Source organism: Perognathus longimembris, chromosome 24, assembly GCF_023159225.1.
Source record: "Perognathus longimembris pacificus isolate PPM17 chromosome 24, ASM2315922v1, whole genome shotgun sequence".
Taxonomy (NCBI): Eukaryota; Metazoa; Chordata; class Mammalia; order Rodentia; family Heteromyidae; genus Perognathus; species Perognathus longimembris.
The window spans coordinates 29,837,697-29,981,875 of record NC_063184.1 but is presented as its reverse complement, the minus strand read 5'-3'; the positions used below and the strand labels follow the sequence as shown (position 1 = coordinate 29,981,875).

The window sequence follows — 144,179 nt, the reverse complement described above, 5'->3', positions numbered from 1 at the left end:
AAGGAAGGAAGGAAAGAAGGGGTCGAGGAGGAAGGAAGGAAGGAAGGAAGGAAGGAAGGAAGGAAGGAAGGAAGGAAGGAAGGAAAGAAGGAAGGAAGGAAGGAAGGAAGGAAGGAAGGGGATGAGGAGGAAGGGGGAGAGAGGGGGAGGGGGAAAGATTAAATAAGCCGAAGAAAAGAATTCATGGGTGAAAAAGTTTCAGAATTAATTAAAACAAAAGTACCTCAGGACGCCCTAGGGACCTTTCAGAACATCGAGCATTAAGTACAAATCTGAAAAAAAAATCAGAAGCGTTGCTCACAAGGAAATGAGAATCAGATCGATACTCATTTCCAACACCAACATCAAGTGCTGAAAGAGCATGGCAGGAAATCAGGGACAAGAAGGAGAAAAAAAAATGCAGAGTAAGTATAACGGAAAGAAATCCAAACATACCATTAATCATAATATTAAGAGATAGCCATGCCCAGATTGCAGAAGTATGAATCGGGTATCAGCTGTCTGGTGATTACAAATCTTTGTAAAAAGGTAATGACACAGGAGGATTTACGAAGAATCACTACAGATCATAACAAAAAGAAAGCTAGAGTGTGGCTATTGGGAAAAAAAATAAAAAAATTTAATTTAAAAATACTTATGTTGTCTCTGACACTGACTTCTTGAAGAATCTACTGGCAATGTAAGCATAGAGCAAATCCTGCATTTGGACAGAGAGTATAAAAGACCCTCATAGTAGGTGAACTAAGTGTCAACTCAGGAAGAGATGTAGAGAGGGATGGAGGTAGGGAGGGACACAGAGGAGGAGGGAGGAAGAGGGAGGGAAAGGGAGGGAGAGGAAGGGAGGGGAAAATACGAAATAAATTAATGAAGATGAAAGTTGAAAACAATAATAAGTAGATAATCGATAAAATGATAAGCTAACTCCTTGGTAAGAATTTCTTTTTTAAAGTAATTAAATAAACAGACGCCATTTAATGTGACCCAGATAAAAGAGAGAGGCCTCAGCCAACATTTGAACTGAGAGAAAACGGCAGGAGCGTTGTTAAGTTATAAGTAGATCAAATACAAGTTTATACCAAATTTTGAAAATTCGATGCAGTAGATGATTTAGTAGGAAAAACTGAGCAATCAAAACTAACTCCAAAAGGGTCTGAGGCTCTGTGAAGACCAAATAACCATTAAAAACAAAACAACATCAACAAAAAGCCATAGAAATCTCACGCAGCCCACAATGCCCACATAACATGGGCAGGCAAGAGCAGACAACCCCTGTATCACTTAATCTGTTTCAGAATATAGAAAAAGGTGGAAAGTTTTCCGTCCTCCCACAAATGTAACACCAAATCACAACCAGATAAAAATAGAAAGGAAGAAACACACATATACCAACAAAACCCCAAAGTCAAACGGAGTCCAACATCCCCTCCAAGAAATACTGAGAAATTTAGTCCTGTAGGGTATTAAGATAATTAGGTCATGAAGTAGTTTTTTTTCACAGAAAAGCTAGGATAGGTTTGTTGAAACCTGTCTTCTAGTGCCATTAAGAGCCTCTAGGAGAAAAATTAGTTTATATGAAAATGCACTTGATAAAATTTAACAACGATTTTTGATAAGGGAAGTTTTTCCTTGAGAAACTTGACTGAAATTATGAGCAGAAACTTGCATGATGCTTTCAATGGATGACAAAGACTTCCAGTTAAAGTTTAAAACAAGAGAAGGCCACGGCTACTCCTGGACTTCCTGAGTATGAAGAGCTACATTAAAGCAAAGTCCTCCCCCAATAAATCAACAGAGAAGGAGATGGTGCACACCTATTGTCCCAGCTCTTGGGAGGCTGACAGAGGAGGATTTTAAGTTCAAGGCTAGACTGGGCTACACAGCAAGACCATGTCAACACAATGGAAGTAAAAAGGAAAGGAGAGAGGAAGGGGTTTGGGAGGGGAGGGGAAGGGTATATCCCACAAGAGAGAAGGGGAGAGAGAGAAAGGAGAGGAGAGGGGAAAGGAGGGGAAGGAGAAGGGAGGGGAGGGGGAGAGGAAGGGAGAGGGGAGCCAGGGAAATGGGAAGGGCGTGGATGGAAGGGAAGGGAAGGGAAGGAAGGAGAGAGAAGAGAAGGAGGAAATTCAAAAAGCCCCCTTCCCCTCCCAAGCTGAGCTCACTGGCAACTCTTAGTCTAAGCTATATGGAAGACGGCATGAGGAGGACTGCAGTTCTAGGCCAACCCAGGCAGAGAAGTCTGCAAGCGTCCACCCATTTCCACGGAAGGCAGGTAGATGCAGAGACACACAGGCTGTACCCAGCAACGACAGGAAGCTGAAAACGGATGCACATCCCGTCAGGAAGTAAGATTCCACTTCGAATTCATTACCACAACAAACAAAGCTCAAAGGCGGAGTAACGTGCCCACAAGCATGGGGCCCTTAGTTCAAACCCAAGTACTGCCCAAACAGGAAGAAAACAAAGGAAATTCTGACACGTAGGACAGCATGGAAGACTCTGGAAGACAGGAAGGTAACTGAAATATGCCTGTCGCAAAGGAATACATACATTATTATTTATTCAATTTTGCTGCGCTACCCTGTCTCAAAGGAAATATTGGAAGTTCGTATAGAATCATTGTTTAGATAATCTGATATATTCATTTTGTACTTCCTCACCACACATGGATGAATGAGAACCATAGTCACTATTTTCATCATCACGATCACTGTCTAACTACCTAGGAAATCAAGTGTACGTTTCATGTAAGATCACTTGTCGTTGTGTTTGCGCAAGTAGGACAAGCGCGATCGATGGGAACCCACAGAGAAGTTCGAGCTCATAACTGCTCGACTTCACCCCCATTTGGTGTAATCCGCCCGTGTTTGGTACACGTTGCCAGACTCACCTAAACTCAACTTTCCCTTCCTTGACTTCCCACAGACTCTCCCCGCCCACACACCTCCACTTCCCACACCGCCAAAGATTCCAAGAGAGCGGCAGGAAAACCACCCAAGACAAGAAACATGGAGACTCGGTTCCATGTTCACAAGCCAGGAAACGAAAGCCCAGTGGGTTCCAGCCCTCCCGCTTCACCTTGGAGGCAAAGGTGGAGGGAGGCGTGGGAGGAACTCCTCCAAGCCAGATACCCAGCCTGGCCACACAGGACGCCGCCAGCGAGCAGCGGCAGAGAGAAGGAACACTACCAGAAAAGCTCCGCTTTGTTCTTGTTCGGCACAGCCCATCAGGAAACTGTTGATAATGTGAAATGTTATTACTGCAAATGTTGGCCCTGGCAAGTGTACTCCAGGGTCTGACGATCGGTGACTGTTCACAACATAAAATCATTTTAAAAGCCTGTAAGGAAAGCCAAGTACAAACCACAAATCAGAAAACCACCAAGGCAGGCTGGTCGGGCTGCCAGAGTTTAATGTGATCTAATGGGAGGACAAGAAGATGTGCGAATTTGCCTTTACGATGCTCCATGTCACATCTGGCACTGCAGACGGGTTGGGTCCAACTTCTCCATCCTTGAGCAAACATGTGAAGTCATGTTTCACTCTCTCTTCAGTTTTAATTCTGTCCACCAGTGGTAGAGCTCCTCCTGTCTGTCCAACTCATTAGAAGCATGTCATCTGTTTTGGATGGTAATAGATTTGCTTAGTATCAATTCAGACGAGATGGAGGTAGGCAGGTGGGGAGGGAGCCAGGAAAACGGGATGACGCTGTGGGGTGGCAGCCAATCAGCTGGACTGAGCTCTCTTCCCCCTGGGGAGTCCTCTGTGTCAGGGAGGACAGTGCCCAGGAATCACTGAAGCAGCGCTCTTCACACGCAGAAATTCAGCCCAGGAAGAGTCATAGCTCACACCAAATAGGACTGGGACTCGGGTAGAGCTCTCTCGATCCTCATTCACTTGTACAAAAGGAACGAGAACAGGAAGGGAGAGAAGCAAAGAAAGAGGGAAAAGAGAAAGAGGGCATGGGAAAGTGGGGGGAAGGGAAGGGAACGAAAGGAAGGGGTAATAGAAACTGTGCACATGGTAAATTCACAACTGAAGACCCTATAGAATAAATGTGGTCAATCAGAAAAACCTGTTAAGGGCATATAAATAACTGAAAAGAAATATTATATTCTGTGGAACTTCCATTTCTGATGCCAGTACATGGGACTAATAATCCAATCTCTTTTCCTCTGCTTACAGAACATATTCCTAACAATGTCAAACTCTTACAAAGTTGACCCAAGGAAGAAATGTAAGCCCCACTGAGTCAAGTATCTTAAAGCCATCGTGTGCCAAGTTGAAATGTAGTACATCTCGGGTTCAGGAAGACATGGTTTGAACTTTTAGTTCTGTTGAGTTTTGAGCTAAACATGAAGACAAGAGGGCTCCCCAAGGAACCTCATTTAGGGTATTAGTGCTTCTAGAAGAAGGCTGAAAGCCACTGATGTTGGGGGCATTGGTGCTGATAGGGACCGTATCAGATTCAGGTAGGATGAGCTGCTGTAACAAATAGACAAGGCATGCAATGGTCCACATAATAGAAGCTCAGTTATTGTTTCAGTAACAGAGAAGCAGGACAATTCAAGTCATCCAGTCACTCACATAAGTGAAGTGCTGCCCATTTTTATTTATGGTCAGTGTTTGCATCATAGAGAAGTATCCTTACAAGTTTTTTGTATGGGTCCAGACTAGCAGCAGCATAGACAATTGAAGCTCACCGTATGTTGATTGAAACTGAGTCTCAGAGCCGTACCTGATCATCAGGGAAGCCCAGAAATATAACCTGGTTGGGGTTGAAAATGAGGAAAACGAGCTACCAAAAATGACAAAAATGACCCTTCACCTTTTCCAGTGGGGCTAAGGATGTCAATAAACTGATAAAATGGAGTCTCGTTCAGAATTTACAGGGAAAGAGAAATGGTGTGTGTGTGTGTGTGTGTGTGTGTGTGTGTGTGTGTGTGTGTGAAAGAGAGAGAAAGAGAGACAGAGAGGGAAGGAGAGAGAGAGGAGAAAGAAACAGAGAGAGAAAGAAAGAAAAAAGAAAGAACCTTCAATGATTAAAAATATTTTAATACATAAGATGTAAAATTTAGGTCAATTTTGAAAAAAAAATCAAGAATAAAGATTGCAAACTGTACTCCCCCCAAAAGAAGGAACATTTCGTGATTTCTTTTTTAAAATCAAGAGAGGGGACAAAGAGACGAAGATAGGGAACGGATTTTAATGAGCTTCCCTGTTCACCTTGATTAAATCAGAATCTTGCAGAAAGTAACCTAGAGCAACTTCAGGAATGGGAAGTTCAAGTTCAGCTAATGAAGGAACAAAGAGTTTAATTTTAGCTGAAGGGTCGCTCCGTTTCTGTGTCAGTTTCGCACTCCATTAGATCCCAGGAACAATGGCCTTCGACTCTCCCACTGGGAATCTTTCACTGGAGCCCTGGGTACCATTGTTGATTTTATCCTAAAGGGCTTGGGAACACATTTTACAAACATGAAACTAGAGAACAAATAAGTGTGAGAAACATCCCATGAAAAAAGAGTGAGGGAAAGAGCTCACACGCCGTCCAAGCCCCACTGGACTGCTTTTAAAATGATGTAGGTAGATGTGTTTCTGGTTGGTGAGTTTAGCCAGATAAGGGCTTGAAAATGATACTTATTCGTCCCTTCCCTTACATGTGAAAAATAACCACAGTTTCTTCAAGAAGTTTGTCTGCTGCTTTACCAACCACTAGACTCATCTTCTCATACCATCAAATATATTATTTTCAGCCTGGGACTCAGAGATGCTTTCTTTGGACCAATCAACATTGGCTTCATCCATGGAAATTCTCCTTCTTAGGGTCACCCACACTGCAAGCGAGAGCGTGAAATTCCCTGACACCTGCAAGCCATTTTTCCTCTTCTCGCTGTGCTTGGCATTCAAGGGGATTTGGTATCGCTGAGCCTGGAATCAGAACCAGATCGCCAGGGCTCTACCTGGCAAATGAATGCTACTTCAGAGTCTCTTCAAAATTGTCATGTTCCTTTTCAATCAAAACGAGAGAACAAATCACACGACAACTCCACCATGGATCCTGCACATGACAAAAATATAAATGGGAACATGATTTCTCCACCTTCCCAGACACGCATAACACATTTTGTACTGAAATAAACAACTTGAAAATAGACGTATTCTATTCACAAACGGCATGTGAATGGAACAGTTGCTCACGAGACAAGGAAAGGAGAGAAATCCCATTCCTGGGTAGAAGGCTGCCAAAAGTGGATATTAAAACCCCCAGCTCATTTGCAGTTTAAGTCAAGAAATAAAATTAATCTTCTACAAATCCTACCCCTAAGTCAAAAGATGAAAATCATTTAGCTTTGTATACAAATCTTTCCAACTAACCCTATGAATAATTCAGCCTAAGAAAGCCTGAATTATTATCTATTATTATTATTATCTAGCCTGAATTCACTCTATGTAACCGAGAATTTTCCTGGTATCTCAGGGGAGTTCCAAGATTGATTTTCTCAAGACAAATAATGGTTTTGACAGACTCAAATTATACCACTGAATATAAAGATGAAAGCAGACTTGCAATCTATTTAGTCTTCCAACATTTAACAACTATGAGCCTGCTATATTCAGTACAAAGCTATGTTTAGCCAGTCATCTATTGAGTGCATAGTGGTTGAGGACCTACTATGTGTTCAGTACTGTGCTGGGAGTTGAGGTGCAAGCCAAACCAAAATGGCGCTCTTCTCCAGCATGCTTTCTAATGGCAGGCTCGTCAATGACAAGCGATTGTCATCTCAAATTGACAGCTCAGGTCAGAAATGGTCTCGTTATCACTGCTGTGAGCATGACACAATGCACAGATATACTTCTCTCAAGGCTAAACCATGGACAGGGTTGCAAAAGGGAAAAAAAATGCTCCAATCACTTTTCTTAGTAATATATAATCATGTGGAGTGCGTGTGAGCTGTTTTGGGTTGTTTTGGTTTTGTTATTGTTTTCTTCTGTCTTCTCTCCTTGCAATCACGCTATGGGTGGGTTGGAGTAGATTTAATGTCACGAAGCCCAGGACTCTAACTTCCATTTAGAACCTTTTGCACAAAGCTGATCCAGACTCATCATCATCAGAATCATCAAAAAGGCTTGTGATGCCTACATCACCAGTTCTACTTGTACTCTCTGCAGACCATGTATTACTACCACCCAAATGGCAGCCGCACAGAGAACATATCTCAATATGCAGTTGTGCATATTAAATAACGAATGGATTAGGTATTTGAGAAATTGAACACAGGCTGGCAGATGAAGATGGGCTGGGACTTTATGAAAATGTAATACACTTCTAATAAAACTTTTGCACAAACTTGCACATCTGTAGACAGATGGGAGGCATTATAAAACACAGGTCATTGTTCCAGCAAACTCTGACACCCTACTTGCTGCCCCTGGGCCAAGGTTGAGTAAAAAGGCCCCAGTGAGTTTTCCTTCTCTGTCAGCATTCAGAGGAATTGTTTTTTAATCTCTCTAAGATGAGCCATTAAAACAGACAGCCTTTGACCCACACCCATGAAAACGATGAGCAAAATACCTCAAATCTTTGACCCAGGACAAAAGGCCTCACTATGTGTATTTGTTTGTTTTATGAAAACATAATATTCCCATGAACACATTTTGGTTTTTTTCCAGAAGATTTTTGTCTCTGACAAACACATTAGATGGTGATGTCTGAGGTGTGTTCTTCAATGTCACACTGGGGAGCCATTTCAGAAGGGGTCAACCAGCTAGACAAACCACAAAACAAGATGAGAGATAGGTCTGGAATTTTTTTTAAAGGCTACATTTCACCATACTGTGAATAATATGAAAGTAATACTTTGAAATTCCCATTTGAAAGCGATTGAGGATGTATGCATGGGTGTGGGTGTGTATAAATTTTATTGGATTCCGGAGTAACATTAGAATTTCCTCTTTCCTTCTATTGAGCATTCTTCAACTTGATATTCTGGAATTTCTTCTCTGGATGGGAATTCTACCTCCTGGGATTGCCGGTGCTTAAGGTGAACGAGGCTGGGCGCCCAAGGTGGGAGGAGAGAGGGAGGAAAGATGCCAGCAGCCTCTGAGTGAAGAATCATTGGAGAGAAGTGGGTGGTCCATCTGAAGAGATGGCATGGGTATTTCCATCAGCTAGGGGTCCAGCTGTACCTGAACTCAGCCCTCAGCCATGTTTCTCATATGACCTGGAGGATATTCTCCATTGGCTTTAGTCCTCAATGTTCTCATCTATAGAAACCCAAACTGTACCCACCTCCTAAAATCGTTACAAGATTTAAATGCATGATGAACAAGATAACGCACATAGAAGAGTGCCCAACACATAGTTAGTATTCAACAAATGTTAGGAAATGCTAGTTATGCTTGCGTTTCAGACCATGGTACAAAAAGTACCAAGGAAAAGCTTTATTGTTTGACTACTGGTATCCAGAGTTGTAGCAGTAATGCCAGGAGAAACCTAAGGTCTCAGAATGGTTAGTAAAGCTGTAGGAAGTGGCTTTAAAATACTTCATTAGGTGCTAGATCAAGGCATGTATTACACTTGGTTAGTCTCTTAGTATGAGTTGGCTCATCAGTACCAAAGAGCTGCTAAAGAACGTGTCAATTCTCCCCGTACAGGATCCAGAGAACAAGAGATGCAAAATGGAGCCTGTCCATCAGATGTAGAGGGCTGAGAGATTATTCTCCCTAGATTTCATATCCAAAGGTTTTTATATATGGGAAGAATGACTTTGTCTTTGTTATATGATATTTTATTATAAGATTTTTTTCTTAAGGGCCAGGGCCTAATGGCACCTGCTTGTAATCCCAGTGGACATGGGACATAGAGGGAGGAAAATCAAGATCTGAAGCCAGCCCCAAAGCAAAAAAGTAGTAGACCCTACCTGAAAAAGAATTAAAAGCAAAAAGAACTAGAAGTGTAACTTGAGAGATTGAATACTTGCCTAACAAGCATGAGTCCTTGAGTTTAAACCACTGTAAATAGCCTTTCCTGATATACCAGCTTATAGAGAATATTATAATAAGCACTGGCATACTTGTCTTAGCCAGCACGATGAGAAGGGCTGTCATGCTGAATAAGTGCAGAAAGTGTTCCTGGAATGAAAACCCTAGCCTTGAACCCAGATACCAAAACCTCCAGTATTTTTTACCACTGATGTACAGTCTGAATTTGGTGTTCATTATCCCCAGCCTGATTTATACCATTTTCCTATCTACTTATTTACATAGATTCTCCATGCCTTATTTTTATACATCTCCCTGCAACTTGCTTTTTATAAAGTCAGCCTTGTGCTTCTCTGATCTATTTTGTTGACATTTATAGCCCTAGTTCATTTATTTTTAGCTGCTAAATAATATTTCATTATATAGATAAACCAGTTTATTCATCCCGCTTTGGACAAACAGTGTTTTGTTTTTTTTTCTTTCTACTTTATTTTCAGTTGAGAAGTCCTTATCAAATGGAAGTATCAACCAGCTGTCTGTTGCGTACACACTACAGGGCGATAGGGCATAAAAAGACAGGGGTGATTCAGTCATGTTCACTGCATCAGAGAACATAAAAAAGAAAACGGCAAGCTCCACATTGTCACTTCTTAGCTGAGTGCACGATCAGAAGACTCTCAGTGGCTCTAGACATTTTCACACGCATAACCGTTCCCTATCCGTCTGGGTTAGTTCTTGGGGAACGCAATCTCTTCTAGCTAGTTCAGCAGGAAGGCACTTATTAGAAGTCATCTACGGCTTTAGAATTGAGAGGACTGGACCTTCTAGATTACGCTTTGAGGAACAATTCTCCAAAACCACAGGGCTGGGCCCACCAGGGGCTGCTGCCTGCCTACCTGATGACCAGAAAGCTGCTGGACCCGGAGCCAGAACGACAGCGATCCATTCACCTACGTCACTGAACGTGCGCTCGCTCTGCCCCCCATCTCCCCATTTCCCCTTGCTCCTCGAGCCACTTCCCCGTTCTGTTCCTATATATTTGGCTGTTTGCTTTTCAGATTCTACCCATACATGAGGTCATACACTAATTTTCCTTCTGGGTCTTTCTTTCTTCACTTAGCATAATGCCCTCTAGGTTCCTCTCTTTTCGTGTGTGTGTGTGTGTGTGTGTGTGTGTGTGTGTCTGTGTGTGTGTGTCTGTGTGTGTGTGTCCATGTCTGTGTCTGTGTGTGCATGACTATTTCTTTATCTGTGCAAGACACCATCTCAGTCATGGTGACCCAAGACGGTCACTCCTGCTACAGCAGAAGCACAATGACTGGAAGCATTGGGCCCATCTGTCATGTCCGCGACGTGGGACCTTCTAATAGGAGGATCACAATCCAGGCCAGACATAAAGATGTTGTCTTGAATCTAAATGACATAGAGAAGAGGCCGATGGAGTGGCTAAAATCACAGAGTGCCAGTCCAGCGAGCCCAAGGCCCCGAGTTCAACCTCTGCTAAAAGAGAGAAAATATGACGAAGAAAACCAATAAGAAATGAGTTAAAAAGCCCTACTAAAACTTGGTTGTATTTGTTTGCCTGCCAGGAACTTGAACTTCTTGTAGCAAGAAACTAATCTTACCTGCTAGGAATAGGGATGTCCAGCGTGTCTGCACAAAGCCCAGCTACACGCGATGCTGCCTTCCACCTGCTCCCGCTGAAGCACTGACCAGGATGAAGACGGGAAGGAAAAATGGTGTGTGACTGGCTTTTGTTCTCTATTGCCTTGTTTTACTTCCTCCAGCCATTTATAAGCTTGCAAGATTCCATGTGGAATGAGAGGAAAAAAAGGGACCTCATCAATTCCACTCACTTTTCATCCCTAAAGCTATCAAGCCCTGGGAACACTGGGCGTGGGGGGGGGGGGGGGACGGGGTGGAAAGCAGGGCTAGCGTCTGCCTCCTCAGCTCACCTGTCCCCAGCAACCTGGGCCATTTCCTGGACTAGTGTGAAGAGAGCAGAGGCTCAGCACTGCAGGGAGAACGGTCTGCCCCGTAGAGCAGCAACTAAATGGCCAGTTGCTGTCCATTAGCCATTTCCTAGGCCTTTCCTGATGTGTGGGACAGAGACTCAACCCTCATTCTTGAACAGGCAACTGCTAGCTGATGTGTGTCTTTGTGCCAAATACAAAAATGTACACCCTCTAAGTAGGAAAATTAGAAAAGGTACCCCCCCCCACCAACCACCAATGATACACTTCTTTAAATGTGCCATACATTGGGAGAGCACAATGCTTACAGAAAGCAGCTTTATGGCAAGAAAAAAAAAATGCACTCATTCACTTGTAGCAAATGTAGCCCCCAGCCAGGGTTTTGGCTTTGGCAAGTGCGACGTGGCTTTGAATACAGCCCCTCCCCACACACACACTCAGCTCTCAGACTAGTGCACAAAAACACAATTATGAGTGACAGCCCTGCATTTGACATTAAGCATGGGATGCAAAAAATATCAAGTAAAATGTATCCCAATGTATATTTCCCCCCAATAAATTTCATTCTCTGCTTCTGCAGGCCAGCGTCGACGGGTTTAATTAAACTCCACGCTGACGTGAGCCAGCCACTTGCACCCATTCTCTATTGAGAAAGGAGCCTGAGGTAACGCTGTGGTTGGAGCACAATAAGACCTTTCTCTTCTCTGTAAGCAATATGTCAGGTGTGGGGCCCGCCAATGCACTTACAGACTTCCTTCATGCAGACCGGAGCTGAGCTGATGGGCTGACGCTTGAGGGGTTTGCTCTTGCTCGCTCTCTCTCTCTCTCTCTCTCTCTCTCTCTCTCTCTCTCTCTCTCTCTCTCTCTCTCTCTCTCTCTCTCTCTCTCTCTCTCTCTCTGTCTCTCTCTCTCCCTTTCTCTCCTCCTCCTCTCCCCTCCCCTCTTCTCTAGTTGTACATTCTCTTCTCTTTTCTTACTAGATCCCCCACCTTCCGATCTTTATCTTTTCTTGAAAATTGCCAAGAACACTGGAAAAGGGTTGGCGAATGTTCCTCCCGACACCTGCTTCAACAGCCACGTGGGGGCCCGGTGAACGCCTCAGGAACGCCTCAGGCTCTCGGGCAAGGCTGCTTGTGCTGTCAGAAAGAAGCAGTTCTGTTTACTTTTGGGAAAAGCCAATGCCCAAAGCATTGCAACAGTCTTAACTGTGATGTGGGAGCTAGCTTTTCATGACTGCACAGTTTCCATTCTGTGTGTGTGTGTGTGTGTGTGTGTGTTCACTAGTGACTTGATGTTCAAAGGTACCGAGTGACAATAGAAGCAGCCATGAATTGTGGAGAACTACCTCATCAGAAGTCATACTAAGTACATGAAATGGAAAACGAAAATAAAAATTTGTTTTAAATGTTGCTGGGCTTCAAGATAATTCAGTATAATGTGAAAGTTTACCTTTCACATAACATTTTTAATTGCTTAAAAGGAAATTCATGTCTTCACCTAACAGAAAATCAATGTGGCTCCTCGTAACAATCAAACTAAGTTTATAAGTCTTTAAATAAAACACAACTTTTCAATGCATCAAGATCCTCCTACGGTTTTACTCTTTGCCACTTGATTTCGGTGTGAAGATAGTAACAGGATGTTTTCACTTTAAGCAATGAGAATGCAAACCTATTCAATAACAGGAAAAAAGAAATTATGGTAAACCAGACAAGAAGGTAGACATTTCTAATTTCAGCACTCTGGAGACTGAGGCAGGAGGATTGTGAGTTCAAGGCCCGTCTGGACCACGTAGTGAAACCCTGTCTTTAGAGCCAACACAAGGGATTATTGCAGGTACTAAGAGACACTAAGCAAGGACAGTTGTAGGATTGGACAAGTCAGTGGCCAAGGATGCTATGAATGCCATCCTTCTTTTTGTCTTTAGCTTCAAGCTGGTTCTAGAAGTCATATCCTAATAAGATACAGAAAGGAGCTTTCTCTTCTATGTCTCTCTGTTAAGGCCAAAGGAAACTCATGCTAGGAGGTCCCCTGACATCTCATTCCCCCCAGCCAAGAGGAGTGGAGTCACCTGTGCCAAACTGCCCTACTGTCGGAGCTGGGCAGCCACAGGGCTCTCCTGACCACAGGGCTCTCCTGCCCATGGGTCTCCCCTGCACGAGGCCGAGGCTGCCACAAAACTAGGTTTGTGGACCAAAAAAAGAGGAAATGGATGGCAAATGAAGAACCATGATTCTCTCAGAGTACGACATCCACTGTGCTTTTAGAAATCTCAGTAAAACTCACCAAATGACTAGTGATTGAAAAGCTCTCCTTTCTCAAGAAACCAAGCAATTTCTTCATAGTTTTAAAACCTTAACAAATTCCTATGCATTCTCACGGATGCGCTGATTTGTATAATTATATTGTTATTTCTTATTTTCATTCAGTAACAATCAGTTGTTGTTATAATTATATTTACTATTTTGATATTAATATCAAGACAAATTCCTCATAAATTTTTGAGGGCTTCTTTTTTTTTTTGAGAGGGTTACAGTTACATACATAAGGTAGTGAGTACATTTCTTGTCAAACATGTTACCTTCTCCCTCATTTTTCCTCCCATCTTCCCTCCTCCTCAACCCCCCCTTCAGTTGTACAGTTGGTTTACTACATATTGTCTTGTAAGTATTGCTGTTGCACTGGTTTGCCTTTTACCCTTTGTCTCACCATTTTGATGTTTCCCTTCTCTTTCCAGATTCAGACACACATATATACAATACCACTGCTGCATACTCTTACATGTTTGAAGAAAGCTAAGCAGAGTTATGGTTAATACAAAGATTTACTGAAAGGCTTCTCAAAAGATAAGGGAAATATTCCCAGCTTAGTGTTATCTGTTCTTTCTCCTGATCTCATTGCTACTGATTCTCATATATGTGGATTCCCTGTAAGTCATCTCCATGTTTTTCTAAGTAACCTGACACCTTGCTAATCCAAGTACATAGGTCTTGAACCAACAGCTTCATTTTATATATATATACATGCATTATATATTATATATTATGTATATATAATGCATGACAATATGCACTGCATATATATAAAATAAGAAATCTTGACCAGGTTGCTGAGTAAGAGCAACTCGACCCACAGTGATGTGCAACTGGTATGGTTCGAAACACGAAGAACCAAGTGAATGTAAAAGGCTTAGCGAACAAAATTCCTGCTCGTCTCTTATCTCATTGCACTAAAGCAAATATGGAGATTCTGCTTAAACCCATGGGCTCAGACATGTGAGAGATAATGTCTGAATTCTTCTGATGACATTAAAACAGTCTGGACATTTATATGAGGGCTTAGTCATACATGGTGGAGAAAGTAAAGATCAAATGTGCTTGGAGACCTTGAGATAAACACTGGCACCGTTTCTTCCAACTATGGACTCAGACGACATGCAGGCCCGTGTGTAGCTGGGATCCGATACCTCACGTTAAGCTTCGTGAGCGATAATGCGGCTACAGTTACGGGCTGAAATCCATTCCTATGGGTTGGTCGTCTGGACAAGTACAGTATGTTCGGAGGCTTATCTACCCCACATGTAGCACACTCCCCCTCTTGGCATTTTTCTCATTTCCTCGAAAAGCCTTTTCTAGAGAACCTTCAGATCAGGAGCCAAAGAAAATCCAGCTCCCTTTGCCCTGCTCCCCTTGGCACTGGCAGTGACGGGGGGCTTTCGCCCCCTTCCCTCCCACGGGAACTCGGGTGCACTTCCCTCACTATCCAAGTCTCCCCAGGTCTCACGTGGAAGCAGCGCTGGGCTAGTCTAGACTAAGTTTGCAGGCTGCTGCTTCATCTTTATGGGCAGTTGTATTATCCTTTTGCTTATCAAAGAAAATTAGAGCCAAAGATTTATAAAAAGTACAGTGAAATCTACAGAAGTGAGATCTACCAGCACTTAGCACCCAGCACCATGGTTGCCTCCTTTCTCTGCCCTTTATCAGCTTGTTGTCTTACATCCAAGTCTCTGGCAGCATTTCATCGTTTGGCTTCCCACATTCAGCCCAGTCGCCCACCGCCTTTCCTCTGGACAAATGTTCTGGCCTCCTGCTTTACAGACAATAGAAAGCTTCCAGGAGAAAGCTCTGAGCTTCTGAGCTCCCAGTTTCTACCAACTCCGAGTCTTCCCTCCTCTCCGCAGTCCTGGCTGAGCCGTGTCTCTTCCCCTTGTACGTCTATCCCTTTACTTCTACTCCATCATGACTATAAAGATTTGAATGGTAGTCCTAAAACCTAAAGAGGTCTACATTCTAATCACGGAAGCCCGAGACTCTGGAAAAAGAAGCTTCTCAGATGAGATTAAGTTAGGGATCGTGAGATGCGAAGGTCATCCTGGGTTATTTAAGTGGACTCTTAACACTATAATGGCAGCACTTTCTCTTTCCTGTCCAACTACACACCTGAAAACTCACCTGCGTGCTTGTTTCCTCCTCAGAGTTCATACTGCTTCCCTTAGCTTCTCCACACACCACTGCCCCAAAATGCTCTTCCAAAGATCACCTGGGTTCTCCTCATTTTTAAAGCCAAGGGCTCATCAGCTTCCATCTCATTACACCTCCTCCATGCGCTTGATAATAACGCCAGCTTCCTTCTTGAAATGTTTATTTTGAATCCCGAGCCTTTACTCCTGATTTTCTTTCTCCCCCTGGTAATCTCTTCTTAAACTCCTATTTTTGTAGCCATATAGACATTTGTAGCTCTCAACTTCCCCGGAGAACTGAGCAAAGTGCAAGAATCCATCGGCCACATGTGGCACCCAGAGGGGTGGTGGCCCTCGTCCAGCAGAGACCGGTTTCCTGCTGCACCTGGAAGACACTGTCATTGCCAAACAAGGTGGGTCACTGGTGATGGATAGAAAAGAAGGAAAAATAATCACAATGATCTTTCTCTACAGGCACTATTTTCCATCCTTCCAGTCAAAAGCCAAGGAATCATTTTATAATCTTCTCTCCTAACCGACTCACCAAATTGGTGACTACATCCTAAAAACCCCAAAGCTGGACCGTCTCCATCTAAGTTCCTTCACGCTGCCCACTTGTAAGGCTGTATTTCAAGCTATTGTTATTTTGCACCTGGACCCTGGCTATGGTTGCCTAACCTACCTCTTTCCCGAAAGTCTTGCTTTGTCTCAATCATCATTATCCACCCTGCTGAGAAGCACATTCCGCCAGTCCTCTGGCCTGCCCGGAGCACTTTCGACATTCCAGACTACCCACAGGATAAGTTTCTGTCTCCAGCTATGACACAACAAAAACTACCACTGTCCAGCTTTCCCCTGTATCTGCGATCTTTTATCTTTCCTTGCTGCATCTTGAAGTACCCCAAACCTTGAAACATTTCCAGTTCTTCACTCAGTCTTCAGGATATTCATGACAGATGTGGCCTCTTCTTTGATGTTGTCTTGACATTCTTTGTCCCTTGAGTTGGGGCCCTAATTGGATTCTGTACATAATTCAAAGTACCACTAAACTTTATTCCATTTATAAGTTTACATTACTAGTTCCCTCCATACTAGATTAGTTGATCATTTTAAAAAAATGGTATGTCTTTATGCCTATCACATTGCTCTGTGCTGGTCAGAATAAATGCTCAAAAAATGCTCGCAAAATACATTAAGAACAAGTATTCTAAATATAGTAAGAGTGCTTTCTTAGATCAATGTTAAGTACACTAGAGTGGGCCGGAACGACTGTGGTACTACTTTTACAAATGGTAATTCAAAACATTCTAAATTAAAACAAGCAAGGACTTACTGTATATCCTAGTGAATGGTATTTAAGATAAAGCATTCAAAAACCATTTGAATATGATTGGGTCTGCTGTGGTCTTTGTGCTCCTGTTCTCTATAGCTAAAGGGATTCCAGTGTAAAAATTTTAGGAATGGTGCAGGAGTATAGCATTTATTGAAGGTAATAATATGGAACTCATGATATCGACATTATTAGCTAGAAGACAAGGAATCTACATCCATTGTGAGTGGCTGCTAAGTTCTAAATGTTGATGTCCCTCCAACATCCGCACATTGGAATCTGGGGCTTTGGGAAAAGGGGTCCAGTCATGAGGACTCCACCTGCCAGAGGGAATTAGAGTCCTTAGAGAAGAGGCTCAAACAAGCTCTCTTTGCCCCTTCTGCCCTGTGAGAGGCAACAGGAAGGGACCGTCTTTAAGGCTGAGAGGAAACCTTTACAAGACTTCAAATCTGCCCGCACGTGCAGCAATCAAAGATTTTTCAGCAACACATTTCCATAGCTTATAAGATATTTTGTTACAGTACCCTGAATGGGCTAACACAACCACTTACGTCAATGAGACTCTAAAGTCTGGATTTATACCCTAAATGGATTTTAAGATAATCCTTTCCAAAGGGAAGGAAAAGGGATTCGGTTAAATATCAGCTTCTCCAACGGCACTTGAAATACAGTTCCAACTAAAAACATATGATCCTTCCCAATATTTTATAAATATGAAAATTTTTACAACCCTAGATTTCAAATCAAGTCTGAAGTCAGTGCTAAACCATTCAGAAGAGGACCTAAGTATGTTCTATAGGCTTGGCTTTGGTCAGAGCTCTGCTTCTCTGGTCCACCAATAATCTGTCATATAAACTAGACAAAAATATTAAACACTGATATTTCTATAAATCCAAAGTTGAAGTCAGGATTCAATAAACTTAATCACCTGACAATACAGTTAAAAGTACAGAATTCTATTAAGCAAAGATTATCACATTTTAGCCTACTGCAGAAGTGTTTTTTCCCCTCTAAATTCTTCTTGCTAAAGAAGAAACTATAAAGGCAATTTTAACTACAGTAGTCCAACTAAAGATTATTTTCCAGATAGAATTAGACAAATTTATGTGAGTATAGGTAAGTACATATGTTCTGAGTAATTATATATTTCTAGCAAATAATTTTGCTGCTGTTTGACACTTTCTGAAGCACTAGTAAAAAAGGAAGGAAAAAAACCCTCAAAGTGGCCACAAAAGTTAGGAAACAAGAGCAATCCAAGAATACAGGGTGGAGGCAGCTGAAAAATTACAAGTTGCTCAAAAGACTATCTTGGGTCAATGCAAGAGGAAAATCTGAGAACATGTTCTTAAAAAGAAATAAATAAAAGGAAACAGAGCATTGCAACTTCAGAGCTCAACTTGTGCCTAGTCTCTCTGTGTGGGATTTTTTCATTCCAACATGTACCTCCCAAGACAAGCACAAAAGCAATCTCTAAATCATGCTCATCTCTGAGAATAGTGTGGAATAAACAGAGCCTTCTTCAAGGAGATATGTGGGTCAGGGCAAAACACATTGTGTATCTTCCATTTTCAAATCCAAAATGTTTACACAGATAATATCTAGTGAAAGCAAATACTAATGGCCACCTTCCTGAGGGAAAGCAGAGATGCAGATTTATTAGAAGAACACGTGGCCCGGGGAATATCAAAGGAATAAGGAAGTCCATATAACGGCTACAAGGTTGTGTGGATTTCATGCCTCGTTCTTCCTCTGCTCCCCTAGTATTACCCCGCTGAACTCAAGTGTCTACTTTGTCACAGATTCAGAAAATAGTCATGCCCCTCTTATAGCAACACCTGAAACTCTTTGCATGACAACTAAGGCCCTTGAAGGGTTCTTTGCTCTGAGCCTGAGTGACCAAATGTGCTATCACCTGTGGATGTATATAAGCAGTGGGGTTGTTGGGAAGTAGTATATAGATCCTCGATCATTTCTAGATCGTCATTGTTTTGGTTTTTTTTGCTTTTATTTTTATTTTTTTTTTGCAGAACTGGAATATGAACTGAGGGTCTTAGTCTTACGAGGCACATCTTCAGTCCGGTTCAGTTGCTGGTTATTTCCGAGACCATGAGTCACACTGCCCACCTGGATGTATAGCCTGAGCCACGATCCTTGTACTTTAGGTTTCCATCACTGTTGAGATCACAGGCGCACACCACCATACCCAGCTTCCCGCCACGGCGGTTGAGGCCAGTATTTTCTGCACTAATTTCCTCCCGATCTCAGCCTCTAAACAGCTAGAATCACCAGGCACGAGCCACCCGTGCTAGCTTTAAAAAAAAACAAAACAAGAGGCATTTCATAATACAAGGATGGCAGACAGCATTATTATTAGGCTATATCCAAGAGAAAAGATGAAGACTTGGTAAGAGCCTCCATGCGCAGCCGTGATGTGTTCTGTAGTCTTCTGGAAACAGTTTCGGTGTGGTGTGTACCTGAAGCCAGGAGGTACACATGCTGGAGAAATGCAAAGAAAGAGGTGTTTCTCTGGGACCCCCAATACACCTGCTATGGTTTCACTGAAATTCAACCCCAACAGCCCCGTCTCTCATCTACTCACACCTGGGAGTTGGTGTGAGTCAGGTATGTGGGAAGTTCAAACTCCATCCACACCTTCGTTCCTGGATAAATAACGTTTGCAACTCTATGGTTTCCTGTGTCACTGAATTTGTGTCTAACTATATAAGGGGATTCAAATACTGATGCTTGACTTCAAACACCACACACACACACACACACACACACACACACACACACACACACACACACAGAGAGAGAGAGAGAGAGAGAGAGAGAGAAAACTACTTAAAACAATATTTGGCAGGCATTTTGTTGTTACATTTATGAAATACAGGCTAGTAGTGTTCTTACTGTAGTACTGCCTGAGAATGATCGCTTTCTTCTGCTTTTCAGAGGACAAATTTATTTTTTCTATATGCTTTTGTTGGCGGGAAGCTCTGGTATGACCTCCTTGAAAATGAGCCAGAAGATCCGAGTTCGGAAAAAATGCATGGCTCTCGAGCATTGGCACATGGTTGTAAGAACAGAGTAAACAGTACCAATTGAAGCAGAAACCTGTGCCAGCCACATCAACTCACCAAGGGACGGCTTCAGCATCAGAGGAAAACAACATACCCCACAACTCAGACAGAAATCCAGTCAACAGAAAAGTGCTCTATGCTCTCCATGTTCACACAATGAACTAACTGCCAGGGTTTGGTAGGCTTAGCTGGCTACGCAATGGGGTATTTGCTACAGTTTGCTGTTCTCATGACCAATGTCCCACACAAAATCAGAGACAAGTCCTCTCTGATGACTTCCCCTTTCTCTATGAAGGAAGAAGGAAAGCTATCGGCAGAAGTAGAAGAGTTGACATTATCCAAAACCAGAGCGTATGAAGGTTTAATAGGCAATCCTCCAAAGAACATACATGTGATCTACCATGGCAGTCGGGCTAGGCTATTCGCATTTGATGCTTTAATATTCTAGCATCCCACCATCAACAAAAGACTTAAGTACTCCATACTAGGTGATACCACGGTAGGTTGGCTTATGTCTAGAAAAGTTATAGGTTGGCTGAGTTTAGTCAAAATGTAAGATTTTTATTCTCATGCTTTTAGTTCGCTTGAAATCTAAAATTCCCATTTCCAAAGGACACAAATGTCTAGGAAAGACTTTCCTAGATACACCTTTCTCCCCCGCTAAATCACTAGCGAACTGCTGCAATGGAGAAACCCACAGGGTTAAATACTGCCCCACATCCCAGTACCCTGTCCACAGTCCTGGATCACAGATTGCTACGAATTCAGGGGCCTAATACAAATTCACTCTCTTACAGCTCTAGAGATAAGACATCTGAGATAGGTCACACTGGGCAAACGTCAGGTGTCAACAGAGTGCCTTTTTTGGGGCTGGGGATATGGCCTAATGGCAACAGTGCCTGCCTCGTATACATGAGGCCCTGGGTTCGATTCCCCAGCACCACATATACAGAAAACGGCCAGAAGTGGCGCTGTGGCTCAAGTGGCAGAGTGCTAGCCTTGAGCAAAAGGAAGCCAGGGACAGTGCTCAGGCCCTGAGTCCAAGCCCCAGGACTGGCCAAAAAAAAAAAAACAAACAAACAACAGAGTGCCTTTTTTAACAGTCATGGGAGACGCCATCTTCTGGTGCCTTCTGTTGGCTTCCTATGTTCCATGGCTCATGGCTTCCTTCCAGCTGAAAATTCCACTACATCACATTACTCGGTCACTGATTGTGACATCGTTGGGGAGTACCTAATTCTGCCTGCCATAAACCCAAACCCACTCTACTTCTTTCCTTAGTCTACGTTAGATACTAGTGGGTAATGGTGTAATCAATTCTTTCAAGAGAAGCTTTGTAGTCCATATTACATTAAACGGTGGTCCTTAATGAAGTTTTGTGCCTTCCCATTGTGAATTCTAGAAATATGAACTGTGTCATCATTGAAAGGTAAATAGATATAGTTAGATACATAGTGAGTGATCACTAATTTTAGTGGAATAACTATGTAAGTGGAGAATAAATACAAAATGGTATTGATGGAAGAAGTCTAGGAGAAGAGATTCTAAAACAAAGCTTTTTCATAACCAACCACAATAAGTTCATCTGAAAGTAAAAGAAAGACATGAAAGAATGTAGAGAAACACTCCATTTGGAGAGGGGCCCATAGAGGAGTCGCGAAACTTAATTCCTTCATGAGATATTAAGAGATGGACCATTAACAAGTAAGGATTGGGACCTTAAGAAATAATGAATTCACTCAGTCATCTTCAGAGTAAGGCTTCTCTGAAAGAGGGGCTAGGAGTGTCTCTTGTTCTCACCATGTGATTGCATTACCTCAGAACTCTGCAAGAAAGCCATCACCAGATGCAGCCCTCCCAACTTAAACTAGCATTGTGAGCCAAAAGAAGTCTCTTTTTAACTTGCCCAATCTGTGGTAGTGTTATTAGCATTGCAAAACAGATTAAAATAGAAAATAAAGTAATAATGAAGATGCAACATAAAGTATAATTGACAGACAAATCTTACGTATAAAAGAAGAAGGAGCAAGACTAGATTTGCTGAATTATTTAGCAACATATTGCTTTAAGCAGGAGTTAGTGAGGAATGAGTTTGCCCCACAGGGCACATTTGACAACATCTGGACACATTCTTGATGTCACAGAAGCCAAGGAATGCCACTGGAACACCTGTACACACAAGAAAGGTTCCCAATTCTAGAAATGATCTGGTCCAAATTTTCAATAGTGATGAGGTTGAGAAACAAACAAACCAAAAATTATGGAATACAGGAATTATTACTAAGATAAATTATTATAGGCATTTAAAGTAATCCCTCAATCGAACCAAATGCTGCTGTTAGCTCACGTCAATCACCGCAGCCGATCAGGTCACAAAGATCGGAAGGATCACAGTTCCAGACTAGCATGGGAACAGAAGTTTGTGAGATCCTATCTCGACAGAAAAATGTAGGTATGATGGGATACATTTGTCACCCCAGATACAGCAGAAAGTATAACATGAAAGAATCATAGTCCAGACCAGTCAAAGAAAAGTAAGACCCTGTCTTGTAAATAATCAAAGGCAAAAAAGACTAGGTTCCATGGCTCACTTGGTAGAGTGGCTGGTAGCAAATGTAAACCCTGAGTTCAAATCCCAACCCAAGAAAGATTGAAGGACAGAAGGAAGGAAGAAATAAAAGAAGGAAGGAGGGAAGAAAGGAAGAAGGGAAGGGAGGGAGGGAGGGAATGAGGGAATTGAGGGAGGGAGGAAAGGAGAGAGGAAAGATGAGGAAAAAGGGCTGGATGGAGGAATAGAAAGGAGGGAGAGAAGAAAGAGAATTCTCTCAACCATATATTTTACCAAATCATAATTAGAATATTGTGGCTCATTTAGGGCATTACCCTTTAGAATGGACTGATTAATTGGAAATAGAGTCTATTACGATTGCCCATGTTTTGATATTCTGCTTATGCAAGTAATAACATTTTGTTATTCATCTGTCTCCTACCTATTTAGAAGATCTGGAAATAATTCATGCTTGTTTTGGATCTGAGTTCTGTGTCTTGGATTAGTGTCAAGAAAATCTAAGATTCCTGGGGAGAAAATGTTTTACAAATACAATCTCTGATAAACAGATAAAAAAGAAAACTAAATAAATATTAAGTTGAATGCTCTGGAGAATAAAGTCCTTTCTCAATTATGTGCTAAAAGAAAAATCTTCTAAAGTTAAAATATATAGAAAAATATCAAATATACTTTAAAAAAAAAAGAAAAGAAAAACCAGATACCACAAAATTCTTAATGAATGAGCCAAAACTCTTAGATTACCAACATCAAACTATCCCAAAGGCTCAACATATTTTGATAATATGCATTTTATAGTTAGAAATATGGTAAAAATGAATAATAATGAATTTTAAAGCAGAATAAACAATCTTTAAGTCACTTGAGTAGACAAGAGTTTAGAAAAGGAATAAGGCACTCAATATAGACTCAGAAATGATCGTTTTAAAGACTGGGAAATGACAAGCAAGTTTTTGTGGTAAGTAGTTTATTTTCATGAAGCTGAATTGAATGAAATGACACAGTGGAAACATTTTGTGTGGTCCTGTTCTTATTTCCATTGGATAGGCACTGTACAAATTCTAACATGCGCTTTGTAGCCAAATATGATTAAATGTGACTTTAAACACCCCCACATCTATATATACATATGCATGTATATATGTCCATATATACATACATATTATTTGCTATTTAAATTTCAAAACAAGTATTATATTCAGAAGAATAGACATATACTAGTTGGAACACACTCCCTAACTATGTATGGGCATATTATCAGTTCAAACATTTTCTAAATGTTCTTTGATTTAAAGTGGTTTTGTTTATTGCTGTTTTTGGGGTGTGTGGTTTTTTTTTGGTTGTTGTTGTTGTTGCTTTGCTGGATCTGGGACTTGAACTCGGCCTGGCCGCTGTTCCTGAGCTTCTTGTGCTCAAGGCTAGTGATCTACCACTTGAGCCACAGAGCCATTTCCAGCTTATTCAGAGTAGTTAATTGGAGATAAGAGTCTCATGGACTTTTCTGCTCAGGCTGGCTTTGAACCGCAATCCTCAGATCTCAGCCTCCCAAGTAGCTATGATTACAGGCACGAACCACTGGCACTCAGCAATTTAAAGTGTTTTAATTCACTAACTACCTCTATTTCAAAAATGCACTAAAATTTTGATAATATTTAGTCTGATAATTTAAAAAGGAATAATTGGTATCATTTTAATGTAATGTGACCTGGAATTTTTTTTAATGTGGAAAATCTTAGAAAAATTTTGTTACCTCATAAGTGAACAGAAATGCCAATATACTATTAAGGATATTCTTACAATTGTCTTTCCTAAGAAGTAGAGTTTCAACTCTTAGGAATTTAGGAATTAATTATGTTCACAACGTTCCTAAGCCACTACCTTTCTCAATTTTATCATGTCATTTTCTCATCGAACATGGCAATCACCATTGTTTTCTACTTTTCCCATATTCTCTTGTAAAACTCCTGATGAGACCAACACCCTTTGTTTTATGTATTTGGATTTTTTTCTGCTTTTTTTTTTTCATTTACTTTTTTTTTCTTCATATCTCTTCAGACTCAGACCTATGTTTCAGTTCACTCACTCTTTCTTCTGCAGCAGTTATCCTTAAAAATTAATAGATACTGAAGATAAGCACCAAGTAAAGCAATTCACAAACACTAAGCCAGCATTGCAGAAGACACAGTAAGGAAACCTACGCATGGATGAAGAGGAAAGGTGATCAAAGAACTCAGCAGAATATAAACTAAACACAAGAGTGCAGAAAAAGCCAAGTATGTTCAGTTCCATAAACTTACAAATGCTAAGATGAATAAGGGAGAAGAAAGGAAACAAATAGTATTCCAATCAACCACAAAACCAAAAATAACAAAATCACAGAATCAGAAAACACCTCTCAATAATAACTCTGTTAATGTCTTTGAGCTGGAAAGATGGCTTAAGTGGTCTACCAAGCAAGTAGCTCTGGGTTAAATCCCCGTTACACACATTCACACTCACACACACTCATTCACACTAACTCACACTCTTTCTCTCTCTCATACACACACACACACACACACACACACAGATTTGGTGGATGGGATTAAAAAGTAAAATCCAGCCAGGTATTGAGGGCTCAAACCTATGATCCTAGCTACTCAGGAAGCCAAGACCTAGAAGATTGGAAAATCTAGAAGAAACTCATAAATTTCTGGACACATATGACGTACAGAAATTGAACTAAAAGGACATAGAAAAGAATACAGATCTAAAATGAGCAATTAGATTAAAGCAGTAATAATGAAGAAAGTATCTGGGCTAGCAAGATTCGCCACCGAATTCCAGTGCGAGTTACTCCTCACACTACTCCAAGGGAAAGGGGAAGGGAGGAGAGGGGAAGGGATAGGAGAGAAGGGGTGGGGAGAAGGGGATCCCTAGCATTTGGGAGACAGGGTCCTTATTGTCCCTTCTGGCTCCCACCAAGTGTTCACAGGCTGTTGAAGGAATGCACGCAGGGTGCTTCATCACAGAGCTGTGGTGGGTGGTGGAATCTAGCACTGTGAGCTCGGAGCCAATATCTGCTGAAATTCACTGCCGTTTGCCATTCAAGTGTTCTTCAAGAAGTTCCCAGCCTCCTCTAGACTCCAGAGATCCAAAATGGCGATTTCACAAAGAAGACACAAGGAGATGGAAAGACCTCCCATGCTCATGGGTAGGCAGAATCAATATAGTGAAAATGGCCATATTGCCCAAATTGTTATACAAATTCAATGCAATACCTATCAAAATCCCAGCCACATTCTTCACTGAAATAGAGAAACCAATCCATAAATTCATATGGAACAGCAAAAAAACCTAGAATAGCCAAAGCAATTCTAGGCAAAAAACATAGTGCAGGAGGTATCACCATACCAGACTTCAAGCTCTACTACAAGGCCATCATAACAAAAACAGCATGGTATTGGTATAAAAACAGATCGGAAGACCAGTGGATTAGAATTGAAGACCCAGAAATAAAACCGCACTCTTACAGCCAACTGATATTCGACAAAGGAGCTAAAGACATACAATGGAATAAACATAGCCTCTTCAACTACTGGTGCTGGGAGAACTGGGCAGCCATATGCAGAAAACTCAAAGTAGACCCAAGCCTATTACCATGCACCAAGATCAACTCAAAATGGATCAAGGACCTCAACATCAGACCTGAATCCTTGAAACTACTGAAGGACAGAGTAGGAAAGACACTAGAACTTATAGGCACAGGAAGGAACTTCCTGAATAGAGTCCCAGGGGCACAACAAATAGGGGAGAGACTCAACAAATGGGACTACTACAAATTAAAAAGTTTCTGCACAGCTAAGGTCATAGCCACCAAAATAGAAAGACAGCCAACGATATGGGAAAGGATATTTACCAGCACAGCAACAGACAAAGGCCTGATATCTGTCATCTACAGAGAACTCAAAAAACTAAGCCCCTCCAAGCCCAATAAACCTATTAGGAAATGGGCAAAAGAGCTAAAGAGAGACTTCACAAGAGAAGATATAAAAATGGCAAAGAAACACATGAGGAAATGCTCAACATCCCTGCTAGTAAAGGAAATGCAAATAAAAACAACCCTGAGATACCACCTCACCCCAGTTAGAATGGCCTATACTCTGAACTCAGGAAACAACAAATGCTGGAGGGGCTGTGGGGAAAGAGGAACCCTTCTCCATTGTTGGTGGGAGTGCAAATTAGTACAACCACTTTGGAGAACAGTATGGAGGTTTCTCAAAAAGCTCAATATAGACCTACCCTATAACCCAGCCATACCACTCCTAGGCATCTATCCTAAACAGCAAAACCCAAGATATCAAAAGGACATTTGTACTTCCATGTCTATCGCGGCACAATTCACAATAGCCAAAATTTGGAAACAACCCAGATGCCCCTCCACAGATGAATGGATCCAAAAAATATGGTACTTATACACAATGGAATACTACATAGCGATTAGGAATGGTAAAATATTGTTATTCGCAGGGAAATGGTCAGAACTCGAACAAATAATGTTGAGTGAGACAAGCCTAGAACACAGAAAACAAAGGGGCATGATCTCCCTGATATATGACTGTTAACAAAGGGAGATGGAGAGACAGTAGAGACCAAGTCTGTGAACACTGTATATGTGCTTGATACATTGTATATTGCATATGGGTCTACCTGACCTAGACAAGGGATGGAAAAACAGGTTGTAAGATATCACAAGAAATGTACACACTGCCCTACTATGTAACTGCACCCTCTTTGCACAACACCTTGTAAAAAAAAATTTATGTTCAATTAATAATAAAAAAAATGATAATAAAATGTTGAAAAATAAAAAAAATAAAAAAAAAAACACAAAATGGCGATTTCACACACAGGGGGCCAGGGGGATGGTTGGGTAAGACAGAAGGCGGCTTCCCAGTACCTCCTGCTCTCTGACCCCTCCCCATGGCTAACCACGGCAAAGGAATATGGTCCCACAGACCAACACTTTGGTGAACTGAGGGGTTTTCTTTCCTTCTTTTAAAATGAGGAAAGAAAGGATTAACATTACCACCTGTTTCTACTTGGAAGACATTCTGGAGTATGGAATATTGCTTTATGACATCACCAGAAAAATCCTGGTCGATCTTACCTCATTACCATATTACATAAATATTATTCCCAATGAGGCCAAGATTGTGCGATTCAAGCTGGGGCGGGGGGGTGGGGGGAAGGAGATGGGGAAAGGATGTGGTCCTGAAGTAGAAGGAAGTTCAACACACAAGAAGTCTGCACCCCCGCAGACTGGGAGCCCGTGCTAAACCACGGAACAGGAATGGAATATAATTCACTGTTCCACTTCCTCATTCATCCATTCACACATTTACTGTGTGCCAAGCACTGTCCTAGACAAGGAATATACACCAAGAAGAAAAAGATAATGTCTTTTTCATGAAGGTTACATACAGGTATATCTGTCTAATATATATGTATGTATATATTACACAGATATATATATAGATAGATAGATAGATAGATAGATAGATAGATAGATAGATAGATATAGATATTAGACAGAGCAAATAAACACAGTTTTGTCAAAGGTTTACACTAGAGGGAAATATAAAGCAAGGAAATGGAATTATGAGTGACTGGATGGGGAACGTGCTATTTCTTTGTTTTTAATATAATCTTATTGTGATGATTAAGGCATTGTATGGGGGGATTACACTTTCATAAGTCAGGTGGTGAGGACATTTCTTTTTTGGACAATGTCACTCCTTCCTTTACGTTCCCCAGTTTCTCCACCTGCCCCTGCCCACAAGTTGGAAAGGGCTATTTCTTATCGTGATCAGGAAAGACCAACCTTACTGACATAAACGGTATATATTTCAATCACAGTGGATTGGCTCAGCAGTCAAACCTTCCATCAGTTCAAATGCAAAACTGAAATTAGCCTAGCTTTCTTCACCTAAAGATTCTTTTGATAATTTTTCTCTCATGAAATTAAAATGTGCCTCGCCCCAAACCCCGTGTCTGCTGCTTAGTGGGTCACTCCAACGTACGAAACCTGAATAAATTCCCCCTCAACACGTCCCTTAAAGCCGAACATAATTATTAGAGTGATTCTTTAAAGGACTTGTTAAAATGCCAAAACAGTGCCACAGAAAACACGCCAAATAAAGATTTGAGTTTTCTTTGTGGAAAAAAAAAAAGTGTTTAACGAGGGTTTATGGGGTTTTATAAAAACACCTTAACACCTTACAGACCTAAGGGAGAAAAAGCTCCATTTGAGTCTCATGCACCCATAACAGACCACCCAATACTGATGACTAGAAGCCTCAAACAGCCCCATCCTTAGGAGCCTGTGTGGAGACCCTTAATTTTATGGGCATTTTAATTGTATTTGGGTTATTACCTCATGCCCGAGCAAACACCTACAGTATTTCATAAAAAAAATGACTGCAGAACACTGTTCTAGTTCAAGTATGTATTAACCAAAATCATAAACTAAGTATGTTTCACCATAAATTAACTGGGTGTTTAGTGTTTTGCCTTTAAGTTATATTTATTTTCTTATGGCATGGTATGCTTTGGTATGTATCAAATCAAAGTCAATTAACTTAGACAGACGCTGCTATCTCTAGCTCAGACACTCAAATACACCTGTCCTGCCTGTTCTAAAGGTCTAAGTCAGCTAATCAACTCTACTGATACTCACAACTACCACCAAAGATCAGTGCAGTGGAAAAGCAAGCAAATCTTAAAAAGAAACAAAACAAAACACTGTTGGGGGTGTGGCTTAAGTGATACAGCGCGTGTCTACCAAGCACAAGGCCCTCACTCAGTTCAAACTTCAGTAGAAACTACATTGAAAAGAAAGGAAAGAAAAAAAAACGACCAACCGTGCAATCCATTTTACAATCACTTAGAATCCAGGGCTGGGAATGTGGCTTAGTGGTAGAGTAGTTTGCCTCACATGCATAAAGCCCTGAGTTCAATTCCTCAGTACCACACAAACAGAAAAAGACAGAAGGTGGTGCTGGGGTTCAAGTGGTAGAGTGCTAGCCTTGAGCAAAAGAAGCTCAGGAACAATGCTCAGGCCCTGAGTTCGAGCCCCAGGATTGGCAAAAAAAAAAAAAAAATCACTTAAAATCCAACGTAAGTGCTTGTTTTTCTACCAATGCTGGTTCCCATACAAAAAGTTTGGCTTGTATAGCAAACAAAAAGAAAATCTTTGGATAAAATCTCTTTCATTCTGTATGTATCCCTAGGCTCTAAGCAATGGAGTCTTAATTTTTTGCTTCAGTGTTATGCTGAAAAAAAAATAATAGGTAAGGACAACATATGGAATTCAGAATTGATATTTGCTCTCTGCTGAGAGTTTCTATCACACTCCCTTAATTTCCACCCTTGGAGCTACTTCTATTACCTTGCTATGCCATGCAATCTCACATCTGAACATCCCCTCTCCCACTCACTTCACGCGCAAGTAGTCCTTGTTTCGATCCTCCCGAAATCTTCTAATTGCCAAATGGCTGACATCTATCCAATTCTCAATGAAGCTGACTTTCTGTAACTTCTACATTGTCCGATGTCGCTTTCTCCAGGACTCTCTTCCTGCTTGGGCATTTGTGCCGACCCAATCTGGTTTCTATGCCCCTGCCGCCTTCTTATTCTCCTCTTGGCTCTTGTTTTTGAGTATCTCTTAATGATGGATGACCTTTTATCATCCTATACAACTTCTCTTCACACTCTGAAGACTCTGAGTGATTCTAGGCTATTTCACCCACCAATTTAAACCAGATGTATGATACTCTTCCCCTCTTTAAAAAAAAATCACTTCTTCTGCCAGACTTTCCTATTTCAGTAAAGAGATCTAGCTGGGCACTGGTGGCTCGTGCCTGTAATCTTAGCTACTCAGGAGGTTGAGATCTGAGAATCATGGTTCAAAGCCAGCCTGGGCAAGAAGGTCGATGAGACTCTTATCTCCAATTAACCACCAGAAAACGGGAAGTAGCCCTGTGGCTCAAGTGATAGAGCTCTATCCTTGAGCTAAAGCGCTCAGGGACAGTGCCCAGGCCCAGAGTTCAAGCCCCATGACTGACAGAAAGGAAGAGAAGGAAGGAAGGAAGGAAGGAAGGAAGGAAGGAAGGAAGGAAGGAAGGAAGGAAGGAAGGAAGGAAGGAAGGAAGGAAGGAAAAAAAGAAAGAGAGAAAGAGGGAAGGAAGCAAGGAAGGAAGGAAGGAAGGAAGGAAGGAAGGAAGGAAGGAAGGAAGGAAGGGGAAAAAGAAAGAGAGAAAGAGGGAAGGAAGCAAGGAAGGAAGGAAGGAAGGAAGGGAGAAAGAAAGAAGGAAAGAAAGGAGGAAGGCAGGGAGGGGTGGAGGGAGGAAGAACGAGATATCTAACACACAAGGGCTGGCACTAGAAACCTAGATTTCACCAGTGATCATTCCCTTCCTTTACCTTCAGCGTAGGCTTGCCAGACCAGATCTACAGGACGCTCACTGAATTTTATTTTCAGATAGACAGCACATAGTTTTGTATTTGTGAAATCTTTAAGCTTAGCTTAGTATATTGCATCTTAGAAGACATCAGGTTTCGGAACATTTCTCGTCTTTATCGGGTTGTTTTAGTTCCTATTACCTCCCTCCTATATCTGCCCAGACGAGTCTCCCAACCAGACTCAGGACGCTCCCTCCCTATGACCTCCCTCCACTCTCCACAAGGCGATCAATCGCAGCAATCCTTCCCCAACTGTGGGGTGGATTCCTCCCCTCACTTCCCCCAACAGTACTTGCAATCAACACCTCCATTCTGGCCCCAGCCTGTCTTTCCAGACTAATTGTTTTAGTGATTCTATTGGGTTTGTTATGTTGTAGCCACAATGACCATATTCCTATTCTTCAAACCCATTCGTCTGCCTTTTCACTGCCACAGACTTTGTAAATCATTTAAAACAGAATTTTCCAAATAATTTACTAAGGTTAAAAAAAAACCCACATAAAATAAAATTAATCATTTAATGTGGATAATTACTGGTATTTCATTTATGCACACGGTTACACAATAACTGCCTTTGTAATGGCCCAGAACATCTCCACGACTCACAGAGCAGCTTCTCCCCGTTCAGCCCCTTACATCTATCCAAGTCTATTCTCTCCATTGTTTATTACAGACATTTCCTATGTGTGGGAATCATATACTATGCCACCCCTTACGGCTGGCTGTCTTCTGTCATTTTTAGCATACTGGTTTGGGGGTTCATTCTTTTTTTTCTTTTTCTTTTTCTTTTTTTTTTTTTGGCCAGTCCTGGGGTTTGGACTCAGGGCCTGAGCACTGTCCCTGGCTTCTTTTTGCTCAAGGCTAGCACTCTGCCACCTGAGCCACAGCGCCACTTCTGGTCGTTTTCTATATATGTGGTGCTGGGGAATTGAACCCAGGGCTTCATGTATAGGAGGCAAGCATTCTTGCCACTAGGCCATATTCCCAGCCCCCCGGGGAGGGGGCATTCATTCTTGCTATGGCATGTGTGGGCACTTTATGCATTTGTTGGAAGTATTTATCACGGTTTGTTTAGCCCTTCATCTTTGAGGGCCAACGGGCTGTTTCCTGTTGTACTGGACTACTGTGGGTAGTGCTCCCGTGAACACGGGTGTGCTCGCAACACTGTTCAAATGCTCCACTCCGCGTGGGGAAATGAAATACAGGTATCTCTATATTGAACTTTTTGAGGAACCACAAGCTTCCTCTGTAAGGCATCTAATGAGCATCTTCCTGGCCACATCTTCTCTGATGCTTATTCCATCAGGCATGGTGGTACACGCCTGTAAACCCAGCTCTTCAGGAGGTACGGGGAGGAAGAGAGTCTGAGGCTGGCCCAGGAAAAGTGTGAGACAATATCTACAAAAAAAAAAGGACTAGTGGCATGACTCAAGTGAGAGGTTACCTAGCAAAGTGCAAACCCTGAGTTCAATCTCCAGTACAACAGAGAGAAACAGAGAGAGAGAGAGAAAGAGAGAGAGCGAGCTATTGTGTTATTCAAGATATATACATATATACATATGCACACAATATACATATTTCTTACATTGAAACAATTAGACACAGGATACTCTGATAACAATGAACATGCTTAGCACTCAAATCTTGGTTTCTAAATGACATTTTTTTCTCATGGCAAGAAAAGTATGTTATTCAGTTTTTCATTACTCTAACAAAATACCTGAGATAATCAAGGAAAGGTTTTATTGGCTCCCGGCTTAGGAGGTTTCAGTCCAGAAATTATCGTTCTGGACTTGTAGCGAGGTGATCGCCATTGGAGGAAGCCCAGAACAAACAAAACTGCTCATTTCACAGTCAGCAAAAAGACAAAAGAGGAAGTGACAAGACCTAACTCTCCCTCAAAGGCACGTCTCCAGCAACAGAACCCCCACTTCCCAAGAGTGCCCACCTGAAGGCCTTACCTATCACACGTGAGCATTTGGGGAAAAGTCTAGATACAGACGCTAAGAAGAAGGACCCAAGGACTTTAGTATGGCAGATGGTAACATTTCAAAAGGTCTATGGATTTCTATCAATGTTAATTCACTGATGTTCATTATTATACCATGGGTATGATGAACTATATTTGAGAACAACTATTTTGGAACATTTTTTTAAAAATCCAAATTTATTCCAAAATAAATTTTGGATTAAATTAAAATGTGAATAGGTTAATGGTTATACTATTACATATCACCATCTGTCCCTCCCAGCTTCTTCTTTCCGTCAAGATGCTCTATCTCAGATAATAGCTAAGCATCTGTGGCTCCTTTCTTTATGGTAACACATGCTATTCATTTCTAACAGATTTGGACATTTATCTCATAGAATATTTTTAGAAAAAACTTAATAGCATTTAAATTCATCATTGACAATGGAGATTCCTGAATTACCAATGCTATATTAGGATAGCAACCTCAGATAGAGATAGATAGATAGACAGACATAAATGTTCTGAAATATGATGGAATATTTCAGGGCCAGGCCAAGGGATGATAGAATTGATATTAAGGAAGCCCTAACATGATAGGAAGTTTGGAAGAGAAGAGGGTCATAGCCAGACAGCACCCATGGATACCTACATGGGAGAGGATGGAGACTTGAACTCTGGCAGGCAGTTAGGTAAGGAGGGAGATATTAAAGACGATTTGCATTTTAAAGTTGGGAACATGGTGGCTGCATTTGAAATGAAGTCGCAGATGCTTAGCTATCACTGGAGACAGGAGCATCTCCATAGAAATGCGCAAGTTGGGAGGGACAGATGATGAACCCAATTTTGGCCATGCTGAACTTTAAGTAAAGACAGAACATTTGGAGATATGAGGCGGGAACTCAGAAAAGCGATTCAAGCTGGAAGTGCATGTGTCACCAGTGAAATGTTAATTGCTAAAATCATTAGCATGGATGAACTCTTGGGGAAAGGAAAAAAAAAAAAACCCAAAACCTGCAATAAAGAAAATCACAGGCACCGGGCTGCAGAAGAGAAAGGCACTTAACATTTCTATGCTCAATTGTTAACATAAGCTAAGATAATTTTAGTTTAAAATCTATCAGGCAACTTCTTGGATGGTACCTGGGTAAAGAAGACTCTCCATCTGGGACTGCCTTTTGCCTAGAGATGAGGCCGGAGTACCCATGTCTGTTACATGACCATGAACTTGACTCTGGATGGCTAAGGGGATGAGAGCCTCATCAAAGCTCGATCGCTGTCTCTGCCTCTGTCTGTCTGTCTGCCTCTCCTCGCTCTTTCTCTCCCGCCCTCAACTATTTCAACAGGGTATCACATTGACGGTCAATCTCTATAGAGAAATGTCCAGCCACATTGGATTTCTACCATCACTGAAGCTTAATCCTGAAGTGTGGGTAAGCAATTCAACCTGAGCCCGGGTCCAGGACATCGCTTGACTTGCATGCAGTGGTTTAGGGCTGAGCAGGGGTGGGAAACCCGGAGACCCGCAAAGGCAGCGTGCCCAGGTCCCTTGAGTCTCCACCCCCAGTAAAGAACTCAGTGCCTCTGCTTCCCCAGCTCCCAGATGAGCTGAAAAGACATCCCTCAGCTTGGATGTCTGAATACGATTCTTAAACGCGCATGTGAACAGTTTAAGACCACATTTACCAAAGTATTTTAACTTAAAAACAGAGTGCCAGGAGCCAGTGGCTCACACCTGCAATCCTAGCTACTCAGGAAGCTGAGATCTGAGGATCGTGGTTCAAAACCAGCCAGGGCAGGAAAGCCCGGAGACTCTTTTATTTCCAATAAACAACCAAAATGCCAGAAGCTTTTTTGGAGCTGTGGGTCAAGTGGTAGAGTGCTAGTCCTGAGCATAAAAGCTCAATGACAGTCCCCAGGCCCTGAGTTCAAACCCTAGGACTGGCACAAAAATAAACAACAAAAACGAAACAATAGAGGGAGAAGAAAATGACCATCATTGAATTAATAATCAAAGTATTTCTTCTTTATCCTTTCCTGTATTTTCTACTACAAACAGGTATATTTTTCTAAAGAAACGCAATCTAGGAAGGACAGTATCCAGCGTTGGGCCTTCTGCTAACTCTCCGAATCTTACCAACTGCTCCCTGCCTGGGAAACTTTATCTGTGATGGGTGAGTTTCCCTCTCATGCCTAAGCAGAATCCAGTAGTTGGTCCAGTGTTCCTCCAGGTAAATTGAGACCCCTGGGAATGGAGCTATGACTGGCCTTCTGCCCAGCTTCTGGTTTTCATCCTAGCTCCTGCCTGGGATAAGAGCCCAGTTATAAACCCAAGCCAAAAAAACTGTAGACCTTGCCAGCCCAAGGCATCGACTCCATCATGATACCAGCACCGAGACCATCCTGCACACTCCCACCACCACGCAGACGCCTATCTACCCGCCCAAGGAGAGCAGCCATGCCCGGTGGGGAGAGTGATCCACCCTATTGAGAGCGTCTGCCCAGGCCTAGCATCCGCCGCAATGGCCATCAGCTGCTGACTTCTTTTCATTCACTACTGAACTAGGAGCACAGCAGCACACGGTGAAGGTAAATCTCCTATACTAAACAAGTAGCAGCCATCAGTGTAGGAAGTGAGATGCATATGCTTTACAACTGTGGATGGACGGTGCTCACAAAACATCTTTTAGGATCCTCTTTCCTCACCTGGGAAGGGCGGGGGCAACTCTCAACTGAAATTGGAAGTCAGTTTCCTCACCAAGTGACGGCTCGCTTTTGATGGCTCCCGTCAGGTGCACTACAGCTTGAGACAGCTAGGATCGCATAAGGCTTTCTCACCAGTTGTCACCGGAGCTTTTCCCCTCCAGTTCCTTGACACCGAAATTTGTTCCGTAGCTGGGTATGCATAAGCACTGACTGGATTGTAGCCATTCACAGCCAACGTGCAACGCAACGCAACACATCAGCCATACTTGCTAAATGAGTTCTGTTATAGTTCTTAACTGTTCTAGACACCCTAAAAAGTCATTTTCAAATAGAAATCTGGTATGTTTGAACTCACTGGAACCTTGAGCTCTTTTGGCTATGTGATGATAGGAAAATGGGAAAAAAAATATGTTATAGACTGATAGTGCACCTTCTAAAGAATGGAAGAAAAGGAGCCCTGCAGCTACTTCCCTGAAGAGAGCAGAGCGAGAAAGGAGGAGAGGGAGATGGTGAAATAGGCCGAGGAGAAGGAGGAACAACAACAACAATAATTTGGAAAATAAGGAAAAACAGAAGCACCAGACAAAAAAGCAGAACCCCAAAGTAAACAAGAAGGTGTCAGGCTGTTTTGGAGCTTGAGCTAAAGTAGAATCATTCTTTGTCCTGAAAATTTTACCTCAGAGGTTCCTTGGACCTGCTGAAGAACATTTTGTACACTATATAAATAATTTTAGTTTCTTTGGTTAACCCGTTAGAAAAAGGAATGCTTGAGAGCCCTCAAGAAGAACTGTTGAAAAGACATTTTGGACAAAGGCAAACTCATGCTTCAAATACAGAAAGGAACCCATGCTCAAGATTTATTTTTCATATAGGCCTATGACATAACCAGTTCCAAAAAGTTATGTCTCAGTAGTCAAAGAATGTCGCGATGAATTATCTGCAGGGAGAGAAGCAGTGTTGCCTGTGTGGGGGAAGAGGTAAGCTAAAACCGCAGGTTGAGGTCAGAATGCACCTATCTGTCAGTGACCTGCAGATGGGAGAGTCCACACATGGCGGGGATCCGGCCCTGGAAGCAAATGCTGGAGTGGACGCAGCGCTTGCCACAGAGCCACCATCTCCTTCTACGTGATCTGCTTGACCACCAGACCCCATTTACCATGCGGGCTCCAACCACCCTTGGGCAAGTGAACTAATGTTCGTTCACACGTGAGCTCTGGTACCTGATATGCTCCTTAAAAAGCAAACCTGACACTCGAGAGCTCTGCGTGGCTCCGTTCATCTAGTGATTTTAAAATTCCTAGGCACTCTCGGCGGGCCTGGGAGCAAAGTCTGCCTCTGCGCGAGAAGGCCGAGATGATGCAGGTGCAGAAAGGAGGGGGCAGCTGCACCCTTCTCTCCGCATCACCCTCACCCCCACCCCCTGACCCCTCTGCTCGGGGGCCCCTCTGCTCAGGAACCACTGTGGTGGTCTCCCCGGGCCCCCGGGAAGCTTTGTGCACCCCTCTGAGCTCGTTCTATGGGTGCATCTATTCTTCCTGCTCCCTCCAGGAGTGCCACTCCACACCCTACCACCCCAGCCAACCCCCCCCCCCCCGCCTTTTCCTGTTCACAGCAGCTGACAGCTTTATTCAGAATCTAAAGCATCACGGAATCCTGAGCAGACGGAGGTGGGGGGGGGCAGGAGTTGGGGGGGTGGACGAGGAGGAGGAGTGGGCCCTGAAAGACAAGCACTGGAAAACAACCAATTGCCTGCCAAGACCATAAAAGCTGTGTAGCCTGGCCTTTGGGAAATGTCTGATTTTTTTTTTAATAGAATTGTACACTCATGGACCTGAAAAAGTAAGTTAGATGCAAAATATACATTCAAATAGCTGAATGAGTTGACCTGTTGTATGGGGTTACTTAGTATTGTTCATTTAAATACTAGAGAATGTCTGTCAAATACAATGGTTTTCGTTGTAGCTTGGTTGATGTTAAACTGTTCTGACAGTAAGTAGCCAACAGGTTCAGTAGCTTTGAAAAGAAAATCCTGGTTTGTGTTAATAAAACCATGTCATCAGCACAGAGAAAGGCACACACTCTATTTGTCACATCTTAAAAACATTCTCTCCATTGCTTAAACAGCTGTATCACCACAGATATGAGTAAGCTATGATAACAAATTAGGACACTATCCTGTTTTTCCATTTAGAATTAGAATTTTATCATCCCTATGAGAAACTGACACTGTACTTCAGGAGTGTAGGACTTTATTTATACATCAAAGATATTCACAGATACTCATCACTATTGTATGGACTGGAGAAATAAAGGTGAATAAGATATGGTCTCTGTTCCGGAAGAATGTAAGGTCTAGGGGACAAGATATCACAAACAAGTGTTACAGCCTTTTCCAAGGAGAACTCCTGACTGATGATCACTGCTGTATTCCTGGTGCCTAAGACTTCTGGACTTTTATTAACTTGAACTTGAACAGAAACAAAATTCAATGATGATACAATTAAACACGGTTTATGGGAGCATTAGGCAAGGGATACGTTCACAAAATACTACCGATCTAAGAGCTTTTATTACTTTGTTTTCACTCTTGATATTCCTTAACTGATAATCCAAAAGCAACACTTGCTTGCTGTAAAAAAAGAAAAGTCATCCAAAAGCTGGCCACTTCATTACTCTGAACTAGATTTTTCCTGAATGACATGATCATTAAGAGGTTATATCTGCTCATTCTTCATATGAGATATAGCCTTACAGTTAACTTTTTTAAAGGTTTGCTGCAGAGAAGTTAATCTTGTTTTGCATTGTTTTGTTTTTAAGCGATAAGAAGTTAGCTGGTCCCATTTTGGTAAAAGACTTGCACCCTTTGAACACAAAGATGATCATATAACTCCAGTGCGTAAGTAGAGTCTCCACAGATTCTTTACCATGGGTTCTCCTAAAGAAGCCTAGCCCAGCCTTCATGTTTTCTATTTTCATCCTGAAAGTTCACTCCAAAGTCTTGCACCGTTATAATCATCCCCTTGACCAAAAATGATATGCAAACTACAAAATGATTCAAACAATCCATCAATGTGTCTAGACAGGAAAACCATTTGAAAGGTTGTTCTACAAAACAGTATTTGATTTCTTTGAAATCCTTATACACAGATAAATATGTAACACTCATGTGAAAAATTCTAATTTTTCTGGGTTTTTTTGTATCAACACATTGAAATTCATTTTCTTCTTTTTTTTTAAAAGAGTTTTTCCTTGGAACTCATACATCAAAATTCAAATGAGATTTGCCTTCCTTTACCTCAGTCTCTGTCTTTAGCCAAGTCACCTCTTCGTATCTGTGTTTTCTCACACAAAATATCCCCTCGATTACAATTAATTATGAAGTAGGACAGTAGAACTAGCAGCAGACATTTCTCTAGGCCACTCACAGCTCTTTGGGTGGTGAAAAGCCCTCAGCCTCTGGAGCACTGAGGTAGGTATCTATCACTTAGAGTGAGGTATCTAAATGGCATATTTACTGAAGCACTTCAGCTGCTTTTCGGAGGTGAGGAGATCAAGCGTATCCTGCCGAAGCATACCATGCTAGCTGGCATGGGCCGGAGTCCATGCACTCAACCTGTCTCTCTGATAACCTCAACGTGTCAAATCAGAAGTTATCACCAGGCAGTCTGAATTAGAAGCTTAGACATGTCATCAGTACCTGTCAATCCACACTTGGCAAAGAAGGCGACACAGTGTTAAGCAAAAGATATAATGCAACAGGCTGTCCATAAAATTGCCGTGAGTTATTTTTTTCTTGGCTTCTCCCTTTCCCCACTCTGTAAGTCGAATCCAATCAAATCCACAGGGGTCAACAGAGTCACTCTGACTTGAGACAGATCTCTGGATTCCCCCACTCATATCTGTGGGATCTGCTAGATCCTGGCTGCCTAATAGGACCTCTGTTTGCTTGTTTGTTAAATAAACAGGCTAGGATGACAGGTGTGTGCCACCAGTGCACAACTATTTCTTTGTTCCTTCAATTCTACCCCCACCCCTTTTCTTTTCAGTGATTCTTGGTATTTTCAAGAATTTATCCAAATTGAAACACATACCCATTCCAGGCTCAAATTCCAAATCCAAATCCAAGCTTCCTTCTTGCCGAGTTCCATCCAGCCTTCCTCAGTTTATTCAAGATTCTGGCCCCTCTGGGCTCCCCAGCCCACATTTTCACTTCAAATACTTCATCCTTTAGGAGTACCTAACGGACTATTAAAGTATTGGCAAAGAATAAAAGAAATATTTCATAAGTAGTATTTTTTTTTATTTTGGTGAAAAAACTACCCAGCTTATTTTAATTCACTAGTATGGTTCTTAGCATACCTTGGAATAGCAGATGGAGCTGCGATTTTTGTTGTTGTTTAGCTTTTCTCTGTACTACCTGCAAGTCATTTAAAATGTGTCCCCAGTTGGGCCCAGGTTAATTAACTGTTCCTTGCAAAATGCACCTGAAAGGGCTGAGTATAAAACACCTTTTATTTGCCATTCAACTTGTGATCTTAAGTTATTTGGTGCTTATGCTTAAGGCTAATCTTGACCTAATTCTCATAAAAATAAACACAGTGGTGTTAGAGTTCACAACCTTTAGGCACCACAGTTGCCTATTTGGTGCTAACAGGGCCCTTGAGTCACAGCAAGTACAGTGCACCAAGTCCTAAAAGGAAGTGACTTGTGTGGGGGAGCCCATAGGCTCCCATTAATGAAAAGGGTGTTTAATTAAATCTTATAACCACAAGTTACAAATCTAATTCCATATCATGTTGAAATGTTCTCTAGGGCTGCCATTTATTGTTATGCTTACCATCTGCCCAATAAGTGAAGCAAGGACTTGATTTTTATCATTCACACTTGAATTTGCGCTGAGACCCAGAACACACAGGAAGCAAGTTAACCTAGGCAGACAGCTAACCAACTATCAATTGTTGTCTCCAGTTAACATTACAGTCCTAATGATTCCGCAAGGTTTCAAAAGGGCAGTGTCAGGTGTGGAAAGCCAAGAATGCACAACAGAATCCAAGCTCCACCCCCACCCCCACCCCCAGGCATGGGACAAGGTGACACATGGGAAGAACACCAGGAGTCAAAATATCTGGCTCACTAGTTACCTGTGGATTCAGTATCATCTCTCCTATGGAGATGACACCTGCTTTATCTGCTCAGTGGGGTTGATTTATATATCCACGTTCATGAGACAATGGACATGAACATTCTTCATAAAAAATATAGCTCTTCATAAAATATTTATATTATTTAAGTAATTCACTCCCCCCTTGTGTGTTGATGGAAAATGGAATTTATTTTAAAAGAAATTTTTATTTAAAATTTCAGGAAGACTTCCAACCAACTCCTGAAAGGCAACAGCTACCCCAGGAATAAGAAAACAGAAAGGTCAATGTCTGACATCAAGGGACAGCACAAGAAATCCTTGAATCTTTCCAAGTTTGCCAAAAAAAAAAAGGAAATCCCCAGTGTACCACATGACTTGATTTAAATTTAATTACTGATTTTTTAAACTACAAAGCAGCAAAATATTCACGGCAAGCAGAAGTATTTATGGGCCACCCCAGGGCACTTGTCCTTCCATTGGCCCCTTCTTGCATCTTTACAATGTTTATGGACACCTGTGAAATTCTGATGGCAAAAGAAAACATCTGCTCGCATTCATGCCTCTGGGTCTTATGAGCCAGTTTTATTATTGAGGGTGTTACCATAGCAGGACTGGGACCAGACCACATAGAGATAACAATAATAAATTGGATAGATGGAAGTATTATTTCAAATGAGATTATACTAATTTACATATTGTTTTTAACGATAATTGTTAAAAATGGATTTAATTAAAAATGCAGACTCGGATATGGCCTAGTGGCAAGAGAGCTTGCCTCGTATACATGAGGCCCTGGGTTCGATTCTCCAGCACCACATATACAGAAAACGGCCAGAAGTGGCGCTGTGGCTCAAGTGGCAGAGTGCTAGCCTTGAGCAAAGGAAGCCAGGGACAGTGCTCAGGCCCTGAGTCCAAGGCCCAGGACTGGCCAAAAAAAAAAAACAAAACAAAACAAAAAAAAAAATGCAGACTCTACCTTTTCTTATGATTTTTTAAAAAACTTAATCAAAGTCCACAGGTACATATTGTTTTTACAAATAAAGAGCCTCTAGGGGCTGGGGATATGGCCTAGTGGCAAGAGTGCTTGCCTCGTATACATGAGGCCCTGGGTTCAATTCCCCAGCACCACATATACAGAAAACGGCCAGAAGTGGCGCTGTGGCTCAAGTGGCAGAGTGCTAGCCTTGAGCAAAAAGAAGCCAGGGACAGTGCTCAGGCCCTGAGTTCAAGCCCCAGGACTGGCCAAAAAAAAAAAAAAAAACAACAAATAAAGAGCCTCTAAATGTCTAAATGCCTTGTACCTTAAATTGCTTAAAATAAGGCCCAAGTAAGTCAGAGTATGGAGCAGAGGAACAGTTCAAGATGAAGTCTGAAGACATGAATTTTCTAGGAAAGATGGAGAGAGCTACATCTGTTTCGAAGGCTCAGGCTCAATTATGTCCAATTGGCTTATTTCAAATCAAAACTATTCCAAATGAAGTTGTAATGTTGTGACACAGTCATGCAAGTATTTAATTTACTTGACGACACAGAACAAAACTTTTCCATATTGCTTCAGTCATTCCTCCCCTCTGCTCTCGCTCTATCCTTCTTTTCTTCCCGAGAAGCAACTAACTTCTCTACACATAAATAGAACACAACTTTTCATAGTTATATTTCTGTCCCCATCCAGCACCATCCCCTTCCCTAATAGTGGAGAAGTGGGGAATAAAGCTTTTATTTGATTAGGTCAAAGGTGAATCGTCTTTGGTATGAAAGAAAACATAAAACCAGAGGCCACACAGCCACATACCGAACTTATCCACACATGCCATCACTGCAGTAGTCTTCTACCCAGCAGCCTGGGGCTGCTGAGGCTCGAGCAGATTCTGCAGTCCAGCCACGCAGGTCCTCACGACCCGGGGTTGGTTTGTTGAAGGTTTTATGTGTGTGGTTTTTTTTCCTGACTGCTAATCCATTCCTTGTAGTTTTGTCTCACCTCTATCTGTAAATAGAAATCAGGTAGTCTTATACCTCCTAACAGCTATTTAAATCTTTTTAATGTCCAAGTAGTATTACATTATTGCTAAGTGGTATCTACTACTATGCACTATGATACAGAAAATGACAGGTAGCAGATAAGTCGTGTATCCATACAATGTATATGCAGAAAAAGTGGAGGAAGTTAAACTTACTTAGAAGTGGGTATTTTAGAGTTAACAGTGTTCTAGATACTTGGTCTCATCCAATTAGAAAGGAATGTGGTAGGGTTAAGGAAGATAGTAACAGAAGGAATTTTTTTTTCATATGGCTGGTACAAAGGAAGCAGTTGATAAATGTGAAGTACTTTTGATGGTGGAAAGATGAGATGGTCTATGCAAAGATGCAAGGACTCTACAGATACCTACCAGGCCCGAGGACTCAGGTCTCTAAATGCCAATCATCCTTCCTCTCTCATCTCCCAGTGTTAAAAAACGTAAATGAATGAGATCACTGACTAGCAACTTTTAATTGCCAAAGAAAAGCAATTTAGAACTATGTGGTTTAAACACTTATGAAATATATACATGCCATAGAAGCTGGCTCAGCATCAACCCATTGCTGGGGACAGTGCTGGAATTCCTCTCTATGTGTGAAAGCACACTCTTGGTCAGTGGTTTAATATTTTCAACAGCAGAGGAAAAAGCAGATTCTAATCTGGAATAAAACAAAACCCCTATAGTAGCCCCATTTTGGGATAGAAAAATGCTTTGACACTTGTCAAAGGCATACAACATGCAACCAACACCTTGTGCATCCTCTTATATGAAATTAAAAATCTAGTAGTTTGCATTATAGTGATCATTTAATACTCATTTTCATTATGAAGTATTTCTCATTTAAAAAAATGCAGATCATATAATGAACCCATGGTGTACACTATTAGCTCAAGAAATAAAGCATTACAAATATAATCAGAGTTTCACTAATGATCTCATTTCTTCATTCCCCTTTCTTCTTGACCTCAGGGCAACCATTATACTGCATTTCATGTTATTTATTCACATGGGATACATTCTTCAAGGTTACTTTCTCAGGCCAAGTTAAAAGGGCTAAGCCTCGATCAATCTTCAGAGTTAATTATTCCCTTTGTGCCTTGAGTAGAATTTATGATGTGGTAAAGCTTAATGATATCAAAATTAGGTACTATTTTTTTATTAAATCAAAAGAGGGGGAAATGCCATTCTTAAAGGTAAAATAGCGTTTTACATTTTAATTATAAGATCAATAAATTGTAAAGTCAAATTTTAAATGCCACTTAAAGGATATTTAGAAAAACATAAATAAAAGTTTTATAGATGTGGGAAGAATTGACTTTCAGTAATGTGAAGAATTATACATTAAAAATGACAGGGGTGACATTGATCAAGATGCACTGTACCCATAAACTGACTTGAATTGTAAACTTTTTGTACAACTATTTAAAGATAATAAAATTGTAATGCAAATTTACACATATAAAAGCCCTCCCATCAGAGCAACTTGAAATACTGGGGAGGGAGATAATGTAGCAACTGAAAACTAGGGGGCAAGCGAGTTGGTCTCCTTTAAAACCAAGAGTTTGGTTTTAAAGAAAAAACAGAGTTGAGATGAACTTGGCTTTCAGATCCTAGTGTAAAACCAGAAGGGCTACCTTCAACTAGAGAAAATCTGCTGACCTGCCAAAGAAGACAGTAGACAGTAGAGAAACTTGTCTACATCCTTGGTAGGGAAAAGGAATCCCTTGAGAATTCATAGCGCGCGCGCGCGCGTGTGTGTGTGTGTGTGTGTACAACACACAGGACTGAACTCATGTCATGTGTGGTCTCGGAAGTCACAGGTAAAGAAATGACTAAGGAATGGGTCCCCTTGCCAGGCATGCATAGTTTTACAAACTGCCTTGCTGAATATAAGTTCCTAGTCCAAAGTTAAACAAGAGGAAAAAATAATCATACCAGGATTCAGATTGAAACATCTAAAGAATTCACATAATAAAAATATCTGATGATGACTACTAATAATTATGACTAAGGGAATTACCATACATTTTAGTCTAAAATCTTCTAAGATTTTAGTAAGTACTATAAACTCTGCACTCCTTAATCTATAAAAACATTGAAAATTAATGAAAAGCTATTAAGATAATATAAAGTTTCGAATGCCTCTATCAGTTATTATATAAAAATGCCTTCTCTTGAAAGTATGCAAATTGAAGGTCATTCCTCAAGAATACAAAAACACTATTAGAACAAGTTACTACCTATATAGGATCTATAAGATGTTGGTATTACACACCAAAGTGTGTTACACATTAACATGGTAGCTGGGTACTGTGGCTCATACCTATAATCTGAGCTTTTGGGGAGGCAGAAAGCACTATGGAAGACAAGGATGAAAACTTCCAAATAAATCCATTTCAGAAATACACTTCATAAACACATTTTATAATTTCTATTTTGATTTACTAGAAAGGTGTATCAATTCTAAACACATATATAACTAACATTGTCTCAAAATACATAAAGAGATAATTGATAGGCTTACCTGGAAACCAGCCAAGTCCATAATCATGTGCAAGATTTCTCACGCAACTTAAGTACAGACAATAGAAATCAGTATATTATAAAGTACTGAACACTTTTAATAAACGTATACCTTCTTGACATATATAATAAACACTGTACCCCAACACAGGGGAGTAAACACTGATTAGTTTTTTTCCAAATTATCTAAATAAACATACAAAATGGTGGAAATCTTTAAAAAATGTTCCCATTTAGATTTTTTAAAAAAACAAACATATGACTGCTCTCAGAGTTCTCTATCACATCTCAGAAAGTTACACCTTATGGGAAGGCCTAGCTAGTACAATAAGGAAATAAAACTGACAAAACATGGTCCCCATGCCTCCTCCTCTGCATGACAGACACTTATTTTTCAGGGAGGAGTGTATCCAGTCGTGTAAAGAGTGACTTGCCTATAACAACAATGACATTCCATGACACACTTCCCTGATGAAGATGGGTAGGTAAATCACAGGAAGTTATGCTAGATTTCTGGTGGGGAACTTTTTCCTTCCTGTTAAGACTAATGTGACCACAGACACTCCCCTTTGTGATTGCTAGACTTGGGGAAAAAAAAAATTTTAAGCTATCTTTTCATGATAAGAGAACAATATAAAATTCTAAGAAAACTCCTGTGTTAAGCTGCTGGGATAATGAAATGACTATAAACAGTCCAATTTCAATAATGAAAAATACAAACAATTATTTAGGTTTCTACAATAGGGATTTCTGTTACTCATCATCAAATATAATACTGACAAATCAATACTGTGAGAATGAAGTAAAAGATGGGAAAACAATTGCCCAAATGCTTACAACTACTCATTTGTATCAGAAATAAGTATGCACAGCATACCTATGAGATGTTGAGAACTTAAGAAAACAGATATAGAAGATAAATAAGGCTACTTCCCTGCCTTAAGGAGTTAGTATTGCACGCAGTGAAATGTTCATCAATACAGTAACATCAGATTATACAAATGCTGAACGGAATAAAAGAATGAGCCAGAGTTGGAGGCATGGCTCAGTTGGTAGAGTGCTAGCCAATGAGCAAAAGCATCAGGTACTGAGTTTGAACAAAAATATACAGCCCCCAAATCAGGCAAGTAAAGTCTTCTAAGGACTGACTTCTAAGTAATACAAACTGGTAAATTAGTGACAACATTACAGACCATTCAATGTTACACATTAAGATAGTACAAGTGAGAACAGGGAGTTGTGTGCTTAACACAGACACGTGTATTTATTTGTTGGGCTAGAATAGTCTGACAGTATTTTTTTAAATGGTTATAAAAGGGGTAGGGAAGAGAGAAATATGCCTTCTTAAAGGGACACTAGAGGTTTATTTACATAGGTAAATGTGGAGTTACTCTAGGTATTTATTTTAACATCTTTTTAACATAAGCTAAAGCTAATGAATGGCCTAGCTAGGAGCTTCCTGCAATTGACCTAGGAGGCTGAAACAATTTATTGCTAAGAAAACAATTTATCACTAAAAGTGATGATGTGGAGAAGCAATCTGCAGGACTTAGACTTACTGTATATAGAAAAAAAAAAGATAAAATAGCATCCAATTGCCTGACAACTGAAAAATTCGAGAAAGAGATAAATTTTACACTAAAGTGTCTGGTGGCTTAGAAAAAAAAGAAAGACAAAGAAAATTTCTGAAGAACGGATGACTGGAATCTCTTCCTTCCTGAGTGCTGCCCTACAAAATAGGCACTACTTTTTAGATAAACAGTGAAGTCCCTACTGTCCTTAGTAAACACTTGACTGTTACAACTCACTCCCCGAATGGCTTATTATCTTCTTTTACCCAAGACTACTGTCTTTCATTTCATCTTCAAATCCATTTACCATGTGATTCTCACACACTTTAACAATTGAAAAACAAACAGCTGGCTGAACTCTCTGCTTCAGTCTTTTGGACACTTCATTCTTGGTAAGTGGTCAGTATTTTGATACTACTGTAGTAATAACAGGAAATGATCTGTTAAAATCTGGATCTCCTGCTACCAACGAATGCCAGTGTAAGGAGGAGAGCTACTCTGAGAATAGTCTATAAAAAAGTCTGCACAATTATTCCTAGGACCACAGGGAGGGAACGGTAATTTGCTTCCAACACTGGAAAAGTGAACACCATAAAAGGATATCTTCTGGGGAAGGCTGAAAGCTCATGAGTGGAAAGCAATGGTCATCCTCATAGTAATGCTGACTTTAAGAAAGTAAATGCTAGAAATTCCATTATAATAATGTTCAATAGCATTTCCTAAAATAACAGTTGGCTCAGAAAGCCTGCATGCAGGTACAGGTAGAGCAAGTATTAGTTGAGACATTTAAGTTTGCCTATTTGCAAAGTAACAACCTGGCTCTAGTCACCAGAAAAGACAGAAGACAAACCAAAATCATAAAGATAATTGTGGAGTCCAACAAGGGTGCTTTCACACAAAACTAAAAAATAGACAGGCTAATAGTTTTTTTTGTTGTTTTTGATTTGGGGTTTTTTTTTGTTTTTTTTTTTTGCCAGTCCTGGGGCTTGAACTCAGGGCCTGAGCACTGTCCCTGGCTTCTTTTTGCTCAAGGCTAGCACTCTACCACTTGAGCCACAGCGCCACTTCTGGCCTTTTCTATATACGTGGTGCTGAGGAATCAAACCCAGGGCTTCATGCATGTGAAGTGAGCCCTTTACCACTAAGCCATATTCCCAGCCATGGTTAATAGTTTTAAAAATAACAGACTTATAAAACATATATACAAAATCACCAAGGATGGTATTTTCTTAGATTTTATAATGTCAAGTTTTCCAATTAAATTAGGCTAAAGACTTTTGTTAGAACAAAATATTATCATTAACAATTAATAAACTAATCCCTGGTTAATAAACTAAACCTTTTCTGTCTTTCTCTGCTCAAGGCTTTCTGGGTAAAACTGAACAAACATAGACCCAACTAAGTGGCAGATCATGAGATGCAGTCTTCTTGAAGCCTTATACAGCAAAAAATTCCCACAGCCGTATCTAGAGTCACAGAATTCAGGACAGCCAGAACAATGCAGGCAAAAGATAATCTTGGTCTACAAGATCCACAAAGTAAAAATTTCCAATACAACCACAGCTACATGAACTACATTTCCCAATACTTTGATGTACGTTGAAAATTGTTTTAAAGGCCAATTGATAAACTAAAACAAATGAAGTGGTGAAGATAATTAATCTGTTGCTATGCTAGCTTTCAAGAACAAAGTATTGCTAATACTGTTCTGTAGTATTCAATGTAAAATTTTTCTGAAGCCGGTCCCTGCTGTAAGGTTTAGATTGTATTCACCCAACTTGCTTTGAACTTGTTTTGCTCTGTATTGATCACACCTGTAGGCCCCCCTTCCCCTGCCCCCTCAGAGTTTCATCTTGTTTTGCCACCTAATTGTTAGATGATCTCCAGTGAAGATCCAAGAGGCCCTGACCTGTTGTGACTGACACCTGCTGGAAATAACAAGCCCCTGTAGTTGACATCTCTTGGAAGTAACAAGCCCCTATTGTTAAGCTAAAGGGGAAATTCCTGTAATTTTTGGGTTTATAAGCAGCCTTCTGAGATAGCCCAGGACAGCATCTTGAGATCCAGAACTGCAGTTCTGGTGCACCAGTATTTTCTTGCTCAATAAAATCTTTTTTTAAAAATTTTAATCTGAGTGTCTCGTTGACTGTTGATCTGTGGACAAATAACCTACAATTTAATTAAGAATACAGCTTTAGTTGAGAATATATTTATTAACAACGGTCTAAACACTAGATGCATAAGTTATCAAATAAGTCACACGCGTGCATGTATGTGTAATTCTGTATTAAGGAGGCATGGTATCTTAATTACTTTGTAAGATCAGTGTTTTAAGCACTGAACACTTAGAGCAAATGTATATCACTTGGTGCTGAATGAATAATAAATCACCTGTTTCCAATTTAGTTGCTGATGCCAATATAAAAAGGTTAGTCTAGATTCAAGAATAGGATTGAAGGGCTGGGAATATGGTCTAGTGGCAAGAGTGCTTGCCTCATATACATGGAGCCCTGGGTTCGATTCCCCAGCACCACATATATAGAAAATGGCCAGAAGTGGCGCTGTGGCTCAAGTGGCAGAGTGCTAGCCTTGAGCAAAAAAGAAGCCAGGGACAGTGCTCAGGACCTGAGTCCAAGGCCCAGGACTGGCCAAAAAAAGAAAAAAAAAGAATGGGATTGAAAATCTAGCTACTATCACAAATCAATGTTTCTTTCCACAAGTCTACCTCCTCTGCACTGTCTTCCTCAGTTTCACATTTCCTGAACAGAAAATAAACTCCACTTTCTGTTTTACAGCTCATGCACCAATCAGATCTTACCACCTGCTATTTTCTATTTGGCTGGTCAGACTTAACATTCCCCTAACAGACTATAAACAGCTGGAGAGCATTAGACTTCTCTTGGTTTCCTTATGTCTAACTCAACACCCGAAAACTTGGCACCCAAAACACAATGGAATGACTTAATTCCTTTTAGAGTTGTGCATTTATTAATTATTAATGTTTTGTAACTTGTATAAAGTCCTGTGATTTTCAGTTTTGGTGACAGCATTTCCGTAAATGATTTTCAAAGTGTTATACCTTAGATTACATGTGAAATTGATTTCCGTAAATGATTTTCAAAGTGTTATACCTTAGATTACAAGTGAAATTGAATCTTAATCTTATAATCATATTTTGTGCAATATGAAAAGTGTTTAATTACAAATAAATCAGTGCATTTTCTGTCACTGCTTTAACTGTTACGATATGGCTTTTCCAATCTTCGTTTTCTACTGAGGCTGTATGTAATAAAGACAAGTGGCTCACACTTGTAATCCTAGTTACTCAGGGGGCTCAGATCTGAAGATCGCAGTTCAAAGCCAACCCAGGCATGAGACTCTTGTTTCCAATTAACCACCAGAAAACCAGAAGTCCCACTGTGGCTCAAAGTGGCAGTGTGCTAGCTTTGAGCAAAAGAGCTCAGAGACAGCGCCTAGACCCGAGTTAAAGAACCATGACTGACAAAAATTATTCCGATACTAGCATCTTTTAGGTGATTCCTATTGAAACAGGTGGAATAAGTGATTTTAACCACTTTTATTGAGATATAATTCACATGCAGTCAATGCACAAATTCCCAGTATGTAACTTGATGAATTTGGACAATATACTTGCAAAACCATTTTTACACATAGAATATGAATAATCTTATTTGCCCTCCCGTTCACAGAACAACTTCTATATTTCCTGTTACTTTAGATGTTAGCACTTCCTGTCATTTAAAAAAATGATACCTGTATATGTACTATTTTATTTTAAAAAAAATTTTATTGACAAACTGATGTACAGAGAGGTTACAGTTTCATACATTAGGCAGCTCTGACCTGTAAGCTCTCTCTCTCTCAAAGTGGAGTTTAAACTCAGTGCTTTGTGCTTGCTAGGGAGGCACTCTACCACTTGAGCCAAGCCCATTTGCTTCTGAGTCATTTATCAGACAGGGACTTGAGTTCATGCCCAAGCCAGCCTGGAAAACAGTCTTCCTCTTAATGTTTCACGTGTATCTGAGATAATGGGTACATCCCACCACTCTCAGCTCTTTTTTTAATTGGTTGAGATGAAGTCTCACAAGCTCTTGGAAGGCTGGCCTCTATTAGGCATGATCTCCTGATTGCCACCTCTTGATAGGATTATGCATGTGCTATATCATGTTCAGTTCAGCTTCTTTAGGGATTCACTAATGTTATTTCACATATAAATAGTTCATTCATCTTTAATGCTGAGAAATATTTCATTATATGGATATATCACAATTTCTCTACATTCACCTATTGATCCAGTTTCCAGAACCTTTTGAAGTATAGATTGACCCAACTCTACTCCAAAAATCCGAAAGACTTCAAAACCCGGAGCTCTTGAGTGCTAGCAGGACATCACAAGTAGACAATTCCACATCTAATTTCATGTGACAAGTCATGGTCAAAATGCAGGCACACTATTAACATAGTATAAAAACTATCACCCAACCCCAGGAGATACAGTGCAAAAACAAGTATATGGACTCAAGTATTCATTTTAAAAGATTTCTTAGTAAGAAAAATGTCATATGTTTTCACATTTTTCACAGGCCATATTAACCCCAGGGAATGCTTCAATGTCACATGCAAATCTGAAAGTCTACTATAAATGTATTATCCAAAGTTACTGCTACAAATGGCAGTAAACTATTACAGCAATCTTCAACATAATATTGTTAGGATATGACAACCCTAGGGTTTTAATAAGTATATGATGGAAGTAAATGTGAGATAAGTTGGTGCATTCTTCAAATCAGATTATCTCTTTTCTTTTCAAATGTAGTTTCTTTGAAACAAGTGTTACTCTGTAGTTCAGGCTGGCCTGCAGTTTGTGCTGCTCCTGCCACGCCCCTCCAAGGGCCGGATGATAGGTATTGCCCCACCCCTCTTGGCCACTTTGGTTTTCACAGTTCATTCTGATATTAAAAAAGAAAAACTATCCAGTATTTTAAAAGTGAAATTCTAATATGTAAACAAAATTAACCTTGTCCTATTAAAGATGATATATATTGGCGAAACGTGGTTTTGTTCCAAAATATTAAAAAACCAACCATGTGGTTGATGAAAATGTGTACATCTTGAAAATTTCAAGGAGAACCTAGTTTCCATTCAATCTAAGGAGAAAATATCATGATTAAATAATAATTAAACGATGTAAGCTTTCTTATATGTTAAAGAAAACAGAAACCATTTACACAAAAGCTATTTATTCAAGTTCAAGTGCTTTTAAATGTATACAAAACTACAAAACAACTGATACCTTTTCCCTACAAAGTTATTTGATATGATATGTAAAGTCAGAATAAAACAAAGACCTGCTTAATCTCATTTCTTCTATTTCACAGTCACCTTATTGAACGATACATCATGAAATCAATAGTTGTGCACCTAGGAAATTTACCAATTGAACTTTCTTCCACTGGTGTGTATATTTTAATTTGTCTCATGTGGGTGTCTCTTCCGTTTTGGTGATTGGCTAGGACAGCAATCTGTATCATGAAAGTTCGAGTTGGCTTCTTAAGATTGTCAGTTAGGGGAACATGAATCCAGCCACTTGGTTCCACCAATTCAAGTTGCTGACAAGAAAAAAATGCATGAGATTATGCTTTCACCCAGTGAACAGAACTGACATTAAGTTACAAGTATCACTTTGCTTGCTGAGAAAATGATATGTTAATAGCTATTACCAGTTATAGGCAACTTTACCTGGTTTACTTTCACAATTGCTAATCACTTTATGTAGACAAAAGAACAACAGTCATGGTGTGCACAGAAACCTGTGTAACTTACACAACATGAGAAAGTACATTATCTCAACAGTCTTGACAAACAGGTAACACATTTTGTATGTCAAAATGTAATTTTATAAATATCATACATTTATATAAAGTTGCTTACATATCAAAAGTAGCCAGTGTAGCAAAAAACAGTGAATTACTGCTCTTACAACTGACAAAAGCATCATCTATTTCTCAACTTTCTATGTTCAAAAATATAAAATGTGTGGCTGGGGATATGGCCTAGTGGCAAGAGTGCCTGCCTCGGATACACGAGGCCCTAGGTTCGATTCCCCAGCACCACATATACAGAAAAACAGCCAGAAGCGGCGCTGTGGCTCAAGTGGCAGAGTGCTAGCCTTGAGCGGGAAGAAGCCAGGGACAGTGCTCAGGCCCTGAGTCCAAGGCCCGGGACTGGCCAAAAAAAAACAAATATATATATATATAAAATGTGGCTCTGAGTATGGTAGCACACTGTTGTAATCCCAGTTATGCAATTCAAAAAAAAAAAAAGTGCTTTCCTAACAAGGAAGAGACTCTTAGTTAATATACCAAAAAACCATCATTAACGATGCTATTAGCTGGGTGCTGGTAGCTCATGCCTGTAATCCTAACTACTCAGGACGCTTAGATCTGAAGACCATGATTCGAAGCCAAAACAGGCAGGAAAGTCTGTGTGACTCTTATTTCCAAGTAATCACTAAAAAGCCAGAAGTGAAGGTGGGGCTTAAGTGGTAGAACATCAGCCTGGAACGAGAGACCTAATGGACAGTGCCCAGGCCCTATGTTTAAACCCCAGTTCACTTTCCAAAATAATTCACAACCTCAAAATACCAGGATGAAAGAAAGCCACAGACTGGATTATATGAGCAGCAATAACATTGAAAGGTCTGTTACTCTCCAAATAGTACTTCTCCATTTCGCTGGCATGGCTGTCCAGGAAGCCATCTTGAGGGAGGAGCTGGGCCAAGCCTCATGCTTACCGATCCTAGAGGACACTGGTGTGTGCTAAGTGACGTGCTTGAGGGCTCTGGGCTCCTTCACTGTGGCAGGTCACAAACATTTCCTTCCATAGCCTGGGACGCTGCTCCCAGGCAAGCTTGTTATCCTGTCCAAGGCCCTAAAGCCCAGCACTAACTGGGCCTCCTTATGGAAGTCAGTCCTTTCAGGTATCTGTTTCACTGAAGACGGCATTGAAGACTTGCTCTGCAGGCACACATCCACATCCTTCTCTCAGTCAGCTTATCTAGTTTCTAACAGTGCTTCACCTGCCTCACAGCAGCACCTGGGGACTCACCAGTTACTTTAAACTAGTAGAAGAAATAAATTCAGTGCCACCACAGGCTCCAGCCTTTACTTTCAACATCACAAGCAAGCTTTGCTTTGGCTTTGATCATTGGGGTGCTGAGCAGGATATGGTTCTATGCTCAAGTCTGCAATGCAGGTCACAAAGCTCCTGCACATCTCATAGAGGACTTGCAGAATTTTTGTTCATCTCAATGCTCCTAAAGAAGAAGATCCTTTAGAGCTTTCTTCTGCTCTCGCTCTTCAAGTACATAGCCATGTTGGCATAAGATGTGCCCGGTGAACGGTAACCATCACTGATTTCCCTGCCAAGTGAATCACTCCAATATAGCCTCTACTGGGCAATGTTAAAAGTAAATTTTGGGGCTGGGAATATGGCCTAGTGGCAAGAGTGCTTGCCTCCTACACATGAAGCTCTCGGTTCGATTCCCCAGCACCACATATATGGAAAACGGCCAGAAGGGGCACTGTGGCTCAGGGGGCAGAGTGCTAGCTAGCCTTGAGCAGGAAGAAGCCAGGGATGGTGCTCAGGCCCTGAGTCCAAGGCCCAGGACTGGCCAAAAAAAAAAAAAGTAAATTTTGTGTGCTTAGGAGCCATGATAAATAAAACAAGTCAAAATTAAATTAAGGACAAGAGAAATATGATATAGTCCAGACACACAGTAAATGGGTTGAGAATGCGGCAGAGTATAATCTTCAGTTCTGGAGAAAGAGAAAAAGGATGGAGGGAGGAGAGACTTGGAGGGAAGGACACAAAGAGAGAGAACAGGTATTATTCATATCTTCAGTGACTGGATATATCATGTCCATGAAACAAGAATAGAATGCTATTTTTAAAGACCAAGGAATAAAAAGAGGTCTTAGAAATTTTTAAATATACAAGTAAAAATTTCTTCATGTAATAGAAGTTAATGTCTTACCAAAAAAAAAAAAGAGAGAGAGAGAGAGAAACAGACAGAGAAAAGCAATCACAAAGTTAATACAAGAGGTGAGCTAACAAATGTCAATTCAAAAGAAGCAAACAGAGAAAACAGGAAAAGTATCAAATCTGTGTCTTCCCAGAGCAGAAGTGGTACTGCCCAACTGAGGAAACCCACAACCAACACAAAGGAGGAACAGCGGCTCTATAAGGTCTAGCACCAGGAACTTCAGAGTGTGGAGGACTGAGAGATTATAAAGGCTAATAGAGATAAAATCAGATCACATGCAAAACATGTGATATGAAAAGTGGCCTTGTATTTTTCTATATTTACACTGAAACAATGAGGCAACACAATGTGTTTAAAATTCTGAGAGAAAATGATTTCCAAACTAGAATTCCATACCCAGCCAATTCATGCCTCGAGGGTGAGATTAAAATAGTTTTCGGTCATACAAGCTTTCAACTATTTACCTCCCATGTGGAGGACGAATTCCACCCAAAATGAGGGAATGAACAAGAAAGATGACCTGGGTTTCTGAAACCAAGGATCTACCAAACCAAGAGATATAAAAAAAAAAATTCCCTGGCTGATACTGGAAGATAGCTTTCAAAAGAAGATAGCTATGCCAGTCTGAGCAGCAGACACAGGGAAAAGCTTAGAAATCAAAGAAATGTACTAGAGGAAGGTCTGAGAAAGAAGATGATGCGGGAGGTTGGGGAAACTAAAGAGCTCCCAGTAGATGATAGAGGTGTACCTGAGAGGAAGGAGGCAGAGAAGAAAGGAGGGCTAGCTGAGTGGATACATGGAAGGCCATTGTGCAGATCTAGGCAAAGCTGGACAATGCTACTTACTCATAGACTCAGAAAGGAGCTTCTTTTTAGTGTCCCTGCTGTGCTCAATCATTGGCTAGAAGTGAGACCCCAACTAAAAATAACTAGTGTCACTAAGTGCCAATGGCTCATGCCTGTAATCCTAGCTACTCAGGAGGCTGAGCTTTGAGGGTTGTGGTTCAAAGTCAGCCAGGGCAGGAAAGTCCATGAGACTCTTATCTCCAATTAATAATAATAATAAAAATAAGTCAGAAGTGGTGCTGTGGCTCAAGTGGTAGGAGATAAGGGACAGTGCCCAAGCCCAGAGTTCAAGCCCCAAGTCTGGCAGAAAAGAAAAAAGACCCCCAAAAGTAGCATAACCTCTGTATAACTATTGTAAGCTAATGAAAATAACCAGTGCAAAAAGGGCTGTAAGAGTGGCTCAGCAGTAGAGTGCTCGCCTAGCAAGTACAAGATCATCAGTTCAAACCATAGCACCACAAAAGGAGAGGGAGAAAGAGGAAGGGGGGGGGGGAGGAGGGGAAGGAGAAGGAGGAGTAGAAGAGAAGTCACAGCAGCCTACATTTTGAGAAATGTGCCCAAAGCATGCACTAGAGAAAAGCTAGCCTCTTCAACAAATGATGTTAGGAAAACTGGATTACTTACATGTAGAAGACTGAAACTAGATCTCTATCTCTTGATTTGTACAAAAATCAATTATGAATGGGTCAAAAACTATAACATAATACCTGGGACTTGAAATAACTACAGGAAAATACTTGAAGATATATGCATAAGCGACCACGTTCTAAATAGATGTCCAGTAGCTCAGGAAATAAAACCAAGAACCTGACACACAGAATTGCAGCAAACCAAAAAGTTTATGCACATTAAGGTAATCAATTATCAAAATGGAGAGAACCTACAATCTTTGACAAGTATTCACCAGACAAGGGATTAATATCCAGAATACATAAAAAGCTAAAAACAAAACAAAATCCACCGAAAGAACAGATGATCCAATCAACAAGTGGGGCAGATGTAGTTAGTAGTTCACAGAAGATGTACAAATGACTAATGAATAAAGAAATACTCACTATCAAGGAAATATAAATTAAAAATACACAAGATTCTATTTTCCACCTCACTCCCCCCATTCAGAATGGCAATCATCAAGGAAACAACAGATGCTGACAAACACATAAGGGAAAAAGGAACTCATATATACTATTGGTGGTAAGGTAAAGTAGTTCATCCAGTGGAGAAATTAGTATGGAACTTCTTCAAAAAGCTAAAGACATGGCTACTATATATGATCTGGCTATTCTCCTGCATGCATACCCAAAGGAGTCAAAGTCAGCATAGAGTAGAGATATGTGCACACCCATAGTTACTGAATCACTCACTGAATCAGCCTACGTGATCATCAATGCATGAATGGATAAGTAAAATGCTACATATATTAGTAATGGAATAGTAATCAACCATAATAAACAATGAAATTACGTCACTTGCTGAAAATTGCATGGAAGTTGAGATCATCATACTAAGTCAAAGAAACCAGATTGAGGGAGACAGATATCACACGCCTCCCTCGTGAGGGAAAAACAAGACAGACCACATGTGATCATCAGAGCATCAAAACAGGCATTGTACTTCCCAACATTTGTAACAAAAACTATGAGGTCATGTAGAATGTGTTTAAAATTATGAGGAAAAATTATTCCCAAACTAGAATTCTAAACTCAGCCAAGTGAGGGGGTTCTTAGTGGAAGGTATCACAAACCTTTGGAAATAACGGATAAAGAGCCAGTTGCTGTGTTGGCACTGGTGGAAGTGCAGATCTCTCGAAGGCACAGGGATAAAGTTAGTGGGCACTGTTTAGGACTGGATGAAAAGACATCCATTAATGAAGATTGCCTACACAAGTTTTCTCGCTTTATGATATCCTTTTTTATGAAACAATAGTTAATGGTGATTAATATCCCTGGAGCACTTAGGCCTTGCCAGGCATTGTTTTATCTCAGTCTTGCAAAAGCCCTAGAGAAGTACACTATTTTAACCTTCATTTTAAATGTAGGAAATGTAAGGCACAGAGAATCTTGACTGAGCAAGGTTCAAGTTATGTGGCACAGCTAGAATTCAAACCCCAGAGGATGAATCCGAAGCCTGTGCTCTTAGATCCTTATCAACTTAAAGAAACATATAGAAGTGGCACTGTGGCTCAAAGTGGTAGAGTGCTATCCTTGAGCAAAAGAGCTCAGGGACAGTGCCAAGGCCCTGAGTTCAAGCCCCAAGGCCGACCAAAAAAAAAAAAAGAAACATATGTATGTCCAACTGTTTTACCTAATTAAGATAGTCAATTTCATGAGATTATATAGCAAGGCATACTACAGGATGCTATAAAAACATCCGTTTTCTAAGCTTTGCTGCTTTTGACTACCATGTGTCACGTGCTTACTGGACATGGATTCAAACATCTTAACACAACATCTCTAATTTACAGCAGAGGTCCACAGAGTTTATTTAATTAGCCTAAGGCTCACCTCCATGGTAAAGGACAAGGGCTAATATTTCTAAGTAATTCCCCTGCAACCCCCCTGATCATCGCAAAGGTAGTAGTCTTCAAATACACCTATCTGGAATAAGTATAAGATAACAACATATTCAGAAGATTAGCACAAGTGAGTATACACTAACAGCTCAAAAAGCCACAATCCTGTAAAGGCCTTAAAGAGAGGCAGAACAATATTGTAGGAGACCAGGAAGAAAACAAGAAATGACTTCAATTGTGTCAGAATTCTGTTTTATATTAGTTACTGTACATAGAATGAAGCATGGCAAGGAAAACAAAAGTTTGTACACATCTAAGCAGAAATGTAAACCTGATATACACCTTCAGTTTTAAATATGTGAATGTAAACAAAACACTCCCAAATAATAGGTTTTCAAAACAAGTAAAATAACTCCTCACACACTTTGCTTATGAGATTCTATGATTTGTCCTAGTTCCATAATTCATATATAACATGTCTGGATTATAAAATACAAAAGGCCAAAACAATTCCCTTCCATAAGTTTTCAGCCAAATCTAGATTACTTGTTTAAGAAAAAAGTGCAAGAATTCAAAATAAATATTCTGGAGTGAGACATAACTAATTTATTTTACAAGAATGTTAAAAATATTAACTCTACTACTATATGGCATAGATGATATGAAGTTCAACTACATATTGATGTATGAATACCATCATTTTGAGAAGAAAAAAAAAAGTTAACTTCTTCCCAAAATCCCAAGCAGTAACAAGTGAGCAGAAAAAGCAAAGGCATTTTTTGTTCTAGTCCACAGTACCAACAAACAGCCCAGTGGGGACGTGGCAGTGTGCCAGGTTGCCCTGTGAGCAATTAGGCTTCCTGGCAATCAAGAAGCGGGCCTCCTGGAACACCCCTCCCCCACCCTTCAGAAAACTGCCATGTGAAGGACTTGATGGTTTCATTTCCCCTTCCCCAAGCCATATGGGAGATACATTTTGTTTAAATGACAATCTTTCTATCCTCTAGACTGAAAAAAGGGTACAACAACTAATAAGATGTGTATCAAGCAGAATAAGTGAAGGACTAGTAAGCATCATTGTCCATCAGACCTACTACTAACTAGAACTTAATATCGTATACAGTAACCTCACTGGAATAATCAGAAGAAAAAAAGATGCATAAAATGACTATGAAATGTAAAGGTATGCTTTAATTGATCAAGAAACTCAAAGGTAAATTGAAAGTAAAATGCTAGTTTCGGTGAAGATGTCTAAATTTATTCTTTTACATCTAAGGGGTAAGAAAAGGATATTGAGTGATTCCAACAAATCTTTAAGAGAGATTAATTAATTTCATATTTTAATGCTTCATGGATCTAAATGGAGGGTAAGACTATTAATACATTGGACCTCATTTTGCAAATTTGCTGCTACATCCAATATGATACTCTAAGTTAATAGTAAAAAAAAAATGAAGTACATAAGATTTTTAAAAAATGAAAACTTCTGAGGGCCATGCTTCCTAATATAGTTCTTGATTAGGAGGTTATACAGGGTTCACTGAAAAAAGATCTAACTAAAAAACAGTATTACCAAAGGCCAAGATATTTATCAATCTCAATTTTAAATGAAACCCAGGACACAAGACATTTCTGGGCACGTAGCTAAGACATACTTTAACTACAAATAAAGCGGAGAATATATCTTAAAATTTGAGAATATATCTTAAAATTAATACTGAATTATCCATTAGCCTATGTATCTTCAACAAATGTTCATTGCTTCTTTTAAATCTTCTCATTTAAAATTTTTCATTGTTTTATGGTGTACACAAGAAAACCATTCTTCTAGCTTTTCATGTGCCAATGACAAGAATGTAATGTAATTCCATGACAATGTATCCTATATACAGAAATCCTTACAAACATAGAGATATATAGAGATATATAGATTACAAAATTTAGAGATCAATACTCTCCCTACAGTCAGAAGACGGTCTTTAACCAGGAAGAACTGATTTTATTAAAAAAAAAAAAAAAGATTTGTGCACAGCAGACACTGATGGTCTCATGAGACACTGCAGACAGCCCAGCAGGACATTTTCTGGGTGTTTTGGATTATGCTTTGGAGGTGCTGGCATAATGGAATTTCAATATCATAACTGCTTATTTCTGTGTGTATCTTTAAAATAACAGGTAGAGAAAGAAAAATTAAGTACAAAATAGCAAAATAAAGTGTTTTTAATTCTTCTTTCCAAACGATGTAATTTATAACCATTACACAAATAGAGAAGAAGCACAAAGGGGAGGGGGTAAAGTAATGTTCCAAAGGTTCAGTTTACAAGGACCTCACACAAAGGTTTTTTTTTTTTCTCTGTAACTCTTACTAGAAACAGTATTATTTGCTAAAAATGCTCTAGCTGGGGCTGGGGATATAGCCTAGTGGCAAGAGTGCCTGCCTCGGATACACGAGGCCCTAGGTTCGATTCCCCAGCACCACATATACAGAAAACGGCCAGAAGCGGCGCTGTGGCTCAAGTGGCAGAGTGCTAGCCTTGAGCGGGAAGAAGCCAGGGACAGTGCTCAGGCCCTGAGTCCAAGGCCCAGGACTGGCCAAAAAAAAAAAAAAAAAAAAAACAAAAATGCTCTAGCTGCCAAGAGCTATGGTCCATCTAAAAAGCAAAATGCTTAGGAAAGAAATAGTGTTAATACAAAAAATAGAAAGCGAGAGTTTAGTATACAAATTTCTGTAAAACCCATTAAAAATAAGATGAAAATTTGATTTTGAACTCTTTATCACTAAAAGTAATAATAGATGAAATGCTAAAATACACAGTACTGTATTAAAACAATACAAAGTAATGAAATTTCAAACTTTCTAATTAAGCCTCTTCTTTTTCTTTTTTTGTTAAGTTATTGGGAATTCAACACTAGTCTCGGTTCACATGATAGAACAATGGGAAAATTTTCCGAGTGGTTGAACACTAACCCTGACAAGTGTGGAGAGCCAACTACAATACATTACATGGTAGCATAACCTGCCACCCACGTTGCTGAGAACGGCTTTCAAGCACACGCACTGCACTGGAAAACCACAAAATCCCTCACTACACATTGTCTTTCTTATTCTAGGTGAAACACATCATCGATTCTTTCCGTTACAAATCATGTTTTATCACTATTTTGAAGCTCATTTACAATTTGCCGTTTTCTGACAACGCAAAAGATGTCTTTTTTGAAAAAGAAAATGAAACAGAAAAGTTTTCTATCTCCCTCCTAGAAGATGACAAATGACATATGATTTTGCAGCACAAGTTCTCATAGATTATGGGGGAGGGGGGTGTCCGGATGACCTAAAATGAGTTCTAAGATGAAATTTTAATCTCTTTCTTACTTTTCAGAAAATGACTCATTGCGATAATGATTTCCAATGACTACCAGGTACTAAAGGCTGTGTGTGACACAAAATAAGGAAGGAAAATAAAAGGAAATAAAAATTAGGAAAATAAAAATCAAAGATCTTGCATTTTCAGACATTCAAAGATACTAATTTTGGAGATGAAGATGGTTTAAATCATTCCTCTGTAGCATTTTGTCAGATTAATCCCCCTGCACATTCTCCTATGCTTCCTATTTCCTTCCCCCCAATGCTGGTCCATCATGACCCACACCTCTACCCACATATGGCTATCAGAACCACAGCACCCCAAAAGAGAAACAGGATAAAACAGTTTCCTCTGAAGTTTTCATTTGCAATGTTGTTAGTAAAGACAATTTTGTTTCTAAATGTTTCTACTAGAAGGACCAGGTCAATTAATTCTAAGAACTATTTATTAGTCTTCCTGCCTGATAGCTTGGTGGGTACCAAAGTGAGACCCCTTATAAGTGATAACTGAACACAGCCAGTTAACCCCAGAATCATAATACTATTTGTCATCCAATGAAAATTTATAGTTCGTTTAATAACTTACAAAATTATAATATTTTCCCCAACTTGGTGATATTTTATCTGATAGAAATCCTACATTTATCCCAAATTGATTTATAAATTAAGATATGTAAGTTTCATAGAGTAATTTTTATTTCATGTAAGTTTATCATAAAAAATGATGTTTTCTGAAAGCATTAATCAGCTCTTATGCCTATGTTTTCTTATATGTTTACACAACTAAGTAAGCCACACGAGAGCCATTGATTATAGTACCCAGTGGTCTATTCAGATTTCTCCTCAAGGTGCAGAAAGCACAAGGAGTTTCCAGGACACTGATAGAAAGACAAATTTGTTATTTTACCTCAAATATCGTAAAAAAAAAAACAAAAAACCTTTAATCTGTTAAATACTATTTATTTTTAAATAACATATAAGAAATCCAGATGCCAGAGACTCACACCGTGTAATCTTAGATACATAAGAGGCTGAGATATGAAGATTGAGGTTCAAAGCCAGCCACAGTAGGAAAGCCCGTGAGACTCTTATTTCCAGTTAACCAGCAAAAAGCCAGAAGTAGATCTGTGGCTCAAGTGGTGGAGTGCTAGCCTTGAGCAAAGAAGCCCAGGCTCTGAGTCAAGTTTCAGTACCAGTAGACACATGCGTGCGCACACACACACATAAAAATTTTGTATTAAATGAATGTCTGCTGTGTGACATGCAATATAGACAAGTCTTTCTACTTTTACCTTACCTCAGGAATCCAGCGAGATCAAATATGAGAATAATAAGGTTTCAGAGGAGTCACGGCTAGAACATGGCAAAGGTAAGACTGAAACCAGATCTGTCTAGTTCGCCAAACTGTGACCTCTCAACCTCACTTGGTCAGCTCTCGGTATCACTGCGCATCAATAGGTGTGAGGTGTCAATTTCTTTGTGAAATATGACATTTTCGTGTCCATAATTTTTAACCATCTGATTTTAACGAGCTAAATAAACTAACATATGTCCTAGCAAAAATTATATTATGCTTACCTATGCCTTTGTTTATAAACTTTTTAAATTTCTATGCCACACTGATGTAAATAAAAACCAAATCATTATAGAGGCACACTGACCGTTTCCAAAAATTGTTACTACTTCTCCACCCTCACTCCACTTCACTCGCTGCTTTGTATGACATCTGGAAAAACACTTGTGCAATTAGGAGAGATAGGCAGAACTTTTTTTTCAAACTACTGGCTTGGCTAAAAGTCTTGGCAGTGAATTTTAATGTGAATAAAGCACTTTTTTAAATGCTCGATTATAGCTACCCCCTTACTCTATAAATTTGTTTCTGTAGCTATTTACACTAAAACAGAAAACGTGTAAGGGCTTAGAAGTAAAATCCAAAGTCATCTATATTAAGTCAGCTTTGCTTATTTTTAAAATAAGTCAAATGAAATGAGAATAAATTCCCAAAGCATAAAATATTTCAAAGTGTCCAAAAAGTGGTAAACATTATGATGAGACAGACATGAGTCTGAATATGCATTAATAGATTTTATAGATTAGATTGTAACAGAATGTTTAAAATTGCCCACTTACCCCTTTATACATGCTGCAAAACAATAATGCCACTGATATCAGAGTCAATGGATTCGATCTATCTAATCCAACACCCATGGAAAATTCATTAACTTAAAAAAATAGACAAGCCATAGGAGATGTATTCCCTGTTCAACTGTGGACACTTGACCTTGAAAGGCCAAATCTCAACATAAAGAAAGATCAGCAACAGAAGTGTTTCATACTTAGATCTACTACTAAGGGACTGAACCCGCTCTCCTTCACTAAAGCATACCTTAATGTACATAGGGCACCTGTACTCTAACAATTCTCACCTTGCGTAATCACGTACTAGTAGGAAGCATTCAATGAAAGGAGAAAGTGTGGAGGACACAAACATACTGGCTGAGAATCTACTATGTATTAGGTATATGGTAGAAAGTTTTACACAGCTTACCTCATTCATCTTTGAAACCACCCAAACAAGCTAGGAAATATGACACTTTTTTTTTTGGAGGGGGGTTGTCAGTCCTGGGGCTTAAACTCAAGGCCTGGGTTGCTATTCCTAAGCTCTTTTTGCTCAAAGCTAGTGCTCTGTCACTTGATCCACAGCTCCACTTCAGCTTTTTTCTTGGTTAACTTCAGTCTCATGGACTTTCTTTCTGGGCTGATTTTGAACTGTGATCCTCGTATCTCAGCCCCTGAGTAGCGAGCATTATAGGCATGATCCGCCAGTGCCTGGCCTGCGATACTCCCTTTAAAGTAAATAAACAGAGGCTTGGAATCGATGGAGAAATTAGATTGTATCCCAAAATAAGAAGGGATAATGCCAAGATCTTAACTCTGATTTGACAGATTCCAAACCCCATGATTAAAGCAGCATGTGGCAGAGACAGTCTAGAAACACAGGGTCTCTTCTCTGGCTTGGGTCTTCACTCCTATTCTGCACTCAGTATTTTAAACCCAGAGTGCTGATTATGAAACAGACAAGGTTTTCCCCCAGTGAGCCAAGGCTAGAGAACTTTGCGTTCGATGGTGAGTACAAATAAGACTCCTGGGGAATATCAGCAGGTTTTAGATGACTACAAGCTCAGGTTAAATGGAGTTCAATGAGTGATGGCAATTCCATGCTACTGATTAATTCTGGTTTTAGTCAACAGAAAACTCTTCAACTGGAATATCTTATTTGCCTTAGACAATTCCCTCTCATTATCTCTTCAAACAAAAGAAGTACTTAAAAGCCAAGTGCCCCCTCAATGCCTTCTACTCATCTTCCTCAGCAAAATAAGATGGCAATTTTTAGTTCACAAAGCTAACATTTACCAACTAGACATTACAAACTGTCTGAGAACAATTTTGATTTGCTTTTCACCCTTTCATGATTTTAAATGTGACAGCAACCTAATTACTAGAGCACAGAGTGAAAGTAGGGAGAGGTTTCTAATCAGAAATATGTTTGTTGCTAGAAACAGACTCAGTCACCACAAGATGAAGAAGCTAATCTACTCTGGATCTGGAATGCTCCAAAAGGCTATGTTAAAAGCTTAATCCCGTTTGGTACTATTGGAAAGTGGGGGACACTTTTAAGTAGGGTCTAGAGGGAAATGTTTTAGACAATGGGATTATTAGACTCTTCCTTTCTCTTCCACTTTCCAGCCATGAGATAAGCAGTTCAGTTCTACCACATTCGAGTTTGTGCTCTTTTAACTGTGAAGCTTTAGTGCACATGTCCCTCATCTTACCTGCTCCCCTCACACTTCAGATCTTGATGCTGCTAACTGTGCCTCTATTTGTGAGTCTACTTTCTGAGAGAGGCAGAAGATGAAAACTCAGAATGTCACTGGATTCATCCATCCCACTTCTTGAATATATCCAAATGACTGAGGATAGAGTGTTGAGACATTCAAACACCCACATTCCCAGCAGCATTCTGCATAACAGGCAAAAGGGAGAAGCAACCCAAGAATCAACTGACAGAGACCTGAATGAGCTACATGTGGTATAGTCACACAATGGAATATTCTAAATTTTAAAAAGGAAGGAAAATTATCATACTGAAGCATGGATAGAATCTTAAGGACATGGGTAAGTGAAAAGTGAGTCAGTCACAAAACACAAATATTGTATTCTTCCATTTTATGAGTTATTTAGACAATCAAAGCTTTAGAAACAGAAAGAAGGATGGTGGTCACCAGAGGCTGGAAGCTGAAAGGGAGAATTTTTAAATTTAATGAATAGAGAATTTCATCTTTCCTTTCTTAGTTGTAGGCTTGAATTCAGGGCCTGGGTGCTGTCCCTGAGCTCTTTTTGCTCAAGGCTAGCTAGAACTCTATCACTTTGAAGCACAAAACCACTTCTGGTTTTCTTGTGGTAAACTGGAGATAAGAGTCTCAAAGACTTTCTTGCCTGGGCTGGCTTTAAATGATGATCCTCAAATCTGAGCCTCATGAGTAGCTAGGACTGCAGGTGTGAGGCACCAGCTCCAGGCAAGAATTTCACTTTTGAAAGATAAAAAAGTTCTGGAGTCGCATTGTACAACCATGTATATGATGACTGAATTGAATGGTTAAACAAGGATGGCCATACATTTTATGATGTTCTTTTCAATTTAAAAACAAAAATTATTTTAAATGTCTGAGAAAGGTAATCTGACTTGCCCAGAAAATCTTCTTGTAGCAAACTCAACAAGCATGGATCACCTGGATGCTGGGAGATTTATGTGTAACTTTTTGCGCTAGGTTCTTAAGACACATTCTCTCTTGCGTTTTCCTTAGAAGAGGGGTTGGTAATCTCTAGCTCAATATCCATGTCATTTTCACTTTTATAAGAAAGGCAGAAATTTCTGCTGAAATATATATAGCCAGAGGGTTAAGTAACAGGCCAAGTACAAAACTTTTTTGGCTCTTGACTGTGACTACTGCTACACTGCATAAGATCAACAGTGCTGTTATAGTAACTGCTACAAAACCATCAACTAAAAAAAAAAAAAAAAAAGGCCTTGTGGTCCTCTTGCTACATCTGTATTTTTGTCTGAAGCATGTAGCTGGGATTATGAGCATGAGCCAAAGCACCTGACCCTTTAAATAAATGTTTTTAATTTCAATTTGTATGGGATGAAAATTTTGGAATACAAAAAGCTAGAATGACAGACATACATAAAATCAGGATAAGCAACAAAAATATCCTCTTTGGTTGGGGCGCTTTAAGTTCCTGTTCAGATATAGACATTAAAATACACTCCAGCCAAGTGCTGGTGGCTCACTCTTGTAATCCTTGTTACTCAGGAGGCTGAGACCTGAGGATCACAGTTCAAAGCCAGCCCAATCAACCACAAAAAAGCCAAAAGTAGAGCCCTGGTTTGAATGGTGGAGCTCTGGCCTTGAGGAAAAAAGCTCAGGGAGAGCTCTGACATTAAGCCCTAGGACTGATATGTACACAGACATGCATGCACGCACACACACATGCACACACACACACAGGTACGCACACACACGCACAAACATAAAATACACACAGCACACTATTAAAGAAAGAGCCTGTCTTTGTAGAGATTTTAATACAGGTAACAAAGATCTAGAGACAATATGTTCTTTATAACCTAATGAAGTAAAGAGAGTATGATATCACAATTTTAAGATAAATAACTGGGCTGGGAATGTGGCTTAGTGGCAGAGTGCCTGCCTAGCATGCATAAAGTCCTGAGTTCAATTCCTCAGTACTACATAAACAGAAAAAGACAGAAGTGGCACTGTGGTTCAAGTGGTAGAGTGCTAGTCTTGAGCAAAAGAAGCTCACAGACAGTGCCCAGACCCTGAGTTCAAGCCCCAGGACTAGCAATAAATAAATAAATAAAGATAAAGAACCTAGCATTTACTTTTCTCACCTTTAGTCTTTTTAAGATACTACAAAACAAAAATAAAACAACAGAAAATAAACATTTAGAATATTTAGAGCCAACAAATTCAAAATTTCTATGCATACTGCCCTGTTCTGTGAGCAATAATCTATGGAAAATGTAAAAAGATCTACTAGGTGCATTTTCCCACTCAATCAGTTCTGTAATTACAGGAGATGAATGCTCAAAAAAATCTCAGAAAATTCCACAGTATTTTCATCACTTGTCTTAGTATCTAGATTAGACAAAGTAAAGATTCTTTTTAAGAAATGCTTATTTTATAGTGGATTAAGGTTACAAAAAATTATGATCTGCTTCATTTTTTCCTTAAAAAATGTTGTTGTTTACTTCTTTACCTTACAAACATAGAATAAATTACATACAAGGATGTATAATAATCCTTCATTTTGTTAAGTGCAAAGGGTAAGGCACCACTATTTTAAAACAACATTCAAAACTGATGGTTCCTCAGAAAGTTGGCAGAAAATCAGTACACTCATTAAATTCTTGACAAAACAATCCACATTATCACCTGACAATACACAGGATTACTGGACCCATGAGGCTAAGTGGTCACTACACAGAAATATAAATATTCTAAGGACTAAGACTATCAGTAAGACACCTTTTCCAGCCAGTTAATGCTTCAACATTTACATTCTATTATAGAAGCAAAGACTAGATTAAAAGCATTTCCTGCACTGGTGGCTCATGCTTACAATCCTAGCTACACAGGATGCTTAGATCTAAGGATTGCAATTCAAAGCCAGCTTGGGTAAAAAACAAGTCCATGAGACTCTTATCTCTAATTAGCCTCCAGAAAACCAGAAATACAGCTGTGGCTCAGAGTGGTAGAGCTCTAACTTTGAGGGGAAAAAAAAGCTCATGACAGAGTCCAGGCCTGGAGTTCAAGCCCCATGACTGACCCCCCTCCCAAAAAAAAGTATTTCCCAATGATCAAATATCAGTTAGTTTTGCCTAGTAACTGCTCAAAACTCTTGTTTAGTGTAAAACTTAGAATATGAAATATTTTTAATACATAGATACAGAAATCTGGGAGACATACATTTCCCAGAATGTATCAAATTTTTTAAAATATATATATAGTCCAGGAAACACTAGTACAAGTTAAAGGGTACATCAAGGATTGAAGTTCTAACTAGAAAGTGAGACTAGAAAGTAAAAGCCAACAGTGACCCCTAGTGGATATTTCAATATACCATACACATCAAACCAAGGACAGAAGCACAATACCAAAGGAAAAAAATAAAGCAACAATATTAGGCCCTAAAGAAATGGAGATCCATGAACTGGCTAAAGAAATATTTCAAAAGCCTTTTTATGAAAAGTCAATGAGCGTTATAAAAATATAGAAAAACAAGTTGGGAACCAATGATTCACTCCTGTAATCCTGCTACTCAGGAGACTAAGATTGAAAGGATCACAGTTCAAGGGCAGAAAAGTCCAAGAGACTCCACCTCAAAATAAGCGGCAAAAGGCTGGGATGGAATCATAGTTCAAGTTGTACAGTGTCAGTCTAGCAAGCAAGCTGAGCAAGCACAATGCCCTGAGTTTAAGACCCGGTACTATCAAAAAAGGAGAAAATCAGAAAACAATAAATGAACGAAGTCGGATTTTCAGAGATTGAAATTATTTTTTTAAAAGAAATTCTGTAACTGGAAAATACACTTAAAAATTTTAAATCCACACAGGAAATCACCAACATCAGGACTGATCAAGCAGAAGAATCTGTGAACTCAAAGATAGGCTAGTCACAAACATACAGCAGAGACAAAAGGAAAGAGAATAAACACAAAATGTCACAGAGTGAAGACACAACCTATTTGCAAATCAAACATCTGATAAGGGGTTAATATCCAAGACAGAGAACACAATAACACAATAACACAAATAACATAGTATATTATATAATCATATATATACATATATATGTATAAAATACTTGAATAGGTAGTCTTCAAAAGAAGATACAAAGATATCGAACAGGCATACAAAAGAATATTTAACATCATTAGTCAAGTTAAAATGACAAGGAGCTAAACCATATCTCACAGGGCTGTTATCAAAAACAAATGAAAGATAAGTAAGGGTGCAGAGAAAGGGACACACCCCTCACACACATTTAGTGAGAATATACTCTAATACCGTCACTAAAGAAAAGTCGAGTCGGGCACTGGTGGCCAAATACCAAATGTTCACTTGTTTTTGGAATCTAGACTTTAAAGATACACATACATACACATTCATACATACATAGAACTTGATTGTAACTATGGGATTGTTTGAGTGGCTAAGTGGGAGGGCAGAGGGAAAGAGAATAATATGAGTGAATAATATCAAAATACATTGCATGTATATATGAAGATGGCCTACAAAACCTGTTGAAATTGTTTTAAAAAGGGGAAAGGGTTACGGAAAACTAATAGAGGGGATATAGTTGATAGAATATAGTATATGAATGTATGGAATTGTCACATCAAACACCCCCACACCCATTCTTGTACAACTAATGTATGTTAACTAAGACTTTCAAAAGACTTAAAAGTCTTTTAAAAGCAATTTTGAGAACATCTCATTTAGTGAAAAATCAGTGGAAATGTTGTTTTGTTTTTTGTTTTTTTTGTTTTTTTTTGTTTTTTTGGCCAGTCCTGGGCCTTGGACTCAGGGCCTGAGCACTGTCCCTGGCTTCTTCCCGCTCAAGGCTAGCACTCTGCCACTTGAGCCACAGCGCCGCCCCTGGCCGTTTTCTGTATATGTGGTGCTGGGGAATCGAACCTAGGGCCTCGTGTATCCGAGGCAGGCACTCTTGCCACTAGGCTATATCCCCAGCCCTGGAAATGTTGTTTTTAAAGAATGAAATAATGAGAGTGAATTTCAACAAGTCACACTGAAAGATGCCTTTACATAAATAAAAGTTACATCTGTATGATTCTGTTGCCATGACACTCTAGAATATGAAAATGTAACTATGAAAACAAAATCATAAGGCTACTTACTTGAAGACAGGATAGAATAGGATGGAAACTGAGTGGAGAGAGTTTAAGGGAATTTTCTAGGGTGAAAGAAATGTGCTATACCTTAAAGGAGTTAAAGAGTTACACAGATGCATGCCTTTGTCAAAACTTAGCAAATAATCTAAGATTTGGGCAAAATTGTACATAAATTTTACCTTAAAACCAAGCATTAGGGAAACACCTGTAACATAACACATCATATGCAAGTATTGGGGTAATATACAGAGACATCTGAGACAACTTATTTTGAAATGTATAAAATACTAGAATGCCAAGTTGAAGGAGACAGATCAATCCTATAGCCTTAGCTATGGAGAGATTGGAGGATTGTGGACTGGGGCTAGTCCAAGCACAAAAGTTCATGAGATTCCACCAGAACCAATGGCTGGGTGCAGTGGTATGTGCTTGTTATCTCAGCAACAAGGGGAAGCACAGCAAGTCCATATGGGCCCAAACATAAAGCAAGACCCTATCTCAAAAATAAACAATGCAAAGAGGGGTTAGAGGCATGGTTCAAGTAGTAGTAGCTTGCCTGGCAAGCATAAGGCCCTAAGTTCAAACCCCAGTACTGAAAAAAAAAAGAAATTGAAGGGCAGATTTCAGTATAAATACAGGAAAATATTAACAATCTAGAAGGTAGGTATATTGAGGTTCACTGTCAAATTCTTTCTATAGACTGAAAATTTCCATAAGAAAATGAAGAAAGATGATAATCGGAATCCAAAAGTATAGAAAAAATATTATACTCAAACCTGTTATACACAAACATGTTGGCTTCAATATTAGCAATTTCCCCTTCACATGTTGCCATTTATAACTATGATCATTACAACAGGAATTAAAGGAAGACACATTTTTAAAACTCTGAAAGACATACCCGAATTTCTTGAAGGTTGTGAAAATTATTTCCTACTCTGACTGAGATTTTGCTTGGAGTGTAGCTTTCATCAGATTTATAGTCTGCATAAATACACAACGTCTTCACTGTTGTTTTTCTCCTAAAATACGTAAAATAGTAAAAAACATGTACTTTATCATGCTAAAAGATTAATACCAAAACATCTTTTCTCGTGTTAAGAGATCATAGGATAAGCAGAGAAAGCAGTAATTTTCATTTCTTTCATTTCAACAATGAAAATGGAAAACAAAAATTCAGGTATAAATAAAACATTATACTCATACACATCTCTTATGTAAAACATGGTCAGGAACTAAACCTAAGAAGAGATTTAGATCTCTTAACAGGCAAACAAGTAATAATGATTACCATCCTTTTAATTTGTACATTAGATAAGAAAATTTTCTAATAAGTTTTATTTTTACTAGTTGCTTTACTTTCTACATTATATTAAAATGAATACATTAAAATAAATAGCTAAGTGATAGAGCCCAGCAACGAATATTTGAAAAAATAGAAAGCATAACTTGTTATCTAATGGAAGAAATAAACAGTGCCTACTTTAAAATATAAATATACTAGGGAATAACCAGAGAAACATAAAATAGAAAATTAACCTCAGACGAAAAAATATAAGAGGTTGAAAATTATGAAAAGATGTTCAATTTATAATAAAAAGAAAGATTAAACAGATATTAGTTTTGTCATATTGGGAAAAATTACTGAAAAAAGGTACTTTCAAAGCCAGTTCAGAGCTACCCAACTTTTGAGCCACTACTCTAACTCTAAGTGTACTAAAAACCACTACCACGATTATTCAAAACTAGATGGTCTGTGATTACTAAAAATTTTTAAACAATATAAATATTCATCACAATTGGGAATCAGCTGGTTTTCCGTTTGATGTAATACTACTACACAACTACAGACAAATCTTGATTTAAACCGGTTAGACTTCCATGGTTTAACTTAACACTGGTGTGAGAGCCATACACACTGAGTAGAAGTTGTGTTTCAAATTTGAAATCCCTCACCCAAAAGTCACCCTGTAAAATCAGTAGGGAATCTATAGCTCTTCTCAAGGAAGCCAAATTTCATCTCCTACCTTAGCCTCTCTGGCCTGAATGATGCCATGGTCTCTCTTACAACGCTAGGGGGCAGAAGTTCCCAGTTGGCCATGAAACCAGGAGGGGACACGACTATACTGTACCATATACTGTACTATATTGCTAAGCTAAGAGATTCAGTAAGTTCATTGTATTCAATACATTCCCATTTAAAATAGTTTCAAATTGCAATGTGCTTATCAGTACATAACCCCAGTGTGAAGTCAGACAATTGCAATAGAAAAACAGCAAAATACAAAACAGAAATAATTCATTCCATGAAAAAACATTAAAGGCATATAAACCTATATTTGAGAAAAAGGCCTTAATGAAACAACAAAAATAGTAGCCAGGAGCCAGTGGCTCATACCTATAATCCTAGCTACTTAGGGGGCTGAGATCTTAGACTCATAGTATGAAGTTAGAACAAACAGGTAAGTCCAGAAACTGAACTCCGATAAACCACCACAAAGCAGAAAGTAGAGCTGTGGCTCAGAACACCACCCAACTCTTCAGTTTAAGCACGTTATCACACACACACACACACACACACACACACACACGCGTGCGCACACCCCGTGAATACTTCAGTGGATGAAAGTAGGAGAGGTATTAATTTTCCTCTTTATGGTTTCTATACTTATTAAATAATTCCACAAGATGATCCTGTGCCATTTGCCTTCAGGAAAAAAAAAGTAATTTTTAAAACTGGGAAAATCATTTGAATTCTACTGAAATATGCTTTTAAAAAATAAGTTCTAATGTAAACTAGCACTGGCTCAATAGCAATGAACTCCTTGAACAGAAGTAGTATGTCAGGAGCTAATAACAAACAGTTCAAGAAATGTACCCAAGGCCTAACATATGAAACTGTAACCTCTCTGTACATCACTTTGACAATAAAAACAAAAAGAAGTAGTCTGTCAGAAAGTAAGCCTATAAAAACAGTAGGGGGTCTATATATCTTCTTAAGGAAACCAAATTTGCTAGATTAGGTTCCTCATCAGAAAGGAAGGAGAAAAGTTAAAGACTTTTCCTGGGATCAAGATGTGAAACACTAAATATGCCGGAACTGCTGACAGGACAAATACCATTAAGGAGTTCTCAAAAGAGGCCACAAGTATCAGACTAGCTCTCTCTTTTTGCTGGGTCAGCCAGAAGACAAGAAAGGAAGTAAAGGAGAAAGAAGGAATTTTTAAGAGCACACTAAAGACTTGCTCCTGGATGAGCCATAAGCAGAAAGGAGAACAGATCAAAGGTCTCTGTTAATACTTTTAAAAAACAGCAATTCCTCTATACTTCTATCAGAAAGAATGACACTGCCCCATTCGTAAGGAAATAGAAAGACTTGGAAAAAATAATAAGTGAAGTGAGCCAGACCCAAAGCAACATAGACTCTATGGTTTGTTTCCCTCATTGGTACTAATTAGTATATGTGTAGGATAGTCCTAGCAGGAGGTCACAATAGCTCAATAGCTATGTACATATAAACACATAAAATGATGCTAAGTGAAATGAAGTCCAAGTTATGTAAATAAGTGGCTTACTGTTGTTGTTATTTTCAACGTTCCATGTGAAATTATGCCTTTTTCTTTTGTCTTTCTCCCCCATCGTTTTACCTGATGTCACTGTAACTGATTTTGGTACCCTGGGTATTGTATATACATTTATCAGAATTAGAGAAGGGAAGGGGAACATCAAATGGAGAGACAAAGGGTAAAAGGCAAACCAATACAACAGCAATACTTGTAATAAAATTTTGTAGATTAAAAAAAAAAGCAATTCCAAAGAAGCTTTTTGCTCAGAATAACTTTACTTCTAAGTTACAAAATTCAAGAAACATAGTCACAGAAACCTGCAAGATAATGTTAATTTAGAAAGGCAAAGAATAATGACAATAAAAACGACAGCAGTACATAGCTAGCGCATGATTACTTATATCTGGCTTCCAAGTAATGCTTTATATGTATTATCCCATTGATTCCTCAATCTTGTGATACAGGAGCTACTACTACCATTTTGCTGCTTAAAAAAAATAACACTCACATTAATAACTGGCTTAAGTCAAAACAGTTAACCGGTGAGCATAATCAGAGTTTAAGGATCTGTTTGTTTCGCATGATATTAACGACTACCTCCCTTTAATTAACTGACCTTGTTTAAATCATTGATTCCAGCTTACAGTGATATGTAGCTGTTTTTATTTCAGTTTTATCACTAAGATTCATGCATCCCCAGAAATTACCTAATTTGTGCTACATAGTTATAGTAGATTTACAAAAGAAAGTGTTATTTCATGAAAAGTTTAAAACTACTACTCTAAAGATACCAGGAAATCTTTTAACATTTTTGTCAACTTTATTTCTCAATGAAGCAAAAACTCATATCATATAGAAAACCATACTTTCTCAAATAGCAAAAATATGGGAAGATTAAATATGAATCATCATGGAATCTACTCAAATCTCTCATCTTTCTAATAATATTCACTGTATTTAATGCTTACTACATACAAAACACCTTGCTAAACACCCAAGTTAAGGTATTTTAGGAAGGGAGAAGGAAGACGGCAATACTTTCATTTCTGATAACATAAGTGACACTCCTGACCTCCCTTTCTTCCCTCACCCTCTACACCCTTTCTCCAGAGAAAGAGCTGTTGGCAGGGAGCAAACATTTACTTTTGTTTCTTCATGCCACAAATTTAATAACGGGAGGCAAGGGGAGGCATACCTGGTCTAGCAGTTTTACAACTGCATGATTGTCTAATTGTAGGGTTCCATATTATGAAACACACTTGACTAAAGAGGTAATGCACCTATGATGCTGTCGGCATAAGCTTCACACTTTTACAAAGGTGTTATGTCATCTTCTATCTGCTGACTCCTGAATAATTTCTCTTCTGGTTGGGACCCACTAAATTCCAACAGAAACATCAGTCACAGGAATGTTTGGTTCCCGACCATAATCCCCTTATCCCTTCTTTCTTCACAGCACCCAGCTAAAAGACCCAACTTTCTCTAAAGCCAAGTATGACCATGAGGCTAAGTTATAGCCAGTAAAATTTAAATGAGTGTGTGTTACGATAGTTTTGTCTGTTCTGCATTATATAACACATGCCCCTTTCATCTTTCCCACCTAAGCCTTTCTGTTGCCAACGAGTATGGATGTGGAGATGCCACTAGGCATCTTAAGATTACCTCATGAAAGGATGAAAGGGTGGAAAGAGAAGGAATGTTGAGCTCACAAATACACTGTGGGGCTACCATGTCACTCCTGAACTGCCAGTTTTCTTTTATACTGAGAGAAGGGTCCACCTTGTAGTAAACATAGTTATTAAAAGCTGTCTGCCAGAACTCCATATTCCTGATTAAAATAGCATTTGATATCCACTTTAAAGATTAAGTAAGTAATCCTTATTTATACATCTAATAAAACCTAAAACCAGACTTTAACATAGGTTAGTATAACTGCACTACATAAAAGTAATAAATCTTAAAGTACAAGACTTAAAACTAAAAACCCAAATCGTCATTTTCTATTAACACGCTATACACACTATTACTGGGCAACTGAGACAAGAAAGAAACATATTCTGGATACTTGTCATTAAAAAGCAAATGATTCATATTCTTTGTTCCTGATATAACAGGTGAGGAAGGCTAGCTGACAGACAAGTGGAGAGCAGCAGAGAGAGGAAAATGTGCACAGCACAAGAAGTTCAGCACCTTAGTAAAGCAGGGAGGAATCTGTATGAGAGGAAACCAAAAGAATACACAAGGGAATTAATGAAATAATATATTAAGGATAGGAGAACTGGATTTTCACTGGAACTCAGATATCTAACTGGATGTGTCCATATAAATTTATGGTTTTCAATATGTAAATATTGGTAGGCAGATAAGTAAATAAACATAGATCTAAACAGGTATGTATTTGTATGTGTGTATTTTTGTGTTGCATAAATATATCCCCTCTGCCCACTGAGAAGTTCAAGAACAGTAAGGAATACACCCAGGGCCAGATCTGTCTGTATTAAAATAAAAAAAAAAAAAAAAGGCCAGATCTTTTCCAGGGAAGGCTGATTTCTACTAACAGGCACAAAATCTTTTGCCAGATGGTAACAGATTGTTGGGATAATAATGGAACCATAACAAAAAGTAACAAGAGTCAACTTAAGTGACTCTCAATGACCGAATCTGGGATAATTTGTGACAAACATTAATAATAACATCACAACTCAATGAGTAACACTAGAATCTTAGGCCAACATTTACAATAATTTTTAGTAGAGTGAAAGTTAAATAAGTAGAATACTGAAAGTACCTCCTCACAAAATACTCAAGCAAGCACAAAGACTTGAATTCAAACACCAATGCCACATAGAAAGGAAAAGAAGAAATGTATTAAATTCAACATCTGACTCAGCTTTATCAGAACAACTTGGTACAAACTTGGGACCAGTAGTAATATGTCCCTGTTAATTCCCCGTGGTATGGTTTTGGTTATATAGAATACCCTTGTGTATAGGAATGACATGTTAAAGTCTTCCAGAGATATGAGACATCATATTGGAAACTTACACTGAAAGGAAAAGTTGCCCTGCAATTACAACTTTTCTGTGTATGGTTTTTGCAAAATTATTTTTATCTTTTGGGGTTTGAACTCAGAACCTCCTACTTGTGAGGCAGGTACTCCGCCATACTACCTCTAGCTGCTTTTTTGCACTGCTTATTTTTGAGGGTAAGATCTTGCTTATGCAAATGAGAACCTATTTGTGCTTCATCTTATCATTAGGGATGACAAGCACCAAGCCACTGGACCCAGCCATGAACTGAGATTTGATCTCCCATCTCCGCTCGCAAGTAGCAAGGATTACAGCCTTTAGCCAACACGTCCAGCTCAAAATGTGAGATTACAAGCAAGATCACACTAACGCTACCAGCACTGTTTATTGTAGCACAATTTACCATCACTAAAATATGGAACCAACCCACATGCCCCTCAGTAGATGAACGGATCAAGAAAATGTGGGCCATACACACAATGGAATTCTATGTATCTATTAGAAGGAATGACTTAGCCCAACTCGTGGGGAAATGAAAAGACTTAGAAAAAAATCATACTAATTTAAGTGAGCAAGACCCAAAGCTCAATAACAATGTATATATGAACACATAAGATGATCCTAAGTGAGAGGAACTACAAGATTTGGAAATAAGTGGTTTATCTTTGATGTTATTTCCAATGTGCCCTATGAAATTATGTCTTTTTCTTTTGTCTTTCTTCCCCATGCTTTTACCCCTGTTGTCACAGTGACTGACTTTGGTACACTGGGTATTGTATGTAAGTTTATTGGAACTAAGAAAAGAGAAGGGGAACACCAAAATGGATAGATGAAGGGTAAAAGGCGCCAATGCAACAGCAATAATTACAATATGCTGTAAACCAATTGTACATCTCAGAGGAGGAGAGGGATTCATGGAGGGGGGAGGGTGGGAGAAAAACAAAGGAGGTAAAAAGTTTGATAAGAAATGTACTCACTGCCTTAAATATGTAACTGTAGCCTCTCTGTACATTACTTTGACAATAAAGAATGCAAAAAAAAAAAATCTGAGCTTTCCTAATGAGAAAAAGGACTGAGTTAAGTGAGGAGAACTTCAAGGTTCTGGAGAGACCAGCCACACCTTCACTGAGAAGCAGCTTACTCTGGGTACTCATTCCAGGTCAGCCTTTGAAGTTAGCCCCACTGGGATCAAATCCAACCTCCATAATGCATGCTGTAGGATCTGAGTAAATTATTTAATCTAAGTTTCACTTTCTTCACATACAAACTGAGAAAAAAATTATGGAACCTGTATCTTAGAAAAAGTTGTCTTGTAAATTACAAAACATGTTATGTTTATAACTCTATTATATATTAAATTTAAACCCTAAAGGAATTAATACCTGATAATATAATAAATTCAAACTATTTTGTTATTTATCCAGTATCATTTGTTCAGTACATTTTCCTACACAGAATTTTATTTACAAAGAAAACTATCCACTATTATAATACTATTAAATCAGGATGATGATTATTCAACTTTTAAGCTACAGCTTTTACCTTCATGCAGTAGCAATTTACCTTAGGTTTCCATTGTAATGGCTAATAGCTCTAAAATCAGAGAGCTTGTGTTCAAACTAATTATACCATTGACTTGCTGTGTCACTAGGCAAGTTAATTTGTCTAAGTTTCTGCTTCTGAGAAAAATCAATCAATTAAATAATGGATAAAAAAGATAAAGTATAAATGAGATAGAGGTGGGTCTTTTAGCAAATTATATACCTTAAACTTTAATAAAAAAAAAAAAGCCTGCTATCGTTTCTGCTGGCTTATATATAATACCCTAGAATTGGCGCTGTCATGTGATATGGGTCAAATCTTGCCTACCATCTGCTCTTTTAAGGTAAAGCTTAAGTAGGAGAGCTAATTTCTGTCATTTATGCATTGAATATGGCTGCTTTCATACTGTAACAGCAGATTACAAAGGTGCAACAGAAACTAGATGGCCACCAGTTTCAAACAGTTATTATGAGGCTGTTTGAAATCAGTTTGCTGATTTCTACCCTAGAGTAATAAAAACAAGCAAGTAAAAATGCAATGCTAAAACAGAGGGTATTCATGAAACACGACAATCAAGTTAACTGGTTTCCCTTTATGTCAATAAACTCAAAGCAGTCAACAGTTGTTTTCTTATCTCCAAAAATATAAGCATTTACAAAATTGAAAATGTCCATAGAGGTTCTTAGTTAAAATAATTTTTTATCCCAGATTAAACTACAAATGTGAGTAGTTATATAAATACCCCATATTAAAAGCACTTACCATCATCATTTTGGGTTTCCTTAATATAAAACATGAGGACACTGTTTTGGGTCACAAGCAAAATGTACATTTCCAAGTATTTTCTAACATGTTTAAAAGTATATTTGAGAAACACTTACATACAAGTACCATTAAGTTCATAAAGTATAAAACAGAGTAAAGTCAAGTTGCTTGCAAATCAAGTTGAACCTTTAAAACCTAAAGAACTTGAAAGTGGAATTCAGTGTATTTTATTTTAATCCTGATTATTTCCTTAAGCTTTCTGTAAATAAAGTAGATTTCCTTATGAACTTATAACCTACACTTGTCAAAACATTCAAAATGTGTTACCTGAATTGGATGTTCACTAAATGTGGCTGGGAGCCATCAGATTGCCAGTATGTTTCTAGATTGTCGTCTCGTAATTGATCCACTCCAAACCCTAAAGATATCAGGAATGGCAATAAATTCTCATGAGAAATAGAGAACTGTGTATCTAAAACATAAAACACCATGTATATTTATCCAGAAATTCTGATTAAAAAGATGGCTAGAAATTTTAAAATTGACCAAAATTCTTCTACTCTTTTGTCCAGATCTTGACTGTTAAGAAATAGCATATGCAGGGCTGGGGCTATAGCCTAGTGGCAAGAGTGCCTGCCTCGGATACGCAAGGCCCTAGGTTCGATTCCCCAGCACCACATATACAGAAAATGGCCAGAAGCGGCGCTGTGGCTGAAGTGGCAGAGTGCTAGCCTTGAGCGGGAAGAAGCCAGGGACAGTGCTCAGGCCCTGAGTCCAAGGCCCAGGACTGGCCAAAAAAAAAAAAAAAAAGAAATAGCATATGCATGCAAAGCTTGTATTATAACAAATTGGGGAGAGGGGAGACTGTTGGTTTGTATTAAAAAAAAAAAAAAACTCTGGTACATACTCTGTATGTGTTCAAATTTAGTTTCTTACACTTTTTACAAGTGATAATAAGAATGATCCCTACGTCCTACAAAATCCTGGAAGACAAGCAGATTCTACTATCTTGCATACATCTCACTATGACAAGAGAAAGGTAAATCAAAAGTATTTCCATAATACACATTTTGAAACCAAGTACTTCTATTAAAATTAAATTTATTCAGAATTCAATATCCTTTAGCTATTCTACAAAACGAAAATGGAGCTATATTATCACGTCTTTTCCTGATTAAAACCACAATAATTCATACACATACTCAAAAAATAAGCATGATAGAACGGTAAATCATAGACTTTTTTATAGTTAGGAACAATTTATATTTACATTTCAGTTTTGAATTAGTAAAATAATGTTTTCACTGTGGATCTAATTTAAGAGGTACACAAAAGAATCTGGTAGAAAAGTCACTCCACTCCATCCACTTGTTCTCTGCTCCAAATATCACCCATGTTACAGTTTGTTGCCGGGCCTTTCAATGATGCCACATGTACATTCGAAGAAGCACACACATTTTCTTTCTTCCCTCTCTAGCACAAATAATGGTAGTGGACTTTTTCCCACTGGACATATCTGTTTATTCCAAAACACTAACTTTACAATGATAATAATTACAGTGATAACACACTCTATGTATATTAACCCACCTAATATTTATCAATTCATACATTATCTCAGCATAACAGCTTCTACATTTTTAAATATCGAGTATCTCTGTTTGGGAATATCATTATTACTTCACTAAACCTCTAAAGGGCATGCAGTTTTCAATGTTTTGCTATTAAACAAAATGCTACAATAAATGCCTATTTACCTAAAATCTTTAAGCCCATGTTACTATTTCTGGAGGATGGATTTCTAGGAATAGAATTGAGTCACTATAATTTTTAATTTGATAAATATTCTAGTTCTCATCCAAAATGCTTCCTCACCAATCACATGTATCTGCATCCCAGCAGTAAAAACTATCGTTCTGAAATTTATGAAACATTTAGAAAGGCAGCGTATAAAAAAAATTAAATCTCTACTTGTTTTTACATTAGTTAGAAGCTGCTACTTGAACTTTTTCAATGGCTTTTTCCCTATAAAATAAAATAGGAATTGTTCAAGAAATCCTGCTATGCTCATCTCTAGCTATCTAGTTTCACTGCACCATTTCCCTAGATTTTGGTCTTACTGACCAGTTCGTGCAGTTCTTGATATGAGCCATGTTTTGTCTAAGCTGCATACCTTTGCAAACACTATGTGTATTGGGATAGCAGCAGGAAAAGGATGAATAAAATGAAAATTATTTCTGAAGTAAAAATGGCTGGAAATTTTTCAAAATTGATTACATCAACCACAGATTCAGAGACCATCAAGCAAGTTAAATACCAAAATACTTACTTCTAGACACATTATAGCAAACTGTGGAAAACAAAGAAAGAATAAATTTTGAAAGAAAAAGTAACAGAACAAAAATATGGCCACATGCTGTGCAATTACGTTTATAATGAAATTCTTGGAAAGGCAAAAACCATTGCTAAGACCCCAAACAGATGAGACTTGGTCAGGAGCTTGAAGAAAGCAGAAGAAAGATTTACAAGGAGCAAGAGGATGCTTTTCTTTCCCGTTCAAGGCACAGCATTGACCCCAGGGCATTGTATACACTATGCAAACATTCTACCCCAGCACAATGAAGAAAGTTTCTGGGATAATAGAGAATACAATACACACATACCCTGCCCTGCCACGTTCTAGAAAAAGTCTTGAAGTCCAGGAATAAAAAGAAGAGTTTTAGATGCTCTCAAAAGGAATAAAGGGAAAATGGGTAACGAAACAGTCTTGACGTGTTTTTGAGAAAAAAAAAAGAACTGCACTGCTACCCAAATCAAAAGCAAAGGAATTGTTTTGCGATATGTAATCACCAAGGCAAAATGCTGATCATTTAACAACGAAATCACAGCAGACACAGGGAGCATCACGAAGAGACCCCATAAGTCTAGGGCGCTATTAGTCAAACACGTTGTTGGCCAGACATGTGCAATAAATGAAGTTAGGTCAGTGTACGAGGCAACTGTTATTACCAGCAGGTTTGGTTTTGCTTTACCTGGTTTGCAAGACGAGAGTGACCAGACAGCTTGTGATCCAATTTCCCTCACCGTTCCTGTCCTTTCCAACTGCTTAGGATCAGCTCCAGGAGGAGTCTTGTTCGGTGTGGTCATTTTTTTTTAATTGCTCTAGGTAGAAAGAACACAAAGGTTACGCCGGGGTCTCAACGTCTTTCTCCAAAAGGTAAAAATTAAAAAAAAAAAAAAAGGTGAGTGGTGGGGCTCAAAGTCTCAGTAGCACTAAACGAGTCCGGTGCGTCCGTACAGCATCTCCTCGGCGCCTCCCCGTTCGAGGCCGAGGTGCCCCCCGCACCCCCCTAGGCCGCCGCACAGACGCCCAAGGCTCCTGGGAGAACGGCGAGGCGGCGCGCCGCGAGCTTTCCGGGAAGGCCCCCGGCGGCCTGCCTCACCCGCCCCCCACCAACCCCTCGACGCCCACCTCGACGTGGGGGCGGCCGTCACCCGCCGCACCGGGGGTAGTGGGGGCGGGGGGGGACCGGGGTGCCACCAAGCGCATCCTAAACCAGGGGCGAGGGGAAGCCTCGAGCTCACGGCCCGAAGGAACCGACCCCACGGACGGAGGCAGCGGAGGCCACGGGGAGAAGCCGCTTCACCCGCCGCACGGCCCGGCCAGGCGGCGACGCCGGACACACCGAACGTGGAGGACCCCGCGAATGGTCAACGAAGAATGAGACTGAGGAGGGGGGCGCCTCCCCGCTTACGTCGGCCCGTTCTCGGCGGGTCGTGGGAGAGACCGCGACCTCCGGAACCCGCGGTTCACACAGCTCAGGGTCTCGGCCCCGGCGGAGCCGCCTCGCGCGACACTCCCACTCCGGCCGGCTCCCGCCCGCCAGGCCTCCCCGGTGACGTCGCGTAGCGGTCGCCGAGCGATGACGTCAGCGCGCGCGTCTCGCCTTACCTACCGCTAGGGCTCCGCCCCCGCGCTCCGCCCCCGCGCTCCGCCCCCGCGCTCCGTCCGCACAGGCGCGCTGGGCCCGTGTGGCTCGCGCGAGACGGCGGCTGGGCACCGCCATTTTGGCCGGTGGCTGTAAGAACACGCCGTGAGGCTGCGGGACGCGCGGGCCTTTCCCCGTCCCCACCGCGGGGGGGATCGTTGACTCCAGGTACGTGGAGGGCTGGGAGGGAGGGGGGAGGTCGGCCTTGGGCCGCCGCGTCGGAAGGACCGCGGGGATCTGATCCCGGAGCCTGTGGCTAGGCCGCTGCTGCTGGCGGCGGCGGCGCGTGGCAGCCGGCTCCGGACGAACAGCTGGAACCGCCGGGGCGCCTCGCGCGCGCGGGGCGGGGTGGGGGGGGGTCCCTGCAGCCCCGGGCCCTCCACCCCCCCCCCCGCCACCGCCCGGACCTCGGGCTCGGGCCGCGCACCCGGGGTCCCCCTCCCGCTCCCGCCCGGGGCCGACCCTCCCGGGGCCGGGGAGGGCGCCCGCACCCCCCGGGCTTCCGGCCCGCTCGCGTGGACCGGTTGTCACGCAGGCCGGTCTGGGGACGGGCACTCGTGGCTTTTCCTCTGCCCTCCCGGTGACCGTGGCGTGAATCCTAGCGTCTCGCCGCCGCGAACGCACCGGGTCCGCTCCCAGACCTGAGGATGGAAGACCTGAGGGGGACAGACGCCCCGCTTTCTCCCTTAGAGCAACGTGTGTGCCCGGCTCGGGGGGTCGGGGGGGGGACCCACCCAAGTGATTCCCCAGCCGCAGGTCCACGGGTCCCCCCCCCCCCCCTTAGATCACAGCTTCAACTCCTTGAGCTCACGGACGGTGCCTCTGTAGAAAATACCTTCAGATGTCCCTTCCAGGGCCCCAAATTGTTGGGATGGATTCAGAGACAAAGCCGAGCCTCCCACAACCTGTGGAGCACATAAATGGATTCTCTTTTTCTGATGGGGGAAAAAAATGGGTGACTAAGGAGTAACCGTGGCCACAACTTGTTTAACTGTCCCTCTCCGAGACTGCTAACCAGGCACCGTGGTTCCACGAGTGTTCAGGGAATAGTCATTCTGTGGCGGCCACCTGAGGCCAGTTGTTGGCCTTGTCCCCCAAGTCTCTCTAACTGGGTTTAAACCAAAGGTCTGGTTTGTTTGGGTTTTCACTAACAACTTTGTCTTTCCACACTTAAACACTTGAGGAAGAACGTGTACCAATTGCTCAAAGGAGAGGGACCCCTTGAAGTCAGAGTTGTACGTGTCTCCCACCTTGTTGGGTGACAGTAATCTACTGTGAGCATAGATTAGAATATTTTGTTTGATTTCAGGCCTCATTCTGGCAAGTGCTTTTATACAGCTCGATAATGTTAATCCTAGGCTGCAAGTGGTTTCCACGTAAGAATCTGTATTCATATTTCTTAAGTGAATAATGATTTGACTTGACACTGTTGGGTTAAGTCGGCCAATTTGCCACCTCTGGTGTAATGTTATACTGAGGCAACCTTTTTCTTTTTAGTCTCTTGGTTTTTTAAAACAGTTGAAAAATTTAGTAGCTTGGCAGAAACGAAGTTTAAGCAATTTCATAGTACAAGGTTTATCACTTGAGGGGAAATGTCACTAACAAGGTAACTTGCATTTAAATTGGAGTAGTGCCCAGTTTAATAGGTACCTCAGTCAGTTAACATCTTTTTTTTATTTTCCTTGCTGGTTTCCATTTGTTGGTATTATTTTGTTTTTGAAGAGGAGGGCTCTTTGAGATCACAATTCAAAACATTTAACTTCTTTTAAAACTTGGGGAGACCTGAACTCGTTTTTAAAGAAGTGACCTTGTTAGCATAACTCACTTTATTATAGAGCTACTCGGTTCCTTTTGGATGACTTTTTCCCACCGTTTATAATTGAGTGAACATCTGTTATCACATTGGTAACATGCAAGATTTTGGAGTTAGTTGTAAGATTTGGAGTTAGTATAACCTATGATAAAAAATATTTACCATATTTTAATCTTTCTCATTCAGCAGGAATGTTGGAGTTCCCACTGTGTTATGCATTCATTGGTCAAGCTTCTGGAAGGAACACAATTCCTTTTTTATCATACAAATGGGGTACATTTTTATTTGGGGAGAGAAAAAAAATATGTAGAAAGTGAATGTATATATGTATAAACACACCCACAAATCTATACATATAAAGCATGAATGCATGAAAAATGTAGTATATAACTATAGAAGTTTCTCTAAGAAGTAGTTTACGAAAATGAAAAACGGAGCCATGTAATGCTTAGGCGTCAGAACAGATAGAGTTAGACTCTTGTTTAACACAAGAGTCAAAATAGTTGGAGATCAAATTAGAAAGTTAACAGATATTGACTGGTAACTTAACTGGTTACTCTAAACCTTGGTTTTTACTAAGAAGGGAATGGATCACTAGCAAGAGCTAGTGATAGTATGTTTAACGAGTGAGAGGAACCAAAGGTTTATTATTACCATATACTACTCTACAAGGATAAGAATAGTGATTGGAGAATGGGTTGTTCAAGTTTGAGGTTCTGGAAGGATTGCAGTTACTGGAAATGACAAGGTCAATGAATAAGAGGCTATGGTAGAGTATGGAAGAGTGTAGTTAATGGAAGAGTGTAGTTAACTGAAAGAGTGTAGTTAATGAACTGAGAGGACATGCTGCTAATATACTTTCTGATCACTGTGAGCACATGAGAATATCTAAATGGCAGGAGTTATAAAAGAGGGTGTTAGTAAACTAGCAAGTCAGTAAATGACCGAAGCAACTGGATAGTCTGAGAAGCATAACTTTTTAAGAAGAAAGGAAAGGTAATCATTTGAGGCATAATAAAGAACCAAGATTTGTCATCGTAGCCTGGCTCTGGTGGCTCAAGCCTGTAATATGAGCTGCTCAGGAGCTGGAAATCTGCAGATTTGTGGTTCAAAGCCAGCCCCCACAGAAAAGTCTTTGAGACTCTTCTTTTCAACAAAACTACTCAGAAAAGGCCCTTGAGCACAAAGAGGCTCAGGGAAAACGCCCAGGCCCCGGGACTGGCAAAAAAAATTTTAAAGGAGATGTTGTCCTGTTCCATTGATAGCTTGGAAAAAGACCCGAGAGGTCGGGAAAGTAGTCTATCAAAATAGATGAGCATTGAGGATCATGGGAAAAGCAAATGGGGGTGGTTTCTATAAACGAGGAGTCTTGGCTTCAGGATGGCTCATCACATATGGGCGTGGAAAGTATTTTATAGCATTACTTAACCACCCTTCTAATGAAATTAACATCTGTACCAGTCTCAGTATTGCAGAAGATTAATAAGTCTGCTTTGATCTGCAAAATGCTATGACACTGTTTATGTAGACTTATAAAAACTTTGAAAGTGAGCACAGTCCAATTCTTGTTTTGCCAGTTCTTGACTATTCTTTATAGTTAATACTGAGGATCATATTTAATTTGTAAGAACCTTTTGTCATTTACTGTTTAGAAAGTTTCTTCATGTATATGTGTATTGTTAAGTATATTCTTACATGTTTTCTGTTGTTACTATAAGTGACAAGATTTTTTTATCTACATCTTAAGATTACATTAAGCTATTTCCCTAATCTTACTGCATTAACTATTTTAGCTATTTTTTAAATCTCTTGTGTTTTTACATAATGATAACATCTCCATATGAGGAATACTTAATATCATCCATTATAACTTTTATGTTTATGAATTATCTTTCTGAAGTACTTTCATTGAATTTACCATAATTTTTAAACTTTTCTTTAATAGAAGAACTGGATATTCTTTCTTACAATTATGGCAGACAAATTAACAAGAATTGCTATTGTCAACCATGACAAGTGTAAACCTAAGAAATGTCGACAGGAATGCAAAAAGAGTTGCCCTGTGGTTCGAATGGGTAAGCTATTTTGTGGATTATCTAAGAATAAAAGAAGGTTTTGAAGCTAGGTGCTAGAGGCTCACACCTATAATCCTAGCTACTCAGGAGACTGATATGTGAGGATCATAGTTTGAAGCCAGCCGAGGCATAAAAACCCATGAGACTTTTAACCTCCAATTAATGATCAAAGAAATCTGGAATTAGAACTGTAGCTCAAGTGGTGGAGGGCTAGCCTTGACCACAAAAGCTCAGGAACAGTGCCCAGCCCTAAGTTTTCAAGCACCAGGACCAGCAGAAAAAATGTCTGTTTCTGTTTTAAGCTTTGTTGTTTTTACTGAACTGTTTTCTTCCCCACTAGTAGATTACACAAAACATACTAGTATATGCCTATTGCTGTTAAGATTATTTCTGTAATTCAGAAATTTAAATCAGAAGTTTACCCACACACAACATTCTCTCATATGTATTTTTGTGTACTCTGTTTTGAAAATCTATTCTGTGCAGTGTTCAGAAATTTCTAAAAGATGAGAGGAAAGTACTTAATTGTATCTTTTTCCTTTACCAGGTAAACTATGCATAGAGGTTACACCTCAGAGCAAAATAGCATGGATTTCTGAAACTCTCTGTATTGGTTGTGGTATTTGTATTAAGGTGAGTAAAAATATTTCATTTAGGATCAAATATGTAATCCAGAAGTCAAATTCTAAAATTGTGAATACCTGTTTTTAAAGTTACAAAGTGTAGAGCAATTGAGTTAAGGAAATTGGCATTTTTATGACAGTGCTGTTGCTTTTTAAATTTATTAAGCCATGCTTTTAGGAAGTTATTGTTGCCGGATTTATCTTTTAATCAGACATATGCTTCAGCATGACTTTACCAGAATGTTTTAGAAATATAATACAAAAGCATGGCGCCATATTTCATGTCTTTATTTATTTATTTGCCAATCCTGGGGCTTAGACTCAGGGCCTGAGCACTGTCCCTGGCTTCTTTTTGCTCAAGGCTAGCACTCTACCACTTGAGCCACAGCGCCATTTCTGGCTTTTTTTCTTTTTATGTGGTGCTGAGGAATCGAACCCAAGGCTACATGTATGCGAGACAAGCACTCTACCACTAGGCCATATTCCCAACCCCTCATGTCTTTAACTTTAAATAAATAACTTTTAAGTAGAAAAGAATACAATACAAATTTTAAATTTTAATCCTTAAGTGCTGCTTCTAGTCTACCTAGGTATGCTTCCGTTGCATTTATCCCAATAGGGACATTTTTACAGAGCTCAGTTCATTTGTTTCACTGAATAATTTGATTAGACTTTTGACTCATGAGTGGTTAAATTTCCAACATTAGTTCATAAGAGAAATAGAGGAAACACTGTATAAAGTTCTTAATTTAGATATTTTTATTTGTAGGTAATATAAAAAGGAACTTCACCAGAGTATGGATACCATCCTATAAATTGTTCAAATAAACCATAGGTATATTCTACTTCAGTTTCTGAATCCTTGGTTAAGTATCCAGAAAAATTACATGGATACCTGAGAGTATTTTCTTTCCTTGTTTTAAAAATAAACTGGAAATACTTCTTACAGTGAATATTTTCTAATCTTTTATTACATATGACTGCTTATACCCTATGTGCCGGGTACCGGTTTGAACCATAGTATATCATATGTACTATTTTTTTTCCTATTATAAGAAAATGATATTCCAAGTTTTGGGATATGTAACTAAACACACACTGATGCTGTGACTCTATTTGAAGATAGGAAGGTAACATGTAGTTTCTGAACATTAAGGTAATTCACCTTATTTATGAGTAGTGTGGGTACACTTTTATGTAGATTTAGAGAAGTTTGAAATCAGTTTATAACCCACAAGTATTTTACGTACATTGATGAAAAGAAATTGTAGATGTTAGTTATTTATATTGGAAAGGAGCATATGGGGTTTGAACTCAAAAGCTTCATCCTTCCTAAGTTGATGGTCTACTTGAGCCGCAGAATTAATCATTCTTTTGGTTAGAAGGTGGTGATTATTAGAAGACAAAAGAGGTTTTATTTCAGTTCTTTGTTCTTATAGTTTATAAAATTGATTGGTCTTTTTAGCTAGAATGTGAGATTATACTGTTTGGACATGCCATTGTCCATACTTCTGAGATTCCTCTACCTATATTACCACTCGACCTTGTGCACACCATTTTTTAAAAGGAGTTGATTAGAAACATCTCTTTTGTGTTGGGTAGATGTAAGTCACACACAAAGGCATTGATCCTTGGTCTGTACATAAGTACTAGCTATTGAAATGAGCGTTACTTGGGATTTTATCAGTGGTTAAAAGAAAAATGAGGCAGTACAGTTTTAGTATTCAAGGAGCGAAAGGAAATAATATTTTACATCTTTATGAAGCTCACGTTTGGAAGACTGCTTATATAAAAATCTTAATTCTTTTTAGTAATGTATACATTTCTAAAAATTAATACCAAATTCTTTACGTAACAGAAATGCCCCTTTGGCGCCTTATCAATTGTCAATTTACCAAGCAACTTGGAAAAAGAAACAACACATCGATATTGTGCCAATGCCTTCAAACTTCACAGGTATATTTTCTAGTCAATGTTCCTGTAGTCAGTGTTCAGTCAAACTAAGAATTTTCAGAGAATTGAAAAAGTAGAAACAAATTTACATTGCTATGTACCAAAGATAAATCAAATAGGGTATCATGCAGAATTATGGATATATACATTATATATGTGTGTGTGCGTGTGTTAGTGATTCGTTCTGTTCTTGTTAGTCCTGGGCTTTTAAACAACTACGAATACCATGTTTTAGCCCATTTTGATTACAATTTCTAGATTTAGGAACTCAGCTTAAGCAGGTGGAAAAGTTACGAACTCTTTTCTGGACTGAAAATCACTGTTGTGATTGTATTATATATAACCTTCTGCCCCCTCCCAGGTAGCTTTTAAGGCAATTTGCCTTTGATTTTTTTTTTAATCCATTAATCTTATGACCTACAAAGAATAGCACTCTGAACTTGGACATATTAAATCACAAAGTCTTTAGTTCTTTGAGGTTTTATTCTGCTGAACAGTAATACTTTGAATCTAGGAATCTAGACTTTACTAATGGAAAGGTATTTTTCAACCTGCCAGCTTTAAGGGCCAACTGCATCAGGGAGAAGAAGTGGATATTTCTGGTTGATGTGGCACTTCTCTCCTTGTAAGTAAAAGGCAGGCTAGGAATTTTTTAAATGTCAGTGTGAGGTTGCACCTGCTATGAAGTTTTTTGCCAAAGCGTTTTGTTGAACTTTAAAATGAACCTTAAATATAAAGAAGAAATGATGCATTTCTAACAATTAACCATTTTATCTTGGCTGTTTATTTCCTAATAGACAATAATATCTGACAATTTTTTTAGCTTATTAATGGATATGTGTGATGTGCAAATGCATTAAAATGCATCATTTTACTGTTGGGTAGGGTTTGTTGTTTTTTTTCCCTAAGTCTGAGTTGTACTTTTTGTGTGTATTTTGACAGGTTGCCAATCCCTCGTCCAGGTGAAGTTTTGGGATTAGTTGGAACTAATGGTATTGGAAAGTCAACTGCATTAAAGATTTTAGCAGGAAAGCAAAAGCCAAATCTTGGCAAATATGATGTACGTATTAACACAGAAATTTATGATTTGGATGGGCTTGGAATGTTGTTAGGGTAGAGTGCTTGTCTATCATGCATAAGGCCCTGGGTTCAATTCCTTAGTGCCATGTAACCCAAAAATAAATTAAAATGAATTTTTTAAAAGAAATTTATGTTTTGGGATGCTTTTATTAGAGTATGAGGAAAGAAATACTGGGTTTAGTCTTATTTTGAAGATAATTTGTGGCTTTAAGTCTGAGGAACTATGGGCCAGAGCCCTTTTGACTAAAATATTTTACTACCAGTTAATTGAAAATGTTTCATTTCCTTAAATTTCCTTGAAATTAAATCTTTCACCACTTCTTAAAGTTAGTGTGGAAGCCTAAAGCATTGCAAGTGTTCTGTTTTATGTAGCACTCATCCTTGTTTCAGTTGTATTATTAACGTAAATTTAGGTCATTATTATGGATGTTTCTAGGATCCTCCTGACTGGCAGGAAATTTTGACTTATTTCCGTGGATCAGAATTACAGAATTACTTTACCAAGATTCTAGAAGACGATCTAAAAGCCATTATCAAACCTCAATATGTAGACCAAATTCCCAAAGCTGCTAAGGTCAGTTACTTGTTAAAAAGAATATACTATAGAGTTTCTATCAAAGGACACTGCAATTTATTTCTTGTGTATTATGACAGGGAACAGTAGGGTCTATTTTAGACCGAAAGGATGAAACAAAAACACAAGCAATCGTGTGTCAACAGCTTGGTAAGTGCTTATTTTGTATGTGTTGTATTTTCTGGTTTTTCTTTTGTTTTTTCTTTCAAGATGTTTTACAAAAAAGCATTTCAATCCAACAAGTCAGATTATAAGTGCAGTGTATCTTGAACAATGTACATATGTTTTAATAGATTATGCTTAGAGTCATAAAGACATACAACTTTATGTATACATTATTAAAATAAATAAGGCACTTCCTTTTGTCAAATATGCTTGTTGTTGTACACAACTTCTAAATGAAATAACACTGAAACCTGTTGATGACATGCCAGAAGAGGTAAAATGGAGTATGAATACAATGCATGTACTTGTTTTTTTTCTAGATTTAACACACCTAAAAGAGCGAAATGTTGAAGATCTCTCGGGAGGAGAGTTGCAGAGATTTGCTTGTGCTGTTGTTTGCATACAGAAAGCTGATATGTAGGTTACTTTTCAAGTTTTACATATATTAAAAGAAATGCTCTTTGAACCACTTCAGATTGTATATAAGAATATTTTCATGAAGTGCTTTTTGTAAATAATCCTAATCTGGGAGGTTCTCAGATTTCCTGTTTCCCTTTTCATAATTTGTTTTCTTTTACATCTGAACAGAATATCAGAAATTTTACCATTAAAGGTACCCTCTCTTCATTAGTATTTGAGGAGATCTTTGTTAACTCAGAAGCTATTAGTGCTACACGGTTTTAAAACATCACATAAGACAGAATTATATCAGATGTATCCTAATGTAATAATTACTGTTTGCTTTCTTAGTTTCATGTTTGATGAGCCTTCTAGTTACCTAGATGTCAAGCAGCGCTTAAAAGCTGCCATTACCATCCGATCACTAATAAATCCAGACAGGTAAGTACAGCTCTGAATTGTTCTTGTATTGTTTAAGAATTTTAATATTTTTGTTGTCTCTTTTTTAAGATTTAGCATATTATGAACATGTATATGTTGTTCATCTTTATTACTTATAGCTATCACCAGAATTTATCTTCCTCTACACTGGGCATGGTCATGGCTCACATTTGACATCCCAGCTACTTAGGGAGCAGAGATCAGAGTATGGCAGTTGAGTCCAGGCATAAAGGAAAGTAATCTGTAGCCAGATGACTTTTATTTCCTTTTGTAAATGTTTAGGCAACTCATTAGAAAATAAGACATCTTGTGCTTTTAATGAATAAAATTAAACAATTATAGACTTTCAGAAGAAAAGGAAGATGGGAAAATGAATTAATGAAGTAGTGAAAGTCATACAACACAAGACTGTTCTGAAAGAGATGGCAGTAGCTCTCCTAAGAGAGTTGTAATAAAGTAAGACAAATTAGATTCTCATATACCTGAGAATGTATTACATGTCTGTCCCATTTTCACATGTGAGCTTATCTTATTTATAGGTTAAATAAAATAGTGATACATTGGTGAAAAGGAGCCACAGGAAATGTACCTCTGTTGTAAAATTTTCCTGTGTCAGAGCAGGTATTCAGTCTTTCATGCTATAAAAAAGGTTTTGGAGATGATTAGAAAAACATAGAAGTAAGTAGAGAAGTGGAGTAAGGAATTATGATAGACAAGGTTTAGAGTTCAAATTGTACCTTAATAGGTTACTGAATTAATTATAGAATATAAATTGTTTATAACAGATTTCTTATCAAGCTATAGAATTGTGTTCCCATATTCTCACAAAACAGTAGCAGGCTGCAATCAAATCTTGGACTCTGTCTCTATAGATGTCATTTGAAAGGGATAGAAAGAAGAGGATTGACAAGTATTTCACATATTTACAAAGGAGGTCCCAGAGTAAGAAACTATTTGCATAGTAACAAAAGTATTAAAGTGGGTAGGATTTGAGATGGGCCTTGAATACAAGTGAGTAGCATTACACAGGTCAAGATCTTGGCAGAAGACTTTAGGAAAAAGAGTAGCTCCTACAACATATAAAACATGGGGTAAAAATTCCATTTGCTGAGGCTTAGTGGTAGAACAAATCCTCAAGTCCCCTGGGTTTGATCCTCCACAGTGCCAGGGGAAATTTTTAAAGCTCATTTCCTGTACATAAATAAAGTAACAGAAAGAGCTAAATTTTAGGAAGGTCTTGGGAAGTCTTTGTTTTTGTGTAATTGAGATACACATAAGAGGACCAAGATAAGGTAGGATTTAGCAAAGTCTAAGTTGTATTGTGACTTAATATATTTAATATTTAAATATGAGAGCCTGAACGAGAACTCAAGAGAGATGGAAAAGTTTGAAAGTCATATTTTCAGACTTAACAGCATTCAGGAAGATAGATCAATCATTTTTTTATGGAAGTGATTGATTTATTAAAGATTTGGGATGTTTGTATAGAAATCTAATACATGAAGTTAAAATTGGAGATGCCTGTAGGCCTTTTTTTTTTAATAACCTCAACTAATTTAGAATAGGAATAAAGTACTACTTCCCTGAGAGCAACTTCCCTAGTAGCTTCAGTTCTAGCAGTGCTTTATCACTTAAGTCACATTATATCCTATCTTGTTCATAAAGTGCTTCAGTGCACACTAAACTACCTGCCCCTGACCTTCACTAGACTAGGTCTCATCTGAAGAACGTCTTTTGATGCTGATATTATAGCCTCCATCTTGCCCAGTGAGTTCTTAGGTAAAGGATTGTTCTTAGGACAAGGGAGAGGGCTAAATACATATGTTGAAGACCAGAAAATCCATCTGTATGGAGTGTAAATTGTTGCTTTATAATATTTACATTTCATGAGTATATAAGCTTTCATGTTAGGCAAACAATTAATAAATGCCATTATAATGAGTCTTAAAATCTTTTTTAGCATTAACTTTTTCAACACTAAGTTTTTAAAAATACAACTTTTCCTAAATTTTACAATTGAAACAGCTCTACGAAATAGGTATGTGAAAGATTTAGCTAATTATACATATCATGTTAAATTTAAAAGTGACACTCTTTTGACTTTCAGATACATCATTGTGGTGGAGCATGACCTCAGTGTGTTAGACTATCTCTCTGACTTCATCTGCTGTTTGTACGGTGTGCCGAGTGCTTATGGTGTTGTAACCATGCCTTTTAGTGTAAGAGAAGGTAACGGAAATAAACATTTTAGCTATATGCCGTATTCTCCACTCCAATGCTTAGAAAATGTGTTCTTGGTATGAAGTCATTTTATATTGCTCTAATATTTATGAAAAGGAGTAATCTCATAATCCATTTTACAGGTTTATACATCAGTTGCTCTAGAAGAACTATTTCCTTTTTTTTTTGGAGCATTATCAATTCGGTGTACGCAGTAAAAAAATTTCCCTGTTTATCTCTAATCTCTGTCATAAATTCACGAAAGAAAAAATCTAGATGGTTTAAGAAATATATTAGAGGGCTGGGGATATGGCCTAGTAGCGAGAGTGCCTGCCTCATATACATGAGGCCCTGGGTTCGATTCCCCAGCACTACATATACAGAAAATGGCCAGAAGTGGCTCTGTGGCTCAAGTGGCAGAATGCTAGCCTTGAGCAAAAAGAAGCCAGGGACGGTGCTCAGGCCCTGAGTTCAAGCCCCAGAGCTGGCAAAAATATATATTAGAATTTATATTTATTCCCTCTTTTTTTAGAAAAGAAGGACTTTCTGATCTCTTTCTTTGTTTTCTTGCCAATGCAGATTAACCAAGAGTAGAAACTAAAGGCTTCTGAGGGTCCTGAAACAGTGTATTCCACACCTTGTGTATCTTTCCTTTGCATTTCTTTCTGCTTCGTCTTACTTTGTGTTCCCTTAGCTCACAGATTGAGCACTTAGACTAAATCGCTGTAATTTCTTGACTTTTAACTTTAATAACTTTTAAATTAAAAGTAAAACCGTTGATTTTGGCTAAATAGTTGTAGTTTTGTTGTTGTCAGCCAACACCTGTTTTGAGGATGTAGGCCCCCTGCTGTGGTTCTGAATACCAAAATGAAAGAACATCTTTTCAAGACATTCTAAAACTAAAGCCATTATCTTTTTCTTCACCATTAGGTAGTAAACACTGAAAAACTGATCTTTCTTTCTGAGTAATTCACTTTTTCTTTTCTGTATGTCTGACATTGCCAGTCTTGTAAGTTTAGTAAGAAGGAAGTTTTCACCTATGATTGTAGTTCACTGTTACTTATTATAATCTCTAAAAAATCATTAATGTACTCTGAAGCCAAAAATCTTATTAGGCTCCTTGTGAAACTACAAAATTAATCTGAAAAAAAAATGCAGTGAAAGTATATAGCTACCTTTTATGTAGTTGAATACTCAAAGTGTTTAAAAAATTATTCCCCGAACAATTTTGTTTTAAATAAGTTTGACAATAACTATTGTTATGTAGTGTTCATTTAAAGAAAAATGAGTTCTTAAATAAAAATATAGCAAAAATGACAAATGTGCTGTCATTTTTGTTTTTTCATAAAACTTGGTATAAACAAGTAGTAAGTAATCTTAGGTTATCTAACTAAATTACTTTGATTTGAGTATGTGAGTGGGTGTTCTTATATAAGGCGTATACAGAGATGTACATAAGTTGTTTAAACTTAGTATTACTCTAAAGCTGTAACAGTGCAGACATTGTATGGCCAGTATGCAGAGATGATAACGCAACTTCATGAAGCGTTCCATATGTCTACTTTTTTTTTTTTTTTGGCCAGTCCTGGGCCTTGGACTCAGGGCCTGAGCACTGTCCCTGGCTTCTTCCCGCTCAAGGCTAGCACTCCGCCACTTGAGCCACAGCGCCGCTTCTGGCTGTTTTTCTGTATATGTGGTGCTGGGGAATCGAACCTAGGGCCTCGTGTATCCGAGGCAGGCACTCTTGCCACTAGGCTATATCCCCAGCCCTACATTTTTAATCTTTAAAAATCCATACCTAGACCTGCAGATTATCAAAAGTCCACAGAAGTTTAAAATCTGTACCTAGATTGTCTCCAGGAGCTTAGCTTGTCTTTAAGTTATCTTTGCTAACATGGTGGTAATTTTCCTCTCAACAGGTATAAACATTTTTCTGGACGGCTATGTGCCAACAGAAAACTTGAGGTTCCGAGATGCGTCCCTTGTTTTCAAGGTGGCTGAGACAGCCAATGAAGAAGAAGTTAAAAAGATGTGCATGTATAAATATCCAGGGATGAAGAAAAAGATGGGAGAGTTTGAGCTAGCAATCGTGGCTGGCGAGTTCACGGATTCTGAAATCATGGTGATGCTGGGGGAAAATGGTGAGTTTTCCTCACAGCACATTGGTTCTGTTTCTCCAGTAGCTTCCCCTCTTCCATGATAAACACTGACTCGGTTATAGGTTAGCAGATAGATTTATAGTAAGTCATGATTCTTGGTATACCCTCTCATTTTTATGGCACAGTAAGTTTCATCTTACTATCCATCCAGCTAATGGTTCTTATTTTGTTTTATAATTTCCTTTGAAAACAAAGTGTCCTCTGGAGCTGGTTTTTGTATGTGTAAACTAGCATGGCAATAACTTGCAAAATGAGTAGGGAAAAAACATGTTGACAATCCAGAAATAACATAGTATAAAGGTACTTTTCTTGTACACGTATATTTGGACCCTCTTTTTAAATTCAGAGTACTCTATAAATAAAATGCCACTTTTTTTTTTTTTTTTTTTTTTTGGCCAGTCCGAGGGCTTGGGACTCAGGGCCTGAGCACTGTCCCTGGCTTCTTTTTGCTCAAGGCTAGGCACTCTGCCACTTGAGCCGCAGCGCCATTTCTGGCCGTTTTCTGTATATGTGGTGCTGGGGAATCAAACCCAGGGCCTCATGTATATGAGGCAGGCATTCTTGCCACTAGGCCATATCCCCAGCCCCCACCTTTTTTTCTTGGTGCTGATCCTAGCTCTGCTACTCAGGACCTGGACAACATCCCTGAGTTTTTGTGCTCACAGTTAACACTCTCCCACTTGAGCCATAGCTTCACTTTAGACATGTTGAAGGGTAAATGATGGTATGATTGCCACGGACTTAACCTGCCCAGGCTGGCTTCAAACACAATCCTCAGATCTCAGGCTCCTGAGTAGCTAGGATGACAGGCATAATGAGCACTGGTACCCAGAAATACCAACATTTTTAATACTATCCTAACTAAACTGTACACCAGTGTTGCTTTAAATGATTTTTAAAATTTGTATTCTAATTGTACAGCTTACAGAACAAAGGAGGGCTGGGAATGTGGCTTAGAGGTAGAGTGCTTGCGTAGCATGCATGAAGCCCTGGGTTCGATTCCTCAGTACCACATAATAGAAAAGGCTGGAAGAAGAGCTGTGGTAGAGTACTGGCCTTGAGCAAAAGAAGCTGAGGGACAGTGCCCAGGCCCTGAAGTCAAGCCTGAGGACTGGCAAAAAAAAAAGGAAGATGAAACTTTTATACACAGTTTGTTATACTGAATCGGACTTCAGTCCGTGTGCAGTTTTTTAGTGTGCAGTTTTAGCTGTTTTGTGTGGGTAGTGCCTGCGTGCCACAAAACAGATTGTACTACTGTAATGAATTGTGAGGTTTCGTAATGTAGCTAAGTAAAAGTACCCTGTAAACTTGATTCTTACTGTGCATTCAAATAGTCAGTATAAGATTGGAAGAGGCCAGGCTCTGGGGATTCCTACCTGCTTGGGAGGCTAAGATTCAAAGGAACTTGGTTCAAAGACAACCTCATGCTGCAGAAAAGTACAAGACTCTTACCCAACTAAGCTGTGCTGGAAGTGTGGCTCAAATGATAGATTACCAGCAGCAAGCGAAAACACTGAGCTGTTGTGAAGCGCTTTTTTCAGGCCTTGGTACTGACCCTGTCCCCCTCCCCCAAGAAGTCACACAGAAGCCTATTCCTAACAAGCTTGAGTTTATACAGGATTAAAATCATTTTCTGTAAGACCTACAGAATTTCTTAGTTTCGGTTAAATACAAGTGGAACACCGTGCTTTACTTTGGATATGAAACATCTGATCAATTCGTTGTGTTTCCAGGTACCGGTAAGACGACATTTATCCGAATGCTTGCTGGAAGACTTAAGCCTGATGAAGGAGGTACTGTCATCCTTTTATTCTGTTCCACAAACTGAGCTTTGAAAGTCTGGGTGATTTTTGTGTCTTACATACCTGTATTGCTTTGCAGGAGAAGTGCCAGTTCTCAATGTCAGTTACAAGCCACAGAAGATTAGTCCAAAATCAACTGTAAGTTGATATTTTATTTACTTAATTATTAATTATACGTGTATATATTAAGGACCAAAGTGCACCTGGGTTCATTGTCCAACCCCTTTACTGTCTTAAAGTCCTCCAAACTACATCTTGTACAGCCCCAGGCTGGCTGTGTAGCCCAAGTTGGTCTTGGAATGGCAGTCTCCCTGACTTCCTCAAATGCTGGGATTACAGGCACCGCCACTGCCCACTTGGAAAATACTTTTAAAATATTTCTCCAGAGTAGATCTTTTAATACCAAATATGAGGATGCTCTCCTCAAAAAAAAAAGTCCTGGGACTTGAACTCAGGGCCTGAACACTGTCCCTGGCTTCCTTTTTCTCACTCTGCCAATTGAGCCAAAACGCCTCTTCTGGCTTTTTCTATATATGTGGTGCTGAGGAATTGAACCCAGGGCTTCATGTATATGAGGCAAGCACTCTTACCACTAGGCCATATCCCCAGCTCCCAAAAATGACATTTTTTCCAAAGAAGAAATACAGATAGACAGTGAGAAAGAACTTCATACCCACTAATATGATGGAAATCCAAGACTGTAACAGATGTTGGTGACATGAAGAACCAGGAACCTCATGTTGCTAGAAACATAAAATGCTGTAGAGCACCTTTAACAACAAACTGGCCGTTCCACAGTCTAATCATCCTAACTGCTCCAAGTTCTTCTCCTAGCTATACATTCTAAAACAGTGAGGACGTAAGTGCCTTGGCACCAAAAACGGGAATCACCCAAATGTCCATCAGCGGATGAATGTATAAACACATAGATCCATAGAACGTAAGGTTAAGCCACAAAGAAAGGATATACTGATGAATACTACAGTGTGGATAAAACATGAAAACGTTCTGTTAAAATTAACTTCCTTTTATTTCTGCAGGTATTGAACTAACAAATGTGTTGAATACCTCAACAATAACTACATTATACTTACTTGGGATGGTTTATCTTGCAATAAGCTTTATCACTAATAGCTTTGTTAATCATAGCTTTTAAGTTCTTAAACTCAGTGTTAGTCTTTGGATTTAACTCAGAACATTGCACTGCTTTTTCTGTTACCTAACTTGACTTTTTATACCAACTTTGACTTTCAGAATTGTTTCTGCTCCTGCCTTCCCTCCTTCCCTCCCTCCCTTCTTCCCTCCTTCCCTATCTCCTCTCCCTCCCCCCCTTCCAAAGAGATTTCCATGTGAGCATCTAACAAAAGCTAATGATTAGTTTCCTAAAACCTATACATAATGCAAAATTTTTCCCTAGGTTCCCTGGGAACAAGATTAGTACATGAATTTTGCACTAAGTACCTCTGTTCTAGATAGGGGAAGGAAAATCCTTCTCAGGGGGGAGATGCCCTATTGGTGTTTGAACTCAGAATCTTGAACTTAATCAGCTGGTGCTTGACCACCACGTGTACCATACCTCTAAGCTGATTTCTCAGTGGTTATTTTGGAGATAAAGTCTAGCAAGTTTTTTGCTTGAGCTGGCCCAATCGGACATCCTCGTAGTCTCAGCCTCTGGAGTAGCTAGTATTATAGGCATGAGCCGTGCGTATAAGCATTGTTTGGCTTTTGAAAGGGTGTCTTGCTTGTAACTCAGGCTGTCCTTCAACCTGCCATGTCCCTCACACTGCACTCACAAACCACCACACCTGGCAGTGCTTATTAAATCTTACTTAGTTTTACAATTACTGCTGCCTTTATGAAAATCTCAAAACATGGCATATATGATGGATAAGCATTAAAAGCAGAATTGGTATCTATTAGCTGCCGATTGATGTAGGGGTTTTTTGCTCTGTGTTCTAACTTTAGTAAGGTTCGTTAGTAGAAGAGTATTCTGCTGATTTATTGTTGTTTAAATACTTTTTCCATTAAAACCAGGGAAGCGTTCGCCAGTTGCTGCATGAAAAGATAAGAGACGCATATACTCATCCACAATTTGTGACTGATGTGATGAAACCCCTACAGATTGAAAACATCATTGATCAAGAGGTACTCCGACAGGATTGATTTTCATTATTCCTTCAATCTTCAGAGTTTAGAACTTGGTTATCTAAGTGTTTCCACCACATGTCTTGAATTAGGTGCAGACCTTATCTGGTGGTGAACTGCAGCGAGTAGCTTTAGCTCTTTGTTTGGGCAAACCTGCTGATGTTTATTTGATTGATGAACCATCTGCGTATCTGGACTCAGAACAAAGATTGATGGCAGCTCGGGTTGTTAAACGGTAAACACCTTGCTCATTAGTGTCTCTGGCGTGTGTAGAGGGGCATGCCCACAGGCTTAATAGAGCATTCGAATGTGTCATGATGCACGGAACAGATTGTCACACTTGTGTTGTAGCTTCATACTTCATGCGAAGAAGACGGCCTTCGTTGTGGAGCACGACTTCATCATGGCCACCTATCTAGCAGATCGGGTCATCGTGTTTGATGGTGTGCCCTCTAAGAACACAGTGGCAAACAGGTGAAATAGTCACTGCACTTTCACTTCCAGTCGGCTTATAAACATAGTCAGGAGCAATGTAGATATTATTTTTTAATAACCTAACCAGATACTGGCTATCTTATTCTGTGTCTCCTAAGATTACTGAGTAAGCAGGTAGTGGCACGTTGTAGAAGACTTTACACCATACGATGGAATTGTCAGGCCACCCCTGGCCTCTAGTAATTTGGTGTCTAGACCGGAGCGAGGAGCAGTGACTCGCGCACTTGCAGTCCAGGAGGGTCAGGGGGTCATGATTAGAGCCAGCCTAGGCGATAAGTGAAGTTGACAAGACCCATCTCTAACAAAAAGGCTGCACGTGGTAGCACATGTCTACCATCCCATCTACACAGGCAGCTGAAGTAGGAAAATGGTACAGGCCGTCCCAGGTACAAACTTGAGACGCTACCCAAAACACAACTAAAAGCTTTCTAAAAGGGCTGGAATATAGTTCAAGTAATATTCTTTGCTTGTAAATCTCAACATAACTTTTTTAAAAATTTCCCTTTCCACATCTGTTTGAGATTATGGAAATAGCCTTCCCTAGTAGTGATCTTTGGTTTTGAAAGTACTCCTTCTGGGGGTAGACGTGTGTCTCACTAGGAGAGGGCTCTCGCACTGTGGAAAATAAAGTAAACTTGTGTTCTGGTGTTCCTTTTGTATATCATACAGATTAAGCTATTTCTTTTCCACAAGAATACCACCCCTGATAAGCTAAAGCAAAGCCATTTCTGAACATAAGCCTTGAACTAGGTTGTGATTGGGATTAGAAAATAGCAGTATTAGTAGTTTTCATTCCAGAAGGGAATAAAGTTTTATCACATTTGCTTTTTATTTTCTCCTCCCAGTCCTCAAACCCTTTTGGCTGGTATGAACAAATTTTTGTCTCAGCTGGAAATTACATTCAGAAGAGACCCAAACAACTATAGACCACGAATAAATAAGCTGAATTCAATTAAGGTATGTGGGAAGACTTCCGTCACAGGTAACCTCTGCCGGTGCACACTGTGCTGCCATCTTTCACTGACAACCAAGATTCAAGGCTGTGGGTCCCATTTTAGTCACCGATGGTGTGTATCCCTCGGGCTCTCAGCAGCACCTGCTGGGATTGTGCTGTCTGCATGGACGCGGGCTCGGCCGCTCCCGTCTCTGAATGCACCTGTTGAACTGTGCGAATTGACATGAACGTTACACTAATTCATCATGAAAACAATTATTGAAGGATTGTTACATCGTTTTAAGAAAATTATTTCTCTTTATTTCTAGACATGATTAAGATAAACTTCATAAGCAGAGAATTTTACATAGGGAAACCAGGTCAGATCAATCCGCAGTGATTTTTCTGTCTGTAGAACATAAAATATTTTCCCTTGCAATTGTTTTAGTCACAGAAACGCGGCACTTTTTAGATGCCAGGTCGGCTGTCATACTGCGTATAGTATTTTCATCACCGTGCATCTGTCATTCCTAACAGTTGAAAGCTGTAGGAGTTGTTAGGTATTTCTCGGCTGCAGCACGTTTTAGTGGTAGTCCTGACATCACTGCTACACCGTGAGGTCTTGGACCGCCTTTGGCAAGGTTTTCTTGCATGTAAATGTATTGAGCACTTAACACAATTTCTAGATACCTTCACCTACTCTTTATCTTTTGTTTCTCAATGACTTAAGTTACTACCTAGTCAAAATAAGAAATGAAAAGTTCTGTCATAAAGTTGGAGTGTTTTCTCAGTTCTGAAAGGCATCACCGAGAAAGGAGGTTAAGCACTTTTGTAAAGCATGGTAAACTTAGTGTCATTTTTTGGTAGACTCGGTTCAGGCACAGGTGCATTTATTAAAGCATTTCTGTGTGCCTGTTTCTAAGTTTAGCACATAGATAAATGGATTAACACTCCATACTTGACAATTTTGAGAAAACCTATTTTCACATTTTTTTGTGATCTGGAAGTATGCTATCTTTTGTTCAAGAGCTTTATTTACGTTGGACTTTTTTTTCATGAAACTTGATAGTTTTCCCAGTAATATTCCAATACATGGCAAATTCCATGTATCTAAGCATCTCATGGTTAAAGGACTGCTTGAGTACTAGTATTAGGGATAAAAATAATCTTGTAGTTAGTGGGGGTGATCCTGCCTTTGAACCTTTGCTCGCACGGAGGCCTAGATGAGGTGGTAGACGCGCCCCCGCAGATACCACCAAGGGATTTCCTGCAGGAAAGAGGAATGCTGTCACTGATTTTTGTTGCTTCTGTTTTCTTTCAGGATGTAGAACAGAAGAAGAGTGGAAACTACTTTTTCTTGGATGATTAAACTGAATCTGAGAATATCAATAAGCCATTTATTAAAAGAACATTTACTGGGATTTTTGTTGTATAAAACTTTTAATCAGGTTTTACGGCCCCACATACTCTGGAGCTTTGAAGTATGATTTTCTTAACACCAAAAGCCAGTTAGATGGTAAATTGTACACAGAAAATGGCTCTTTTCTTTTCTTAATGATAAGGCCCTTTTGTGTATACTATGCTAAAACAAAGACATTTCAAACTATACAAATTACCTCCAGGTTTTCATGATGTATGGCAATATTTTCAGTAGGTGTATTATATTTATGTACCACACACTGACTGGTGTTGCCACATTTAAAAATTCTTGAAAAAGATTTCTGTACTTACCTGGTTGCCAAGTACACCAGTATAATGAAACTGCCCTATTTTCAAAGCTGGTCAAAGACTACGCTGGTAAGATTTGATAAATAAACATCAGGATTATATTTGTTATTTGTTTGCAGTCTTTGCACTATGCTGTCAGTGTGTAATTTCCAAGGAAGGATTGTCTACTACAGAACACCATTGTTGGAAAATGGTATTTGTTACCAACTTTCACATTGCTTTCAATGTTTTTTGGTGCTTTCAAACATCTTAATGAGAAGACATTTCAGCACCTCCTCACTGGGTAGGGGGAACCCTGACTTTTCAGTTTTTGCATTCTGTAAGATTCTATTATTATTCTCAGTCAAGTTTTTTAAACACGATGGAGGAGAAATTATTCCTAAAGAATGTTTCCCTTAAAAATATAGACTAACAGTCTGCTAAGCTGGTGCCTATTATCTGTGTATTTTTAGACTAGAGTTATCCGAGGGGCAGCGACGGACTGTAAACCACTTCTGCTGTGACAGCATTAATGCAAAAAAGCAATGCAAAGTACCTTTTTGTGTACCACATACTCATTTATAAATTTGCAAACAGAGGACATTAAACTTTACTAATGCACTGGACTGCAATTAACCTATGAATGAGGAAGAGGGTTTATTATGAATAATAAGTTAATGGGCCGGGCAAAATAGGAAAGTTGGAGATTTGACAAGATTTTTAGATCTTAAACCTTGATCATGCAAACAAGGGATAGAAAGTTTATCTTGACCCAGTAGACCTTCTAAAGTTATGTGAGTAATCCATAAATGTTTGTTGTGAAAATGGATATATACAGAAGTATATGGAATAAAATATGATCTCCCTTATTACTACCCTCTCAGATTACCAGTATTTATTTCATCCTTTGTTCTAGAGTACATACCTAAGTGTAAGTTTTGTACATGTTACACTGAGGTAATTCCTATTTTTAAAACAAGTTAAATTATTTCAGATGTTTAGTTCACTGCTTATCTGTCATAAAAACAACACATGCCATAGTCACAACTCTACCGATTGTTGATGGCAGGATGTTTTAATCATAAGGTAAATTTCATAATTACATTAAAAAAATACATAGCTACACATAGTCCTACTTGGTTCAAGACATTTGGGACAATCTTTTTTCATACTGCAGTTAAGCCATGTGACCCAGTTCTGGCCAGCACATTCAGAGCTGGTCTTGATATTTATGGAAAACCTATTCTGCTTAAAGGTGGTGTGATGGTGTTAAGCTTGACGGCACATGGTGATTTGAGGGATGCCAGTTCTAAGGCCAAACACTGCATACCTGCCAGGAGCCGCTTGTATGTCTGTGAAGGGGTATTAAGTAACCTCGACTCCTGTCCCTCCATTTGCCTTCACTTAACCTTGCAGATTCTTTCGGGGGTTTTTTTGGCCAGTCCTGGGCCTTGGACTCCAGGGCCTGAGCACCGTCCCTGGCTTCTTCCCGCTCAAGGCTAGCACTCTGCCACCTGAGCCACAGCACCCCTTCTGGCCGTTTGCCGTTTTCCATTTCCATATATGTGGTGCTGGGGAATCAAACCGAGAGCTTCATGTGTAGGAGGCAAGCACTCTTGCCACTAGGCCATATTCCCAGCCCCAACCTTACAGATTCTTGAGTGAGCCTCAAACTTAAAAATATGTGAAAATCTTCATTGAATGAGAAGTTTGATGCCCATGGGTCCTACCTAAAAAAGATCTGGAGTATGTGTATGCAATATCTGCAGTTCCTTTTCGAACTAGTGTGAAATATAGGCCTTTCACAAGAGCCTATAAATTAAGATGGTCCGGGCCTGTGGAGGAAAGCCATTGCTAGCTTGTTCGTTATTATATACATCCTCAGTGCTTCACATTTCCAGACACCCCATAAGTGCTAGCTCATCTTTTATCCATTCACCTGTGGAGAGTGACCAATTCTGCAAGAACTGTAACCAGTTAAATCCCTTGCCTTCCCTCCCTTTACGCCGGCTCACAGCTAGCTTTTTAAATTCCCTTTTCCACTATTCCCAGGTTTGAGATGGTTCGCCCAGTCTCAAAAGATGCCAGCCACTGGGCTTGTGGCTTTTCTAACACCTGGTGCATTGTGTTTCCAGAAGAAGGCACTTTGCTGAAAGTTGATGTTACGGCCTTCATTCACTTGACAGTATTCTTGGGTGATTAAGATACATGATTTAAGAACTGGCTTTCAGCTCACACCTGTAATGGATATTGTAGAGGCTGGGATCTGAGAGTAGGTAGGTTCAAAAGCATGCAGGATGTACTGTAAGATCCACCCGCGGAGGGCTCCATGCAGACACCTGGAGGCAGTTACCTCCTCTGAGGTCACATCCAATCCACCTGGCCACATCTCCCTCCTTTTCCTATATAATCCATGGTCCCCGGCTTTCCTTTTCTTACTCTCTTGTGCTCTTCTCCCCCCTCCTGTTTCCCCCACGCCTCCATCTTGGGTGGGCTGGCAGTTTGCTTCCCCCCAGTAAACTGAACTGGCAGGTTAGGTTTCCTTTCTGGCAAACCTCACATACACGTCCTTCTTCAGCAAACAGCTGAAAGTTGGGTAGGAAGATTTGTGTGTAATACCACTTTAGAGTTCAAGTCCAAATTCTACCAGTTAATTGTATGACCTTAAGAACATAATTTAGTCGGGGCTTTGTGCCTTATAGGTTCTAAAATTCAAGTTTTTAATGGTACGTTAATTCTCCTCTGACTGGAAAAATACCATCTAGGAGTAGACTTCATATACTGAGCTGGGCAGGGGTGACTCACGCCTATAATCCTAACTACTCAGAGGCTGAGATCTGTGACTCATGGTTTGAAGCAAAGGGGCAGGAAAGTCCATGAGACTCTATTTCCAATAAACTACTCAGAAAAAGTGTGCTGTGGCTCAAGGGGTAGAATACTGGCCTTGAGCCTAAGGACTCAGAACAAGGCCCAGGCCCAGACTTCAAGCAGCAAGGACCAGGGGGAAAAAATGACATGCTGTATTACTTGGTTACCGTGAGACCAAAGAATCACAAGCAGAATCAGCAGACAAAAATTTAATATACACACAGTTTTATATAGAATGCAGCATCACACCATGTAGGGCATTTACTCTTATTTTATACATTCAGAATATGTTCAAAACACTTCTTAAGGCTACAAAACAGAACATAGAAAAATAAACAGGAATATATTCAACACTTACAAAAAGTGATATGATAAAGAATATAAAGTACTATTTCTTTAAACACTTCAAAAGATATGTATATTTTTACAAGTAACATCACAAATGATCACATCTTCACATGCTTATAAGTATTATTTGTACTCAGTGTAAGGCTAGTATTTTTCATAAATTTTTTCTAGCTCTGTAACAATGCAATTTTAATCCATTCAAGTAAATTCAACCCCAAAGTTGCTGCCTTCCAGCATTAAGACATGCACCCACCCCATAAGTGGTCTTCCTAAAAATGCACGGGGAGGAAGGGGATATCTTTTTTAAGTCCAAATCAGTAGGAGTAAATGAAACTGACATACTGGAAATGAGGCATTATTAAGATTTTAAAACAGCACTGAGACATAAAATAGGGAGCAGAACACAGTAAACAGAAATAGTGTAGCCAGATCTCCATTTTCTCCAGCTATACACTAGAATGGACCTTGCTTAGTACCCATAAGTGAAAGACTGAAGGTAAGAACAAATGAGGCAAAAATAAATATTGCTAGTATCTAGGATGGCTGAGTATTTTCTAAACCAGAAATGGTTAGAAAGGAACTTTATTGCACCAAGTCAATCATACTCAAGTTTGCAGTTCACAGGCATTTTTAATTCACCCTTGAGTCAAAAGGAAACAATGCACTGCAATCGAGTTTGCCTCAAATAGGCTGAATCAGCATGGTGATCTGAGTTTCCTACTCCTGTCAGCTGGAGGCAGGGTCTGAGCTCAGTTCTGCCTTGAAAAACGGACGCATAGGTGGTCAGGAAGCATCGTGAGGACAACACAGCTGCCAGCATCCTGCTGCCGAGGAGCGCATGGGCAAGGACTGCGGACAGACGAGAGGAAACAAACTGGAAGAGATCCAACTCAGGGCTAAAAGAGCTGCACACACGTTCAGCAAAAGCACCTAACTAAAACAAGTAAGCTTTGGTTAAATATTTGTTCTTCAAAATGTATCTGATGAGAATATGAATTTCATAATTTCAAATCTAAAAAATCCTCAGTATTCTTTTGCCTTTTTTTTTCCTATGGAAAGATGTCGACATACACTGACATAGTTAATATGAAGAAGGACAAAAGCTTGTTTGGCCCTAGTCTGACCTCAGCGTAAGGCAAAATCCTCTGGATGAATAATTGAAAAACCTAAAGAGAACAAATCTGATCTTCATGTAATGATTGATGGCTTTAAAACTCCCACATGTCAAAGCTCTTTCACTGCAGAAAGTGCTACTTGTTGGAATTCTCTGAGCACTGCCTCACCATCTTAGCTAGACTGGAAAATAAGGAAGCAAACCTGTGCCATCCCCCAGAGCTATCTATTCAGTTCTTTAAGGTAGGACACAGTGACGGTAGAAAAATGAACAGTATTCTTCCTTAACAAATGTTTAAGTATTTCCAGAAACACGTACAACTCCAAGCAATAAAAAAAAAAGTGGAAACAGCGATTTCTTTTGGACTCCTGAGATCAAACTTGGATCAAACTTTTAAATCTGGTATCTATATCAAAAGGTGATTTTCATAGTAACTATCCTACATCTAAAAAGCATGGCCTAAAGAGGACCCTCTAAAATTTGTCATGCCATAATTGAGCCATTTTTATTAGCAAAAAAAGTGGCTTAAGCAGGCAGTACCCTCAACAACTGCTTAGATGGTGACAACAAATTCCTTTCAACTCTTAACAATGTTCTTTGCCATTCAACCATCCCAGTCTTCACAAATTTTTACCTAGCACCATCATAATAAAATGCTATCTTTCAAAGTGCTCTCTAAAATTCTATGTTACAAAATATCTAAATGCTAATCACTACTCAAATCAGCAGTTACACAGACCATTAGGTAATTAAAACAGCACAGAGGTAAATAACCATTATTACAGTACAGTGGAGAACAGCCTTGCTGATACCCAAACATCCATAGAGGTTATCAGAACCCAGAAAAACTTAGTTTTAGTTTGTCAAATTCAAGTGAGTTATATTTGCGTTTATAGAATCTGTTATTTAAAAGAACGACAAGAGCCATCACATCTATTTTTGAACTTATTATTCAGGCCATGCAAAGAAAAATAATAAGTATATTATTGCATAGCACTCAAAATTCCTGATCAGAAGGTATCTCAACATAAAAAAAAAAATGGGTAGGAGCCGGGCACTGATGGCTCACACCTGTAATCCTAGCTACTCAGAAGGGTTGAGATCTGAAGATCACAGTTCAAAGCCAGCCCAGGCAAGGAAAGTCAGTGAGACTCTTATCTATAATAAATAATTTTTTTTAAAAATGTGGAGCTGTGGCTCAAGTGATAGAACCCCTAGCCTTGAGCTTCTTGCTCAGGAACAGTGCCCAGGCCCTGAATTCAAGCCCCAGGACCAGGAAAAGGGGTATGTGGGGGGTGGGGGGGGTAGATGGGTTTTCACATTGGTATGTACAAATAAAAAACACAAGCCACAGTAATTTTTACAAAGTAACACAGATGAGTGAATACTGTGTTAATCAAAGAGTTCAATCTCCAAATGAAAACAAGAGTGCAACATGCAAAGGGAACTCTAGTGAATACTGCAAAACCTGGGAGCAGGATCAGAAACACATTACCCCAAGAACAGCAAACTATCCAATGCAAAGCAGAATTGTCATCTAGCAGCGTCCTCTAGAAAAAGAACTACAAGTCACAATCATCTTATATTTTGTACAGTAATTCCAGCCATGACAAGTAGAACATGCAAACATAAAGTGATAAACACAACCAATGGTGCAAGGAGAAAAAAAACAAAACAGTAATCTCTCTATAGAAACCTGTCAAGCTAAAAATTTTTAACATTTCTTCTCACAAAATATTTAGAATCTGTCAGTGCATTAGTGTCAAAGTGGCATTAAAAAACCTCTGCAGTTTTAACAGATGCAGATAATTTTCAAAATGCATAGCATCTACATTTCTTTCGAGTAGGCACCATGATATTTACACCAGTGCTAGGAATTCTTGGTGGAAACAGCCATTTCACTGGATTTCCTACTTTTCCTTAAATATCTATTCTTGTATGCAATCTCAAGTTCAACAGATACTCACCAAAATTCAAAAATATACCCTATGGATATTAAAGAACTATATACAACATTACTAAGACACAGGTTAATAGGCTGCCTTATTCAAGTCTGACAGATATTGAGATGAAAGGCCTTTGGGCTGGAAGCATCTTAAAGACAGTGTTTGAGGCTGAGAACTGTTTGAGCCAGTTTATGACTAAGGCATTGCATAATAAAATATACATTTCTATTTGGTGCAATGTTATGTTTTGGAATCTATAGTGTTGTCAAATGGTTTTCTTGTCACTAGAAAGCACACATTTCCAACATTTGAAATCTAACTTACACAAGGAAAAAAACACTAAGTCTATGTTTTATATTAAGTCGTTTATAAAAAATATTTTAACAAACTTAGGTTCTACTTTTTAGGGGGGCAATCACCCAATAAAGACTTTGAATAAGAAATATGGCAATGCCAGAAATTCACTTGCCCCTTAAACTCCAAAATCTTGTCCAGAGTGGGAATGAGGGTAGAGGGAGAGGGAAGGAGATAGTTCCAATTTGGGTGGTTCTTTTAAAGCCTTCAGAAATACCCCACCTAAGAACGGGCCTCTGCTCTAAAATCCAAGGAGCCACCCTCAAGTGTGCTGTCCCCTGTGGCCATCTCCCATGCCGGATCTCCTCCGATCTCCCCTGTAGGGCCGTCCCCGGACATGTCGATGGTACTGATAACCTTCATCTCGGCTTCTGCTTGGCTGCCCTTTCCAGGACTCTTCACCTCTCCCATGCTGATACCCACCCCGACCTGAAGAGCCCCAATCGCTCTTGTACTTCCTGCCTCCATAGGTTTGGTTATAGAACTGCTTGGATCTTCCACTTCTCAGAATGTTAGACACTTCACTTTCATCTTCTGAGCTCTCTTCTTTTGGTCTTTGCACTCTGCTATCCACAGAGTTGGCCCCAGAGCTAACCACATTAGCAGCAGCAGTCTTATTATCTTTTACTTTTTCTGGTTTTTCTTTCAGACTCTGTATGGTCCTCTTAGGCTCGAGTTCGACAGGCACAGTTTCTTTTTCTCTGTTTAGAATCTGAGTGGGAAGATGAGCTTTGCCCTCAGCTCCAGGAGGAAGGGAGGCCAGGGCCAGATCTGCCTTTCGTGTCTGGGACGACTGCTCTGCTCGACCTTCATGCTTGCTGCTCACACTTGCTTCAGGCAAAGAGAGAGCACCTTCACCCTGGGGTTCTGGGAACTCACTCACTACAGAGCTGGAAGCACATTCTTTAGACAGATCCAGATTTTCTATGGGCAGATCCAATTCTTTTTCATCAGAGGGCAGGATAATATTCTGCCTCATAACAGGATTTTCTATGAATCCCTGGAAAGGGTACCCATACCAAACATGAGGAAAGAAAGGAGGTGCAATGGGAACTGGGCCCAAGAATGGACTGGGTCCAAAGGATGGTTGTGGATACACGTTCTTGCCACTTAGTGAGTCTTCATATTCAGCATGAAGCAGCTGCCCAGGGTTCTCAGATTCCAGATCAGCCTGGTAAGACAATTGCCCATGACTTTCAGACACCTGAGAAGGAGGGATAACCAGAGGTGAAGAAAATGTCGGCGGCCCAATTTCTGCCTGTGGCATCTGACCATTAACACTGGCCTCCGTCTGCATAGGGAAGTGTGCTTCGGCACAAGTACATTCGCTTTCATTCTGAGCAGGAGGTGCTTCTTGGAACCAAGGGTTATGAGGATACACAGGGACAGGGACCTTTGGGTACATCCTGCAGGCTGCCAGGTAGGCCTGGTGCAGAGGGTACAGGTAAGAATGTGGAGCCCACATAGGGCAACTGTATGCCTGAAAGAGACACAGAAAGATAAAACAAGCATTTCAATGGAGAAACTTTAGGCTCGAGCTAAGTTTCCATGCCTGTAAAAGACAGCCATAGATTGCAGTCCAAAGATCAGTTCCAATATAAAAAAGAACTGGAAAATAAAGTCATTATTTCAAGGCTCCATTTCCTGACCCCATCTGAAAACTATCAGAAAAGGCTGACAGGAAAAGGCATCTCAAATACTGGCAGTTCAGACCTAGACTCACACCCTAGCTCTCCCACTAACTAACATGCTAACAGGGTCACACGCTGTATGACCCTATAACAGTTAACTTGCCTAAGTCTAGTCTACAGGAAAAGGCTACAAGAATATACAATCCCCAGTGGTAGGGCTCCACGATTCTAGGACCCTGAGAGCATTCCAATGGCAAGGATTAAATGAGACTTCTGACCAAGGTGGAGTTCAAAAGGGAAATTCTCCAATTTCTTATAAGGAGTTCAGTGAAAAACCAAACTATGAAGAAAGTATAACCAGCCAATTGGCTAACTAATTAAACCCAGCACTAACTTGGAAAACATGAAACTAGCCAATGAGTAACAACACAAAGCCATATGAAAGCGGTCACTAGACCAGAAGAGGACACTGCAGTTCATATTCCAAGTGCCCAGGACCCACAGAAACTCATTCAAGACAGGAAACAGCACAGCGATCTCCAGTCTCTAAGAGAAACTAATTTTTGACCATTTCCCAAGGACTGCTCTGCTCATTCATGTTACTTTGATCCCTTCAACAATTAAGGCCTGTGAAAGAACAGGAGCATGTTCCATTTAAACAAAAAAAAAAGGAAAAAAAATGAAGCTATGCTTTTAAATATCAAATGGCTTTCCCAGGGCTACACACCTAAAAAGTAAGCACCCCTTTACCCTAGATCTTCATCCAATTTTTCAGTGAGGACACTGCCTTGAGCTACTTGCTACTTGCAAATATATCCATTTACTGGTTAAGCCACCATCAAATTAAGAGAAGTGAGCAAACTGAAAAATCTAGCACACCAAAATGTGAATAGTACTGAAAATGCTAGTTCATAAAATTTTAGTGAGATTTAGTAAACCTCAGATTAAGAATACTAATTAGTAATAAAACAAAAGTAACTTTGAAGTGGTAAACTATAAATACCTTCACACCAAGGTTGAAGAAGAATCGAAGGATGTTCTTATCTGAAAACAAAATAACCACTCACTGAAACTATACATTCACAAAGCATTTCTTCATCATCCTCAATCAGTACACGTTTAACTAGAAAGGGTGGTTTTCTCTAGCCTGTGATATAAAACCCAAACATTGCAGTAAAACTAAAATCAGACTCTTTGTACAGAGTTAGTCCAGATTTGCCACAGCTTTTCTCTACATTAGCACCTCAATTCCAAAATAGTTTACACTTTCTTCTGCTTAAAAATGAACCTGGGGGCTGGGAATGTGGCTTAGTGGTAGAGTGCTTGCCTAGCATGCATGAAGCCCTCGGTTCGGATTTCTCAGCACCACAGAAAGAAAAAGCCAGAAGTGTCCCAAGTGGTAGAGTGCTAGCCTTGAGCAAAAAAAACGCCGGAGACAGTGCTCAGGCCCCAAGTTCAAGCCCCAAGACTGGCAAAAAAAAACAAACAAACAACAAACTGGGAGAAGGGAATTCAAGTGCTCCTTGTATTTCTTTTTCAACTTCTCTGTAACTTTGAAAACCATCATGAAGTAAAAATGTTGCTGAGAATGTTAAGACTAATGACAACTAAGTCAGATGTTAGACATGCCCGTAACATGTGCACTTCTGCCAAAGGCAGGAGCTCAGAATTTAAAACCAGCCTGAGTATATACATATCAAAGTTCTATCTCAAAAATGAAAAATGACAATAACTTTTCAGGGTTTCAAAAAACTGGCACAGGAGAATCACTATTCAACACATACAAAAAAGCATTTTCTAATAAAAACCAAATCTGCAAAGGAATGAAAGACCAAGTGGCTAGGAGTGAATAACCAAATCCCTGATGTCTTTCCCAAGTAAGTCCTTCCTGTAGCTTATAAGAGCTGAACCTCTGGTTTCTATGTCCCTTTCCATTTCTCACTAAATCAACTTGTCAAATAGATGAACAGAGGAAAATCTCACCTTTAGGCAGGTCCTCACCAGTCTGACACAGTGAGTAAGGTGGTGCAATGGCTCGGTCTCCCTTTTCATTACAAGGAAACCCAGGATAGAGTGGGTCTTGGTAAAGGCTCAGTGTCTGAGGCAAAGGCATCAAGGGCTGGTTAACTGCCTGTAATGAAACAGGAACTGGAGAGGGTGTTAAGTGAGCTTGGGACACAGCAGAATCAGGTCCAGTAGTCAGAGTCTGTGTCACTGACAAAACTGGAATTTGAGCAGGAACACCTACAAACAAGAAAGAAAGGAGTCAAAGACTCTTGAGAGGGTAAGTCTTTCTACTCTAGAAACACCAATTTTTATCTAGAATGCTGGAACAGCAATGCTGTTTATTTACACATGGTAGGTGACATGTAGGTTAAGGAGTCAAAAGATTTCTAACCAATGAAGGTCCCTTGGGGACACAGGAACTAAGCCTATCTATGTCTTCTTACTACAACTCTCAAAAACATGTGCTAAAACACGGGTCCTGCAAAGAGTCCAATTGGGGGCCACAATGAGTGAGATCATGGTTAAAGGTATCGAACCCTGCTGCCACTTGGTGCTGAGCAAACAAAGCCAACAATGGAGATAACTAGCTCAAGCACACATGTAAGGCGTGTACTCCTCAATGACCACCACCCATATGAACTGAGACCTGGAAGCTAAGAGATTCCACAAACTGAACCCTCCCTGCGGTCCAGCCTCTTGGGTCATGCAGAAGCGCTCAATCAAGAATCTGTATTGTTGACTCTGGGAAGGCCCTTTTGTGGCTTGTATTGACTGCTAGGCTTTTCTAAATTTTCCTCTTACCTGTTGGTCCAAAAGTTGTAGGTTCACTTGGCCAGGCTGGCACAGTGGCTGGTAAAGAAGGCACCGCAGGAGTTAGATGTACCTCTGGAGAAACTAAGAGAGGAGCTGGATTTGATAAAGACACATGCTCTGCTGGCTTCTTCAAAAATGGGGTGGTAGAAAAGGGCAAAAAGGTATTTTGATCAGTTATTCATCTTGTTTGTGCTGGTACCTGGAGCTCTGTACTAGTTTGATTTTTTTCACTACCACTTGAGCTACAACTCTACTTCCAACCTTTTGCTAGTTACAGTTCACTGGAGATAAAAGTCTCATGGACTTTTCAGCCCAGGCTGGCTCTGACTATGATCCTGAGACCTCAGACTTCTAAACAGCTATGATTACAAGCATGAGATACCAGCACCTGGCTTCAGACATTAATTTTAATCATCACATGCACCTCAAGTTGCCTATTTTTAATATAAAAGATGTCTAAAAGGTCCTTCTGGTCTTAGAAAAGAGCGAAGAAAAAAAAACACAACATAGTAGCTAGAAGTAATATGCAAATAAATTTAACACTAAGAGTTGCCACCACAATAGAAATCACTGAGAGTTGAAAACACAGTGCTTTAGAAGCAAGTAAGCAGTCATTGAAATTGTCTTGAAATTCCTGAGTTATTTAGGAAAGATCCTCATACAATGACATACTATTTCATATGTCTTTTAATAGGAAGGATGTTAACTGAATGCCATTTAAGTTATTTTTCTACTCAGACCAAGAATCAGAATGTCTAGTAGAACTCATTACTTCAATTAATTTGTAAAGTGGTGGTATTTTTATTAATGTGTGTGATGTAATGGTTAATGATACAAACTTTAAACACACACACAAATACAGTTTTTTTTCCAATATTCTTTTTCAACCTAACTCAAGGCACCATATATAAAGGTAAAGAATAAAAACTTATTCAAAAACCAGGAGCTGAGGGCTTACGCCTGTAAATCTTAGCTACTTAGGAGGCTGAGATCTGAGGATTGCGATTCAAAGCCAGCCCAGGCAGGAAAGTCTGTGAGACTGTTATTTCCAATTAACCACCAGAAAATCAGAAATGGCACTGTGGCTCAAGTGGCAGAGTGCTAGCCTTAAGCTGAAGAGCTCAGGGATGGTGCCTAGGCCCAGAAATTCAAGCCCTACGACTGACCAAAAACAAAAACAAAAAAACCTTTTTCAAAGCTGGGCACCAGTGACTCATGCCCATAATTCTAGCTCAGAAAGCTGAGATCTCAGAATCAAGGTTTGAAGCCAGACCCAGCAGGCAAAGTCCATGAGACTTATAGACTTATCTCCAATTACCACCAAATAGCCAGAAGTAAAAAGGTGGTTCTAATGGAGAAAAACAAAAAGCTCAGGAACAGTGTCCAAGCGCCAAGTTCTAACTGCAACTATTAGCACAAAACAACCTACTCAAAAGTCAGCAAAATAACCATGTAATAAGTTATTACATTCTATGAATGCTGACAACAATTTAGACTGGCTAATAAAAAAAATATAGAAAAGTAATAGCCAGTCAAATTGTAATTCTCTCAATCCTCATGTACATGTTGTTTTTAAATGATAGCATATCCTAAGAACGCTAGAGAACAGAACAATCTATGTCAAATATAACAACTTACTTACTTGTTCTGTGGGAGGCTGGCACTCTAACTTCTTTGACTTTGATGGTGAAGAAACTCTTGTACATTTATCATCACCAACATTCTTTGGGAGTAAAAGAAAAAAGTAATTCTGTATCTCAAAGATGTGGGGTAACTGTGGGATAACTTCGGGTAACTGGTTGCTTTCTATAATTCACTTTACATTCTGCCCACATTACATTTTGATGACATTCTCATAATTAACTCTTCTAATTTTATCCATTTTCATTCAACAAGTACCTTACCTTTGCCAGGATTTATCTTAATTTTATCAAACTACTATTAAAGCTGAAGCATGGCTTCCAACAATATAACCTGCCACATTAAAAGTACCAGTCTACTGTATATAATAGTGAACTGGGGGAAGGGGAAGGCTACTTTTGCAACTGGTTCAGCAACAACAACTTGAGAGAGGAGACTACAATTGGAGAGTAATTTCTCCTTTGCCTCTGCTTTCCCACTTTACTAGAACTACAGAATATTGAAATCTTTCCTGTATTATCCATTTACTTCTCCCTAATACTAGAGAAAAGATGAAATTATATTTTAAACCTTTACCTCCAATGTGCTTGGCTCAAGTTTTTTATCCACGTGAATATGTCCATGAGTTGACTCTGGAACGTGTAACAGAGCAAGATAAAAATGAATTTCTAAAAAAGCAGTAGCAACTAACAGGTTTGAATACAGAAGACCAAACAAGAGGATAAAGTCAAAAGTACTATTTGAATTATGTTGTCAGTAAAAATGCTTTTTGAATAGTATTTAACATTCCGCTCAAATCAATGTTCCTCTCCAACAATCAGATACGTAACATTAGATAAACTACTCAGTGATACTTAAAGTTAATTTTCCTAATATAGTATTCCCCCCACTTTGGGATACATTCTATAGAATCTGAATCGAAGCCCAAAAAATAAGGATAACATCTAATCCTACAAATAAATACCTTTCCTCCATACATGCACATTCCTACATTTATAAAACAGGAATGGTAAGACAGTAACAATAGCAGAATAGATCAACTCTAACAACACAGTGAAATATAAGTCAAAACAAGAATTTGATCCATTTCTCAAAATATCTGTGCTTTTTCACCTGTTTACTTGAAGCAACTCTGTAGCTTCTCTTTGGCAAGAAGATTATCCATACTCCTCTTGCACTTTGAGACATTATTGGGACAGAACACTGCTATCTGTACCTAGACTATCTATCTATAGATACTACAACAGCCAGTAAAAGACTAATGGATACACAGGCCAAAGGAATGAGCCACATCAGAACAGGAAGATCCCATGAGATTACAACATGAATACTAAGAACAAACTCAACTTAAAACCTTTATTTCTGGAATTTTACATCTAATATTGTAGGCAACAAATGACTGAAACTGCAGGGCAAAGAATGAATACCAAAAGCAGCAACTGCTCAAAGCCAATGACATGTATGAGTACGGGGAAGATCTGCTTTCAAATGATGAAATGCATACCTTTGTCTTTTCGTTCTTCTGGATCCATTCTCCTCCTGCTTCCTTTCCTATCACTTGCATGTGAAGACTTTCTCTGGACACTTGGGTTGCTGCTCTGAGAAGCTGACTGACTGACAGATGAGCTCTTTAAAATGAACAAAACACAACATTCTGTGTTGAAAATTATACCAGATTATATGAACAGAGAAGTCTTATAATCTTACTCAGATTCCTAACTTAAAAAAAAAAATCACAAAACGTATAGCCCTAGACTCATACTTACTTATATGTTCTACATTAATAATCTGATTACTGAATCAAACCATTAGGCAATCAGACCTTCAGCACAGTAAGTAATTACGACTTTCTGCTGTCTACGGCCATACCACCCTGAACGCGCCCGATCTCGTCTGATCTCGGAAGACTTTCTGCTATCTCCATTTCAGAAGCCACCTTGACAAATCTTTCATCTTTATAACTTAACAATTCTTTTCACAAATAGCAACAACCCGTCTACCAACCTCTGAAGAATCCACTGAAGAAGCAACAGTCATTGTAGAGAAAAAGTGGGGTAGATTAGCAGCCACAGTACACCAGTGAATTATGTTGTTAGTGAAAGGCTTTCTGAATAATAATGAACATTCTGCTTAAATCAAACCACCAAATGCTACTGTCAGGAGAAAAATCATATAAGCTCTATGTGAACTCAAACTTTCTAACTGATCAAACAAGGAAACTGGAGTGCGTCAGCTTTTTATACTGAGAGATCACTGAAAGTTCTGTTACTGTTAGGGCACTCGGTAATCTTTTCACAGTAAGAAGAGGATCTCCACCCTCAGTTTTCAAAAGAAAAATCTAAGCCAATATTCAGTCAAGCTTACTAAGACTAAAAATGAGTACAAAACCACCTAAATCATATTTGGAATTGGGCACTAAGGAATTCCACAAGCAGGAGACAGAGACCTAAATATAAATATATAAATATATTTCATCCTGGTATAGGGGTAGCCTCCCATAACACTCCATGAACAAGTTAGTTCTCATTCTGCCATCCTGCCAGTGATCCACAAAATTATGTGGTACTAGATTTCTCCTTCTGGCAGATCCCAGGTACATATCCAAAGTTAAGAAGCCTGAAGGCTCACCCATGTCTTTCATTAGAAAAAATAGTATCTAACACACAGAGCAAGGACAAAATGACAGGGAGGGTAGAGTACAGGTGCTGCACCTCCAGCCCCCAAACACTATGAAAACCAACTTTCACTAGTCCTGCTATGCTTGCTAACGTGCCAAATGACTTCCCTGATTACATGCACAGACTCGGAAAAGTATTAATTGAATAATGAACCTCCACGTTGTGTATTGCTTTTGCTAGCAAGTGAACATGCTTGGTTCAAACAAACAAGTACAGCTGAGCAGGGCATGGTGGTACACACCTGTAATACTAGTTTTCGGAGGTCTAAGTAATTGGCCCGGGCTGGCCCTGATAAAAAGCACAAGCCCTATCAGAAAAACAAATAAAGCTGCCTACCAAGTGTGAAGCCCTGAGTTTAAATCCCAGTAACTACCAAAAAAAAAAAAAAAAAAGAGCAAGCAAAGTACTTTGTTTTTGTTTGGAGACTGGCATCTTGCTATGTATCCTATGACTGGTCTTAAAACCATGAACCTCCTGGCTCTCAGCCTCCTAAATACCTGTAATTACAGGAATGTGCCAGCACAGTAAGTTCTGCCTATCTTTAAGGCATTTTCAATTTAAAAATTACTAGTCTCTCCCTAGTGGTCTAGCGGTTAGGATTCGGCACTCTCACCACCGTGGCCTGGGTTCGTTTCCAGGTCAGGGAACAAAAAAACAAAAAAAAACCTACTAGGCTCAAAATCAGACCTTTGACATAACACTGAAATTCTATTAAGAAAGACTTCCAGGACTTAAGGCATAGCTCAAGTGGTACAGGGCATGCCTAGCAAGTGCTAGGTCCTGAGTCCAAACTCCAAAAATCTAGGAAAAAAAATTTAACCTTTAAAACTCCCAGCCTGACACCAGTGGCTCACACCTGCAATCTAACCACTTAGGAGGCAGATAATGGGAAGGACTGTGGTTTGAGGCAAACCTGGGTAAAAGTTCATGAAACTCCACCTCTAGTAAGGCAGTTGGACATAGTGGCACTTGCCTGTCATGCCAGCTATGGCAAAAAGTATAAAAGTCAGGATCATCAACAAGGCAAGCCAGGGCAAAGAAGAGAAACACTGCCTTTTATATAAAAATTTAAAGAAAGGAACAAGGACAGCTGAAGACCTGCTTCCATCAGAACACCTGGCCTGGGCAAGTGTGAAGCTAGAAGTTCAAACACCAGTACTACCAAAAAAAAGAAAATTTGTTCATACTTACAGAAAGGGCTGGGAAAGCCTGTTCATCTCTGTTCTGAATCTCATAGAGTAAACGAGACTCTTCAATAGCTTGCTTTTCTCTGCGTTCTTCTGGGGAGAGGCCAAAATAATGAGATTCTCGATTCATGTGATCAAAATCCTCAACTCTCTCACGATCAGGTTTTCTGTCAAATGAAATATCCTTGTCAGTAAAAACAAAAATCGAGAGTACTTAAAATAGAATCATCTATTATTTTGCTACGTAACTATTTGACATCTGACATTTTAGAATTTGTTGCAGGGCTTTGTTCAGCAACACTTATTACTACAAGTAATTATAACTTACCAGAAACAAAGCAAAACAACATTGTTGGTTGCCTTAATTTCCTGAACAAATAGGAGCACCCTTCTGCTCCAGGATTTAGGAATACAATTCAGAATTCACTAGTTACCCCATTCTAGGGACTATTAAATCCCAGAATAAGATTTGGCTAAAATACAATTTTCTACATTGTATAAAAACTTGCTCAGAAAAAAAAGAAACACCTCTTTTCTACATTACTTAATAGTTCGCTTTAGAAAGGATTATTACAAAGAACTCTCAAGGAGTTTTGTCAACAACATTTTTAAGTAGTACATGTGAACAAAAGATTAAGTGTAAGTAATATGGCAAATATATCCAAAACTTCTGAGATGATTTCCAGAATTACCTTATGATCTGTGACGGTGTCCTGCTGAGATTTTTGTGCTCAATGGAGGATTTCTGAGTCTGGGACCCTGAAGAGTAACTAGAGAATACATGCTGTTTTACTCCCGAAGGATGCTGCAGTCGAGGAGGTAGTGCAGATGGGGCTTTTATTGGCTTGCTTGGATTCTTTGGCCCTCTGTAATCCATGTCTATGGCAAAAGTCCAGAAGTCACTCATAATATTCCTATTACACACAAAGCCAATACCACTATACCTATCCCAAAGAAGTGACAACTGGATATGCTCCTACCAGAATGCAAATTCTGTCCAGGAGCAGGAGGTTTTTTCATCTTCTTTCCTGACACTGTGTTCCAGCTTTCCGGGGGAGGTGGTTTGAGGTTCTTCAGTACATGTCTTCACAAGGACAAAAAGACACAGTATCTTACAATACTCCCAGTGAGAACACTAAGACAAATATTCTACGTAAGTATTTTACTGCCAACTTATCTAAAATTTGCCACCATTGTTTCTCACATTAGAACAAATGAAAACTAAAACCAGAATTTAGCAATTCTATTAAAAATTAAAATTCTATTAAAATGACATAAGTCAAAAGTACATTTTCTAACTTAAAAAACAGAAGCTTGGCCTTAAAAACAATCTAAAGAAAAGACTAAAGGATGTTATTCTGCTTTTACCTAATGCTACTACAGTTCAAGTGGCTAGGGAGGTCTTATTATGTTAGACACACACGTACACATCAGATAAAAAAGTGTGTAATGTCTAGATTTGCTTTCAAGTAATCCACTGTCATTCCCATTTACAAAACTAAGTATTGGATAGAATTTCAAAATATGGCCAAATGCTATGTGTTGCTAAACTGGGTGTCATTATATTGAGTCTACAGTACTATATATTCTAAGGAATATATATGTATGTAGGTGTAAATTTTTCTTAGTAATAAATCTCAATGTGATTTATTACCATTTTCTTAAGAGCAACTGAACTAAACTAACTTTATTAACAAGTCAATAACTGTCTAACATGCACTTATAGAATATTAATTGCATGATGCCCTACATGAAAGTAGAAATGGATATTTAGAGGTTGAAAGCTCCAAAGCTCCTACACTTTACAATCTACTCAATTTCTCAAATTGCTTTTGTGAATTATAGTACTATTTAAACAATCTGAATACAGCAAGTATTTCTTAAAGTTTGCAAACGTGGCATGTGAATTCAAACTATTTTTCTAAAGATCTGACCAAATTAATTTTATCAGGGCAATACTTTTCATTGAATTTGCAAATTCAAAACAAAGGGCCGTTGAGAAATGCTCATGACTATAATATCAGGTTAAATGGAAGAAGTAGTGAATGACTTAGCTGAGGACAGTACATACTTTTTCCCCATTTCTTCAACCAAAACTGGTCCATTTTCAGAATGCCCCCCTTGGGTGTCTGCACTAGGAAATTTCCCATTGTGATCCAACTTAACCTGCTTAAACAATGCCAGAAATAAAAAAAAAAAAGTCACTTGATTCCTTTGCACCAATGATTAGTTATTAAATTTTACTGTCTTCAGATTAAAGTGAAAACCTTAATCGAGAAAAAAACAAATTCAAAAAGGTACAGTAAATGAGCCTGTCTCCCTAAGATCCCACATCTCCCTATCTTGATCTAAAAGAAAACCTTTCGTTAATTCCTTTCAGTATTTTTTCTAACCTGATTTTCTAAATAGCTCAAGAAACAGACACATCTATTAAATCTTCAAGAGAGGAAAAACAACTTAGCCAGTCCTGGATCTGAACCTTAAGACCTGGCTTTTCTTCTTACTACAATATAACCTTGGGAAAACAGAGGTGTGGCTCAATTGGTAGAGTGCCAGTCTTGAATGAAAAAGCCAAGCAAGAGAAGCTGAGTTTAAGCCCCAGCACAAACCACAAGCATTTTTTTTTTTTTTTTTTGCCAGTCCCAGCCCCACAATACACTTTTGGTTCTGGTTTTGTAATAATATTTTCCCTTAAAAAACAACTACTTTGGGGCTGGGAATATGGCCTAGTGGTAAAGTGCTTGCCTTGTATACATGAAGCCCTGGGTTTGATTCCTCAGCACCACTTACATAGAAAAAAGCCAGAAGTGGTGCTATGGCTCAAGAGGTAGAGTGCGAGCCTTGAGCAAAACAAAGCCAGGGACAGTGCTCAGGCCTTGAGTCCACGCCCCAGGACTGGCAACAAAAACAAAACAAAACAAAACAAAAATTTTTTAACTACTTTGTAAATTATCTTCCCATCTTAGCATTACTAAAATTCTAGACCAGATAATTCATTGTTGTGGGTCTTCTGACACTTTTCCCTGTTTCTATTATTTCACACTTTTCCCTACTTATGTTAAGCTCTTCCAAATAAAACTGCCTCTTACGTTCATTGAAAAACTTAAAAACCAAACCCAACTTTGTTGTAGACGAGCTGTCTTGTGCACTGTAGGAGATGTTATTAGTCTTAGAGAGAAAAGTCCTCTTAAGGTGTCATTCGACTTTAAAAAATATCAGAGGTTAGCAGGGCACTGGTGGCTCATATCTGCAATTCTAGCTACTCAAGAGGCTGAGAGTAGGGGATGATGGTTCAAACCCAGAGCCTCCAGAGAGTAGTGAGACTCTTAACTCCAATTAACCAGCAAAAAGCCAGAAGAGGAAATATGGCTCAAGTGGGAAAGCACCAGCTTCAAGTGGAAAAAGTCAAGCAAGAGTTCAAGACCTTGAGTTCAAGCCCTTGTCAGTACAAGCCCTTGTAGTACACCTATTAAATAAATAAAACCATTATATATATATATAGTGGTTCATGCCTATAATCTGTTACACAGAAGGCTGAGATTTGAAGCTAGCCCAGGCAGACAAGTCTGTAAGACTATCTACAATTAACTAGCACAATGCTAGATTGTAGGCATGGCTCAAGTGGTAGAGCAGGCTCAAGTGGTAGAGCACTAGCCATGAACAAGAAATCAAGAGGGAGGCCTTGAGTTCAAAGCCGTACAGTACCACCATGATCTCACAAATATAGGCAGAAAAGATAAATACATTAGTGAAATTCAAATTTACAAAACATTCAGACCTCAACTCTTTCTCCTAGTTCTTAAAATAAGTCCTTTGTTCAATTAATAAAAATCGCTTACCTGCTGTTTACTTCCAACTTCATACTGTAAGCCTGCAGCAATGGAATAATCATGTTTTTGTTGGACTATCAAAAAAAAAAGTGCAATGTAAAATTTACTTCATTATTTTCAAGTGCCACAAAACAACCTTAAGGGAAATGTGGACTTTTGTAACATACCTTGTTTAGACTTGAGCCAAATTTCATATTCCACATTTCGATAGACCGTTGGGTTGAGTGACTTCAGAACCTTTCTGGAAAAAGGAAGGCTAGCAGGGTTCCCAGTGTTCTTTGGGTCCTTAGCCAAGAGAGTAAGGAAGTCCAATTAACACTGAAATGCTTTATAAACATTTTTGTTTCAGATAAATACAATCAAATCCAAAAATGAAAAACAACCTCAAACATTAAGGAGCCACTTATAAATGTAAAATGATCCTGACAATACCCCCACAAAAGACCATAAATCCCTGTGAGTTTATGTAAAACAAGTTAAAATCTTGCTGGGCACACCGATGGCTCACTCCTATAATCCTAGCTACTAAGAAGGCTGAGATCTGAGGATCGTGGTTCAAAGCCAGCCCGGGAAGAGTCCCCATGAAACTCATCTCCAATTAACCACTTAAAAACCAGAAGTGGAGCTGTGGCTCAGATGGTAGAGTGCTAAGAGCACAAAGAGGTTCAAGGACGGTATTGAAGGCCTGAGTTCAAGCCCCACAACCAACAACAGAAGAAAAAAGCAGTTAAAATATTTTTTAAAATACCTCTGATGAAGGCTTAAATCCATTCACATCAGCAGCAGTGGTAGTTTTGCTCCTACAAGGGACAAAATATAGCCATAAAATTAAGAACAGAAAAGCATTATTTGCATGTGACTTTCAACCTCTAAATATCTAATTGGATATAATACAAAAAGCCAAAGCTATATACTCCAGTAAAATCAGTCAAGTTTTAGTATAAATATTCACACATGCATATCTGAAAGTCAAAGACTTATCACTAAATAATACTAGCTACTATTCAACAAGAACAAAAATACAGTATTTCTAAGACACAATAATTTAATTTACAAAAGCTCAACATAAACTTTCAAGAGTTGAGCACACTAGTGGTTTATGCATGTAATCCTAGCTACTGAGGAGACTAAGATCCAGCAAATCAAAATTCAAGACCAGCCCAGAAGAAAAATCCAAGAACTTATAAAACTTCCTAAAATGAATGGCAGGGTAAGAAACTTGATTCTTGTTTTATGAATAGCAACAAAGATTGTTATTTTATAAATGCTAACAATTCAATATGTGAGACAATTTTTAAATCATTCTAGAAAGATAGGATTTAAATTCACTCTTACTTGCAATTGTCATCCTCTGAATCTGATATTTCACTGTTGTTTTCATCAACTACTTCAGAAGTTTCAAGTCCCATCATGATTTTACTAACATCAGTTTTAAATACTTTCTCATACAACAATTCATAAAGGAGAGCTATAATTAATGAGAAAGATTTTATACATTAACTGTAGGCATTTACAAAAAAGTAGGAACCGGATAAAAATGACTATATTGCTCAGTCTTCTAAAATCCTAAGTGAACATCTGTACTATATTATGGTCAAAACATAATAAACATTACCTTGAGAGCAACAAGAATTGTCTTTGCATATCATAGTTTGAAATCATCCTTTTCTTAGAATATCTTTTTTTATTTTGGCCAGTCCTGGGGCTTGGACTCAGGGCCTGAGCACTGTCGGTGGCTTCTTTTTTTTTTTTTTTTGGCTCAAGGCTAGCACTCTGCCACTTGAGCCACAGCGCCACTTCTGGCCATTTTCTGTATATGTGGTGCTGGGGAATTGAACCCAGGGTCTCATGTATACGAGGCAAGCACTCTTGCCACTAGGCCATATCCCCAGCCCCTAGAACATCATTTTTTAAAACGAAACTATAAAAAGGTACCAAAACTGTAAATCAAGTATAATAATCAAGTATAATAAAAGGGAAAGCTAACACATGCATACTGAGCAATTATTACATTCCACTAACTATACTTAAGCTTTTTGTATCTTCTCATGTACTCTCAGCACACAAAATACAATACAGTTGTACACATTTAGGGATGTCACAAACCTAATCAAAAGATGTGATTTAACTACACTAAGCAACATTAAGATGGAGTGAAAGAGAAATATAAAACAGCATAGTATGTTAGCTTTCCTACTACCTAGGACAAGTCACTTCTCACATTTCTATAAAACAAAGGATGAGCCGGGTGATGGTGACTCATGCCTGTAATCCTATTCAGGAGGCTGAGACCTGAGGATCATGGTTCGAATCAGCACAGGCAGGAAAAGTCTTTGAGACTCTTATCTTCAATATATTCCAAAAACGCTGGAAGAAGAAATGTGGTTCAAGTGGTAGAGCACTACCCTTGAGCAAAAACTCAGAGCAAGCAAGGCCTGGAGTTCAAGTCCTAGTAGAGTGCACAAAAAAATGCATGTCTATCATATCACCTGGCTTCAGATTTTAGTTTTACATAAAAACATAAGGTCTTAGAAAATGGATTCTCAGTAAACAGGAAAAAATTATTTTACCAAAAATTGAAAACAATATAGATTTGACAACTCTTGTTTATTATTAGCCTTATTACAGTGAGCTTTATGGAAACAAGTGCACTAAGAATTCATGCACAGTGGTGCTCACCATCTAAATGAATCCCCAGAGTCCTGCTTGTCACAGACCATCTTTCTTCCAGATTCTGGTAAAAGGAGATGCACCCCTATCACCCACACTTTGAAATTCAGGAGGGGGGCAGGCTACACAGGCTTTCTTCCCCACAGGCTAAATCCAGACTACAATAAATAAGGAACGTGGGGGAAGACACAGCCCAAGACAAACAGGTAGACTTTAATTTGGAGATTTCTCAAAATGTAACATGTCTTTAAATTTTTTATTGCTTTTATTACAAGTATCTTGACTGGCCACTGCTACCTTAATAGAAGAAAATGTGTTATATGACTGCACAATCCCAAAGCTTTATATGAGAAACCTATTCTTTCTCACAACAGATAACAATGGACTAACAATGGAATGATCCATTTGTCTTCTCCCACAACATTATCCCAAATGAAGGAAGGAAAGAAGTTTCTTGAAGGAAAGATTTAAGAAACCTGGAGATAATTTGCTGGTCACATGGTGGAGTAGTCTTACAGGTATCTTCTGGTTCAGGCCAGGGACATTACTAGACATCATGCAGGAGATAGGAGAGCACCCACAGGGAGAACTATCTGACCCAAAATGTCAATAGTGCTGATATTAAGAGCCCCCACCTTTCAAATGCTTGACTTGTTCAGTCATTCGGATTTTCACAGTAAGTATTAACAATGTAAAGAAAATGCTCAATGTACAAATCCCTATTAAACCAGTTCAGGAATGCCATTTCCTAGATAAACACCAAGTGATAACTTACATTGACACATAGCAGAACTTTCTTTATACTTTATGGGATAGACAATATCATAATGATTTCCATTTGAAAAACACAATAACACCTGAAAGGGAAAAATAAGACATATTTCAGTCTGTCTTATACCCATAGAGACATTTATGAAACACTTTAAGTCACCAATGCCTCTAGATAATTTTTTAAAAGGTATTTTAGAAGCACCATATAAATCAGTAAGTTCTTACTGACTTAGAGAGATGTTTATGGAATCTCAAAAAGTCAACTATATGAAAACATTCGTTCCAATTAAAAAACATGAGAACCAAAAAATTGTAAGAAAATGTTCACACATACAATCCCATTAGCCAGGAGACTAACGTAGGAGAATAGAGAGTTCAAGTCTGTATAAGCTACAGACACTGTCTCCAAAAAAGAAAGAAGAGCATGAAAAAGAGCACTGGAGAGTGAGAGAAGAAAGTATGTCAAGCTTTATTAATGCTATTTCTCCAGAGGCAAAACTCAACGATAAATTTCCTAGCTTTAAGATTTAAAGTATTTTCTTAATTGCTGATTACTTAACAGAAATTTACTTACTACATTTTGTTTAGAATGTCATATCCCAAAAACTATAATTGGAAAAGTTAGATCTAGAGCTTTTAAAGGCCATACAAAACTAGCAGATTCTTAGAATCATTTCCCTTCTTAACATTTTTAGTATGGAGACATACAAGTCTCTTCAACTTAGCCTATATGATTCTGAAACAGCTAATTAAAACAAAATTTAATGAAGCAGTTTGGGTTTTCCCTCTAGGGTTCACAAAACTTTTTTACTGTTTCCACTTTATGACCAAATAATACAACAACACACATATCATTAAAACTGTATGTATGACTATCAAAAGTAATTCTGACTGGGCACTGGTGGCTCATGCCTATAATCCTAGCTACTCAGGAGACTGAGATCTGACAACCGCAGTTCGAAGCCAGGTAGGGCAGTATTCTCTCCACTAAACTTTTTTTTTTTTAAATAGCTTGAAGTGGAGCTATGTATTAAATGAGCTCACCTTGAGCAAAACAAGCTCAAGGACAGTGCCTAGGCTGAGCTGAAGCCCAGGACTGGCACAAAAAATAAAAAATTCTTCTGAATACAGAACTTAGAACCTACATTTACAACTCTATTCAACTTAACAGAGGCAAGGTAATACAAAAGTTACCAAATCAATGTTAATTACTCATCATTAAAAAATTCACAATTCCAGGCTAGGAGTTTGGCCTAGCATACATGACACCCTGGGTTCAATTCCTCAGTACCATATACAGAAAAGGCCGGAGGTGGCACCGTGGCTCAAGTAGTAGAGTAGCCTTGAGCAAAAAGAGCTCAAGGACAGTGCCCAGGCCCTGAGTTCAAGCCATGACAGATAGATAGATAGATAGATAGATAGATAGATAGATAGATAGATAGATCTCCACAGATCCATAGCTTCTTCACAGAAATATTTCAAAACCTCATTGAGAATTATCACTTAAGAGGTCAAGGTGGCAAATAACTGGTTTATGTTATTTAAATCTTTTACAAATACTTAGAAAAGGTCTTACCTTTTCAGGAAAATTATTTTCAGTAACTTGCGAAGGAGAAACATTTGGCTCCCGATATATAACAAAATCTTTCCTGAAAATAAGTTCAAAATTACTTAAGGAATATACCTCATGACTTTAATCATTCAACCATTTACTAATTTAACAAGATCCAGAGTATGTTCCAGGCATTAGAGATACAGCATAAGAAAGTAAACAACAAAAGTCATAAAAACCCATTGTAAAATACCTACACAAAGATACATTTTCTAAAATATAAATTTTCAAACAGAATTTGTATATAAATAACTTCATACAGAATTCTAGAGATCTCAAAAAATAAAATCACAGAAATTTTGACTATGAAATTTTAATATTTTGAAAAGAAAAAATATTGATGTTCCCTTCCTGAACAATAATTGTGAAACTAAGTAAGATGCTATTTTAGTTCTGTTATAATAGCCATTCACTGTAACAGGTCCTGGGAAAAGTAGGTCATCTCTCTTTAAGGCTGATAAAGGATAGTTGGATCGGACACAACTCAGAAAAATTTTCATATCCTGTCTTTTTTTTTTTTTTTTTTTGCCAGTCTTGGGGCTTGAACTCAGGGCCTAAGCACTGTCCCTGGCTTCTTTTTGCTAGCACTCTGCCACTTGAGCCACAGCGCCACTCCTGGCTGTTTTCGGTATATGTGGTGCTGGGGAATTGAACCCAGGGCTTCATGTATACGAAGTAGGCACTCTTTGCCACTAGGCCATATCCCCAGCCCAATTTCCATATCCTTATCCAAATACATTTTGAGAAATTAGATATCCTGCAGATATCTGACAGCAAAATCTGTTGCAATTTAGAAACAAAGTAAAATAAAGCCAGGCATGGTGCCACACACCTATAATCCAAAACTCAGGAGATGTGTAGACAGAAAAGTTAGGGGTCAGCCTGGGCTACAAAACAAAAACTAAAGCAACAGGAAAACATTCAATACCCAAGGTATAAAATGGCTTTGCTAGTCTAACATTTTTATTTAAGTGTAGTTTTCCTCCAGTGATTTTTTTTTTTTGGGGGGGGGGGCCAGTCCTGGGCCTTGGACTCAGGGCCTGAGCACTGTCCCTGGCTTCTTCCCGCTCAAGGCTAGCACTCTGCCACTTGAGCCACAGCGCCACTTCTGGCCATTTTCTGTATACGTGGTACTGGGGAATCGAACCTAGGGCCTCATGTATCCGAGGCAGGCACTCTTGCCACTAGGCTATATCCCCAGCCCCTCCTCCAGTGATTTTTGATTTACTTATATTTAGTCTTTACCTGTACATGAGGGAAAGGGCACTTATTTCCACTTGTCCTACCCATTCCTGTATTAAAGAAAAAGAAAGTTAGCACATAGATACCACACATTTTTATAGTATTTTTTATATAATGCCTTTACATATACTCCTTAGGCAATAAACCTAATGAGCTTAGTCTTAATACCACTAATACTGTGAATATTACCAAAGCATTTAATAGAACAGATCATAAAATATTAAGACGAAAACGCAGTCTATTAAATCTTTGGCAAGTATCTTTTACTTCTGTAAATTGAGAACTTACTGACAAAAAGGTTTATCCTCCAACCTAGTCCACAGAACAAAACAGCTTATTTCAAGAAAATGTTGAATACAAGCAGAAAAAAAAAGCAGAAGCAAGTTTTTTCGGGTACCAGTGGCTCAATAATCCCAGCTACTCAGGATGCTGAATTATGAGGACTGAGGTTTGAAGCCAACCTGAACAGACAAATCTGAGACTTTTTAAAATTCTATTTTTGTTGGGTTAAAAGTAACAATGGCTATTGTAAATCTTCAGCCCTATCCAGGATTAGTTGAAAATTACTTTTTTTAAAAAGTTTTAATCAATGTTCATGCCTTCTACTATGGGCTGTAATTGTACTTAGCACTTTTTCTGTGTAAGGTACATCGTAAGGATAAAAGGCTGAGCCACTCCAGAAAACATACAGCCCTTCCCCAGCCACACAGCCCTGATTACCTCTCATTACTTCTTACCTTTACATGCTCATGGCCCACACTAACTTCCTGTCCTGTGAATCTGCCTTACTCAGTTTTAATTTCTAAGATACCCTTCAGCCAGGGCATTGCTTACTTATAACTTATTCAGACTTCTAACGTGAACTCACTCTGTCAAGCTAGTTGGGAATAAAACCGTGGTGCCTATAACATTGTAAGGTACATGTACTTTCCTAACTTAAATCTGACTTTCTTGCCTATTACAGAAAATTTCTTTGGTCATCTCATATCTATACATCCCCAGGGTGACTAGCAATTCTTAGCCATAACTCAAGCACTCAAATTAGTGCTAGAGTATCAAATAGATACACCAAATCATTCACCAAACATCCTTCTTCCTATGCATGCTAGGGACAAACACCTAAAGGCCTTGAACACACTAAGTACATGCTCTAACACTGAGCTACACACCACTATATTTGGATCTTTATTGTGAGAACATTAACTTTGTAAGCAGGAAAAAAAAGAGAACAAAAAATTGATTTCATTCAACAAGATTGAGCAAATGTGCTAAGAGGTGGACACTCTTATCAATGTCTCTACTCCATTCACAAGCTAATCACAGGAAATGGAATCTCCAGAAAAGAAATCTACCTTCTTGCCAGCCTTAGCAGAAGTTTTCTGAGACTCCTTCCCCAAATTAAACAGCAAAAACACAGTAGTGGAGTGTGGCTCAAGTAGCAGAAAGCCAGCTATGAATAAGAAAGCTGAACAAGAGCATGAGGACCCAAGTTCAAGCCCCATTACTGGTCTGGCAGGCAAGCACAAACACACACACACAAATTCTGCCTTCTCAATTATCTAAGGAAGAAATCAAACCTCACCTTAACAAATCGCACACACTCTCCAATACAATTATTATTTAAGATTTTGTATGATACATTCATAAGCCATTGTGACAAAAATAAAGATAGTAGAGCTCTACCCTTAGTGAGGAAGCCTTTGGCAAATCATGCCAATTATTTCAAATTATATCTTCCACAAAATGGGTACCTAAGATGTAGAAAATGCTTATAAGCAATCACAGTATTGTCATCTGTAACCCCCATAATCCACTTCAGTGTGTGTACATGCACACACGTCAGTCCTGGGGCTTGAACTCAGGACATGGACACTGTCCCTAAACCTCTTTACTCAAGGCTAACACTCTGCCAATTGAGCCGCAGCTCCACTTCTAGCTTTTGGTAGTTAATTGGAAATAAGAATCTCATGGACTTTCCTGCCCAGGTTGGCTTCAAACTGTGATCTGCAGATCTGAGCCTCCTGAGTAGCTAAGATTACAGGCATGAACCACTGGGCACCTGGCTTTCCACTTCAATAAAGTTTAAATACTTATTATAACAGATAATAAGAAATAAATGTATTAAATTATCACATACCTGTGGATTTTCTAAACGTTTTAAATAGTCTTCAAATGACCCCTCTATAAACTGCAAAAAATAAAATTGTATTAGAAATGTATTTAAGAAATGATTAAAAACAACTGTGAACTGCTTCAAGTATTCAGGTTCACTTTGAATTACTAAGCTCCTACTGATCTGAGATACAGCATACATATGTAACCTAACCATGACAATATACGCAAATTAAAACTACAAACTTAAAAGTATGCGTGTATACTTGTGTGACAGAATCAATAAACAGCATAAACATACAAAAAGAATTTAAAGAAGAAATATTGCCGGGAAGGCTTTCCACAAAGAATGATTCAAGATGAAGACTTGCCAGAATCAGAACTGACACGAGAGGATACTCCAAAGATTGTCACTGGGAAGACAGGAACAACCTGACCAAATATATAGAGAGAGCAAGGTGGTACAAAGGAGGGACAAATCAAATGGGGGTCAGCAGAGAACATCTAGCCCAATAGTATTTTTACATTACAGAGAAAAGGTAATATCCAAAGTCAATGCTCACAACATTCTAGACCAAAAATATGATGAAAGCATAAGATTAATGTGGTAAGCTGGGTGCTAGTAGTTCATGCTTGTAATCCTACACAGGAAGGTAGGATCTGGAGGATCAAGGTTCAGGTCCAGCCAAGGCAGAAAACTCCAAGAGATCCATCACCAAAATAATGAGCAAAAAGCTAGACTCGATTTGTGGTTCAATGGTACAGCAACAGCTGAACAGGGAAGCCAAATCCAGCTCAAGACCCTGCCTGAGTTCAAATCCTAGTACCTGCAAATCCGCTGGGTGTCTAGGAGAATAAAACAAAGACATACTAGAGAAGAAAGGGTATATCTTAAAAAAGATATGTAAGTATTCATTGCCTCCTAGTCAGCTATGCTAAAGAGATGAAAACAAAGTAATAGCGAATTGGGGATTTTAAAATCAATAGCAAAATTTTCCTAATGCCTTGCTTCCTTATCAACATGAATTACAAACTGTCTACTCACCCTACCTTTTTTCCTCATAGCTACTGCAGTAACTTCAAAAAGCTCTGATCTTCCATATTCCATTTTTAAACTGCATGCCCAATCACTTTAGCAACATAATTAAAAATATTCTTCCTAGTCTACAAAAATCTTTTTAAGCACCCAGGGACTTTTTATAAACTTGGATTCATACTTCCATACATTGTATACTATCCAATTTCCAAAAAGTTTCTTAAATCTCAACACACATTGTTTATTTTTTATTTTTATATATTTTTATTTTATCTCACCAATCAGATGCTACTATCACATATTAGATATTACAATTTTAAAATAAATAATACAGAACTACTGTAAGTTAACTGCATCTAATTCGAGCCTTCTTTCCAAGCAGAAAGTATCCATCCAGATACTTGTCAGTAACAAGTTACATCCCTTCCCACAATACCTCTCTCCCATTTCTTGCCAATAGAACTCCTAAAAGGCTATGATTATGAAGTGAAACTTTCCCCTTTATTTTCACATGACCATACCTCATTAAGATTATATGGACTACACAAGTGAAAAGAAATGAGTACAGTAGTACTTAACCAAAGTTAACAATGTCTACTATTGTGAATACAGTTTTACCCTCTAGTGAATAATTCACTTGCACTTTCTTCAAGTATTATAAGCCTTCCCTGACCCTCTTTACCACCACATTTTAATCTTCCCCATTACCAGGGTTTTAGCATAGATATTGTATCAAAAGAAATAAGTATTCATTTGAATATTATATTGAACCTATTTGAATATTATACTGTAGCAAGCAGATAGCTCTCCTTCCTATAATATATTACTATCCATCCTAAATCACAGAATCCAAATTTGCTTGAATATAGGGATTGCTTCAACACCAATCCAAGAACACATTCAAACTAAGAACTCTTATATTTTGGTTCTGCACAAAGTTTCAGTATTCTTGACTAGTGAATGAGGGAAATGCCACTACAAGTTGTCAAGTTTATACAATTCTAAGTAATAAAACCAATAACTAATAAATACTGTAAGATTTTAAATGTAAAATGAAAATAGGTCACTGTCATATCTTATTCCACAGCTTACTATATGCTAGGGAAAACCATGGTTATTATACAACATTTTAACTACTAACCACCATTTACACAATTACAGTGTTCTGATGTGATTTCACAATGAATTCTGCAAAGTAAAAATGTATAAGTGCCTTCCAACAAAATTAAAGATTCAGCATTTTAATACCCAAGTCTGAATGTTTTAATTCATAAAGAATTTCCAATCACAGAGACCACTATGAATCAATACTTAATCCCCTGACCATATCAAAGAAGCTAAGCTTACAAAAAGTTTGTTTATAGGTCATAGTTCCACCCAACACAGCTTACTATCTTATCCAGCATGGAAGCTTTCAAAGTATATGTACAAACAAGTATAATACAAAATAGCCTAGAAAATATCACAACTAAACCAATTTTTACAAGGGTCATTTTCATAGGCTGAATTTATATCTAGCCTATAAAATTCCCTTTAAAACATTGCTAAAGGCCAACATGTAAATTCAAGTCAAGACACTATCACAGTTGACATTTTAAATTACCGCTTCAAATTTCTCTCTGTTTTCCCGAAGATAGTGAATGCAGGCCATTCTAACTTCAACATGGCGAGACTGAGAGTGCAATACCTAAAAGGAAAAAGCAATACATTGTTTTGTTAAAAGTGGGTTTAAATTCCAATGCATTCTCTCACACTCAAAAAGAAATCCAGCATATACCAGTCTCTCCATTTTCCTTTCTATAATTTCAAGATCATCTTCAGCTTTCTCTACACATGGTGACAACATGACATAGAAAAACAACAATATATCTATGCCAAATGTCACTCTAAAGATCTGATTATCATTTCTACTTTAGGTCATTAAAATCAACCCTTTGAGGACATCTTAATAATCCTAGTTACACAAATCCTTGCCAAGCTGTACTGTGCCTCATTCTATAGTTACTAGAAAACCAATTGGCAACTTGGCCAATAGTCCTCCTTCAGCACCTTAAGTCTATAACAGGTGTTTTTCCCCCAATAATCTTGAGTATACTTAGTGTCTTTCTATGGAAATAAAGTCCACCAAGGTTTCAGAAAAATTAAAGCATCCAAATGGGTAGTAGTCTGAAGCATGCAAACTCTGTGTTGTCATCCAACTGATGGGATTTGTTCTTATGTTCAAAATCATAAAGCATCAACCTAAAAGGTATGTACCAGATCCTCCCAGTACTTTACCATGAAATTCTTTTCCATTACTAGATATTTCAAATGATACTGCTAATATCACAATTAAACCATGAGGCTCTCTGGCCAATTTGTATTAACTGGAACTAGCTTTAAGGGTTACAGCTCCAACTGAATGAGTCTCCCTAGGACTTTGGCTAAGAAGTGAAGAAAGGGAAGGCTGCAGCTGCCTGTTTTACAGCCACCACCCACAGGACCACTGGAACAACTGCCTGAACAACTAGTAAGTCCTATGATGCTGAAACAAATTCTATCTCCAATTAGGCAGCTAAGAGCTGGAAGTGGAGGTATCTCAAGCGGCATAGTGCCAGTCTTGAGCGGAAAAAGCCAACCAAAAATGCAAAGCCCCAAGTTCCAGGCCCAGTATCAGCACACCCAAAAAACAACAGAGTAGCCTAACTTAGTGTATGTTTTCTACATTGGAAAGACTATCCAACTATTTCATAAACTACCCAATTGTTTGCCATTTCAACAAATGACAACTAGCATTACAACTTTCACAAAAATTACCATCAGACTCTTATTATGAATTAAGGAATTAATAGCATTAGTAAGCCTCAATGTCATATGATAGGGCTTTTCCTGCCATTAACAAGTAAGCTACTACTAAAGCCATTTACCTAGCAACAGATGGCTGACATATTAAGTTAAGAAAGCTTATTTCTTATCCCAAAAAAAGGAAGCAGATCTAATGGTTCTCTAGATTTTAGCACAGAGGAACAATCTGATCTTGTTGTTGGAAGCAAAACACAGCAATTTCCATAAAGTGTGAGACACTGATAATCTAGATAGCCCAATACTACAAGAAAAGGTGAAATTATATTGTTTTTTTAAAAAATCAAATTACTCTGCAAGTCCAAGGACAGTGAGGTCAAGAAGAATTCAAAAGATATGGTAGATATCTTTGCAAACGATTACATACGTAGAAAAAATAAACTAAAAGTCTACTAAAGTAGACTTTTTCCTGGTTACTTAGGACAAGAAAGTGATAAACATTAGGAAGGCTGAGACACACTGTTTTAACAAGTTCTCTAAGAGGACCCTATTTTTAGCTTCACAGCTAGGAGCTGACTCAAGTCAGCTTCTTGTAGGCCCAAATCCACAAGTGCTAAAAAATAAACCAGAGGGCCCATCTAAATCAGATAAATTGGGAAGGAAAGAAGTCTACTCTGAGACTCCTCCCCCTCTGTGAAGCTTGCCATTGAGATTACTCATTTACTCCTTGGAAACGAAATGATGTGATTTACAAGAACTTCCTCCAAAATAACCCCTTGGTACAGTTTTTTTTCCTTTGTCTGTCCTGGGACTGGAACTCGGGGTCTAGGGACTGTCCCCACACGGCCACTGCCAGTTTTCTCCTGGTTAATTTGAGATAACAGTCTCATGGACTTTCCTGCCCCAGTTGGCTTCAAAATGTGATCCTCAGATCTCAGCCTCCTGAGTAGCTACAGGATTACAGCAGCTGGACATAGGACTTTAGAAGGTTGGTACACTACTTATTTCCTTTTCCACACATACACTTTGCCTTTGGCCGTTATGGTCACACTTGTCTGTGTCTACTGCAACCTCGCTTCTCCCAAAGTTCAGTCTTGAAGTAAGCTCAATATACTCAAAGTGAACTGCATGGCTGATGTTAAATCCTTAGTGTGGCTAGTTCTTGCAGCTTAAACATACTTAAAAATCAAAACCCCACTACAACATGAAGAGAATTCTGTGTGATCAAATACACCAAATATCTATGGCATCTAATAATGCTGATAGACACAACTAGACTGGATACTTCATCTCCAACTCTATTTTCTTCCTCCTTCCTAACCAAACTCGAGTCAAGGAATATATAGGCTGACTTTACAAGTTAAATCGGCGGCTGGTATCTGCTGGTCGATGGTGGTGGTGGGTGGAGAGAGAGGGAGGAGAGAGGTGGACAAGAGAAGTAGGAGGCTGCACCCATCTAGTAAGAGCTGAAGTGGGTGTGTGAACATAACCCAAGTACATTGGACCATACTGAATTTTTGAAAATGAAAGAGGACTAAGTAAGTGAAAAAGGATAGAAGTCGGGTCTGTCTGTGGTGCCTCAGGAAAAATGTCTGGCTGTTCCTGCAAACACAATGCAAACATGAGTTTTAATCTATGCTAGTAAGGACATAGAGTCTTTGAAAAATAGCCTACAAATGTCTTATTAAACGGGCACTAACTCCTGTCTAGATGGACATACCAAGTTGGGTGTGTCTTTTTTTTCATTTTTATATACTTTTTTTAAAACAAATCATAAAAGCCATTATAAAGTAGGTGGGGAGGGGGAGGGAAGCATCTAAACCCTTCAGGGTGGCAGCGTGGAGTTCTTAAGCAAAAAGCAAGCAAACTGTGAAAGATGGATGACATTTTACTCCAGGACGGTCACGTAAAACTTTTTAATCCAACTTCTCTCAGGGGCAGTGGCTTTTCCAGCATGGGATTGGTTTTGGTGACTGCACACCTACAACGCGGTTATTATATAACGTGGAAGAAACTTGCTCTCAAAAAAAGAAAAAAAAATCAGAAGCACCCCCTTGGGCTCCGGTGTCGAACTTTAACCTTTTGTTTGTTTGTTTGTTTTCTTGAGGTCTACCTCCACTGCCCCGTGCCCGGAGGAGTGGGGATCGACTCCCGGGGCAGGCTCGTCGGCGGATTGGGTCCTCTCCCCAAGTCGGCCCCCGGGGCTCCCGGTGACCCCGGGTGAGCCTGACCACCCCACATTCCAAAGTCCGGCCGGCCCCGCGGGGCGCCGCCCCGGGGCGCAGCGCGGCCCCGCAGCCCAGGCCCAACGCCGCCGAACCCAACCGAAAAGCGGCCGGGCCGGGGCCGCCCGACTGGGGGGGAGGGGGGATCGTCCCCGTCCCCCCCTAACCCCCACTCCCACCCCCGACACGGACAGCCCCGTTCCGGCCTGACAATGGGGCCAATGTGACGCGGGCGGGCCGCGCGCAGCCCCCCACCCGACCCCACCCCACCCCCGGAACGTGGGGGCGAGCGCGGGTCGCGGCCGCCGTCGGGACTCACCCACCCACCCACCCACCTCCCCGGCCCCGACCCGGTAATCCCGGAAATCCCCGGTACCTGCTCCGCCACAGCCCGGAACAAGCACGACCCGTCCTTGGCGACCAGTTTCCGATACAAGCCCAGTTTCCGCAGATAGGCGTCCATGGGCGTCGTGTCCTCGCGGGGCCCCTCGACGCCCAGGTCCCCGCCGTCGGGCGCACCGGTCGCCGCCGCCGCCGCCGCCTCCATATTGCCAGGGCCGCTGCACAGCGGGTCAGCCCCACATGGCCGCGCCGCCGGCGGCTCGACGCCCGGGCCTGGGGCGGGCGGCGGCTCGGGCGCTGCGGGCGGCGGCGGCGGCGGCGGCGGCGACGGGAAGAGGCGGCGACGGCCCGAGGCGACGGCCCGCGCTCCCCCGGAGCATAAGGGAAGCCCGGGCTCGGTGCAGGGCCGACCGCACGCGGCCGGCCCGCGGAGGGACCACGCGCCCCGGGAGGACCGGGAGGAGGGAAGGAGAGAACCGCCGAGGGCCAAGGTGGGGGGGGGGGGCCGCTTCCCGACGGCCGCGCCGCCCGGCTCGGGAAGTTTCCTGCTTCTCCCGACTGGCGTGAGGCGAAGGCGCGGCGCGCGCCCGGCCGGCTCGGGACGAAGCGAGGCCTGCGCGTGCCCCGAGCGCGCCCCACGTCGGGACCCGAGGAAACTAACAGAGAAAGACGCAGCCTTCCGTCTCCCCGCCGCTCAGGAGGACGCCGGAGGGGCAGGAAGCAGGCGGGGCGCCCGGCACCCTCAGGGCCCCGAATTTGTTTTCGCTTTCGGCCCTACAGCGGAGAGGATGACGGGAGATGTAGTTTGGGGCAGAGGCAGGAAGTCCGCGTGAGGCGGGCGGTGACGCCCGAGTCGGGAAGGAAATCCCCCCTCCGTGGACTACAAGTCCCGACAAGCTTCGCGACACAACCCCTGCGGGAGCCGGCTGGGCGCTTCCCAGGTCGCGTCCGGGAGCTGGCCGCGGGGTCGCCGTCGCCGACGACGACGCGGGCGACCAGCGCGCGCCGCCCCGCCCGCCTCGCAGCGCGCCGCGCGGCCGCCGGAGTGCGCGTGCGTGCGCGTGCGCGGCGCGCGCGCGCGGAGTTGCCAGGGCCACGGCGCGCGCCCCGCGCGCCCTTTGTGTATTTCCAAACTGAGGGCGCACCTGTCTCCACGCGGGGCGGGTCCCGGAAGCCCGGGCGGCCGCTTAGCCCCGGCGGGAACCCTGCCCCAGGGTGGGGCGAGTCCCGCGCCACCTTCCCGGGACGCCGGACTGCGGTGGCACCACGCACGCTCGGCTCGCGGTTGAACCGCCCCGCGGCCTGCGCGGCCTGTACCTGTCACGGAGCCGCGTCGTCGGTCGGTCTGTCTGACACGCGCACACACGTCGTGCAATTGCTTTTTTTTTTTTTTTTTTGTATTTCTATTTATTAACAGTTGCGTCCGGGAGTTGCCATTCGACAAATCTCGTTTATAATGATAGTTTATAATTATATGATGAGTTGTAAATGCGTGCAGATCCAGGCGGGGACGCCCCCGGGTCAGGAGCGCCCGCGGAGGTCGGTCCGGCCGTGCTCGGAGGTGTAGATCCGACCTCCCCCCGCCCCCCCCCCCCCCCCCCGCCGGAGTGCCCAGGCTGCGCCCTGGCCCCGTCGCGAGGCTTTCCAACTCTGTAATGCCAGCATCTTCGTGTGCTTTTAGAAATGCAACGTTCGGTGTCTTTAAAGTACATCACCTCCCCCACCCCCACCCCCCAAAACAATCTACTGCAATCTTGAAGATTTAGGTGTAGACTTGTGAGCAAACTCGCATTGAAATGAGGACGAGGCAGGCCAAATGGCGAGAATCCTACAGAAATTACTAATTTAAACAGAATCACTGCCCAATGGAGTTTTCAATGCAAACAATTAGTTGTGTGTTCGTTTCCATAGAACATGTAGACTTCACTGTTGTTTAAATAGTCTATCTCCAATTGTGCTGACTTTAGAGAATATAAAACATTTTAGCCCTACGTTTAAAAAAAAAAAAACCTTGTCCCAATTTAAAATAATGTTTAGATGTTGTAGAGAGGAAATGCTGAAACACTTTTATTTTTAATCTAGTTGCAGGTGAAACATTCCTGACGTATATATGTGTGTGTATTATGTATGTTTGTATACTTCACATTCTGCTCAAAAGAATATCCGTGTATTGCCACAACTTAAAACAGCCTGGCTTTTAGACCTGTAAGAATTCAAAATAATCTGTAAAAATTAACAAATTTCTAAAATGAGTGAATTCTATATCACCAGTCTTATATGCAAACTTTCTAGCATGCCAAGAGAAAACAGGCTTTCTAGCACACCTTTCCTAACGCTTAATATTTCTTCAATGAGAATTTCTGAAGCAAATTTTGTATTCACTATATACTTATGGGAAATCTGGCAGTATCTTGGAGAAATAACACATTTGCAGGAACTTCACATCAAAAAATTTATTACTCCTTGTTTTGTAATTGAAATTATCAACACAACACAGTAATTCTTTTAAACCAAAATAAGCCTTACTGAATTTTATATGCACAACCATTTTATTTCTTAGTAGCTGGTAGAATTTGGAGTATATTTTCCATTGTGAGTCATGGTCATATTTAAATCATTTAAATGCACTTACATATTTCCATAATGAAGTAATATCGCCACCATCTAAAACCCCAGGATTTCTCTGAAGTACTTAAGAGAAGCCAAATACCCCTTTTATTTTATCATACTACTTTCACCACAAAGCTTTTAATTCATTGGGAATAGTATAATCTGAGTAATAATGGACGATTATTGGTTTAAGTATTCTAATACAGAGTCTATCTAGCAGGTATTTTTTGGGAATTATTAAATCCTAAGAAAATAGAGACTTATCAGGATTAATAAAAATGCTGTTTTCTTGTATAAATTGTGATTTGGTATCAGAAGCAATAAATAACACATCTGATGTTTTCTACATTGGCTATTGTGGCAAGTTGGCTTATCTTGGTTCTTGCTGAATGAATGCAAAGCAGCCTTAGTTCCAAAATTAGAAGTGTTGCACCTGTTCTGTCTTACCCTGGGCCCGCATAAAGAAATGTTTTAGGTATTTTGAGCCCTAATCCAAGACAGACCCTTTGTATGCCAACTCCCCAAATATAGCTCCATGTTCAGGAACGTGTGAAGAGTTTGTGTCTTTAAACAGGAACGTAAGGTGGTGAAACTTATTTTCAAATGATCATTACTAATATTAACTTTTGAGACTTTTCAAAACAAACTAGATGTACTTGAAAATGTTCATTCTGAGGGAGCCATTTCTGACCAAAAATTGTGGAGAACTTTAAAAAGACTTTTTTTTTTTCAAATAAAACCTGAAAGATTCAAAGCACCTGAGAACCTCACGAGATTAACAAAATAAATCTTATGCAAATGTGTCAACTGCATTTTTTACACAGTCAATTCCTCCGTTTGTTTACTCTGACAAACCAGTGCTAATAATTGTAATAAATGGAATTATGGATTTTTGCATATCTGTGTGTGTGTGTGTGTGTGTGTGTGCTGGGGATGAACCCAGGACATTGTACACACTGAGCACGTGCACTCTCGCTGAGTTACACCTCTAACCCCTGGGTTTTTAAAATGTGTTTTTTTTAGCAGTTTTCATTTTTAAATGGCTTCTATCAATAAATTGATTTATCAATTATAGATTTTTGGAGGTTTTGGTTGGGAGAATTTGATATTGTGGTAGCCAACCCTAAAAGGCCCCTAAGTGATACCTACTCTGGTACTCACATTGTACAGTGGTTCCCACTTGGTGCCAGAGTCAGTTTACCTGGACAACAGAATAAACCAAAAATGACATATCTCTTCTAAGATGAGATTATGAGAGACACGAAAGCATCCAGGTATCGGTCTTTCGCTGCTTCTCTTGTGAGTTACTCTGTGTCAGACATAGAAAGATTCTCTAAGGCCCTAGAAACTTTCTAATAGATAATGTGTGGATCCTCCAGCCAGGTCAAGCAAGCATTGGGATGACTGCAAGAACCACCAGCTGAGACCTAAACTTCTAACGTGCAATAGATGGGCAATACAAATACAATGCTTCAATGGTGGCTTCTAATAGTAGAAATAGAATGATATATCTCAATAACTCATGAGAATGATCACTGATGTTAACAGCGGTTTTACCACTTCTCTGAGTCCCAAGCGAAAACAAGATAATTTACCAAAAAGTGAAACTAGGCAGTGATGTTGTTTGTTGTGTTGTGTTTTTAATTTATAAGATCTTTTAAAGTTTGAATAACTTCCCCTCTCATCGCCCTCCCCACTTCTGAGTATTGAAAATACCCAGCACTCCCTAAGCGCGTTGTATTAGGCAAGTGCTCTACCACTAAGCTTTACCTCCAGCCCCACAAAATATAGTAACCTAAGAATGTCTGGGTTTTATTGTCAGCATTTGTTTTATTTTCTAAAAAAAAAATATCCAATTGAATCCTACCAAAAAAGTTATTTTGTGAAAAAAGACCTGTTCTAGATCCTAGGCTGCTCATTGTTGCCTTCCCATTTTATTTCCCCTAACTACTAACCAGTCACGTGGCCTCTCATCTTTAGACTGCATTTCCAATCTTGAACAGGTGATGATGTTGAGGCCAATGGGATAAAAGCAAAACAGATTAACTTCCAGCCCATCTTAAAGAATGATGCCATGGCCCTCCACTCTCTCCTATGTCCTATGGTTAAACTAGTCAGCTTTGATCGTGCAAATACAATACCCTAAGAGATTACAAGATTACAGAGCACTGATTGTGATTTAATTTCATATCCTATATGTGAGTGTGTGTGTGTGTGTGAGTGTTTTGCCAGTCCTATAACTGAGGCCTAAATATATAGAACACAGTGGACTGAGATTATGTGT

The 144,179-nt window shown here is 39.6% G+C and overlaps 3 protein-coding genes across 10 annotated transcripts; 1 reads left to right on the top strand and 2 right to left on the bottom strand.

Annotated features, from left to right (window-relative positions):
• Window positions 1-52,062: 52,062 nt before the first annotated feature.
• Anapc10 (anaphase promoting complex subunit 10) lies at window positions 52,063-84,342 on the bottom strand. 2 transcript variants are annotated; one of them, XM_048333838.1, is made up of 5 exons: window positions 84,328-84,342; window positions 82,536-82,665; window positions 79,831-79,921; window positions 71,503-71,623; window positions 52,063-52,448 (listed from the first exon to the last, which is right to left on the bottom strand). In XM_048333838.1, exons 2-5 carry the CDS (start codon window positions 82,648-82,650, stop codon window positions 52,218-52,220), a joined length of 558 nt encoding a protein of 185 aa, XP_048189795.1. In that variant the 5' UTR covers window positions 82,651-82,665; window positions 84,328-84,342; the 3' UTR covers window positions 52,063-52,217. The 2 variants fall into 2 exon arrangements, with proteins under 2 accessions (XP_048189795.1, XP_048189794.1); XM_048333837.1 differs by lacking the exon at window positions 84,328-84,342 and adding an exon at window positions 83,259-83,348.
• Window positions 83,521-104,946, top strand: Abce1 (ATP binding cassette subfamily E member 1). The gene is made up of 18 exons (XM_048333836.1): window positions 83,521-83,660; window positions 87,251-87,380; window positions 87,928-88,013; window positions 89,862-89,959; window positions 90,899-91,016; window positions 91,473-91,610; window positions 91,691-91,760; window positions 92,096-92,192; window positions 92,526-92,615; window positions 94,723-94,844; window positions 96,755-96,976; window positions 98,728-98,787; window positions 98,876-98,934; window positions 100,831-100,941; window positions 101,034-101,176; window positions 101,293-101,415; window positions 102,282-102,393; window positions 103,692-104,946. The coding sequence occupies exons 2-18, from the start codon at window positions 87,278-87,280 to the stop codon at window positions 103,737-103,739; spliced, it is 1,800 nt and encodes a 599-aa protein (XP_048189793.1). The 5' UTR covers window positions 83,521-83,660; window positions 87,251-87,277; the 3' UTR covers window positions 103,740-104,946.
• Window positions 104,947-110,610: 5,664 nt separating this feature from the next.
• Window positions 110,611-139,522, bottom strand: Otud4 (OTU deubiquitinase 4). Of its 7 annotated transcripts, none has more exons than XM_048333467.1 (21): window positions 139,320-139,521; window positions 135,541-135,624; window positions 132,927-132,977; window positions 130,793-130,839; window positions 129,512-129,584; window positions 127,940-128,021; window positions 125,830-125,962; window positions 125,243-125,294; window positions 124,662-124,779; window positions 124,504-124,568; window positions 122,736-122,833; window positions 121,645-121,748; window positions 121,357-121,543; window positions 120,669-120,831; window positions 118,304-118,427; window positions 117,376-117,431; window positions 116,801-116,881; window positions 115,147-115,282; window positions 114,322-114,582; window positions 113,342-113,382; window positions 110,611-112,187 (listed from the first exon to the last, which is right to left on the bottom strand). In XM_048333467.1, exons 1-21 carry the CDS (start codon window positions 139,488-139,490, stop codon window positions 110,970-110,972), a joined length of 3,345 nt encoding a protein of 1,114 aa, XP_048189424.1. In that variant the 5' UTR covers window positions 139,491-139,521; the 3' UTR covers window positions 110,611-110,969. The 7 variants fall into 7 exon arrangements, with proteins under 7 accessions (XP_048189424.1, XP_048189425.1, XP_048189426.1 ...); XM_048333468.1 differs by having other exon boundaries at window positions 115,147-115,285; window positions 124,504-124,535; XM_048333469.1 differs by having other exon boundaries at window positions 115,147-115,285; window positions 122,736-122,830; window positions 124,504-124,535.
• Window positions 139,523-144,179: the final 4,657 nt, after the last annotated feature.

Bases quoted from the DNA above. Each gene is read 5' to 3' on its own strand.
- Anapc10 (XM_048333838.1), bottom strand. From the start codon at position 82,650: ATGACCACACCGAACAAGACTCCTCCTGGAGCTGATCCTAAGCAGTTG. The intron at 79,922-82,535 runs GTAAAGCAAAAC...TGATATCTTTAG, and splicing joins ACTCTCGTCTTGCAAACCAG to GGTTTGGAGTGGATCAATTA. The intron at 52,449-71,502 runs GTATGTCTTTCA...TTTTCTTGTCAG, and splicing joins ACAACCTTCAAGAAATTCGG to CAACTTGAATTGGTGGAACC.
- Otud4 (XM_048333465.1), bottom strand. From the start codon at position 139,490: ATGGAGGCGGCGGCGGCGGCGGCGACCGGTGCGCCCGACGGCGGGGAC. The intron at 129,585-130,792 runs GTAAAGACTAAA...ACTTATTTTCAG, and splicing joins GCCCTTTCCCTCATGTACAG to GAAAGATTTTGTTATATATC. The intron at 115,286-116,800 runs GTAAGTAAGTTG...CCATTTTTGAAG, and splicing joins GCCAGCCTCCCACAGAACAA to AAGCCAGCAGAGCATGTGTC.
- Abce1 (XM_048333836.1), top strand. From the start codon at position 87,278: ATGGCAGACAAATTAACAAGAATTGCTATTGTCAACCATGACAAGTGT. The intron at 91,017-91,472 runs GTACGTATTAAC...GGATGTTTCTAG, and splicing joins CAAATCTTGGCAAATATGAT to GATCCTCCTGACTGGCAGGA. The intron at 92,193-92,525 runs GTAGGTTACTTT...TTGCTTTCTTAG, and splicing joins TGCATACAGAAAGCTGATAT to TTTCATGTTTGATGAGCCTT.